Source organism: Phaethon aethereus, assembly GCF_964289735.1.
Source record: "Phaethon aethereus genome assembly, chromosome: 2".
NCBI lineage: Eukaryota > Metazoa > Chordata > Aves > Phaethontiformes > Phaethontidae > Phaethon > Phaethon aethereus.
Window position 1 is genome coordinate 131,232,880 of NC_138582.1, and position 144,179 is coordinate 131,377,058.

Sequence of the window (144,179 nt, forward strand, 5' to 3'; positions counted from 1 at the left end):
CAAGACGCAGGCCAACCACAGGCATCTCTCCTGGTCTTTTATCACTGATCTTTCTCCAAGTTCACTCAAGCATCTCTTACCTCCTGTATTTATGACCTCTCCTGCCTTTGTATTTTAACTGGCTCTGCTCTCAGGCTGTGGGTGGAGTGAAATGTGTAAAACCACCTGCCCATGATGCTGTGTTTCCATTCAGCTTCAGGAAAAAAGGTTTATTCAGTAATTAAAAACTCCTTTTTGCCTTTAGATGTGTCTAAGCATTTCTAGCAGAAACATAAGTCACACAAACAAATCCATTCCTCATTCATCTTGCTGGCCTGCCTTTCCCTTTTAAAGACATGTAATTCTGTTTGAAGGTGATCTTCAGGGTCCTCAGTCCTTTCATAATATGGCCTTTCATTTCCCTCCTTACCCTTTAGCATTTTTAAGGAGATCTGACGGCAAAGGCTGTTTCAGATACAGAATGTGTTCATGATACTAATAGTGTTTAATGCACAGTCCAGTGGAGATATTTAAAGCATCACATGAACCATAAGGAGTTAAATTCAACTGGCTTCAATATGGATCAGCTTTATGTGCAGATAAATTGCCAGGCAAAGAGCAAACTGCAAATGTTGCTCCTGATCCTGTGTACACCAGCATTTTTGGTAATTTTTAAACATTCTATATTATCTTTTAAACAACAGATGGTGTTAATAAAATTATAAACCACACCCCATAAAATGCCAAACAGCAATAGCATTTTCCATGGAAATAATACAAGGTATAATATTTCTCCATTTATGAAAAGCTGAGCAAGAAAAACATTCACATTGCAAAAGATAAGACTCAAAATACTCCTTTTCATTTCTTGTTAATGCAGCTTCAGCATTTTAATTAGTATCAATTACTGAGAATAGAGTTTTGGATGTGTTTTAACTTGTTCAAAAGTTTCAAAAAAGAAAGTTTTTATTTGTTTTGTATTAGTCTCACTGCAAGTTCAGATGTGCAACGAAAAAAAGATCTACTTTAAGAAATGGAGTTTGCTTTGAATCAGTTAAAATGAAAGAGATGGATGACATGTTAAGTTTTCTGTGAGCTCTGAGTATTAAATTACTTAATAAAGAAAAGTTAAATTTGGCAACACTGGGTAAGTAATCAGAAAATAATGAAAACACTTTTAAATAGGTGACAAGTCAAAGCTCTATCAAGGGCCAATTCTTATTCCAGGAAAACTCACATTAACTTTGATCGAAGTGAGGGGTTTTGGTACTTCCACAGATGGAAAAGAATACAGACTAGTTAATGCAGAGATCTTTCTTCTACTGACATTTTTCAAAAGTTTATAAGCTAGGTGGAAACAGACTGGCTTTCCCCTTCAGACTAAGCTTGTAGTCTGAATATCACTTCAGGAGAACACTACTGTAGTTTCTCACCTACAGTATGGAGACATATGGACAAAACAAGTCTTCTATACATGCAGGAGAATGCCACCAAGCCTGTTATCACTTGGGTCATTCAGCACTTCCTCTGCCTATTTTGAGCCCAGCCTGCTGCCTTATCGCATTAGTGGTGGAGGGAGAATCTGTTTCCCTCCATCTATCTTTTCGATATTCACAAGGCAGTCCTCTTTGCCCCAAGAAGCCCGACAATCATGGCAGCTCAGCTACTTCTCTTAAAGAAATGAAAGCAAAGTGTGTTTGTTAGAGAGCTGGGCAAGAAGTCTGGTATTGGGGATCTGAGCACAGCTAGTCTACAGCACAATGGAGTGTGAACCCAGTCAGACTCTGCACTTAATTATGGAAAGCAGTGATTATGCAGGATGAAAGTCCCGTCTCAGCCAACTGCTGCCAGGTCTACCTGTCTTAAGGTGTTCCAGCAAGGTGTGTGGCTAAATCTTCATAGCTCCACCCTCCTTTCGCAGTCTCCTGTGGCATGTGTGCGTCTTCATTTTATAGTCTTCAGGGCTAGTCCTCCGAGTGCAGTTTATATGAGTCAAGAGACTCACGCTGGCGTTGCCGAGATCAGAATCTAGCCATTTGTATGTCTGAGCACATACTCTCCTTGAAACAAGTTTGTGGTAGTATATTCAGGAATGTTTCGCACTCGGGTTCAGATCTGGTTCCAGCTGGAGTTCCCTTGTAATGTTCCAAATCTCATTAAGTTAATGAGAGCTTTTTTCCAGCAATTTCAACGGGATTCCCTGTTTCTGTGCCCACATCCTCGGCTCAGCCTTGCACACGGGAAGCCAGGGCGAGTGCCGGGAAGAAGAGGTCACGCTCCGTCCCAGCCTCCCCCTTCGCAGCAGGACGCTGCACAGGGGTGTCAGGGCAGGTGTTGCCAGAGGTGACGAGTAGCCCCCCTCGCCTGCCTCCCTCACGCCTTGCCTCTCCCTGTGCCCCAGTTCTCTCTGTTTACTGGTACGGTCAGAGACTGGGATTTAGGAATTGCAGCTGGGAAAAGTTGCACAAGTAACCAAAGGAAAATTAAACGGGAATTGTTACCAAGCTTGGGCAGTGCACGCTGACATTACAGTGATGGGCAACGGTGTGGCCCCCACCTACAGGTCAAGTTCAATCATTTAACAAGTGCTCTTTTCCTTTCCAAGTATATTATCAAATTGCCTTGCTGACCATCCCAAAAAAAGAGATTGCAGACAGAAGCGATTGCCCTCGGATGAACTGAGGGATGGCTGGCAACCTTGCACAGCTGGTGACAAAGCTGACTTATTTTCATGGAAAGAAGACTGCAGCAATCAGGACAGTCAAACCAGTACCTTTAATGAGAACTAGATTCACCTACACAAACAAGTTGTATGGACTCAGAGATACATATCTTCTCATATCCAAATCATATACTTCCTATTAGCACTACAATTATTATACAGACTCACTAAGAGAAGACAATCTTCCTAAATATTTATTTAGTGTTGATAGAATTGCTTACAAAACCTCTCTCTCATTCGGAGAATCTCTTACAAGACTCCCTTGTTCCCAAGTTCATTATAGCTACTTATATTATTACTGTAAATCTTTCTAATGCCTGAAATGTTTGGCTCTGAAGAACATTTTTATAATGAGGGTGGGGCAATGCAAAACTTTTCCTCTCCTAATTCATTGCTAAATTCTATTTGCAAGTTCAAATGCCAAAGTGATGAAATCACAGTATTATTCATTGGATTTTGTTTGATTATTTGGTAGTGTTGTAGGGAACGTATCTATAAAACAACATGAAAAGCAAAGCAACAGAGCTTTAGGGGTTTTCCGGAACTTCTCTTCCGCACACATCAATTTTACTGTATGACTGTCCTGAAAGATTTATGCTTTGTGTTTTGAGGGCCAGGTTTTAAATGGCTTCACAGAATAAAAATATTAAAATTTAAATGCCACTTTAAAAATGTGTGTTGGACCTTTGGGCCTTCTGAAGAGGTCAAGTTCAAGACACTTATAAAAAGACCATTCCCAGAGAGACTGCATGGGAAAGCCTATTAACATTACTGCTTTCCCTTTATTTCCCCTTTGATCATAAAATAAGGTTATGGGTGGCAAAAGCTGTAATGGTGGGAAGATCCCAAATAGGATAGTATGATTTAATCTACTGAATGTAAAAAAACCAAAAAAACCCAAAACACAAATCACCAACAACAATACGGTGGGGTACCAAGCAAGAGTATCACTACGAAGTGCCTTGCTAAGGAGAAACAAACAAACAAACAAAAAAAACCAACAAAAAAACACCAAAAAAAGCCCTGTACAAGTTCACAGTAGGAATGAAGTTTTTTTTTAAAAAAAGGAAGAAGAAAGAGCATTTTCATTCTACTTCTCCTTCTTTAATTAAATCTCATTTTGGCCACATGACAAAAACCATAACTATTATTTAAAGAGTTCCTAAATCCTGAGTAAAAATAAACAAGCTCCGCATCTGGCTGACGAAATAACAAAGGACAATTATCTGTTTATGCTAGGGACGTGACTCAAAATCTCCATATTCCATACGGAGAATATTGAAGCCCTCCTTTTCCTACTTCTGCAGACCTAATAGTGACAGTGACTAATTTAGGGGGAAGAGGGAAAATATACAAGTCTGCATGAGCACTTCTGGGCTCATTTTCATCCAAACAAACTGGCTTATGACTTGTTATATATATTTTTTTCTAAAAGCTGGGGACTTCTTCTCAATTTTACTGTATGAGGTAAAATGTAGAAAATATGCTATATGAACTGTCTTCCATTTCGACTAAGGCCATTTTTTACTATGTGGGTATCAAAAGGTCCCTAGCACAAAATAGACTCAAGCTCATTGATTTTACATAGTCCCATATAAATAAAAGCAAAGTTTGGCTCTGAACACCTCTAGCAGAAAACTCTGTTATTGTCCTGAATATCTTAAGTGTAATCGTTTTTCTTTTAATTAACATTCTAAAGAGAAGAGGAAGTTGGAAATCCAGATAGATCTGTTATGAGTCAATTATGAAGCCAGGATTAGCATATGCAATCAAGATGGGTGCAGCAAGATTTCATGGAAGAGTTCACGAGGAAGCAACCAGGATGTATCATTTGCATGGGCAACCTCCTGCGTTTGTGTTCTTCTCAACCTTGGTATTGTTGACTTCACTCACTGCATGAATATTGCCAAGCAGTAGCAAACCACGATTTCATTTCCCTGCTTGCATGGATACAACTTACCTCGACATGCGGTTTTAAAAAAGACAAATTACGTTAACTACGACAAACAGTAGTGGTCCTTTTCTTCTTTCTGCAGATATCCTTTTTAATAAAATCACTGTCTAACCCCCTGTTGTATAAATATCTGCAGTAGATACTGCAGACTGTCCTACTCTTCCTCCGTCAGATAGATGAGACTGAATACCCCTCAGGGACTAAAGTGGGATACTTCACACACAGGTCACCTGAGCAATCAAAGCCTTTATTGGGGGTGACTGATTAGTGGAAGGAGTTAATGAACTCACACCAGTTACTATCAGATAAGCATTTTTATTCTAAAGCCAGTGTCAAATTTACAAGAGAATGCAGCTTTTTGTGTGTGTGTGTAATAAAACAAAAAAAACACATGAGCTTTATGGGTACAAAGCCTGAAACCTTTAACATTTTTGAGCTGATTATTCTACAGTTGAGTCATTAGGGAGAATATTAGAAGTCCACTATCCACAGTGTATCTTTTCTACAAATAAACTGAAGGTGGGAGTGTCCTGGGATGAAAAGCTAATGTTTTCCTAACTTCACATTTCACAGAAAGAAGAATTCAAGGCTCTTAAAATATGATACTCAATGGAAATAAAAATAATGTAATATATATCTGTGATCTCAATTGTCCTGAAAAAAGCTGTCTACAGCACTGCAGAACAATACAAATTTAGCACAGCTGCTGAAGGACAGTCACTACTGAACTCATTTCCAACACATGGCATGATTTTGCTTAGATCTACAGATTGAGGGAGTTTGAAAACTAAACAACTGTTCATAAATCTCAAGCCTCAGTTACCATGGCTCATGCAAAGCCATATACCTAATTCCAGTTAAGACCATTTGCTTTGTAATGACTAGAACAGAAGCACAGAACATGGAGAAGTAAGAAAAACTGAATTTCAGCCACCAAAGATAAAGATGGGTTAGGAGAAGCTCATATTTGCTTTTGCTGAACTTCATATTCAGTAGTTACAATAGGCTTTGCACAACACCACTTTTCCTCATATTGATCAAAATTCTTATTGACACTAGTTTAACACAAGATGTGATCCCTTCAAATTCAGCGAAGAAAATTATACTGCTCCTCAAATGTACTTTTGTAATTTGAAGTTTCCTGAAACAAAACACAATACTGTTTTGGGGGTTTTTTTAAAAACACGCTGCGCAACTGTAACTATTTCATTGACTATGGAAGATGGCATGGCCCTGACATTGCAGTAAAGTCTGACCACTATAATCCTGGCAATGATAACCCCTTATTTTAAGACAGAAACTTCAAAGTATCAAAAGAAACGCATCTACTGGACCTTTTTTTCTCTTGCCAAATCTTGCTTCATTATATTTCTCTACATCATAGTAAACCTAAAATGAAAAAAAGAGTAAGGAACCCCGCACATCAGAAATGCTCTACATGGACTACGTTTTTAGAGGGTGTAAATACATTAGAATATATCAATGTGAATGAACAAATTAGGGTAGAAGGGTGTGTTTCAGAGGCTTTTCAATGTGTGCACACTATTAAAATCTGTCTGAGGTCTGTTTGGAGAAAGCAACAATTATATTTCTTATTAAAGAATATGCAATTACAGCCCTCTTTACACTTCCTGCTTCCTTCAACAATGAAGACCTGTCTGCACTGAAGATTATAAAGTCCTGCACTGTTTCACTAGGTCACCAGACTAAACAGGCCAATCCACTTTCACGGCAGTTTCTTCCAGATTTTCTCTTTTGGGCCAACTTCTTTTATAATAAAACTGGGCCTAGCTGGAGATTTACAGCATTGTCACCGCAGGAAGAGTTAGCCCCTGTAAAATTAAATAGAACGCTGTTTAAACATAAACACCAAAAACATTGGTGAGGTCCCTAATATATCATTCTCATGTCTATTATCTTTAAAGTCTTCATTAGACACTGAAAAATATGATCTTCAGAATTCCCAGTTTTCCACAAAAGTACCACAGCCATAGCTGGTGCAAACACTTTATGTGCTAAGCCATTATTTTAGTTCCTTTTTGTTTATGGTATTTGTCTGTCATCAGAAAAACCAGAAAGTCTACAGTTCAGATTTCTCAGGATCATAAATGGTTTGATTAAACTACAGATGTTAATTAAGACCCAAATCTGTATCTTCATGCATAGCCAGAATAACCAGCTTGTTAGCTAGGGAAAGCCCATGATATTTAGAATATTCCATATTGTAGGATGGAGATCACAAGTGGAAGGGTTCCAAGGCAGCTTTGTAACCTCCTCTTCAGTTATATCAAGCAGGTTTGGGGAAGGAAACATGCATGGGACAGACTGTCTGAACTGTGCCCATATATCCTATACGTGGCAAAAGCAGCCAGTTGCGCCGCGGCAGGGGAAATCTGTGCACTGGACTGCCATCATGTTGTTAACTTTTTTTTTTGAGGAATATATTGTCCCCTGATTTTGGAAGTTTGCAAGTAGGTAAAATGAAATTATTTTTAAAGGAGAAATAAGCATCTTTGAGTATCATTACACTTTTCCTAAAAAAGGTCAACATTTTGGTATGTATTTTCATTTTAATGTTCTTTAAAATTTTCCATAAAAATATAATTCTAACCTTGTATCCCACAGGACTCAAACCAGTATAAGTGTCTGGACATGCTAGCCATTACAGCTTCTAATGGGAAACACTTACAGTGAGAATTTTCATTATAAATAATATGCAGTCTAACAGTTTTCTGTGCTGTCCTTTGTGATAAGAAATAAAAACAGACCAGAAACTCTACTGAGACCAGTTACCGGCAGATACTAAGTATTGGTGTTAATATGAAACCAACTGTTATGAATAAAGATACTGATTTATACGGCTTATGGCCTAATCTAATAAAGGATTCTGGTGCTCCAAAAACTCTGGTGCTCCAGCATCGAATTTTTTAGCCCATGGTCTCCTACCAAGTATCCAGAACCATGTTTTAAGAGCATGACTTTCCTGTGGTGTGCACAGAGAGACACCTGGGCAGCCTGGAAAACAGCCAGCCCAACGTGCCTTGACCTCAACAGAAGGTGACTGGAATTAACCGGGGAAAAAAATGAGGTTGGTCCCAAATCTAAAATCCTGCCTCCCTCTAAAGCCAGCGCTTTACCTGAGGGTTCCCTCTAAAAGACAAGGCTGTACCCAGAGCTGTCTGAGAGATGCCTCCATCCACTCAGTATCTACACCCTGATTCTTTTTATGAAAATAGGTTCCTGTGATCTTTCCTTCAAAACTTATGTTTTATTAAAACATAGCTGGAGGAGAAGCTAGCTTCCATCTCCCTCTATATAACAACTCTGTGATTAGAGCACTCACGCAATCATGGGATTCATCTCTCCTGCCCTGAAAGGCCCCAGTTCACAAGTCCTCTCACCCCAGGGAGGACTCTGACCATCAGGCTGATGGTTATTTTAGAAAAGGCAGTCTCGACCCTTCTGCTTGAAACAGTGCCCTTGAGCACAAACAAATTCAAGATTCCTTAGATCATAATCTAATGTTTAGGTTATTCCCAGGGCTGGGGCACACACTGAGTTTTCTCGGGATTATGTCTCTCTTCACTGTGTTAAATTGTTGTGGAACACACACAACACTCCCCTCAAAAAAAAAAAGTCACAGGAGCAAGTGCCATCATTACCACTGTGACCTTGCTGCATTTTGTCAAGCAGCCAGTCATGTCAGGGAGTCTGGGGCATGCTCCAGGAGTGGCCAGGAGGTCAAGCTGACCAGGACACTTGTGGAGGAATGACATGGTCCTGGGGTCCAGAGGACTTGGGCATAAGCACTCCTGAAAGGCTGCTCGGGAGTCACAGGTGGAAAAGGAACTAACTCCAAGGCATGAATCATGAGAGGCAAATGTAGTGCTTTGAGGTTCAGGCAACTGCTTAGCAGAGGTTTTCTGAATCACACCTGTTTGTTCACATGCTTAAATTCCACCCGAGTCCCACATTTCACACCATCCAGACCCTTTTATTGACCAAAACACAAGCATTCACAGAGACATCTTTGTGCTTACCAAAATTTCTTTTTATTTATGAAAAAACCAGCAGCGGTTGCCGAGGACAGTTAACATCGAAAGCATTGAGTTGTTACCTTCCCAGCACAATCCTTGTCATAGCTCAGTTGACAGATTGATTATTGAAGGTATGCTACACCTATGGCTGGGAATCATATTGCAAGACATAGGGATTTACACTAAAACTGCCGTGTCTGTAGATAAACCCCGAGGGAAGAATTGTGCTAAATCCTATTTTCACGTCACAGTATTCCTGAGGTGAAAATATTTTTTTGTGGAAGTAAAATGATTATTTTGACATTGTGACTGATGCCTTCCACTGCATGAGAGAAACATTACAGGAAGGCCTTACTAACTAGATGCAGTAAACTGCAGGCCAAAGACACGTTGCTTTAAAACTTCCTTATTCTGGGCATGTTCTTTTTAGGCCTTTATAAAATCTCTACATTTCTAATAGCAAGATGTATTTGTGTCTCTAAACAGCTCAGTGGTGAGATGTTTATATTATCACCTGTAGCAGGAATAGCCCTTCTGCTGGACTTACCAAGAAAACAAGAAAAAAGAGATTATTTTCTCTCATTTCTTCTGTTTTCATAAGCCTATTTACTAAGATCTAGTGGCACACCTTCTAACTCCTCGTTAGGTATTCAGAAGAGCAACATGACTATAAGTTAAATATAATTTGTGAAATATATGCCATATTTGATAAAAAATGCATGCAGTCAGAATCATATGATGATTTAATTTGCATAGATGTAAAACCTGAATTTATTATACACAACCTATATTCATAAAAGTAGACAGTCACCTGGTTTCTCTTCACTGGTTTAATCTGGCAGTCCGTCACTAGAGGCAACAGAATTTTTAAAAGCAGCCAAGATGAACCAGACACCAAGGGGAAGGAGAAAAGAGCAGACATTGTGAAGGAGAAGTGGTTCACACAAACTCACACAACTCCTTCAATGCTTTAAAAAATGAAAATTTTAGTTTGACAGAAGATGGAGAGGGCAGTCAAGCAAAACAGAAGTGAGTTTGATGTCATTGATGCATCCGCAACAATTTGATCTTCTCTTCTGTAAGAAGAAGTTTTAAGAGGAAGTCTACAGGATGCAGTTTACTTTTTTAGGTAATCAAAAGATCTCCAGAGATGTGGAGCAGAAAGTAGTCACCATCTCGGAGAGAAGCTGAATGGACGGAGGTACTGTGTAGCATCAGGGCCTGGAACCATGAGCCTTCAGTGAATGATTGGAGGAAACTTAAGCCAGTCTGGAGAGGGACAAGGCGGAGTTGTTATTATTGACACAATGTCCCTTTCAATGAACAGATTTTTGGCAGAGACATTCAGGTGGTAAGGCAGCATAGGCCTAAGCTCAGGAGATTGGTGTCTAACCAAGACTATAATCACCAAAAGACTGCAGAAATACAGTGAAAGCAGCAGCCACATTCAGAATAAGTCCTCTGAGTCTCTTTCACTGAGCCACCAGCAAGATGAAACATCAGACAGGGTTATGGTGAAGTTTATAATGGCACTTGCATTCAAAATACGCACAGAAGGCCACATGGTTGTATTTTTTCACTACCATTTTTATCTATGACAGATAATGCCAATACGGGTTGGAACATAGTTACTCAAACCAAGTCTTAACATTTCATCAAGCTGCTGAGACAGCTAAGTGTAGGCTGTGCAGGTGAGCAAGCTTTTTGCTGTGTTTCACAGGTACTAACATATGAACAGTTTACAAAACTTAGGCTGTTGTTTTCGTATGTTAAGAAGGAAAAAGTCTCAAATGTTATTTTCGGTTTCTGATGTGCTTAGCTTCAAGCAAACCATGAAGAAAGCAAGAAATCATAAGTGCTAGGTGGCCTGTAGTGTTTTTCACTGCTATAGCATTATGTGTGTGTATATATATAAAAACACCCCATATACTACAAGCTAGAAATAAACCACACTTGATAAGGTATGTATTACTTGGGACCAACATAAGTATCTGAGCATTACTGAGAGTTCTGTTGATCATCTGTAATTGCAGGCAGAAGATGGCCTTCTCTGTCAACCATGGGTCAATGTAACTCTGAAGTATGTACACATTCATGCAGTATTTCTTCTTAATATTGAACAATTCATTTCAAGCCCCAGCTAACACCAGGTACAGAAAAAAAATTCCCAAAACATGTTATTTATTTCGTTCCTGAATCTATGTGGATGCTTTTAACCCCACTCCACTCCTCGCTCTACTTCACTTCCCACCCCTCTCTACTCATGTCTAAACATAAAAGATATTTACATGTCTGAAAGGAACTGGAAAGTATCTGTGATATTTCCCAGAGGATCCGATAGCTCTTCTCACACAAAAGCTATTTCCACATCATTCTGCCACAGTAGGACTTCAATGAAGGGCACCTCAGGAAGGGCCTCTGACATAGTTCACCACTGGGTGATTCACCATTGGCAGATTCACCACTTTCACTGCCTCACTTGAAAGAGAAAGATTTGGACAGAAATATTTCCAGTTAGTATTGTCCTTCACTTGGATCAGTTATGTCTGTAGGCCTTATAGAATGGGTCATCAATAAGATGGTCTTTGGATAAATGTACTTTTACACATTGTTCAAAGTCCCTAAAACTCATGAGACTTTGAAATTGTGTGAATTTCTGGTGTTCCTTGGCAGGCTCTAAATCCACAAATTCATGAGTAGCTTATTGTGATTCATATGCCACTTTCATTTTTGGCAAGTAATGCTAATGGCATTGGAGAATGATTATTTGAATGAGATCTGCACCCACTTCCCTCAAATCAGGACTCTAAAAAAGCTCAGAATGGAGCTGTCAGCATAAATACATAAAAATATATGTGAATGCTTATTCTGTATAGGGTTTTGACTGTACAATTCCAGCCGTCAGGGATGAGCAGGATGAGCAGGACTTTCTATAGTTCCCGTAGAAGGTTGGGCCAGCAAACATCTGGGGGTGGACATTGAGGAAGAGGAAATATCTACGTGTCAGTAATAGGAAAGTTATATTGTACACCTGCTTTTTAGGCATGCCATCTGCGCTCAGTCATACCATAATATGGCTTTGATGACATGCCACAGCTAAAGGGCAGGCAATATACATCTCGCTTCATTGACGTGAATGACACAACTTGGTAAAACTCACTGCTTAATGATACAAAACATAACTCTCCAACACAGTATATGGCTGTCGTGTATGTTTTTCAGTTTTTAGACCGATGCTAAGTATTTTGATACCAAAAGCACTGCAGGAGCATTATGGTGAAAACCAATGCACACTAGGTAAGCAATAGCACCTTATCTATACTAATGCTGGATTTCTCATTATATTTTGTTGGCCTGTAACTACACTCTAACATCCACTGCATATTGTTTACAGTAACCTAATAACGAGCAATTCTGTTCCCATTACAGCATACAATCTCATATTAAATGTTTCTTGCTTCCAAAGTAAACTGCCCTATGTAGTTGAAAGGTATCACCACACTTTTTACAGAGCTGGATCAATCTTGTATTTAGAAAAGGAAATGGGATCTAAAAAAAAAGGGGGTGTATTTTGACTAACATATGAAACTGATGAAAAATAAGGTTTACATTACCTTTCTTTTTTAAAGAAGCATTTTACATAGTGCACTTGAGGATCTTTAAGAGGGAGCTTGGTATAAATTCAGTTCCAGTCCTGGATCGACTCTTAAATCCATGTGTGGCCTCAGGCAAATGTGTTAATTTTCCTGTTTCAGTTTCCCTGCCTTTAAAGTGGGGATAACGCGACTAACCCAAATAGCTTAGCTGCAATTTATAAGAATGAGTAACTCAATTATTAGATTTCTGAGACATGAAACATGATTATTATTAGGAATCACTGACCAGCCAGCCAGAAGAGTGTGATACAAATAAAGAAGATGGGTCTTTGATAATAAAAGGATGCCAGTTAGTCAGTCAGTCTGCCTGAGTAGCTGTGCAAGGAGGCAGCTCTAGGGAACGGATAGTTGGACTTAGAAAAGTGAGAATGCCCTCGTCGTACTGACTTATTATTTATTACCCTGTGGTACCTAAAGACCATAAAAAGCTAAGTCCTCTCTGAGAAATGAATAGGTCCAAAGCACTACAACAAATCAGCTGCAGGCAAATAAATTTTTATCTGTGCAAGAAGAGCTTGATGTTATTTTCTAGTGGAAATGTCAGAATTGATTAAAGACTTAGCATTTCTATTTAAAATGAGAGAATAGTGGATGATACATTTTAAAGGGAGAAAAAGTCAGAGGCCTGATAACATGGAGATAATGGGGTAAATTAATTTCTGGTGTTGCTGCAGTAATTTGGTACATATTGGGTCCAGTTTGGACATATTGGGTGCAAATGCACACCACGGTACATAGTATACATCACCACGGTACATAGTATACATAGGAGTGCCTTTTAATAACTATGACAAAAATACTCTCCCCACCAGCAAGGTCAATATTATTAATTGTTATTCCCATTATTAACCTTTGAGCTCGTGCATCCTCTACAGATTAATGATTATTCAATAACTGTGCTACAAGGTTGCACTTTCTAATAACAATTAATAGAAGAGCGTACCACTGGTTAACTAGGAAAAGCACTGATGTATCAACTTCATGGTCTTGGTCTTGTTTCTGAGACATGCAAAGGTGCCTACAGGAATTGTACCTGTCCGTTCCCCAGAGCTGAAAGAGGAAATCTGCCTCAAGAGTCAAACCAAACAAAAACCGGAGACTGGGCTCACATCCAGGGTCCCCTCTCTTCTCGGTCTCCTAGGGAATAAGAAACAGCCTCAGCTTTCACGGGAAACTGCACTCATTGCCAGGCTCACTCTCCACAGAAACTCCACTTCCAAATCCTGCATCAGCGAAGATGGGAAAGAAGGTCTTAAAAACAAAAGAAGAGAGAACAAGTGGCTCCCCAAGGAGAAGTTACGCGAATAAAGGCAATTCTCAAACTGCGTTTTTGAGGAGCACATGGTGCCAGGTGAAACACCCGGCGAGAGAACCGGGGGTGATGCGCGGCGGGGCCCGGCCCCGACGAGCGGCCCCGGGGATGCCTGCCCTCACCCCGGGCATCCCCGTCCCGCGGAGGCCGCCACAGCGCGGCCGCGGAGCTGCTGCCTCAGCGGCCCTAAATCGCTGGTGGCCGTGGAGCGCTGCCTGCCCGAAAGGGGCAGCCGCTGGGCCGCAGGGAGCAGCGGCGGTGGGCGGGCACGGGGCGCGGGGGCAGGCGTGGAAATAAAGGAGCGGGGGAAGGATGAAAGGGGAAACCGGGGGAGCGGGGAGGGGGCCGGGGAGCGCGGTGCCCGGGGAATGAAACGCGGGGGGGGGGGAGGGTTCCGGCCCCTCTGGCAGGGCGGGGGGGGGGGGGGGGCGACAGGGATGGACACACACGCACACACGCAGCAGCCGCGCTCCAGCCGCCGCTCGGTCCCCCACCCCCGCCGCCCCCCGCCACCGCGCAGGCAGGAGGCAGCGGGCGCGGAGCAGAGCGGTCGGCAGCGCAGGGCGCGGAGCCCCCCCCCCCGGCCGCAGTCACCCCCCCGCCCGTCGCCGCCGCCGCTCTGCCCCGACGGCTCCGCCGCCCCCGCCCCGGGGGCAGCGCGCACCTCCCCGCCCGAAGGGGCCGTACGCGGCGGCGGGCGGGGGGGGTTGCGGAACGGAACACATACACATAGACACAGACGCACACGACACACGCAGGGAGAGGCAGGGCTGCCCCACGCCGGTACCTTGCTGCCCTGGTGTTTTCCGTCCGGGCTCCTCCTTGCCGAGGCAGCTCGGGAGCGGAGCCGAGCGGGCGGGTGCGTGTGTGCGCGCGTGTGTGAGTGTGCGTGCGCGCGTGTGTGTGTGTGTGTGTGTGTGCGAGAGCGAGCGAGCGAGAGCGAGAGCGACTCTCCCCCCTCCCCCTCCTCCTCCTCGCTCGCCTTCCTTTAAACGCCCACTCCTGATGGGTGAAAAGACAACTTGAACTTCAGTGCAATTAACTTCGCCGGCGCCTCGGAAGCCGGAGGTGTCGCTGGCCTCGCCCGCCGCGCTCCCATGAGTGAGTCGGTCCCGCTCCTTCGGCGTCGCTCCTCGGGGACGGGGGGGGACGGGGCCGTGCCGGGGGCACCCGCCGCGGGGACTGACCCAGGCCGGCGGTGCCGACCCGGGCGGGCGGGGGTGGGGGTGGGGGGGATGGGGGGCTGCGCTCGTCGCCGCCGCTGCCGGAGCCTCCCGGCCGGCAGGGACGCACACCTGCCACCGCGCCGCCGGCCGCCCCGCTCCCCGCTCCGCTCCCCTGCCTGCCGCCGCCTCACCCGCCACCGACACGGGGGGAGAGGGGGCGGGGGGGGTAGAGGGGAGAAAAAAAACAACAAGGAAAACCTAAAAGTTTGGCAAACTTCTTCCCCGGCCACGCGCGCCTGCCGGCGGCGGCGGGCGCTGGGCGGCGGCACCCCCGACGGCGGGGGGCGCGGGGAGTAGCGGCGGGTGGGGGGGTGGGGGTCGTGGGGTGGCGCTTCCGCGGGGCGCGGGGGTTGCGCAGGCGGCCGAGCGGCGGCGGATCGCCCCGCCGGGGTCGCCCCCGTGGCGATGGGTGGCACGTCCCCCCCCGCGGCGCGAGCCGGCGCTGCTGCTGTCACGGGGGAGCGGTGCCGGGAACTCGCCCCTCTGCTCCAGGATTTTCTTTTTTGATTTTTTCCGTTCCGTCTCCAAACCCGCCACCCGGGGGGTTGCTCAATCCGTCGTCCTTTTGTCGCCGTCTCCGCTGGCTGCCCGGGGCAGCGCTCCTGACGGGCACCTGCCCGGTCCGGAGTTCCCTCCGCCAGTCCCCAGGCTTCTCTGACTGCGAGAGAAACTTCGCTAAAATGCAAGTTTGATGAAATACTTTGCACCAGCTCCTAAGCTGAAATGAGTTCAAACTGACGAAAGCTCTCCGCTGGTTTTAATCAGTCCAACTGAGCGCAGCGCTTCTATGGAAATAATTGACAAATTCAGATCCAGATAGTCCAGGGCGTACGATCTGGTAGTGCCCTTTCGTTCTGGTCCGTGCTGCTTGGGTGGGAGTTAGCAGCAGTCCCCTATTTCTACTTTATATTATTTTGGTACAATGCATTCCATATAGTTGTCTGCTGTAGTCTGCTGGCAAACATTAGCATTCAAGCTTACATTTTTGACAAATGTGCAGACAGGAATAGCATGAATAGGCATCTTAAATATTAACAACCTAAGCATCTGTTGTGAAACAAATTTAATATATTTACTCTGTTTTTCTCACATTGTTAGAAAAGGTTACAATAAGTGTAAAATTTCAGCTGTAGTTAGCACAAGGAATGCTTGGGTATTTCACTATCTCTTCAAGCATTTAACACAATCACCAGATAGAAATGTGTCAAATCAGGCGCACTATTCAAAAACAACTCGAAACAGTAAGCGTAGAGTGTAAAGATATGAATGTAGGATGTTCTCTGCAATTTGTATCATCTAATTACTCTGCAGCAGTATTTGTAGAATTTGAGAGGATTTTCAGTCCTGTATTCCTATATGCTCTTTAATACGTTTATACATACGCTCATTTTCTAATTCATTTTCTATTTGAGATTGTTATTGGTATTACTTTGCTTTTCAAGTCAAAGCAATGGTTTGCGCAGAAATGTGTAATAACATGGAGAAGGTAAGAAAATGAGCAGGCAGAAAATGTAATATGTTCACGTATAAGCATGCGTCTAAACAGATAGCAGACACACATAATAAGGCGATAGAAGAGAAATTAAAATCGCTGGCTAGTATGCTATGTATGCCCACTCTTGAATACAAACAGCTAGTGGAACAGAAACAACTGACTCCAAGGAATTCCTCTGTCCCTGGAATAAAACTGTTCTGAGTAGAACAAGAGTACAGAAGAGTGAAGTCTCCAAAAAGACTGTAGAGTTATTTCAGGAATCAGTGCATTCCTTCCCTTTTTCCCACAAGTTCAAATATGTAATAAATAAGTCCTTTGTATGCAAAAGAGTTTACTGGAACAAAAAATATTTAAATGGAATGCTTTTTATGTGTACACTTTGAAAAACTGGCCGTTTCCTTTTCATATTCTTTGTTCTTCATACTTTAAATAGGAAAGTAACTCTCTCAGTTTCTCCCCTCCTGTTATTTTAGCGAGGCGCATGAACCCTAACCTGCTGCTGCGTGCTCCTGAGAAAGCACCGTAAAGCAGAGAAAGTCGGTCTGTGACTCGCCGATGGGACGTGCTGCTTTGGCAGAACGAGGAGCGGAGAGGGTCTGCCGCGAGAGCCCGAGCTCGTAGGGGAGCAGAGCATCCTTTCGGGCTGCAGCATAGGCCCGGCGGGTCAGCTGATGAGCACCTGCCCTCTGCTGCTGTGCTTCCCAAGGCAGGGCAGGCAGCCCTGCCTGCAGCCCTGCCTGCAGCCCTGCCTGCAATCCTGCCAGCATCCCAGGGGCATCAGTCCTGCGGGGAACGCAGGCACATCCACCCCTTCGGTGCAAAACCCTCTTCAGAGTAGGAAAGTTCTGAATAAGCACTAACTCATCCTACATTTCAGGTTTGGGATAGAGAGGGGTCTAAATGTTTGCGACTGCTGTTTAGAAGATGATCAGCTGAAGTCTGGTGTTCTTGGAAAAAAATACCCCAAACCTTGTAATTGTATCAACTATTCCATTTTTGGAAGTATTGCCACCTTTTTATTGTCACTTGTCTTTTTTCATTTAAGCACTGTCAGATTTTGAAGTCCTTCTTAAGATTTCCAGCTGTATTTGAAAAAAATAATCAAGGAGATTATTAATAAAATAGCTTGTGATATATAGAAAAATATATTAAAAACAGATTTCTGAATTAAAACTGGAGGAAATAAGACTTCTGAAATGTTTTAGTCATATTTCTAGGAAGTACGCTATTTTAACATAGATACTACTGAAGCATTTTATTGCCTTCATGTACATTACTGCCATTGCTCTCTCTAGATATATTTAATATATATCCAATGAAGCCACAAACTTTTCTTCTACAACATTTTAAACACATCTGGAACATTTTACTTTCTTATAATTTATGTTAATAGATGTAGAGTGTATATACAATCTTCTCAGAAATCACTGCTTTTTCCAAAGGGGAATTTTTTTACTTTCAGTCAGGGAATATATTTATAAGAACAAAATAACTCAAAGTATAGGCAATTCTATATATCATTTTATTTTCTGTTATATTAGGTTGATTATATAACGCTTTCATTTAGAGCGATGGGATGATGAAATTACAGAGGAGTGATTGGCTTTTGTTTTTTCAAATGGTTCAAGTTGAGGGCTGCAAAAATGAATGTTTTTGGTAAAGTTCTTTGAGTACATGGTATTTTTCATAGAATTCTGACAAATTAATTTAATAGAAAAGCCACAAGACTCTTAGCACGGGAGGCTATATTTTCAGGTAAAATGGAAGTTCTGCTTTTGCCATTATAGGCATCAGGCTTCAGTAATCTGCTCCTCTTGTGGAATGAACACTTTCTACTTAAAGCTATCATGCACCTACTGTTTATTTACGCTGCATTAAACTGACAGCACAGCAATCAGAGGAAAAATACGACTTACTTTCCTGAAGTAAACACCAGTTTATAGGTTAGTGCATGTATTTATATTCCTGTCGCCACTAAATAATGGCTGTCTCCATTTTAATATCTACCTGTAGTGTTATCCAGGGCAGCTGGCTCTTCCTTGTTTAAAACGGGGGAAAAAAGGAAGGGGGGGCAGAGGCGTGGGGGTGAGCGAGAAAAGAAAGTTTTGTTATCATTCCACTCCAAGAGGAACTTAATAGAAAAGTGATTCGGTATTCCTTTCTGTGGCATGCAGAAGCCAGTTTTGAAGACATACTATTCAGTTTTACTTGGTGTGTTTGAATCGTATCTCAAACAGGGAAAACAGAATTCCTTAACAGTATTTGTCTATCCAAGTCACTGAAATTGTATATTCAGGCAACGGCAGATTAAGGGCAGAAGCATTTTATTAATAACTGAAAGCACATATGTGTGTGTGATGAAAAATGTTCTGCAAATCTGTCACTATGCAATCAAGTGCATTTTTTAAACTTTAGTTGTCACAAAGTTGCTACTGATTCTAAAAAAAAAAAAAAAAAAGTAGTAAACCAGTTTGATGGTTAAAGAGTAACTTACAGTTCTTATTGCTTGTTATACTGAAATTTTGCAACTTTAAAAAGTCTGTGCCAGAAAACCCCATTGATGTTACTTGTAATCTTGGAGTAGTATGTCCCAGTAGCTGGCTTCTGAACTGAAGATAACCGCAGAGACAGTAACTCACAGTTTGCAGAAAGCTTCCCTAAATTCTCTGTCAGAGGATTCCATTCATAACCTCTACCTGAGAGGTCCATTTTGTCCTCAGATTCTGAAATTACTACATTTAACATTAAGTTAGCTTGTATGTCAGTTCCCACGTGAGCGGTACCATGAGCTCTCAACAGCCCCGACCACAACTTGTAACTGTTACTTCACAAAGGATATGCTATAGCCTTCCCTTCAAAAATGTAGATGTTTTTGAACATTTGCCATCCTGTGGCATCTCAGTTTACCACAGTTATCGGTAACACTTTGTTACTTAATTGATAGCCATTTTGTTGCTTTGCCAATGTCGACTTTCTAATGGTGTCTGCACTGCATTGCTGTCAGCAGGTATAAAACTTGATAGAGACTAGTTTTAAAGAGGCTTGCCAGTACTGATCTCGTTCATATGTTCTGATCCGGTCCTCGTGCCCTGTACCAGCCGTAATCTACCCTTAATCTGTGTAATCTGGTGCAGTGTAGTAGGACTGGCATAGTAATAGTAGATTACAGTAGAGGAGCGTGGTAACGTACCTCAGGCACTGTCTGAGTTGTAAGTATCTCCTTTTAAACTTGCTGGGCCTGACTCTCGTCCCATGCACGCTGGTGTATCACCGCGGGGTTGGTAGACCTTCGTTTTTACAGTTCTTGCAGGGGATCATGTTAGGTGTTCAGACGGCCCAAGGGACACCCTAACACTTAGGATTTATGCCAAGGTCACCTTTTAGCCATTTATTTAGAATACCAATATGCAGTGATCTCTTTGGAGATCCACCTTCTGTGAGACATTTGTGTCCGCTGGCGCTAGGATAGGCTGTAAGGAGGCTTCCTTTCACTGGAGCGTAGGCTAGCTCCTCTCTCTGAGCTGCTGTAGCACATCGGTGGAAAGGCGTCTCCACAGCTGTAGGTTCACAAGAGTTAGCTCCTGCCACCTCGCGCTTTCCTGTTGTGAACTGCAGGTTAGGTAGGCAGAAGAGTCTGCTCGCCTCCAGATGGACCTCAGTCACCCCAGCTGCACCCCGGTGCAGAACGTCAGGATGGGCCACGTCTATCAGCTGAGTTGGCCTTGCGTAACTCCCAGCGACTATCTGCTCTATCTCTTTCCCTTGGCACATTATGACATGATATGACCTGAGGAGATGAGGGAGGTGCTTTAAACCTCGAGTGCATCTCATCTTCCCAGGATCCTGCTCTGACAGGATTTATTTGGCCAGCAGCAATCATTTGTGTCTCGTTCCACTTGCTGCTCACTAGAAGAAGTGGTGATGCACTCGCATCGTACATACCTGGAGGATTTGTCTCATCATCTTTTCTGGTGTCTGGAGTCCTGGTTCTAATTTCAGCCCTGACAAAAATGTGTGATCTTGGGTAAATAACTGACCATGCCGTGTTTGCAATCCTTAATGCCGTAAGCCCCGTTTTGAAAATGCTCAGCACTCGCAACCTCATGTGAAAGAAAAGGAAAGCTGCAGCACACAATCCCTCTGTAAACGTGGCCTTAATATGCCTGTGGTTTATTTACCCAGCTATGAAATTAGTAATATATATGTTTCATAGAACACTGAAGGATTAATTAATTCTTTATATTGTAAATCAGGCCTAGAGTGGAAAACATTGTACAGCACAAGTGCAAAGAATTGCTGCTCTGAACTCAAACCCACATGCAAAGGTACGACAAAGGTATTTCCTTTTCAGTAGCTGCACTTAGAATATATGTCTGTTTGTAGCGGCCAGGTAATTAAAAACATTTGCAATGAACAAGAGAAAAATTCTAAGTACCATACCCGCCCTGTATTCCCGTTCCTAATACATTAAATAAACGACAGAAAGAGAGGAGGGGGGAGAGAGTGTGAGAGAGTGTGCGTGCACACAAACTCACGGAAGGACCGAAGGCAAAAAACGAAGTGGAGAGAAATTGCAGGGTGAGTTTTAAAATGTTTATAATCAAAGATTAAATTAATATTTTTGTGGAGAGCCGTATTAGAAAGATTTTGAATCATTAATGGTTTTCATCATAGGTGGGCTTCCTTGATAAATGTAAGAAGTCTCAAGAATAATTAAAGGCATCTTAAAACTTAAAAAATGACAGTTTTAGCTTCTAAGGATTCATTGTAATATAATAATATACTGTATGCTTTTTAGTGTTACTTCTGCACTAGACATTTAATTACAGTCTTTGTGAGACATGCTATCTGTATAGTAACCAGTGCATAAAAATAATGATATATACTTTTACATACAAGCTCTTGCTTGCCAGCTTTCTTTTTAAGATTACAGATTAAGATCTCCAGTCCAGAATGTTCATGTCTTCAATGAAAACAACTTAATTTTACACAATTTTCAGGAGGAACAGGGCATTTACTCTAATAGTATTTCTTCTGTAGTTGCACTTCTTTTTGCAATAATCTTTGAACTGTTGTTTAGGAGGGGCTTTTCTTCTGTGCAAGGGCCCAAACTCAGCATTTCTTTGTACGTTCGAGGATAGATTTTAGAACACCAAACAAAAAAGCATATTTAAGTTTTATATTGAGAAGTAAGATTCAAAAAAATCTAAGAGTAGCTTGGTAGGTTTTTCACATGTACGGTTTAATGTTTAGAGGAAATTTGGGGCTTGCCTTTCCCATGTCAGATGCTGAATATTGTCTTAAACAGCTTGTGGACAATGTAAATTTATGGGATTCGTAGCTTGGTCCACACACCGCTGTGGAAAAGTATGTTTGCGAGAAAGATCAGGTGCGTAAAATCAGAGTTTTTCTTTGGACACATTTGCAGATTCCTGTAATGGTGCAGCTTGTGAAAAGTGCTGCTCCACATACGGCACTTCCCGCAGCTCCCCATGTTTTGCACGGTGGTTGCTGCAGGACGAGGCACAATGGGAACCGCATCCGACCGTCTTAGAACAGAGCTTTGCAGTCGATCATATGTGTGTGGCCTCTGTTGGGTTTTGTTTTTCGCTTCTTAACTAGCAGTATTGTGCAGGAATGGTGTGGTATTGGTGTTGAGCCCCTAATTTTGGTATGCTTTGTAAGAAAATCTCTCAGTAAAATCAATCAGTCAAAATCAATCTCTGTCCCATTGACTGTATTTTATTGACTTTCCTTTTCTTTCTTTTTTTCTTCACTTGACTCACTGAATACCATAACCCTTTTGGCCATTCCTGAAGAAGTTTGTTACAATCTTTTTAAGAAAAAGGATGTAATAATTTTGTAATAACATTTTTATATTTGAAACTTGTGATTCCACTACTTTATATGGATCGCATGTCCTATGAGAAACTGATTTCTGCCTTGCCACTTAAAATGACAATTAGCATACATAGGTGTAGTAGTTATTTTCTAAACATTCCAGAATAATTTTCTACATACATGCAAGAAAATTGAGCCAGTAGAATTTTTTTATATGTGGCATGATGACAGATGTGCCTTGAGAAGCATTATGCTGTCTGATAAATTGCATTTTCAAGCAGTATTTCATATAGGTTCTGTCTCTTTAAAAATGCAGTCTCCTCTATTTGCCCTATTAATTGTTGATATGTTGCCATCCACGAGACAAAAATTAGAGCTGTAATTAAATAATCATGTGATGCTCCTTAGTGCCAGTGAGAGCAAACTCATTTTTCCAGGCCCTGATGGTCACTGATTATTGTATTACCACTGGCTCGCTTTATTTTTTTTTAATGGCTCTATATTGCTGGGTTACCTAACCACTGCCCTTCTTTTCAAAATTAAAGGAATTGAAGAACATTAAGTCACTTAATTGGCCAGTGGTCTACGGGGACACAAAGTAGTCATACCTTCTCTGCTTTTTGGTCACTCAATTGGTTCTACTGGGAGAACGACATCAGTGGTGTGGTTGCGTGCCATTTAATTTACACTGGTGTTTTGGCTGGGATGGATGCATATAGGGAATGCCAGGAGAATTACAAAAGGAGCAGGGTATTAAAATTCAGAAATGATTAAAATTGAAATAAAAGGATGCTGCTTCTTTGCCAGTACTCTGGCAGTCATAATGACACATAGAGATTAGTTTCCACCTTCATCTTTTCCTTCTTTCTCATTTCCTCTTGTTTATTGTTGACACATTTTCCTTATGTCTCTGCTTCTCAGCGCTTTTTTTCAGTTACATATTCCTACTTTTTCTCTTTCCTTAAGCATGGGGAAGCTTACTTAACCTTATTATAACAATAACAGAATAGGTTATTAATATTTAATATGCACATGATTAAAATTTCTCTCTTAAACATAGGTCAGCTCTATTATTAACTGACATGTTATTTTTCATTAAAAAAATTTTATTCTGCCCTTACGGTTTCTCAAACACCCTTTACTTTGGTGGTGATTTAACACATAATGTTTAGAAAACTGTGTTAGGCTAGTGAAAAAAAAGAACTTACCAGTCATGGATAATCAATTATGCATGAATTCAGATATAACAGATGGAAACTGGTGAGTTAAAGTTTCTCTTTAGCTTCGTGATTTTTTTGTTTTGTTTTTGTGACACCTGTCTCTTATGTATAGATAAACATCTAACATAACATACTGCTTTTCATGCATCTTTGTGTTTTTTGCTTTTTGGGATTGGGTTTTTCTTGTTTCTTTTTGGTTTTGTTGGTGTGGCATAAACTCTTTTTCCCCTGTTTCTAACTTACTATTTTTAATTTGTTTGTCTGCTAGCATTTCTATATTGCCTACCTTTTCTAGGGCTAAACTGTCCTGTGATGAAGCCAGCATTTAATCTTCTAGTAAGTTACACAATGTCATTTAACCTTAAAATTGTGTCAGCACAATATTTTAAATTGTATGAGTTCGCTTCTGCCTTCAGCTGCTCATGGCCTATAGAGTTATGACATTAAAGCAACAGGGTAGACTGTGGCTGTGCTTAAGCATTCATATATGCATATATGCACATTCTTGTGATTGTGATACTTATATAAGCGTTCCCTCCAAAGGCATTAATTAAATTTCTTCCAATCATTTGACAATGAAGCAGATTGCTTTACTGCTTTTTATTTAAAAGTTCAGTATGGACTGGACATAATATTTATTTTGGTCATGGAAAGATTTTCACAGACCTAAATCAAGAAAAAAAAAGATGGTAACCCTTTGCGATATGCCCACAGTAATAACCAATTGGTGTTCAGTAAAAGAAGAGCGAAATATATTTTCTCTGTCTTTACACACACACACACACGAAAATCTGAAAGAGCTTTAAGCATGGACTTGGGTATGAGATGACAGGTTTTTTGTGTAGTTCATTTACAGCAGTGTATTGGGGGATTCTTAATCTGAAGGCGTCCCGTGTTTCAGAAACAAGGGGGGTAAGCTGATTTAGACATTACTTTTCTATGACTGCAATAATTTGGAGCATTTCTTCACCTGGCTCCTTCCTGCACCTTTGAAACCGCACATTTTCAGATGTGGAACGGAGAGGTTTTCCATCTGTATGCCTATAAAAGAAAAATGAGTTGAGAGAATGCATCTCATCTTTTTTATGAGCAGAATATTTCAGAATTTCTTGTGAGCATCTTACCAACATTTCTGAAGAAAAAAATACAATACAGGAAGGAGTTTGTAGTATAACCTGCCAGAAACAAGTTATATAGAAAAGAGATCCTAAGGAAATTAAAACGGACACAGAAAAGAATTCGTTTCAAATGTTATTTCTGCTATCCCAGCTGAAGCTCTACTAGGAAACTCCATGTGCATGCCTCAGTTTCTTCTCACTCAGCTATTCTTGTGTCAACATAAAATGCAAACTTTTTCCCCACATCTTTGTATTTAATGCAGGAAATAATTTTTACAGACTTTTTGAGGCATTTCCTTCTAGTGCTTGCATAAGTATAAATGAACTATCATAAATAGTAACCTCTTTTCGCCCTAAAAATATTGTGTTCTAATGGGTTCCCAACTGCTGCTCTCCATCTCAGTTGTTTCCACTGTAGCCACTTAGCAGAAAATCTAGAAACATAGTTGTTTTAGCAAATAAATACTTGAATACACTTTTGTTAATTTCCCCCCTTTTTTTTTTTCTGTTTTTCTAAATCAGGACAAGTATTTTGAACATTTACAGGGTCCTTGGAGTAACATTTTGAAGTGACTTGGTTTTGGCTTATGTTGTTTGCATTTAAACTGAGCATACTCTGACACACGTATAAATGACCTTTATCTTAGTGACACTGCATTTGCTAAACTTTTTCTATGTTAGTGCCTGAATATTAACAGGCACCTTGTTCCTTAAAAGAACTGTGAATATAAACAGCTAATTGTTCCTGAAAAGAACTGTGAAAAACTCATTGCTTTAGTCTTTGTTATTGTGGAATCATCTGAGTTTGCGATTGGAACGAGCCCTAGCAGAAAAAGCAAATTCGGCCAAAACCACCAACTTTCAATTCGTTTTACACCAAAACCACACATTTTGCATGTATTTTATGTACGATGAATATTGACTTCTGTCAAGTTTGGCCATATTAGATGCACAGTTTTACTTAAAAGGTTTTGAACCCTTGAAAAAGTGTAGCAGAACCTGGGCAGAGTTCTGAGTTAACAATGAAACTGGAAACAGGACATTTCATGTGGTTTTTGGTTTCATAATGAAAGTTTGACATAGTTCAAGTCATCAATCAGTTCTAACCATTTCCTTAGACTTAAAGTCTTCCATGTTTTCAATTTTTAGTAGCAGATTTTATTCGTACTATCACATCAAAGAAAAAGATGATTGTCCCGTTGATGAAATATTCCTGTGTAACAAGTCACCGCGGTTTGAGCTCAACAGCGTGAGCATCTAAGCTCTAGCTAATAATGCTTGAATAATCCTTCTGTAGTGCTAACCGCAAGAAGTCAGACTGTTTTCCACGATAATGTAGCCCAGCTTTGCTTGGGCCGTGCGAAATTCATTCTCACCCAGAACTGTTGGATTAAACTTCTCTATTCCTAAAAGCATCCTTTGTTTTTTGACTGGGAGAGAAATGCAGTGGTTGGAGTCGGGAAAGGGAAGAGAAGCGGAATCAGCCAACAACATTGCAAAGCATTTCAGAGATAACTTGGTGTTACTTTGCTTTTAACAAGTAAAAATAACTAGAGCTCTACTGATTTACATGTCTGGGGATCATGGTTTACATGCTACTAAATTAACAGAGCTTCTATTCAGACACAACCCTAAAATAACTGCTTATCAGCCGACTCTTCTTTCAGGTAGCAATTATATGCCCGACTCATGCCTAGGAGTTATGTAGTGCCATGATGATCAGGGTTTTAACAGGAACCACTCTTTTTTTGATCTCCCCACATCCCACATTGAAACATTAAACATCTTCACATGATAGGCCTAAAAATGATACCTGTGGGGAGAAAGCTGTGAAATTAGTGTTCTGCTGAACATACATTTATGACATAGGTAACTTGGCTGATCCTAAGATGCAGCTTTCCTCCTTTCTTCCAGCTGCCTAATTGCATTAAATATTATTATATAAAGTTCTATTGCATTTTTGTTTCTTTGTTCTTTTTTGTGGAAGTAGTTGGCTGCGGCTGCCACATGGAAATTACGAGCATGACTCATCAAGGATCTAGTCTACTGTTATGGATGGAAGAGGATATGGTCCACAAAATGCTTTTTTTTGAGTTTAAAATTTTTAATTGAAGTAGTTCTGAAAGCCATAGTCGTAAAAAATATTGGCTTATATTAAATAACATGTATAGTGTTCGTGGAAGTTGCAGTGCTGATACACATAGGAAGTGAACTCAAGCTTGTCCACATAGCAGGTGGAGACCGTGCAGCTACAGAGTTATGTGATTAATCCATTAATATTCATTGCTGTGATCTTTTATGGGAAAGTGGACATCTGTCTGTTACAATTTCAACCAGCTAGGATTTCTCGCGGCAACCAGAGGTGGAAGACTCTCTATTCTCATTAGCGGTCACGTCCACCCTTCACTTCATCACGCCAAACCGTTTTGTTGGGTTCTACTCCATAATTTTCTTCCAGCATTTTTCCTCTCTCTGGCTCATTTGGCACCAAGGGGCAAACTGAAATGACTGTCAGGGCCACATCAGCAAGTGTATGCGTTTACTTCAGTTGTACAAGCATTTTAGTCAAAATAGACATACAGCTATGAAAGGGGCTTGCGCAAAATGGTGCGGTAGTTTGACTGAAAGTAACTTGTTTTATCCAAAACCACATTTTGCATATTCTTATTCAACTCTATTTTTAAAAGAAGATTCCGTGATTGAAATACACTGCAGAAAATGTTTGCAGGAGTAAACGAGCCTCGTCACAGAGGCAATCAATAGGGAGATGTCTGTTTGTATATGATTTTACATATCTGCAAGCTAGCTGAGACATCCAACTACAAAATGCTGCACCATGGGACACTGTGTAGATATCTGATACTTTCCAAGGGATTTGGGGTCTGTAAACTAATGAATGCACTACATGTAGCCATATATGTAGGTTTTTCACCTCTGACGAATATGGTAAGGGTAATTTACTTCACTTAATAAGCAATTAAGTGCAGTTCAATACAGCTGACTATCGTAAGTTAAATATTCATTTTACGTAACTGTTTCAGGACGTCGTGTGTGAGAGAACACAAACGAGCAGAAATTGCTCATGCAAAATGTGAGAGGGGACGACAGCTTGTGTGCGATGCCTTTCAGTGCTATGAATTTCATTTCATAGCACTTTTGCTTTTTGACAGGCATCCTATCCAGGCTGGGGCAGGTTGCAGTCAAAAAAATCTAGGTTGGTATATAACTTTTGAGTTCAGCGTGGGGGATGTCGCAGAATGCTGCGATTCGCATCAATGCGCATCGGATTCTTGGGTCGTATGTAAGTTGAGATTGCCGCAGTCAGGTGGGTTAAGGTGTTTGAGCGGTGTCAGGCAAGTATCGTTGTTCAGGGCAAAACAGAGGGGAAGTCAGTCGGAGGAGACCGAAAAAGAACTTCAGAGGTGCAAAACTTGCAGGGCCGCAGGACTGGGTCCGCACCGCAGCAGCGGCTGTGCCGCGGTTGCAGAGAGAGACGTGGGAAAGGACAGTAGGGCACATCCTTCCCCTTAGCCCACACTTCTGCCTGACCCATGCGGCACTTAGGGACAAGCCCGCCGGGGAGCCAGCCGCCTTTTGGCCATAGACGTTCACCTTCAGAAAGCCACGGACTGGTATTTTCATTGCCTTGCTATCCAGCAGTTACCGTTAGTCGTCGATGTGCGCGGGGAAAACGCCATTCAGTTCCCCACCGAAGTGAGTTTCCCGGCAGCCCCGCTGCCGCTGCGCAGCCCTGCATCACCTCCGGCACGGACTGGTGCTTACGAGCTACCCAAACGGCCGCAGAGTTGTCAGAAGCACGTATGTATAAAACCCAATCAGCCTGATCTCCCCAAAGAAATCTGATAAAAGAGAATACACAGCCATGCTGGTTTTGCTCGGCTGCCAGGTCATTTCTGTTTGCCTTGCACAAGAGCCAAGCCTCAAGATTTGGGCCCACATCTCCTAATTTATTTTGAACAGGAAAAGATTGGAATAGAGACCTTAGGAGGCACGAGGCAGCATGCCACGCTGGAGAATTTGTTTTGTTTTGCAGCTACTGAGACCACTGCTCGAGAGTTAATTCACCGTGGGGTTGAAAAAACGCAGTCCAACTTTTTAAGTATTTGTCTTATTTCAACACAGCCTAGTGCGAAATGCATTTATATATCATAACCACATCGCAACAGCTTTATTAAGGATTAATAAGCTTTATTAAGCATATATTTGTCTGCTGTATGTTTACTAGAAGCTATGAAAAATGTGATGTTACTATTGCCACATGTTTAAATGATTGCCTGCATATGTATCTATGACAGTATCTATTCATCTTCTGTTCTTTATATATGCTTTTACTATAAATATCTTTATTCTCGTGGAACATTTTAATATCAAAGTTGACACAGTGAAGTGCAAATTGGAATAGGTCAAATGAAAATCAGATATCTGTATCTTGAATTTATTCCAAGTAGTTTGGTATTGATAAGAGAGATCTGATTGTTGTCTATATGTCAAGACGGAGCAGCCTTCAGTAATTCGTGCTTTCCAGTTAACGCAAGGGTTCCACGCTCAGCCTTCCAAGGCTGTAGTAAATACTTTACCAGGCATAAGTGATGTACAGGAATTAGATTAATCCATGTTGTAGGGAGTTTATCAGGTTTAGTACATACATGCAGTTTCAAGAAGAGAGTTGTTTTCCATAATCATTTATCTCAAGCATAGGAAGCATATGCATGATTATATAATTAACAGAATATTTGTTTGTCAGTGTTTGGTTAGTGTGCATAATAATACCATTATTAGGCCTTCTGTGCTCCTGTATTATCAGATTGTTATCTCCCCACTCCTTTAATTCACTGTCTCTGCTTTTTAGATTAATCACTTTGTTTTAATCTGAACATTTTAAGGTTTTTTTGACCATGAAGGGAATGTTATGTGAACACCAAAGCAACAGTTATTTTAGAACAAATTTTACCTCCCCCCTTTTTTATTTTTGGTTGTTGTTATTGTCGTATCTGGTAATCATTTTTTTAAGGCGGTGTTTTAGTCCCAAATCTTGTTCCAAATCATATTTTTAAGTATCTGCTCTATTCTAATCAGCTCTGCATCTCTCAAATTATCTTCACTGTCTTCTCCTCCATCACACAGCAGGCAGCACATTGCCAGCTGAAACTCTCCCATCCTTCATGATTTTCTTCCTCAGCGGTCACTCTTGCTCACTGCTAAAGTTTACTGTATCAGGTTTTCCTGAAAAGGATGAAGCATGCTACAATGTTGATATTTTCCATTGTGCCTTCAAAGTTTGAGTTCAACTAGTTAACACCATTTTTCCTCCAAGTATTCAAACCTCTTGGGAATTAATAATTCTTCTTTATTTTTTTTTTAAAGGAGGACTGAATAATAATCTATCTTGTTGGAAAAAGATTGGTTTCTAAATAAACAACCCACTTAGTTACCCCTTGATCATATGTTATGGAAGATGTCGTCTACATTTTCCCTTGTTTTTCTTTGTGAAACATGTTTCTTGTTTCTTCTTCCCCCCCCCCCCCCCCCTTTTCAGCACTCTCGGTAACAATCTTAGTAACCTTTTTCGGGACATGCAACATAGGTACAACTTTTCATGTTTCCTATGTGTTCCACCTCCACTTGTTCTGCTTTGAATAACAGTATTATGTAACAGCATGTTCATTTTCCAGTGTTGTGTTTCTTTGCTTCCGAGATTATAATCTATTTTGTGCATTGCTGAATATGATAAATATTTCATGTATTTTGCCCTATTACCATTTTCTTTTTCCTGCATGCCCTGTATTGCTGTTTGTGCTTATTTCAGTAAACATCGGCTTGTTTGTTTACCTAGCCTCAATGCATTCCTCGTTTTTATAGTAAGTAATATGCAAGGAGCGATAATTCTGCTCTTCATAGATTTATTGATTTGCTTTGTTCAGAGACCACGCTATTTTGTGTGGTAAGGAATTGGTATTAGCCTCCCCACTCGCCTGCTTTTGCTGCAGCTTCAAGTTTGCTTGTGCAGTTTGTTGTGGCGTTTTTTGTGTGTTTTTGTGGGTTGTTTTTTTTTTTTAATTTTAAAGTTACTAGCCTAAACATTTTGGCTAAATATCTGCCTGTACAATAATTCATGTTTGCTTTGGCTGATGATGCAACTTGCCTTTTAGACACAGGATATTCAAACACTATGCATTTTATCAATAAAGAAGTTTAATTTTTCTCTTATCTCGTAGCTTGTACAAACTTGTTGCTTTCAAGTTTGGCTAGTTGGGTTACTTTTTTCCAAGTGCATGCTGGGAAAAAGTTATGTCTGTCTCGCAGGTATTTATTTAGTCAATACGTTACCACCTTCGAGTTTTCACCTTTCACGGGTGGCTTTCGGTCCCGGTCTGCATCCGCGGTACAGGGCCAGTTTTGTGACGTCCCGCGTGGTGGTGGGGCTGCTGTACTTCACGCGTGCGAGCACGGAGTGATTGATTACCCGTAGCCAGGGTGCGTCGCCGGGCGATTCGGCGGGCCGCGCCGACCCGCCGCCTCGCCCCTGCAAAAGCGGGCGGTGGGTTGTCGTGTGGATGACGCCCTCCTCTGAACGGGGACTGCGTCACCCAGCCTTTGCCGCCTTTTAAAAAAAGACACGTGCCTGCTGCTTTTCTTTCACCGCTGCTGACACCGGGGGCGGAGGAAGTTTTTCCTTCCCCCCACGCGGCCTGCTGGCTCCACGGGGGCCGCCCCCGCGGCGCGACCCCACCTGCGGCCGCGCGGGGCCGAGCGCCCCGGCCGACACCCCCTCCTGCGCCGCGGAAACTCCGCAGCACGCTGCTGCTGCTGCTGCTGCCGCCGCTGTGCACCTGCCCGCCGCGGCCCGGCCCGCGCAGGCTCCGCGCGGAGGGGCGGGCGCTGCGCTGGCGCGGCGCGCTCGGCAGCGCCGGCAGGATATTGTTCAGCCTTCACCCCCGCCCCTCCTCTTCCTCTTCTCCCTCCCTGCCTGCCCGCCCGCCCGCACCCCCCACAACCGCGCGCCCGCCGCCGCAGGACCCCGCCTGCCGTGTGCCTGCCTGCGCGCAGGGGGCGCGCTGCCGGCGCGGGGCGGCGGGCATTGTGCGCGGCGCAGGCAGGGCCGCCTCACCCGCGCCCGGCTGCCTGCAAATTCGTGCGCGCCCGGAAGCCGCACGCCCTCTTCCCCCGGCCCCCCCGCTCACTTACCGGCGGCAGCGGCCGCCCCCCCGGCCCGGCCCGGCGCCCCCTCCCCGCTCCTCACTGCGGTCCCGCTTTACCATCTCTCTTCTCCCAACCCCCCCTCACCCCTCGCCAGCCTCCCCTCCCCCACGCCTCTCTCCTTCACCACCGCCTCCTCCTCCTCCTCCTCCTCCTCCTCTGCCACTTTCTCTCCCAGGACGCGTCGGATGATCCGGGGCCGCCGGGGAAGGGCTCCGGGCAGCAGCAGGGAGGCTGCGTCCTCCTCCCGTCTGGGGCTGTAAAAAAAAAAAAAAAAAAAAAAAGAGAGAGAAAAAAAAAGCCGGTGGCCTCGGTGTTATTTTGTATTAAAATGAGGAGGAGGAAGAAGAAGCAGCGGCAGCGGCAGCAGCGGCAGCGAGCGGTAGCGGAGAGGAGGCTCTGAGCAGGGGACGGCGGCGGCAGCAGCAGGAGGAGGAGTAGTGATGAGTCAACTAATAATTTAATGGGGACAGAAACAGAGAGAGGGAGAGAGAGAGGAGGGGGGAGAGGGAGAGAGCAGAGCAAGGCAGCTCCGTCCGGGGACACACAGACATACACACATATATCCATGTAACATCCAGCAACAACCACTAAACCGGCCTAAATAACAACCATACTCAGCCAGCCAGGGGAAACGAGAATTAAAAAAAAAAAGGGGGGGGGGAAAGAGAGAGAGAGACAAAAAAAACAAAGCCTACTATTATTATTCTTTTTCAATTATTATTTTTTTTTTGCTGGCTTGGTTTTTGTTGTTGTTGGCTTTTTGCAGCCTTTCTATTTTGTATTTTTGACCCCTTCTTGCGAGTAACTCTTCTCAGAGTTCCGAGATTTTGTTTTTTATTTTTTTTCGTTTGCAGAAGCAGAACCAGTTTTTTGTTGTGTTTTTTTCTTCTTTTTTTTTTTTTAATAGGGTTGGTGGTTTGGGTTTTTTTTTTTTTATTTTTAATTGTAATTTCTCCCGGTTTTGGACTCGGAGGGAGTGAAACCTCGTCACTTTTTGTAGTGGTGGTGGTGTGCCTTGTTGTGTGTGTTTCCTTCCTCCCCTCTGTTCTTTTTCTCTCTCCCCTCCTCTCGCTCCCTCTCTCCCCCCTCTCGCACAACAGCCCCCGGTAAATGAGAGGAGACAGGTCCTCTCTGCCTTTTTTTTTTTTTTCCCCCTCTCCTCCCCGGACCGCGAAGGCGAGATTAAAAGTGGCATTTTAGTGCCCTTTTCCTGCAATTTTCTCTACACTTTTTTTTTTTTTTTTAAATCTTATTTTTCATCTCCAGTAGCGATCTCTGGGACTGAGGTTTCCGTAGAAAGTTTGGGGGCTGTTACGGTGTGTATTTTTGCGGAGGGGGAGGGGAGCGGGCTCCTTCTGTGTGTGCTGCTCCTCTGGGTGCCTATTGGAGAATAATAGTGTAAGTGACAACCTAGAAGTAGACTTTCTGCTCTTCACACTGGATAGAAAAGCTGCCTTTTTTTTTCTCTGCCTTTTTTATTTTTTCTTAATACCCCCCTTTCTCACTTGCTCCTGTACGCATTGGTTTTATTTTTGAAAGGATAGCTAGACTTAAGTGACCCTCCACCTCAATTTAAGCCTGCTACTTTAATTTTTTTATTATTATTATGAATTCCTCGTTTTGAGCGTTACACTTGTCTGATCTATTTGATCTTCAGCTCCTTCTTCCGTTGCTAAACCTCGAAAACTGGCTCTCTCAAAAGATATTTAATCTGTATTTTTTGTTTTTGTCCATTGCCATTTTTGCTCATGGCTACTCTGTTTCTCGCTATCTATTTTTGCCCCTCCCCGCCTAGAGGAAAATAGCAACAAGAAAAATAAGAGGAAAATAAGAGAATTATTAGGGGAAGTAGTCCTCAGGTCTGCTGCCCCCCCCTCCCCCCCCTCCAAAAGGGGGGGACCTAGAAAACATCAGTCTTGAACTTCTTCCTCTTCAAGAGCTCGGGCTGCAAAGGAAACCTCCTTTGTTTTTGTTATTTATATGCTGTCAAGTTTTGAAGTGGTGAGTTTCGGGTCGGTTTTGCTAATTTCACTCCGAAAACTGCAGTGTTTCTGTTTCTAGATAAGTACTTTGCTTCTTTGTCTCTTTAAAAGGTCACAGGGAAAGCTTGGCCTGGATTGGGAGAGCCATATGGAACGGATAAGTGCGGAGCCTCTCTCAAATGTGATTATGGGTTTTTATGGGGGAGGGAGGGAAGAGGAGGGGAAAGGCATGGGGAGGGGGCTGATTCAGGAGCAGAGAAAGAAATAATATCATACCGGCGGCATTACATCGCGACAAAAGGAGATACCGCACCGACTCTCATTCAGAAATTGCGCGGTGTGCCCGTACGTGTGCGCTGTCTCTGGGAAACTGTGCCTTGAAATTGTGCTCTTCTCTCAATGCCTGTGATGAAAACTTGTAGTTGTGAAAGATGCCTAAATGTGAAACCCGGGGAAACTCTTGGCCTGGAACCGGCGGAGATGATAGTTCTTCCCTGCAACCCTCTCCCTGGGCAGGCCACGCTGGTTCTTGCTCATCACTATTCCAAACTGAGGTTTCCGTGAACTTTAGCCTTGGGCATGGAGTTTAAATGAGTAAATTAGGTGTTTTATGTGCATGTAATTTTGCTTTGTAACATAAAGCTTTTTACAAGATGACTAAGCGGTGAAAGGATGCCGATGGGTGGGTATTCTCAGGCCAAGCGAAAATGACCCATTTGGTGTTTTGGTTGTAGTAAGCGTATTAACTAAACTGCGATCTATCACTTTTATTCACTGTACATGATGTCGTGCGATTCTGACTCATGATGACTAGATACTTTTTGTAGCAAAGAACCTCGGTGCCTTAGAGTACTTCTGAAGTTGCCAAAAGTGACAAGGATTTTCTTGTTCGAGGCTTTTTTTTTTTTGCTTTCTTTTACTCCCCCCCCCCTTTTTTTTTTTGTTAATCCTCTTATTCTTGAGAGAGACCAGTCTCAGAAAAGCAGCCCTTTAGTATCTTAGCATCGTCAGAAACATTGGAAGATGTTAACGGTTTCAGTCTGTAATTCTTTGCTTAGGCTGCAGTTGACACAGTAAAAAAAAAAAAAAATCTTTTCGAAAAGTGGCTAAAATAGGCACATTTACTGTTAATGAGACACACGACCTAAAACAGATGGGATCAAGATGAATGGTAAACCTTAGCCTGTCACCTTGCAGCATAAGGAAAAATAACGATTTTCTGAACTTCAACTATTCAGTGGCATTCTTGAGGTTGCTTGTAAACGTTCCGATTAATATATTACCTCTCTTCTCACCGTATTGGGAAAAGCAGCATGGTGTTCAAACCAGAAAAAATTACTTTGCAGAATAGTCATTGGCATATATACCAACAACATAGAAATGCATAAAAAAAAAAGCCCAAGTTGTTTAGGCTTTAATAGCTTTGCTATGAAATGTGCAGAAAATGTATTGAATTACTAGGCAACTGAAAGAAAGTAGCAATTATCAGATTCACACCAGTCCTTCTAAATATGACTTCCCCAGTATTAGTATTTGTACTTGCTAATGTAAATACTAGTTCATAAATTAATGTCTAGTCACCTGTCCTTAGTGATTATATTATATACATAATATAATTGTCAGTGTAGTCACACCTTTCTCAGTCAGAGAAAGGTAGGGTAACATACCTAGCAATCACAGCAGGATTGATGAATGGAATTGTAACCAGAAAGATGTCTCTGTTCTCCGCAAATGATTTTTTTTTTAAGTAGTTGGCAAAATTGATTCTGATGAGTGACAAAAATCCTAAAAACTTACTCCGTTATGTTCTAGGCTTGGGAGATTTTTAGTGGTTTAACTGGAATTGTTATTCACGGACGGAGGTTTCAAAAGTTTATAGAAAGGGAAATACAGGCATGCTAACATACACCTTTTCTTAATTTGCTATTGAAAGTACTTCTGTTTTTTGGTTTCAAATAGCTGTGCCAGCACATAACTTAGCGTCACCCGGGGTTGGAGTTTTTTTTATACTTAAGGGCTTCAAAAGTACTGTAGAAATTGTGGGTTTTTTTCCCAGCATTATGTTTTGTGAGATGCTACCTTCTCTTCTCAGTTATTTTTCTTAATTCAATAAACTACTCCATTTAACACTTAAAGCTTAGTATCTGAAAAATTTCACGTGCATATTTTGAACTTTGTGAAAGTTGATAAACTCTTTGTGTAATATTGGTTAGGAAACTGAAAAGCAACCACCTTCCGCCACTGCTTTCCGAAGTCAAATGTTAAATTCTCTTCTAGTTTTTCTTTTTAAAGAGGGGAGGAATTGTAAATGGACAATATTCTACATTTCTTAATAAATCTGTTGCTCCCTCAACTAGAGTTTTAACAATCTCCCTATTGTTGTGCATCCATTTTTTTAATCAAGTAGATTGAGAAATGTTTCACTAGAATCTTTTTTTGTCTCTCTCTCTCAACACAATAAAACCACCCAGGATTAATAACAAACCTTTCTGTGAGATTTGTAACAATAGCTGTGTTGGAGCACATACCTTGACAATCATCATCATTTATATGAGTCTTTCTCAGATTTAGTAGAAGATCTCTGAAGAATTCTTTTTAAAGGGGTTCTCTAGTTGGCTTTTAAAAAATAATTCCACCAGATTATGATGTGATCTCTCTGTAAACTGGGGTATGAGGTCATTTTTGGAGAATAAGTTTGTTTCTTTTAAAAGAGGCATCTTCTTTCCAGTTAAAATAGTTATTTATTCTTCTTCATGAGCTTGTGATACATATCTCTCTCTGTACATGTGCAGGCTGTGTACGTATACATATGCGCACACGTGTACAACATATATATATTTTTTTTTTTTTTTGAATCATGGCAGGTGATCTTTAGAGGCGGGACTGAGTATGGATCATTTGAACGAGGCAACTCAGGGGAAAGAACATTCAGAAATGTCTAACAATGTAAGCGATCCGAAGGGTCCACCAGCCAAAATTGCGCGCTTGGAACAGAATGGGAGCCCATTAGGAAGAGGAAGACTTGGAAGTACAGGAACTAAAATGCAAGGAGTGCCTTTAAAACACTCTGGACACCTGATGAAAACTAATATTAGAAAAGGTAACACTTTTGATAATTCTGTATTAGAGAAATTTTATTTATAATATTTTTGGGGGAAGCATACTTTTGCAGACTCTACTTCATTTATATTTCAGGATTAAATCTCCATTCTGAAATACTATATATTCCCAACTCTGTTATAAATCACATTTGGGAAATGTAAGCTTCATGCTTGGGTGGAGCATCTTGCTTTACAGGGTGGAGTCTGATTTTTGTTAAGGTAAAGGCTAGCTGCCCTGATTAAAGCAAATTCCTACATTGAAATAGAAGTAATAGAATGCATTAATTCTTTGAGTAAGTGTTGGGCTAAGGAATGAAAAAATATGCAGGAGTAAATACCGAACCCCCAAAACCAATTCTCGCCTTTCCTCTTAATGATGGTCCAAGCTTGGAAGGGCAACAGAATTTCCCTAACAGTTGCAAGTTGGTTTAAAGGAGAGAGTGTAAATCTTTAGGTATCACATTGGAAAAGTCATTTATGATGTCAATCTTCGCAGTTTATTTTCTTAAGTACAATTCATTATTGAACAATGAACAACTTGGGTGTCATATTTTTCAGTGGCTGGTTTGCTGTAATTAGACATTTACACAAGGAAAAGGCACATTTAGAATCATTGATGTTTGTATATGGATGGCTTTTGTTTGCGTTGAAAATACTTTTAATGGACAATAATTTATAAATTTTGCTTATCAAAATGTGTAAGTCTTTTTGACCATGTCCTGCAGGCTTGCTAATTTAAATCAAAATATGCTGCATGTAATTTGGCATTTGTTTTAGAACAGCCTCTACTTTTCTCAGTATAATCAGTGTATGTTTATAATCCAGATTTTTCTTACGTTTGCTAAGCAAAGTGCAGAATGCAACCGAGGCTATTAAATGCGCAAAGTTAGAAGGCAGAGGAATTTCATTGTGTCTGATGCATAACATTTATCGTACAATCATTTATTTTTTCCTCGGTTTAGCGAAAACAAAGAATATATTGATCCTGAAATGAACAGACACAGCAGTCCGTATTGTTAGATCTTTATCTATTAAAAATGGAAAAACAGCACTTCAGCAAATTCTTTGGCCTCTGCTCATGATTACCCTATTTATTGATTGTTTGCCAAGAATGTATGCATCTTAAGAAAGCCAGGGTAAGAGCATTAAAAATATAATTTATTACGGCTTTTCAAGCAGAGTGCATTAATATTGTACAGTGAAGCAGCAGGGCTATATAAAAAGGACTTTCTGACGCCTGCAAACATATAAGTTCCATAAATTCCTAAATAGGCGATTTCAGCTGTCTCTGGTATTATGTGATATTTGCACAGCAAACTTTAATGCCAGGACAGTTTTAGACAAGGATCCTACAGACTTCACTGCTCCGTATGGCAGACGTGCTGTTTACACAGACTCATAAACCTTCAGCAAAAGCTCTAACACTGCCTTCAGGTTTAAATCATGCTGTATTTTTAGCAGCGAGCACTGACCAGCGCTCTCCCCTTTAATACTAGAAGGTTACGGAGTTGCTGCACTTGGAGGTCTTGCCAAGTACTAGCAGGAGTGATCAGCCAGCTGAGATTGCGCTCTCCTGTCTAACATTTTTCACATTAACAGAAGGACACTAGTGACAGTTTGCTAAAAGATTTAGTGGCTTGATTTGTAGTCAGATGATACCTGTGTCGCACCACCAGGATCCATCTCTGATGATCTACGCTGTACATCAAAATTTGGCCAGGAGGTTCTCCCGTGTTGTTTCAAGTACCGCGTTTCCCAGAATGCTGCCACTCGCGAGACCGTGTACCTGGCAAAAAGCGTGCTGGTACGCAGCGAGGTGCCCTTGCATTGCTAGTTTTGTGTCTAGTCATAGCTTCGTTTGTAGGGACTGATAGAGGAAAAAACTAAACACGCTTTGGCTGGTTTTGAGTGTATCTGCACTGTTTGTTAAAATGAAGCTTTGTTTACATTTTATCTTCAGGTATTAACAGTGAAACTACTTAAGAATTTTGAGCCCTTACTCTGAGTCAGACGGTAGTAGGTCAAACATCAATTGTGAGAGCCTGGAAGGAAAAAAAAACAACCCCACCACCTTTTTGTGGATGAAGCATGTATGTGCTTTAGAAAACTCTCCACAGCTTAATTAAAACCAATGAAGAAATCACCAATTTGCATGTACTGCTCTTGCTTTGGTCTTCTCTCCCTTCCTGACCAGTCTCACTTAGAGCTTAAAAAAAAAAAAAAAGAGACAAAAAAAAAAAAAAAGCTTCTTCCTGCACTACATAAATATTGGCAAGCTTTTAGTCTTGTCTTTCATGCTGAGCCTATTGGGCAAACTGGAGTGAGTTTGTGAGCTTTTCCAAGCGAGCCTGAAGGGGTTTGTTTGCCAGAGATTGACTCTCTGGTGAACAGATGTAGTTTAAATATACGTGCTTAAGAGGTATCTTTTTTCTCGTAATTTCTTGCTATACGTTAGAGCACAAATCAACAGACGCGGTCTCAAAGCGTTTCTCTATTGTGAAGAGCAAATCTTCTTTTTCAGCTGCGGCACGTCTGGTGCACCTTCGCAGGTTGGGAGGTTTCCGTAAGTCTAGAGGGCAGCGGTTATAAAGGCATTAACATTGCAGGACTAATTGGAGTTCCTGGGTGCCCTGTTAAAATAACCCTTGTCATCATTTATGCTAAAGATGATACCCCTCTGGCAGGCTGCCATAAGACAGTTCTGTACATCTGCTTTTTAACCCTTTTGCTTTCTGTCATTAAGAGATCCTAACCTGTGCTGCTGGAGACAGGACCGAGGCCTAAAACCGCGGGTCCGAGGTCATTGTGTCATCCGCATCCGTCTGGGAGGCCGGGAGGGGTTTTCACAAAGTCTAGAGATCCGATTGCTGGGAGAGACTTTGTCCCTAAAACAGCTTGGGTCATTTTTTCCTTCTCTCGATCTGTTGTCAAAAGGGAGGAAGAAATTAAAAAAAAAAAAAAAAAAAAAAAAAAATTAAAAAAGGCAAAAGGAAAGGGGGAAAAAGGTTGTTTGCTTAATATTCTGTGCAGTGTAGGGAAGGGTTTGTCGTATGATGCTACAAAACTGGAAATTAGTAATTATTTTCAGGCATACCAAAATAGCAATGAATACCAGAAATGTGGAATGTGAAGTGCAGGCGGCAACAAAAACCAGCCCGAACTGCAGGTACACTTCTTAAAACGGCATTGAAATCATGATTTGTTTCTTAAAGATGCGAGTGAAAGTAGGGCTCAAGTGCACTCAATGAATGAAGCATGAATTAGTGTTAACTTTTGCCTTGTTTCCTTGTGTACTCTTTTCAGAGCGAGTGTGTAACACACAAGGTGATTTGTTGTTGATGTTGAAGGCAATTAAATATTTTTGGCAGGACTAAGAAAGTTTTAATGTTAACGAACAAAATTATGTAGCTGGTACTAAAATGGCTTACAGTGAAGACATCTGCAGTATGTATTTAGGTTCTCATGCTGCCTGCTACTCACAACAAATCAGGCAGGACAGAGAGAATCAACTTCTCTTCAGTCAACCTTGTTATTTCTATAGAAGGTAATTCTTTAATCCGTATCCGATCAAGCGAGATAAATTTGCATTTCTGCTTTTCAGAGAGAGGTATGTTTTGCGGAACTTTCTCTTTTTTTGGGGAGGGTGAGGGGAAAGGACTCAGGGAATATGTTTATCAAATATTTGTGATGATTCTTGATGCCTCCTCTGCCTGTTCGTACAGGTTTTATTTACATAACACTGTATAGACTCACCTACTCTACTATAACTGAAGTTTAATACGTTAAATTTTTTTTTTAATAGGAAGTATGCTTCCAGTTTTCTGTGTAGTGGAACATTATGAAAATGCCATTGAGTATGATTCTAAGGAGGAGCATGCAGAATTTGTGTTGGTGAGGAAGGATATGCTTTTCAACCAACTGATTGAAATGGCATTGCTATCGCTTGGATATTCTCACAGCTCTGCTGCCCAAGCAAAAGGTAAATAAGATTACGAAATTGTAGGATGAATTATGTTTGTTTGTGGGGTCTTGGGGGAGGGGCAAGATTTCTTCCAGGAATGCGATACAGGTTTTACTTCTTGAACTTCTTGCAGATTCTGTCTCTGTATTATTCTCTGTATTATTTTTCTTTTCCCCTTAATGTATTTTTGTTTAGTTAGTGCACATTTTGTTCGTGGGGAATGTGGAGGTAGATTCTTCTTTTTATTTTTTTGTTTAAAGAAAAAAAAAAAAGACTTCAACTGAATCATTAGTATGCTTATTGACCTTAATAATCTGCTCCACTGAGGATCCACAAGGAAGTGTAAAGCATATTTGAGCAGATGGACTGTTGAGAGTCAACTTGCATTTATGACTGAATATCCAGCTCTGTTTCTTTTATTTTGTTCCTGATGGTTTTATAGACTGCAAAGTATTTTTGGTTTTGTACTCAGTCCTTGCATTGCAAAATCCTTCCTCACTTATTAAGAGGAATGCTAACTATTATATCATGTCCTGCTGAATTAATGGGAACTTAAGAAAATACACTTCTGTCTATATTAGAAAAATCTCCACTGTAATGCATTTGTATAATTTCATAATCCAGATAAAGTATATCCTTGATGGGGTGGGTTGTTTTTTTTTTGGGGGGGGTGGGGGGGTGTTCTTTTGCTTTGCCAGATTTAGGAGGCTACAGACAAAGGTGGTGATCTTGTTAAAATCAGATATTTTCCTTGCCCGTAGGAATTAACAGGTAAATTACTTTTTTCAATTTTTCCTCCTTTCTTCCCCACCTATCTCCAAAAATAAAAATCCCATAGGGCTTATCCAGGTTGGGAAGTGGAATCCAGTTCCACTCTCCTATGTGACAGATGCCCCTGATGCTACAGTAGCAGACATGCTGCAAGACGTGTATCATGTGGTCACACTGAAAATCCAGTTACACAGGTAAGTTGCATACCAGTTCTGGGATGTGAACTGTTACTTGTCTGCTCTTACTGTTAATATTGCTTGTATTTAATTCCCACTGTGCTGTATGCTCAGAGTACAAAGGCTTATCTAAATTCCTTTTTAGTTACTCTAATTCTTCTTTGACTTACAGTATATATTGCAGAAAACTTTTATAGCTCTGATACATAGATTTTCTTTGGATATCTCATTAAAACTATATTGCATTTTAGTCAATTAAATGATGCATTACAAGAAGGCATTTTACATAAAGTTTACTTAAGAGAAAAATATTTTTGCATATCATGAACAGTACCATCTGTGTGCATTTTGTAAAAGAATGACTTGCTCACACTTATTGTTGCTGTCTAGGTTCTTAAATTCACGGTAACAAAAAAGGAAAAAACGGTTAATATATTAATGCTTTTCATGATCAGTCGTGAGAAAGCATTACACCTTAAATTGTTTTACCAAGCGCATCAGAGCAGGAAGGTAGAAGTAACATGAAAAAATAGTCGCCACATGCAGCTGATGTATAATTCATGCATCAATACAGCAGATGTGTTGTATAAAGTAATTAACTAATCGGAACAATCAGGAGACCGAGAGCAATCTCCAGATGCATCTGCTTGATGCGCAAAATGAAATCTGTCTGTCTTAAAGGAATGTTCTGCAGCAGGATGCAATCTTGTAATAATCCCTTTTCTAATCTGTGTTTCAAATAGTTGCCCTAAACTAGAAGACTTGCCTCCTGAACAATGGTCTCACACAACAGTAAGAAATGCTCTGAAGGACTTACTGAAGGATATGAACCAGAGTTCATTGGCCAAGGAATGTCCCCTTTCACAGGTACTTAGCATAACATGTAATAAATAATAAAGCACTATAGGCAACGCTGATGTGAGATTTGAGATTTCTACAGACTGTAGCAAGTAGTACCCGTGGAGTGAATCTGCCAAAAATGCAAATTCATTTGACCACTTCATGATCTTTATAAATATGCCTGATTCATTTTGAACATAGTCTTACAACGCTTCCCATGGGGAGTCGTGAAAGGTTGTTTACACCACAGTAAAATTGTCTCACAGCAAACTGGATTTTAACTGGTTTTTGTCTTCAGTCTTTGAACTGCTTTGATGTAACTACTTTTTTCAAGCACGTGTGTTCAAGATGTTAGAAGGCTCTTTACTTACTGCTGTCAAAAGTACTATTGAATCTGAATGCTTGTTAGATAACCTACGGTAGTTTTAAATGCTAATTCATAAAATGAGACAGTCTTTGGCATGCTATGTGAGAACGGAAGAAAGAATAAAGCTCTTCGGATGATGTGTTGTTGTTGCAAACAACCAAAGGAAAATCAGCCATTTATTAGTTCTAATCAAAATATACCTAAACAAAGATGAAACCTGAATTTATGCATTGCTAAATATTGAACTGGTGCATTCCTCAACCCTTAGTGGTATTGTTCTTTTTTTTGCCATTCTTTTTGTCATTCTTTCATCAAATTACTGTGAAGGCACAACTTACTCTTCTAAGCAGTACGGCATCCAATGATGCTGTGGTGGGAACATCATACTTCTTTTTACCTTTTACATTTTAAAATGTATTTTGCTGTGGGGCAGTGGAGACAAATTCAGCGTACAAATACATGATGCTAGTTGTGGTAGGGAGGGGAAAAAGGAAATTAAGGAATTCGAGGTATTGTTACGGGGATTTTATTTCTGTTGCTCAGAATATTGTAGTCTTTGTCTCTGAAAGACTTTAGTCAATCTGTAGAGGACTACTTTCTTTCTCTATCTCTTTTTACAGTGGATAATATCAGCAGGGTGTTTTCCCATCACTTTTTTTTCCCTTATGGTTAGATTGTTTTCAGTGATGTGGCTCCACTATAGGAAGTTTTGAAGTGGAAATAATCAAAATTATCTTCACTGGTTGCAAACTATTCCAGTAATATGTCTGCAAAGTTATCTTGTATTTACCTACTATAAAAGCATGTGAGCTTTGGCACTGCTGGCTTATGGAGGCTGCAGATAATTTTCTCCATTTTAATCTAATAGTGCTAATTTTTACTTGATAGTGATGGAAAGCAAGTAAGTTCTGTTGAGATGGAAGATTTCATTTCTATTTGGACGTCGTGCTTCAGATAGCAGCTTCTGTATATATGTGCATGATGCAATGATAAAGCACAAAAAAGGTTTCTAAAAGGAATGCTTCACTAGAGATAGTATCATGGTACTGGAAACTATTCAATAATTACACTCTGAAAAAGTTGTTTTTAAACTATGCTGAATTTTTATATAATAATTTTAATGGACAGAAAATGTCTTGCCTAATAACAGCTCTTGAAGTTAGCACTTGAGGTGACCAAAACCTCAGATTACAGAACTCGGATTTGGGGTTGTTTGTTTACTGTTTTGCACCTCGGTATTTGTCAAAGAACATACTTAAAGCTGTGAGCTTCTTTATTAGCATGCTTATTACTTTTGTCATCTCTATCTTCACCAGTGCTGCAGTAGTTGGGTTGCAAGAATTTAAATAGCTTCTGCTTTCCTTTTTTCTTTAAAGACGAAATCACATTAAGCTTAAAATACGTTTATTTATTCTGAACTTTTGGAAAAACAAGCTGTTAACAGTGGTTGATCGAGAGCCCATCAGTCAGTCTAAACCTTGCCATTTCTCTTCAGGAACTGGAGGGAGGACGCGTTGATCTGACGGTGTCCTTTTCACATGACTAAATTGATCCAAATGCTTCCTGTATTTGCCTGACTAGTATCTCATTGTATATTGCTCCGATGGAAAGGACACTGATTTAAGAGTGTCTGTGTTTCATTAAACATTAAATTTGGAGAATTGCCCCACAGTGTTGTGCTGCTGCAGCAGAGGTGAGAAGTAAGAGCAAGGCGGAGGTCAGGAGGCAACGTTTCCTTAGAGCGTCCATCCAAATGCCAGCATGGGAGACTCTTTTGAGAGCAGAGAGGTGGTCTGTCCTGTTACATACTTCCACGGGCATGGGTAATGCCATATGAAGTCCTTCATCACAAATGCAAACTAATGCAGTGACACCGTACCATAACTTATTAACACTGTTATGGATATAATTTATTAACCACAGAAAAATGACTCAAAGTGGAAACGAGAGTAGTTATCGTTTTCTGTCACTGTCATTAACAGCACTCTGTTTTGTGTAGGTATGGAAGGATTTGTTGTAAAGTATCTAAGTTGCTGTGCTCAATGCGTGGCATCTCCAAAGACCAATTTAAGCATGGAAAACTGAGAATCATCCTCCTCACCATTTACTGTATTTTCTTAATTAATCTTGCATTTTCTGTATTAAAAAATTGCTCGTATTTATTCAGAACATTGACATTCTATGTACTGCAAAAAACCCCAAGCAAACTATTTTTATAGTGCAGATATATTTAATAGCTTGAAAATACATGAGCAAACAAATTTCTAGATCCAGTTTGTCTTAATTACGGAGTCTTGAAAATGTAACGGCATCATCTACTTGAGTGGGTTTTCTTTTTTTTTTTCCATTTAATTTTTTTTTTTTTCCATTTGCTTTCTTGTCCAACTAAAACCTGGAGGCGTACAGGTATGAACTCTTCGTGCCTTCCTCTTGCTGTCATTAGGGGAGTTTAAACAATATTTAATTGTTCAAAACACAATCTTTTGAATCTACTGTAATTGTCTCACTCTGGGACTGCTGTGGCCACCCCTGAAGGCCAGGTTTATCACTTGCTGTATGAGCCCACATCACTGGGAATCCCCATTGACATGACTTGGAGTCTTTGGGATGGACTGGAGCAAATCTATGGCTCTGAAATGCCATGGAATCACAAGCAGCCATCCAGGAGTTTAGTCTCAAATTTTTGGTATCAAGCAGGCAAAGTAAAAGGTCGCTGCAAATTTTGCATGGAAAAGCCAAACCTGTTCTTAATTATGCACTGCAGTGTGTATTTTCATGCTTTACCTTGGGTTTGCAGATTTTATTGCTAGAGCATAGCAGCATACGCAGATGCTGGGTGAAGGACTTCTTGTGTTTTGATACGCGATACCATTTCTGCTTCCTCTCCAGACCTTTTTGGATGGGGAAGGCAACTTGGAATTTAATCTAGGGCTCAATTTTGGGCCATCTTGTGCATTCCATTAAATTGGTGCATCTCGTGAGTGGCCTAGATTTCATTTCCCTCCTGTTCTGGCTCGTTAGTCTCCAAAGAGTTGTAAAGAAATTGTTCTACCATCAGTTCTTATTTCCAGCCTCTTGTGCAGAAGCTCTATTCTACCTCAGTCTGTTGGGAGCTGCTCTAAAGTGATCAGGGAGGCAGGCCTGTTGCATTTATTTATTTAATGTTAGTCCTTCCATCTCTCTACTCAGCCTTAGTCCTCGCATTTTCATACTTCATTTTCACAGTTTTGCTCTGTTTTGGTTTTTAGTGTCGAAGTCTCTTATTACTTCCACAGTTAAAATAACTGAAATGCTACAGACCATATTTATACTGTTATTAATAAGGGTTTATTTTGTTTTGTCCCTGTCGAATTATCATCTCTCTCACTCTCTGTGTGTATATATGGCTAGATAAGCTTTTATGAGGGAGAAGAGAGTAACATGGGCTATCAGCCTAAGAAAAGGCTGGAAATTCTCTTCATAATTGTGGAACAAACTCACTGTGTGCTTTTGAACATTTAGATGTACCCCTTATCTTGAGTTCCTGTAACCTTTTCCATGAAAGGAAGATAACGAGTCACCTACCAAACGAAGAGGTTGTAGAGATTAATTAGTATCTGGGCACTGCTTTGAAAATATGGCAGTGATCAAATGACATTGACTTTCCCACTGGTATTATCTCACCTGAATTTTTTTTTCCAAAAAGATTTTCTAAACGGTTGTTGTTAGCATTCACAAACAGGCTTGGGTTTTTCAATATTTTTTTTTTTAATTTCTTTTTTCAGTTTATCAAACCACTGCAAAAGCACTTCTGAAGTGACATACTCAATCTTCCTCTTCCCCTGTAGAATAGGTAGCCTAACTCTCAGGACTGCCAATAGCCAGTGCGCTGTAGATGAGAAAATCCAGGCCTGCTGTGTAGTAGAACCTCAAATCTCATGGCTTGTTACGTTTCAGAGTATTTTGTAGGGGGGCATGCAGTATTTCCATGGAATATATCCAGAGTCTGTGATACTTAGGGACACAGTAATTTATGTGCATTGTATTACTAATTTGAATTTTTTTTTTAAATTTTTTTACAAAAAATTACAGACCTTAAAAAAGATCTGTAATGTCTTTTACATAATTTTGCTCTTGATGAGGAGGGAATGGCATCTTTTCAGTTCGAGAGAGATACGCTCGCATTCCATGAAGCGTACGCGCAGACAGAACAAGCGCTGGTATGATCCCGAAGCCTGAATAGTTTTGCACTTGTGATCAATACAGCTGTCCTGGCTGCATTTTGATCAAACGTCTGTGCTGCAGTGAGCGATTGTCTGTGTCTGACATGGGCTCAGTACAGATCATATACTTCCCCTTCTGTTAGAGATCCTGCCCTGAATTTGCATGCCGTTTTACGCCGACGTCGTGTAGGCCTCGTGTGATCTGGCAGAGACGCCAGACGGAAAGCTGGCTCGCAACGCCGGTGTTTCTCCGTTCACCTGATCTGAAGGCACCCAGCCATCACAGCAAATAAGCGGCATAATCGATATCCTCTAGAATAGTGGAATAGAAATAGGAACCTGCGTTTCCTCGCTGCTGTTCAGGCCCTCCCGGCGCTCCAAAACCCCAACCAAAAAAAAGTTGCATTCGCTAAAAGCAAAATTTTCAGACCTATAAATAACCAAGGAATGAGCTATTAAGAGTTGCCAAAATACATACTTTTTTATGAGCAATTTTTAATTCATGCCTTACAAAACTGAAAGCTGCTTTTTGCCCTCCCCTTTCTATTTTACCTGCCTAGACCTGAGATCAAGTCCTTGGGTTTCTTTGTTGCCTGTGAGTCTTCTCGCCTTCTCCCCCCCTTCTCCCCCTCCTCTCCCCCAATAATTAATAACCTGAGTGAGGAATGCAGCTCCTTTCTCTACTTCAGAAGTTACTGTACTTCAGATTTTAAAGATGTCATTAATTATTTCAGGGAAGTAAATCCTTGAGGGCCTGGGCTCAGGTTTTGGCAGGCAGGGCCTTTCAGCCCACTCCTCAGTTGCTCAAGAGCATTCGCTCTGATGTCTCTTCAGGCTGACATGGTAATCTGGATTTTTAAAACATTTTCAATTAACTATTAAAATTTGTGCCCATGATTTTTAGTCATCCAGATAGAACGGGCAGTACAGAGCCTGTTGCTGACAGGGTGGGGAAGATGAAACACGCACGTTGGTAGAGCTGCGTAAGGACATCCGCGGGATACTCAGCCTGATCTGAGTATCAAATTGCTAATTGAGATCAATTGCTTGATCTTTTGATCACTGATTTACGTTCTTTAGATGCTTCTAAATGCTCTCAGCGTTAAAGCTACGTCAGTCTATCTACAGCAGTTTTATCTGGGCAGCACACTGTTAAAGGAGAAAATATATAGCTATTTTTCTCTGCCCCTTTATTAGAGTTAACTATAACGAGGATGTCAAAGTCCCTTTCCAAAACAGTTATGGGGCCTGGACTTAGTGCGGGGAGGCGGAGAACATATCTTGTTTCTCAAATAAATGCAGTTTCTGACTTCAGAGGACTCTGTAAGGTGTTGGTGTGTCCCTTAGTATCTGTGCTGTCATGAGGTCCTGTGTTTCTGCTTCTGAAAAAGTGGAGAAGAGTCCAATAGAGGAATGGTCCTACTGTTGATTTCTGTTTTTTTTTTTTTTTTTTTTTTTACACTCCTAAAGTCAGCTGTTTGGAGATATAAGCAGTTGTCTTCTGCCAGGCTGTCCCAGGAACAAAGTCAAAAAATTAATGCTTTTTAAGGGAATAACATTTTTGGGATTGGGCTCCCCACTTTGTGTGGTAGCTACTTGGGATTGTATCTCAGCAATTTTGAGAACTGTGTCATGTGGAAGATTATCTGTGTCATATGGACTTCAGGTTTTAGGGAAGTGGCAGAATAAAAAAGAAACACAGCACGTTTTCTTCTGATACATTTTCCTTCTAAAATGTGCATGTACTTGTAGAACTGAGCCCTATTCAACTTCTGTTTTCACTCAGTGGTCCTGAGAATGGTATACAGAATAACTTGCATTTTAAATATTTGTGGTGGTGTTCTTTTTTTATATATATATATTTATATATAAAATATTTTAAAAATTTTTTTGTTTTAGACTTAGTGGGTTAAGAGGCAGTCAAGTAATGCACTGCTACAAAATTTTATATTCATTCATTCATGTTTCTCGCATACTTCTTAACGTAGTCATGGCCGAGTGCGATCCCTGATTTATTTATTTTTTTCCATAACTTTATTAGAGGGTTAACAAGCCACTCCTTCAGTGTTCTTTAAAGCAAGATTGCAAATAAGTCTTTTTTTTTTTTTCTTCTTATTGGCAAATTGTTGGCTGTAGAGTACTGCACAAGTATAAACAACATGAGAGATCCTTTAACATAACATGAGAGAGCCTTTAGTCGCTTTGCTCCCTAGCTTTGGAACTCATTGCCAATTGAAGTAAGGAAAGCTCTGGCTGTTGGGACTTTTAAATCTAGACTTAAAAGTTATTTGTTCTGTTTAGCATTTTTAAAATGATTCTATTAGGAATTGTATGTGCTTCAGTTTTAATTTTAACTCATAATGATTGTAAAGCACCCTGGGATGCTTGCATGAAGGGCGCTACAGAAACCCAAGATTGTATTGTACTGTGTTGTAATGTATTGTATTATTACATGGTGCTGGAGTTGGACCACGGACAATTCATATAGAAAGCATTTGAATACTTAGCTAAAGATAAGGAGCGCGTGTGGGGGGGTGCTGTCTCTTCTTGCTTCTTTTCCCCCTTTTCTGTCAGTTATTTTATTAAACTAAATTAACATGGCAGTTATTCCCTAAGAAATGCCAGCATAATTTACTGCTGCAAAGGGGCTCAAAATGTAAACCAGATGATAAACTAAAAATAAAAAAGTCCACATTAAGATTTAATTGCACTTCCCTTTTTATATTACGTTCTTATGTAAAATACATTACAAAACAGTACTTTCTTTATCACTTCCTTCACTTTTAACTGAACTTCATTAACAATAAAGAAATATATTGTCTGTTTCAGTAATGTCACTTGACAGTTAATCCCTTAACTTGATGTACATGTCTTTAAGATTTTTTTTTTTTTTTTTTTTAATAAAGAACACGATAGCACTGACTGGAGCCAAGTATTGCACAATCATGTGATTTGCAAGTTTCCCAGCTCACAGCTTTGCCAGTGCAGGTCAATTCACACCTGCCACACTTATGCCATTCTGGTCCTCATGTTGCTTTTCCTTGGTGATTGTCAGAGGTAGGGAGAGTTGTGTGTGCGGCTCCTTCCTTCCCTCCCCCCTCCCTCCCCACTCCAAATGTGCGGTAAACCTTGTGCATTGGAAGTGTCTGCTCAGGAATTAAATGGAGTTTAATTTCTGTCCATTAGGAAGCTGCTATCCACATCGCCAATTAAGCCTTCTATTTAAAGGGCGAGGAGATACGTATGTCTACATCTTAATCACTGCTGTGACTGGTTTGCAGAGACCTTCCCTGACTGGTTCAGTTATTACTAGCAGTGGTGGGAGGCACGGAGGGATCAGGGTGGTTATAAAACCTACCCAAAAGCTGAGCAAATTCCGTAGGTGCTGTAGCCTCACTGTCAGCAGATTTAAAGCTGAGGTACGTCTGTGTCAGGGGACGCAGGGGTGTAGGCATAAAGATGCGTCGGGAGAAAATTACTTGAGTTGGTAATAATTTTTTGCCCGACAGGAATGAAAGCAAAGCAGGGCCCACTTACTGAGAGGCAACGCTAAGAGATGAGCAACTCTCACCTTGTCAGACCAGACGCATTGCATGTCTTCGCTCTAATGATAACTTAGAAGGAGAGAGATGCGTTTCTCAGACTCTGAGCGAAACTCTCAAAGCGTGCTCCCTCCCCACCACTCTTTTTCTTTTTTTTAATTGATAATTAGGCTCTTCCTTTTCATTTCTAAGAAACATGGTAGGAAAACCTAAGGCGAGGGTGAGCTTTGTCTCTCATTCCTTGGACACTTCTTTAAGAGGAGCACAAATAGTATCAGATTCCCCTGGTGCCTTGCAGCAGTGATCAGAGGACAGGTTTTTCAGGACAGCAGCAACCTCAGACCTGCCTCACTCCAAGCCATGGAATAAACTACTCAAAAGGGAAAAGTTCTGTTCCCCAGGGGTGGGAACAGATGAAAGGTTCTCCCCATATACACCTGTCTCTTAATTATTTTTATTTTATTTTTTAAGTACTTAGATCTCCCACACTGAGAGTTGCAGTTCTTTCATAAGCTTGCGCCAGAAGAGGGGGGGGAAACCGCGCTAAAGCGTAAGCTGTGCCGCCTTTCCAGAGGGTTTGATACTTTTTAGTAAACTGTCTAGAAGGATGGGTTTCATGATGATGAAAAACTGAGGCAGAAGCGAAGGACGTTAGTGTCGACGGCCTTTCTAGGGATGGAGAGGAGATCTCAGCTCCCTGAGTTTACCTAGTATGTTTGTATTTGAATCAGTATATCTAGACTCTCTCAGAATTGGGGGGTGGGGGGTGGGTGTGGATATATATAGAGAGATATATGTATCACAATAAAATCCCACCAAAATGTATTTGCCAGCTAGTATGTCCCTAAGCTCTGAAAGCTGTGTTCCTTATTCTGCACTTCTTGTAAGGATGAGCTTTGTGTGCTAAACCTAATCTAGCTATGTATTTTTTCATTTCATATATTTTAACATAAGGGGTAACTAAGAAAAAATTTTGAATAAATAGACCCTCAAAGTATATGTGCGTATTCCACATGGAAAGCTAGCTGGAACATTTCTCTTTCGAGATATCTTCATTGAATCTTGAATCTTCTTATGAATTCTTCAGAGCATCTATACTTTTCACAAACTCTTGTCAGTGAAAGGCAGCAACACAGAGGCAAAACTAGTATCTTGGCTAACATAGCTGCTTAAAATGTCACCTTTGTGTGATTTTACTTAGCAGAAGTTAAGAATCCGTAGCAAATTTTGTACTATAACTTATTTTTCTCCTGGCAAATTTTAAAATTTTTCTCAGAACAGAAAGTAGTTTGTTTGTGTGCTTTTAGCAGTATAAATTTCCTCATAGAATTTGGATCTATATGATTATGAGCCACCTGTACATCTGATTATTCTTAAAGAGGCACATGGCCTGGAACAATAAATCTAACAGCCATTTAAACAAAGGATATGCAAGGGATGTTACATTTGGCACTACAGGGGTATTTAAGCAAGCAGTCAGAGGCATGAGAGATGCACTGACTAGGAGCGGAAATCAATGAAGTTCAAACTAAAAGCTAGTCATACATTTAAAAAAAAAAAAAAAAGAGGTACATATCTAGTGAAAGAGATTACCATGGGATGTGGTGAAAGATCCAGCACAAGAAGTCTTCAGATCAATATCAGATGTTTGCTCTAGCTCAGCCACAGGTAACTTGGCTGAATTCAGAAATTACTAGATGAACTTCTAGGGTCTCTTTTTATGTAGAGACCAAATAGATGCTCAACATGGTCCCTTTTGGCTTTAAAAATCTGCAAAAACTTGTGTGGAAAAAGGAAAAGAGATCAAAGAAAACGCTTATCCTAAACACCAAAAGAAATTCAGCAAGACAACTGTTAGTGCTACTGAGTCTGATGACTTCTTGTCTGGACATTGTGCCTTAGGGCTCAACTTCATGCCAGACATCTGATGCTTTGCCTAGCAGAACAGTGGAATCCGAGAAGAGACTTGCTGAAAATCATGTCCTATTTCCCAGCAAGGAAATCTCCCTTAACGTGGCGGATAATGCTAAGCAATTTTGAAGAGCCTTTTACAAATACTGTAGTGAAAACAACCATTGTGGCTGGTTGAAGATAGAACAATTATCAACATCTCTGTCAGGAGAATGTATATACTTTGTTTTTGTGGAAAAGTTTTATGTGCCCAAAGCTGAATTTAATGCATTAATAGATCTAAAATGTCCCCTATCACACAAAGCATTTGCATTAGGATTAGCATTTCCAGATAGGAAACAGGTCAGAAGCATTCTGACCTGGCTGGAGCAGAGCGGTTGGAAATAAAAGCAATCCGTCTGAGAGGAAGGTGTCTCTTACTCCAGATTTTCACCAGATCAGTCTGTGGGATCTCCAGGGCCCCACCTACCCCAACCTTTATTCCTGTACAAGAAATGCGGGTTTGCCCTGTCCACATCCATTGCGCATGATCTGGATTGTCTTCCTGGGATCCAGCTTCCTCTAGTCTCATTTCTCGGGTCCCGAGGAGAAGAGCTGAGCGTAGGCACACAGGCTTCATGTAGTGCGTTACCTAGCATAGGAACAGCAGCAGCCTGGAGGGGGGCTGAGGACCCTGTCTCCACCTTATGGGACTGGGAAGGAGCGGTGGAACTTACCCTGGAGTAGCTCAGCTCTGGTCCTGTGGACTTGAAGTCCAGGCATGGTTGGAGCATGGCTTTTGGGTTTGGCTTCATCCAGCAGAAATTCTGCCTGTGTACCCCAAGATAGCTTTGTGATGGGCACCGAAGTAGGAGCAATGGGGCAAGACCTTGAAAATATGCATTCCCAATTCAAACTAAAAGAGTAGTTTAAAACAATCTAGTTACTTCATAACATCTTTTTCAAGTAGAGTCCTGGCTAAAATGGATAGTACCTTCCTTACCCATGCAGCTCTCAGGTTTCAGGGCTCTTCTGCCAAAGGCACATGCAGAATCAAGATCTTAGGGTGTGATAATTTACCCCTCAAAATATAGAGCCATTTTCATTCCATGAAATAAATCAAGAATTAACGTACTAAATAATGATTATTTTGCATTTTATATTTTATCCAGGTTCATTTTAGGACAGGTTTAGCCAGGACTTTTGCTACTAAGTACCTGCCGTTTACAAATGGTGTGCAATAAAAGTCAGGATTCTTAAAAAGATTCATGTTGGACACTAACAATGAAGACAAAAATGTGTTACGTCTCCTTATCTTTTATTGTTTGAGGTTGTGACTTCTTTTTCCTTTTTTTTTTTTAAGTCTAAGGTATTATGCCATAAAGCTTGTAAAGCAGTTATGAAGCTTTTAAAATCCGAATTAACATTTCCCACCTACCTATCTTTCTCTCTTTTAAGCTTTTAACCTTTGTAGATATAAGACTAGTGTCTTGGGAAGCAGCTTTTTATTTGAGCTTTATTTATATCTATCAGTGGGAGATGCTCAGAAAACATTGGGAGACTGGTGCTCTGTCATGCAGCAACTGGGAATTTACATTACAAAATGGTAAAAATAGTGCAAGGATCAGTTCTTTCAGGTGCTGAATCCTCATTTCTGATTTTCAAATTCTTCTCATGTGTGAGTACATTTCTATACATATCTAAACATATATATATGTATACCTGATTTGGGGTTTTTTTGCTTTATAACTTCCCTCATTGTATTTAGTGTAGCTTTATGTTTACATTAATATGTACAGTTATAATACTTAAAGACAACATAAGGCAGAAAAGGAGGATGTCATTTAAGCTTTATAAGAAAAGGGGAAGGGAGGAAAGACATGCTCCTGTATTGGAAGAAAAGCTTGTGCGGTCATTTAAAATCTGCCTTTAGGCAGTTTTAACTTATATGACCAGTATTTGCCATGCAGATCGTTACTTCTCCTGACCCTAGCAACAGTATGGAGGTCAGATAGACATCCAAGTGCAATGCCGAAGGCACAAACAAAAGTTTTTTTCTTCTCTGTCCATCTGTGGGTTTTTCTCTTATCCTACATGTTTATAGGGCATATGACGATACATTCCATTGCTTTACTTGCTATCGTTCAAGGTAATGGACTGGAGACTTTAACATAATTCTTCATATGCAATTGAACTGCCCATTTCATGATTCCGTGCCCAAAAAACAGCTAGTGTCTGGATATATTTGGTCTGCTTTTATACAGAGTGGCAGATGATAATTCTCTGCCATACCAGAACACTAGGAACAACGTTTTGCTCTGGTTGGGTTTTTGCAGTACATGGGCTGGCGTAGGCTCAGGCAGGCGAAAATCTTTTGATTTGGGGATAATCTTGTGTTATCCGGTTGGGGCTTGAATGTTCCCTTCTCATTTGAGAAACGTTAACGTAGAGCCTCCTGAGAAATAAAAGCACTCCTAAGAGTTCGGCTTGTATTAAAACTCATGCTTGCTATTTCCATGCAAACAAAAGCCACTGATAGTGGCTAGGATTGGGGGAACAAAGTTCCTCTGTCCTTTATGAAAAGATACTCGCCCCACTCCCCAAAATCTTGTAAGTTCTGTTCTGTTCTGAAACTTTATCACTATTCAAACTAGGTCTAGGCACAAAGGCTCGTAGCTTTTCTCTTTTTCTTTTTTTTTTTTTTTTCTTTTCCCAAAGGCATGTTAGGGTTGCAGCATTGGAGCATGCTACCCTGCTGGTGTCTAGGGATGAAAAGTGGAGGATTTATGGAAGAGAAAATAGAATAGAGCCTTAAAAGTTTGGCTTTAAAAAATGGAGCCAGTAGTTTGACAGATTGTTCAGTAAATGTTCATTTTATTGAGAATTATAAAAAAGGTGCTTAACGCCTCTGTGCCATTAATATAATACATTAAAAGGTTACTGTCAAGATTAGTGTTTCAGCTCTGAAAATTGACTGTAGGGTTTATGGGCAGCACTGTTCATATTCTGCTTGGAAGATGAGGTATCTTCTACTTCTCACTAGACAAAACCATTATGTTGTTAGAAGGCTTTATACTGGAAAAACTTGATAAATAGTAAAACATAAATAAAATCTCATTTGAAAAGCAGGAGAATAGTTGCTGTCTGTTTTATAGCCAGATTTAGCAGATGCGGGTTTGAATGTAAAGCAGTTGTGAAAATAGCCAGTGTCAAACTAGTGCAAAATTAAACTTGTGGGGTGTTCTGTTTTCAGTGTCTGTTATTGTTGAAGTACTCCATTTCAAAAGCATGCATTCCTTCCTACAGAAAAAAATCAGATTCCTTAGTTGAAATTAATTAGCATTCAGAAACCAGATAGCATGTTTTTGGGTATTCATGAGATCTCTGTTTGAAAAAATGTTTTTAACTTGTAGAAATGTGTTGCAACACACAGATGGGAAGAAAAAGAAAAAAAAATCTCTTTAGCAAGCACTGTGTGTAAAAGGAATATTACATTTTGCACGCTCCTGATTACCCTGTGTAAACAGTTTTTGACATCTGTCTTTATAGTTTTCGAGGAGAGGAAGACTTTGTTAAAAGAACCATTTTTATACAGCAGTCACCATTTCAGTCTTGCTTTACCTGTATTATGAAAGCAGATGGTCTGCATGTCTTTTGAATATTTATAACTATCAAAAACAATCTCTTGCTATTCACCCTTAGGCTTATGAGATGTCAGGACTGTTCTGGTTGAAAAAAAAATCATCTTGGGTGTTTACAGAAAGAGGATTACATTAAGCTGAAATGACTATACATTTTCCAGTTTAATATTTGTCCATCAGCTGTTTAATCGTATTTAGATAATTGTGTAAATAAGTTGTTGCAGCCCTTGCCCCTTCCACTGAGCAGGCTTGAAGCTTTAAACACCGGTGAATGAGTTGCAAAAAAGCTCGGAATTTTTTTTTTTTTCTCCTGGTTAAACAACCTGGAAGGCCTAAATAAGTTTTGGTTACAATGCTCCTTTTGAGGGAAATGTTTCATTAGCAAAGGAATCCCCGATACCTAATTCAGCCAAGTTGTTTTAGGAAGCTGTTGTGCCTGTTACTCTCTGCTAAGTCTGTTAGTATGTATTTGTTCTGTGTAAATACTGCAGCCCAACTACCCCTTCATGAGGCATGAAAACAACCTCGTTCTGCCCATATAAAAATAATTTTAAGGTTATTTAGGGGAAGTTTTGGGACTGTGGGGGTTAAAAGCTTTTTTGACTGGAAGCTGAGCAATCACTGATAACAGATTTTGCTGTGGTTGGTTGATTTGGCAGAAAAGCATGAACAGTTTCGGTTTAGATGATTGAATTAACCTGATTAACATTGTTTTTGTTGTTTTGCAAAAAGGACAACAGTATACTTTTAGCGATGATCGAACAATACTTCACCTGGTTGGAGAGCAGTGTCAGAGGCGATGGCTCAGAAATGCCTCCCTTGTAGCACCCCCAGCGGTGGCTACAGCGACCACGAAGGGCTCGGGTCCTTCCCGTCTCTTTCAGGACGCACCTTGGGTTAGCTTCTGGCACAACGCGAAAGGTGTCTGATGCTACCGTTTTGTCGGGTGTTACTTGATGGGCATATGAAAAGAGTTCTGGCTGAGATTTAAGATATTTCCCCAGGGAGTCCCCCAACTTGGTGTCTTGTTTTCAAATCTCTGGTATTTAATCTTCCTGAGAGAATGGGATTTGGTTCAAACTATGCCGGGTGAACCTCAGCTGAACTTCAGAACAAATTCTACCCCTACCTCCACACGGTTGTTGGATGCCTAATTATAATTAACTTATTTGGCTAAAAAAAGAGCACTTGGGCTGCAGCAGATGGTATCATTCCAGAATAGTGGGATTTCTGTGAAGGTGGCACCATTTCAGATGAGATCTCCTGATTCTCAGAGCAGGACTGCACGTGATTTGGTTGTGGGAGGAGGGATGGAGAGAGGGGAAAGAGGGAAATTTGGGATCTTGAAGTCTCACAACTTACTTCTAAGGATAAACTTCTGGGAGATACAGATAGGAGACTGTAGATTTGTGATCAGTTTTTGCATTCTATCAATTTTCTTTGTGACGTGTGAAAAAAGAAATTAGAGTGTGAGTGCTGAATGTGATGCATTTGAATATTTGTATGATATATTTATATTCATCATCCTTGTACATGGACAGCATCAGCTTCTGTGCCTCACAGATAAGGAATGCCTATGTACAGTAGCACCTGAGTATGATGTGCTTCAAATACAATCATTTTCATTTTGATTATTGATAAGTATAAGCCAAGACATGGGGAGCTCCTCACGTGTGATGACCCGGGAAATAAGAAAAACTTCCCTGTGCCTCCAGTCTGGATCATGGATCTCTGAAGACCACTAACTCACAGGGTTAATCCTCAGTTTTAGGCCTGAAGCATAGTGGGCATTTGTATATGTAGATTGCCGTTAAAACATACGAAAGTTCTACAGCAACAGGAATTACGTAGGCATTTCTATAGCAAAGTGCATCTCTCTGCACTGATGTGACTGCAGGTTTGATGACAACGTAATAAATAAAGCATAGAAACAATGAAATTCAATGTTGTCAAGTTATTTTCTGAGTTAACAAGGTAGTAATATTTTATCTGGCTTGTAAAATTTTGCCTTCAGTGAATTAGTAAATAAATCATTGATTCCTCCTGATGAGGATTCTTAGCGTAGGTAATATCACTTGAATGTTTGCATGAAGTGTTCTCGAAGAAAAAGCAGGATAATTTTCATTTTATAATGTGTTGATAATGTCTGTGTTTTGTGGTGTTTTTTTTATCTATTTTGAAGAGCTCGAGTAAAATCCCAATATTAGCCATCAGGGCCTGAAATTCACATTGTGTTAAAGAAGCTAAAATTCCTAGCAGTGTTATTTAAACAGACCAGTCCCTTATTTGGTTGTAAAATAAAGTAACTGCATTAAATTTATTCCTGAAGAAGCAGGGGTTGTCACAAACTGCCATGTCATTGGCATATCTTCTTTGTAAAATGACTTGGAAGGGAGGACTAGGAGATCCTAGTCAAACGTCTTCATCAATAGTAGGTAATTTTCTAAAATTATTATTAATATACATGTTTTTATACTTACTAAAGTTATTTGGGCAAGAGAAGACATCTGAAAGGGGCAAAATAAAATGAGAGAAAACCACCTTGAAGTCTAAATGACATCCACAAAAAATGCACAAGCTAATAGGTGGCCCATTAGATGTCCAAGCTCCCCATTTTGCACATGCAGACCTGCAGGTTTTGCATGTACAGTAACTGTGCATTCATATAATTTACCAGTTCAGATCCAAAGGACGTTCTAAATCATGCCTTATGTATCGTGTGCCCATGTTTAAAATGGTTTAATCTGTGAAAGAGCTTAAACAATAATTTTGTAAGTATTAGACATTAATGATACTGCTATTACATTGGGAATTGAAATTGGGTTCAGCTGAGCTTGGTTCAGGTCATTCAGGCTAGAGTTGCAGTAGTCTATTAAGATTTCCTTCTCCTTTTATACCAGTGACAAAAGGCTTCTAGCTAATTTCAGAAATGCCAGATTAATATCAAGGAATGGTAAGTATTTTGGTGATTCAGAGAAACATTAAAATAGCTGCCTGGTGAGTAGAGGGTATCTACATTTGGCATAAATAATACTGCCTCACTCTAGCAGTTCTGAGCCTCCACAAATAGCTTGTTACTGAGTAATATGCTAGAAAATGGTTATAATGAACTTCACTAAGATCAATAATCAAGGTACTTTTACTCAGAAGCTGAACTACCCTTACAAAAGAAGACTTATAGTAATATTTATTACATTTGTACTTCAAACTCTTTCTTCCAGTGGTTATTGCTGTTTGTGTAACAAAGGGTTGATGCTGTACATTGATTTTATGACAGCACAAATATAGCTAAATGTTACATGCTGAATAGTGATGAAACATAATAATCAGGGCTTTGTCTTCTTGACTGTCATTGTTTTCTCAATACACTGGACAATTCCTGTAGTTAAGCTAAAAGTAACTACTTGCCACATAGAAATCTAAAGGGTGGCAAAGTTCAGTCTATTGAAATTACATTTGCTAATTTTGTTGTTTGTACATCATATACTGAGTATAATTTTCAAGTTGGAGCATTATCTCATTTTGCAAGGTTTAGTCGTAATTGATTTTGTAAAAGAATGTGCTGGAACTGAAAGTTTTATGCGTTGTAAATTCCACTATTTTAAAATTGGTCAAAACTGAGCAGAAGGTAAATTTCTCACTGTAGCTATCTGATATCTCGAGAACCTTTGAGAAAAAATTGTCTGTATCATCCTTTGGTCTATTTTACAGTTAATATTCCATTACAGAATTAGACATGACAATAAGATCTTTTCATAAGCCTGTTTCTCCAAATCACTTAAAATACCCTGTTTAGGAAAAACAAGTCTGGGTCTCTTTTGGGTTGTTACATACATATTTTATTCTACTATAACCCCCCTTATTTTATCCTACTAATAGGTCGTTCAGAAAAACTTTCATCCTATGATTTTCTGGGGTCTGCCCTGTGATAAGTGGCACAAAGGGAGTGGGTAACTTGGGACATCGCTTGCGTTTTTGGAGTCAGTGTAGGATTTGTATGCCTGTAAAGCTGTATGGGTACGTGAAAGGTCAATCAAATTTAAAAGCAGAAATAATACAAACAAAATGCACTTTCAAGATTAACATCTTCCGTCCAGAGCCCATCCCATTGCCTCATGTTTCTTGGTCGATAACTTTGTTCTTCCCTTAGTACATCTGCTTTTTTTGCTCCCATTTACAATATGCCTTGGTTTGTTTTTATGCTCAATTAATGAGTTTTTTAAAAGGCTTTGGACGATAGAATTAAAAATACAATATGGTTCTCAAACTCTAAAAATACAGCATTTTCAACAATTGAAATAATTTGTGCTTTGACTGTACTGCTCTGTATTACAGATTTCTTTTTTTCTTCTCCCCTTTTCACACAGAGTATGATTTCTTCCATTGTGAACAGCACTTACTATGCAAATGTCTCAGCAGCAAAATGTCAGGAATTTGGAAGGTGGTATAAACATTTCAAGAAGGCAAAAGATATGATGGGTAAGCAAAAAAAAAAAAAAATATGTTGCGATGGTGGATACATACCACTGTGTGTCACGTTGAGGTCTGTCACAGTCATATAAGAAGCCAGGTCCCGTCACGATAAGTTTAGGATGCTTTTGATGAGTAGATGTAGAAAGTACATATATAGTGAAAGAATTCATTTAAATAAATATTTGCTATTGAAACAGCCAAACTGATTGGGTTGCCAGAGATGTAAAGCTGTCATTCTGTAAATCTAGAGATCTCCTACTGCCCAGAATAATTGTTTAAAAAACCTGTTCCTGGAACTGAGAGGGACTGATTTTTTTAATGTATGTATTTTTTTCTTCCTCTGGCTAATGTATGTTTAAAGAAACGTGCTTCTATAACTATCACTCCCTTCCAACAAGAATGCTATAATTTTATAAATTCCTATCTTTCTCTAATTTTGAGACCCTGATTTCAATTCATTTTAACAAATAGTTGTGACAATTGTTTGCTTGTTGTAGTTAAGCGCAAGTAGAATTACTGGAGGAAAAAAATCCATCAGTGGGACATACTAATTCTGTAGTAGTTTTTATCTTTCTGTATTGCCCTCTTTTAAAACTATTTCTTAAACCTGTTAACATAATTTTGAACACTTTGTGTGAGAAAATTTCTACGTAGTTTTCAACAGAATGAAGAAATGGGACCTCAGTTTGCATTGAATTTTGAGCTTGACTTAGCTTTCAGTATTTGAAGCAAAATCATTCATCTACCAAAACGGGTTCCTTGCCTTTTATAGCTTAAGGCTGTAATGAAGACAATGCATCACTTTTGTGATAATTGCTTGAATTACTATTCCAAGTGAATGGCCCACTTGGGTTGATCTCTACTTTCCGCTAGTGAAAAAAGGCAGCCTCTTTCCTTTATCTACTTTGTACCTCCTGTGCAAAGCCGAACCCTTCTCCTGAGACCACCAAAGTCGGTGGTAAGACTTCACTTGGTTTCAGGTGGTCTGTGTGCGAGGCAGCAGAGCACCTGCATCGGGAGGATGACCTTTCTGCAGCATCCTCTCCCACCTCCATTGCTGCAGCGCTCCTGCACGGGGCAGCCCCTGCAAAATTTGCCTTACGTGACCTGCAAAGACAGGTTCACCGTCTGTTCATTCATTCGGGGACAATGAAGCCAGCGCCTAGGAAACGTGCGTGTGTGCGTGTGTGTTTTCCTGTGTAACCTCGTGCTGGGGGGAGAGGCTGTGCTGCTCCCAAAGGTGCACAGACAAGGAGCAGCGGGTGCTCTGCCGGAGAACTGATCCAGGCTGTGGGCACCAGACCTCTCTGCAGAACAACCTGCTTTCTTTTTTTTCCTTTCTTTCTTCCCTTTCTTTCTTTCTTCCCTTTCTTTCTTTCTTTCTTTCTTCCCTTTCTTTCTTTCTTTCTTTCTTCCCTTTCTTTCTTTCTTTCTTTCTTCCCTTTCTTTCTTTCTTTCTTCCTTCCCTTTCTTTCTTTCTTTCTTCCCTTTCTTTCTTTCTTTCTTTCTTCCCTTTCTTTCTTTCTTTCTTTCTTCCCTTTCTTTCTTTCTTTCTTTCTTTCTTCCCTTTCTTCCCTTTCTTTTTTTTTTTAATTTCTGCCCATGATAGGACAGAAGGGGAAGGCAGGGCTGCAGGTGAGATTTCTTTCTACAGGCGCCAATTTCTTCCAGCTCTCATCCTTGTGGAGGAAAGTGTGGTCTTGCACTGAATGACTGTTAGTGAAGATCATAATTACCATGAAAAGCTCAGACACTGCCTTTAAAAAAAAAAACAAAACACTTTATTAGTATAAGAAAAAATTGCTACAACACTTTTGTGAAGATCTTGGGTTTTGGTTTTTAAATAAAGCGTGTTTTCTTAAAGCTATTTCTGGACCAGCATTGCTAAAGCTCTAGAATTAAGATTGTTTAAAAAGTGACATACATTGATAAAAAGGAGACTCCTTTACATCAGCCTAGAGTTATTTTATATTGTCTTATCATGCACAAGAGGGGAGCTGGAAGCACTCTTGTAGTTCAAAAACTGTGTTGTTAATTAAAAAGGAGGGTGTGTCAAGGCAGATGAGTTAATGTAAGAAAAAAAATCAACCATGTTGCAAGTCACTGAAAAAACCCGTGCATACATGGTTGCAAGATAAAGCAGCCCATCTGTGTAATTTACATAAATTATACTACTTCCTAGCAATCCCATACAATTGATACAGCATATAGGCGTTAGCAGAGCATGAGGAGGTCCGCACCCCACCCTGCTTGTTACAGATTTCCAGTGGCTGGGAACTGCAGATGTCGTGGCGGGGACACCACGGGAGGAACAAAACCCATCGCCGGGCTCTCTCTCTCTCTGGGCAAGGTGTGCTTTCCCATACCAGCCCTCCTTACCCTTGGCGCAGGTGCACTTACTGTTTCACCCGCATCTTCTGCAGCGCACGGAGTGGTTTCCCGTCTCTCGTCTTTGCCCCCTCTCTAGCTGCTTGCTGCCTTGCCTGAAGTCCCCTGCACCCACCGCTCTGGGGGTGCGCTCTGCAGCCACGCGCTCATCGCTTGGTTGCGTGGCGCCTTTGCCAAACTCTCAGGAAATTACTCCTTTGCCATATGTGGTTTCCAGCACATGGTTTTGCCTCTGATGTTCTCCTGATTCCTCCAAGGGCCCAATGATGATGGTTGGTTGGTTGGTTGGTTTTTTTTTAATATCGGCTACACCATTATTTGTAGGTAAATTTTGAAGGCAAATGGCCGCAAGAGTGATGTTACGGGCCCGCTGGTCTAGGCTGGAGAGTGTAGTCAGCTTGAACCCGAATGCGCCATTTTGTATTTATTTTGATTAGCACGTCTTACAAGGAGCGTGAAGTTCATGATTTTCAGTCTTATGTTGGCTTTTTCAATGTTTCTCTTCCACCATAGTTGAGATGGATAGCCTTTCTGAACTATCCCAGCAAGGTGCCAACCACGTCAACTTCGGTCAGCAGCCGGTCCCAGGGAACACAGCCGAGCAGCCTCCATCCCCTGTTCAGCTTTCTCATGGTAGCCAACCATCAGTTCGGACCCCACTTCCAAACCTGCACCCTGGACTTGTATCTACTCCCATTAGCCCTCAGCTGGTAAATCAGCAGCTGGTAATGGCCCAGTTGCTGAATCAGCAGTATGCAGTGAACAGACTTCTAGCCCAGCAGTCCTTAAACCAACAGTACTTGAACCACCCTCCTCCTGTCAGTAGATCCATGAACAAGCCGTTGGAGCAGCAGGTCTCAACAAACACAGAGGTGTCTTCCGAAATCTACCAGTGGGTCCGTGATGAACTGAAACGAGCAGGAATCTCACAGGCAGTATTTGCACGTGTGGCTTTTAACCGAACTCAGGTCAGTCATCTTTTTTCTTATTTTTTTAAAATCTAAGAGCCCTTTCTTTCTCTCTATTTAGTAATTATCGCCTTTTAAAAGTCTCTCTCCTCATTTCTGCCTTACCACTTATGTCCTGTGAAGGAACCACACTTCCTTGCAGGACCAGTGTCCATGTTGGTACAGTACAAGAATCTTCAGTGATTGGTTTGTGGAAATACCCACTGTTCTTACAGACACCTGGGTTCCTCTCCAGTTGTGATGGCTTATCTTAATCTTCTCTGGAAAAGGAGCGAACAGCTCTATGCAGAACCATTCACAAAGTCACCCAACAGATTGCCTTTTGTGTTGCAAAGGTGTACCGGTACCAACCACATGCATGCACTGAACAACTTGTCTTCTTTCACAGGTGTACTCGAGATGGTCTTTCATTGTTGTTTGCATTTATTTTTATTATTTTCTAGTGAAAGTTTTAATAACATCTTTTCAGGCTTCTGGAAAGATTAAAAAATAAAAGCTTTATTTTTTTATCATCTACTCTTTTCATGTACTTTTGTAGTTTGTTGCAAAAACAGTAGTTGCTGAGATTAACCAATGTCCACGTCAGAACATATACTTCAGCTCTTCAATGCAGAAAAAACTAGCCCTAGCAAAGCTGAAAAGTAACACTAAAATGTGTTATTTTTTACACCTGTTTTAGAAGCTAACCCTGTTATAATTTATTCTGCTCTATGAATTTAACTTTTAATGCCATGTTGCATGGAACGTAATCAAGCAGAAATTATAGAAGAAATGTCAGTATATCCAATGCAAATAATATGATCTCAAAATTTTAGAAGTCTGTTTTAACAGAAAATAAAATAGAAATTTTTTAAATAGGAAATATGGATTAAAAAAAATCCAGATGAAAAAATTAAATTTATGGAACAAGTATTTGTCCGTCATAGAATACAATAAAAAATAAAAATCATAACTTGGGCTTCTCTTGAAATGTTCATGTTTTTCCCTGCATAGCTTAGAGGATAACAATTCTGTTTCAAATGCACTGGTACATGGTTTGAATCAACATGTCATTTGTAATTGTTCTGAATTATTATTGCCTTAAAAACTTTTACATCCTCCTTTAGCTAAAAGAAAGTAGAGTCATGGTGTGAATTCTCTGTAGAGCTCTGTGTGTCTTTTCTCTTAACAGCAGAGGAGGTTTTCAAGATCTGGGTCTTTCATACCAAATTTCATTAAGTCGTGCAAGGATGACTTGCTTAAGTTAGGTTCAGGCAGTGTCAGTTATTATATTTACAAATAAGTGACACAGAGCTTTGTTTAATACAGTGTTTAATATTTTAACTATTGATGCTATGAAGTATTATATTTAGTAGTGTATTTATTGAAATAATAATAGTAGCTTCAAGTTACTGTGGTTTGCAGCTGCCATCTTACCTGGGCAAAAAGCTGAGCAAATAATTCAGAAAATAAATAGTTTATTAGATATTTACTTCTTTCTCAGACTTGCCTAAAAGCAGCTTGTTTTCTCTCAGCTTCCTTGCCCCTCCAAAGCAATTTGTTCATTTTTTGCAAGCTACTTTTGCATACAGCTTTTGGTCTCTGTCATTTGTGCACGAACAGTATTTGTTACATGATGGATGCAACTGTAGAACCAGATTTCTAGTGCGAATACTGATTCCTAACTAATATATATTTTTCTTACTACAAATGTTATTAAATATTTGTTTAAAGTTAAATTCTTCCACAGATGTTGTGGTTAGCCAGCTTGATAAAATTAGTTCAGAGTGACCCAAACCTGGGAGGAAACCCCAAAATAAACGTTGAAAACAAATCCCATGAAGAGATACAAAATATAAATGTAATATATTTTGGCAATTTTCAACCAAATCTACTTGAAAGAACACGGAGTCGTATCCCTATATCCTCAAATTAGCATTTGCAGTTAGCTGCATAAGGTTTCACGATATTTGTTGTGTACTGTGGCAAACGTAGGGAACAGAAAGGAAAAATACTAGGCGCCTAGGCGATGATGATATTTAGATATTTGTTTTCTAATATCAATGTAATTTTTTTTTTTTTTTTTTTTTTTTTTTGGCTAGTGCAAGTGAAATGCTTGTTTAAATTCATCTACTGTTTTCTGAGATAAAAAGCTAACTCGGGCTTACGGCTGACATTTTTTAAACTGTCCTAAGCATATTTGAGCCATGTCCAGGGACCGTATCATGCCATCAGTTTCTGAAGGCAGAAGGTCTCACGGAAATCGGTTAGGAGTTCTGCGCAAAAAAACCCTGACATTGAGATACGGTCTCAGATGAGGGGAGAGATTTGCTCTCAGCATAGAAGTTACGGAAGGAAGTGAAATATAAACTAACAGTAATTTGGCTTAATGTTTTGGCAATAAAAATGGACTTTGGTAAAATTGGCTGAAGATGTTGGCACCTCTTGTTTTACAGACTTGTGCTGTGCAATATGAGTACGGAATTCGGGAGAGGGGTTGGGTGGGAATAGGGGCTTCTACCAATTAGTGTGGTAATTCAACACTTGGCTCTAATTGCCAAGAATTTTTGATTTAGGGGGAAAATGTTGACTAGAAATGTTTCTGCTTCCTCCCAGCCCAAAGGAAAGAATTTGGTAAAAAAAAAAAAAAAGACATCCTAGTTTTCAGAAGTAATTTTAATTATTATTACCATCTTTTTATAAGGCAAAAAACAACCCCTCAGCCACACCTCAGAAAATTGGTGTCCGTAATATCTTCCTTGCGTAACTTCCCCCTACCCTTAACTGCAAAAATGCTAGTTTCAAAAATGTGTAGTTCTCAGGAATGTGCCTCGCAAAGTTCAGATAGCTGTAACTTGAATGAAAATTAGCATCTATGCAGGCACAATAGAACAATTGTAGGGAGCAGAAGTGGTTTTTGGCGGGTGAAGCACCTCGCCCCACGAGAAATTTCACAGTGGTCCTTCTGGGAAGGCTTCAGAGCACAGTGGGGTCTGAAGTTTTATTTGTCCTTCAGCAGTTGTGATTCCAGCTCACTGGCTGCAAAGAAACAGATTGAATCCTGTCAGCTCCTCTCCGTAGCGCGCCATGGAAAAGTTTGTTGAGCCAGGGTTTGTGCTAGTGGATCTGAGTTTCGTGCTAGTGGATCTGAGTTTCAGCTCAAGCATGGCTACCAAAAGTGTCTACTGGTCCCTCTGTTTGCTAGGGTAATTTTGGTAAATTGAGCTGCTTATATTTCAGTTTCTGCTTGGCCGAATTAATAAACACAGTATTTTTTCCAGCTGATGTCAGTGCACCATGCAGACTCCTCCGCTCTCTCAAAAGAGCAGGTTCAGTTCTTTCCTGGGCGTTGCCGGCCAGAAAACGGCATTTGTGATCAGCTCGCTGGCCTTGGGAGGTACTGAGCATCCGCGGGGTGACGGCAGCGAGGCATGGGGGCAGCCCCCCGAAGCGCGGCGCCCCGCACCGGCCCCCCCTCAGCAGAGAGGCTCAGCCTGACCCTGCAAGCTTGCGGTTGGACCGAGGGGTCCTCTGCTCCCTGCCGCTCGTCTTGGGAGAGCTGGCGCGGAGCATCGGCGCTCGTTCGGCTGAACCACCTTCAGAGCCCTAAACAAATAAGCCAACTCCTCTAACCCGTTCCATCTTGCCTCTGTACATGTGAACAGGAGCCAGGAAAGCGGAACGCCTGGGTTCCCACAGGCAAGCCTGACATTTGACTTGAGGGCGTAGCTTAACCTGGCGCACGGCGGGGTGACTGGTACCTGCTGCGTGAGCGAGGAGTTGTGTTAGTCATGGCTGTGGTTGGAACTGGAACTCGGGGCTGCCCGTCTCTGTTTGTGTACGCTCTCAACCATAACATTCGCTGCGTGAACTTGGGTGCTGCTGTACGGAGGTGACCTCTCGGCTCCGTCTTCGCGAAAGGAGGGGGAGTGCTTTTTGCTGCTTTCGCCATGGCTGACTATTGAGATTTTGCTTCTTCCCACCAGTGACAGTTTTTTTCATCTCGAGGTTTTTGAGTACTTCTCAGTGTTTCTGCCAGATACCTTTTCTCTCCCCCTCCTTTCTCCTTCACCCGCACCCATGCTTGTTTAAAATATTAGCTGCCAGGATACGTTGCCTTTCGTTCATGTATAATGCCTTTTCTCATATGTGAAAGCTACTGCGTATTTAGGACTGTGTTCATGCTAATTCTGGGCAATTGCTATTTCGAGGGAGAACACTTGGATGCAGTAAAAGGCTCTGTGTAATTTTAAAACAAAATCTAAGTTTACACAAACCACCTTCTCAGGCACTTTTTTTTTTCCTTCCACTTTGTCTTTGGCACACTTTATTTTCCAGTAAAATGAAAAATGAAGATGGATTATTCAAAATTGATAACAGTAATGGACCATCATGTAATGTTTTATTGAATTTGAGTTCTGTAAATTATGTGGTAGAGAGAAATTTGCCTGCTTAAGTATAACAGAAATTGCCACTGTATTCATATAATTCTTTGTAGTGTAATTTAAGAAAAAGCACACTATCCATATCACTATTGAATAAAAGGTAAAAAGGTGCTATTACACTATCATGACAGCTCTCCTCTTGCTGCTAAGCGACATAGATAAATGTGTCTGCTTATAACTTACTTGGCGGGGATCCAGGCCTGTGGGTGGGGCTTGCCAGTAGCCTTCCACCTGGACAGGGGACGGGAGCACCCTGCTGCGGCGAGGGATGGCGTTCAGGGATGGTCCGCGTGTTTTGGGGAGGTTTAGGCAAATTGCATTTTTTCTTCTGGGAGCTTTTGAAGTTCTATCAGGCTGATAAAATCTATTTGAATCAGTGATTACATTCAAAGAGGAGACAAACTGGGGGCCAGACAGGCAATGTTTTTATTCATATTGGCAGACACTTGCGTTTATCTCCATTTTTAAAGAATTCATAATTAGCTTTCGAAAGCCCTGATAATGTTTATTGAACATTTTTGTGCAATTAGTAATGAATTATACTTGTGATGACATGTAAACTTTCTTTTTTTCAATGGGACCTGGTAACATTTTAAGAAAATACTTTTCAGTGTGAAAAGAATACAAGGGAGGAACGGTGAGGAGGACTCTGAGCCTAACAGTGTTTATAATCTCTATGCAAAACAGCATTTAGCTTTTACGCAACCTGAGGTACAATATCAGGAGATCGCACCAAGACTTGTGTCTTGGCAAACCAGTTCAAGCCTGGTGAAACGAACGGTAAATCTCTGCACGTCAGCATGGGGCAGGATGGGAGAGCTGACGTTTTCTTTCTAGGATTTTCCCATTTTACATCTTGCATTAACAATCTGTAGCTGAAGTTTTGTGCTCAGAAAATTGAAGCAGTAGCAATGAAGTAATTTTTGAAGCAGGTGAACTGCATTGTAAGGCTTTGCCTGCACCTGGTGCTACACCTTATTTTTCATGTTATTTCCTCACATATTCTGACCTTTAGGTTCAAAACTCCTAGAAGCAAACACCTCCTCCTTGCCTTCTCCCCGCTCTCTCATCTCCCTTCCTCTCTCTGCATCTGTGTCCTCTGCTCTGCTCCCGGCTCATGCAAAGCGTCGTGGCAGTGACGGGGGAAGGAGTGGGGAATGAATACTTAAATGGCATTTCTAACCACCAAGAGGTGTCCTGTAGCAGTGGTTATACTGACAAACACAGGGAAAACACAAAAAACAATTTTCTTTGTTTACTTATTTCACTGAGGGGGGGAAAGTTATAGAAGAAAAACAGCCTTTTCTGCTTTTTTTAGCTGCCCACTATGTGGCAAAGGCTTATATGAGCAAATATTTTCCTATTATGGGCTAAAGTATTTTTCAAGGACGTTTCCTGTGGCTGACAGTAGGCTGGCTGTTAATAAGGAGTCTCCTCTCCTGCCAGTGATCAGTCCACTTGAGTTTAGCCTGTCTGTCGTCTTTTTAATCCTGGTGCGGTTGTTTTCAGCACAGTAGCAGTCAGAAATCCCACGTGCTTACTCCTCCGTCGTACATCCCGTGCTCTGCAGACAGCTTTGCCTTCTCTCCAGTGGCACAAAATAATTTTTTTTACTCCCTTGGAGTCGTGTAACCCTACCACTGACAAACAATAGTAACTGTGGATTTGAGTACTTAGAAGTAGAAAAAAATGCTAGACAAGAATTTAATTTCCATATTTGCTAGTAAGTAAATTTATTGTTAGATTAATCATTAAGAAAAATTTTAAAAATTATACTCCACCCAAATGCCACTTTTGTCAGTAACTCATTCATTTACCTTCCGAGTAGTTTCTGCCTGGATACTAGAAAAGAGGAGGGATAAAGAATAGCGGTAAGGAAGTATCCCCCCCAGGATTTTTAATTGCTTTTTTTTTTAAATCCTCCTCCAAATTATTTTTCATGCTTAGTGCTGGAAAGACTGTGTTTTCCATCCCATTGCCCTCTGAAGTATGCAGGCACAGACGGGACCGTGAGGACCACGCTGGCCCCGGTGTAGTGGTCGGCACCTCCGTCCTCATCGCGCCTGAGAGGAGGGGCGACGGGGCGAATGCAGAGCTGGGAGCCGCACTGGGTGGGCTCTGACCCTTCCTAGGCACGGCTGCCCGAGAGCAGTGGCTTTGCAGCAGCACCTTCGTGGGGGACTTTTGCCCGGTACAATAGCACCTTTGAGAGCGGTGACAACTTGCACGGGTACTGTAAGCGTCGGGCTTCCCTACAGAGGAGGCTGATGCTTGGGCCGTAGCTTTCTGTCACACTCCCTTAGGAATGGATACCTTCAGCCAGGATTGCCTCTCTTAGTGGGTTTTAGCTTTTTCATTGCCTCCTTCCCTCTCCTCCATTCACTCCTCCATTATCCCTAATAACTTACATCAGTTCTTTAGGAAAAGAAACATTGGGCTCTGTTAGTTGTTTAAAATCACATCTGTGTTCCTTGTTACAGTAGCGATAAAAACCTCTCATACCAACCCTCTCCTTGTCCCACCGTGGCAAGAGCATTTATTCTAAAAAGAAGTTCACGTTTGCTTTTGCAATAGTTAGTTTTCTTATCACCAGCTTGTTACTTCAAGACAGTAGGGCATTTTTGTATGTCTGACGTATTTAAAAGGAGAATTTGGCAGGGGGTAGATCTCAAGAACCTGTTGACGTTAAACTTGTAGTTGCACTCACAGGTTCATAAATATTTAACCTTTTAGCGTAATCAGGTGTCCCAGACCACCGGGCCCGCTCCATTGCTGAGAACCGGGATGAAGTAATGATGTGGGAAACCTGGTGTGGTCTGAACAAGCCGCTGGCGGCAGCCTGCCCACCTCTGCCGTGCCGCGACGCGTGCCCTGTACGCGCTTTTCCTCTCACTCCCCAGTGCTCGCTTTCATCTGTCGTTGCTGGGCTCTGAAAGTGGTCAAAGGACCAATAATGGTAAATGGACTTAGAAAATGGGACCTGCGCCGCAGGCGCTCAAGTAAATAGCCCTGGCGATGGGCTGGGTTTCCTGGGAGGGGAGGAGGAAGGTGAGGGAGAGGGAGCATCCAACAGGGAGTTTCCTCACTTGTTAAACTCCAACATATAGCTCTGAAAACAAAATATTGACTTACAAAACTATGGATCTGAGTGAGTTAGGCAGTACTTGAGGAACTTTGTGAGTTTTATCATCTCAGATCAGTTGTGAAATACCTCTTCCTTTCAAAGAGCTGGTCAAGTTGCTAGAAATGTGGAAAGCCATTTTTTAGGTTGGCTATGCATTTTTTCTGGGAAGCCTGAGAACACCGCAGTGTCATGCCTCTGGACTCTCTGTATTTCACTTATTTTTAACATCTTGTGATTGCCTGTCGACTGTGAAAGATTTTGTGGGCAAGTTAAGCCAGTAAAAGGAAGGAGACCTATTAGGCAGATTCAGTTCATGTTGTATGTAAAACAGATGCTTAATAAAATTAAGGGTACAATTGAGGGTCTCTTCTCTGCTACCTAAAATGCCATTAACACATTCCTGTGTGGCGTGAATAGTGCATTTGCTGCTCTCCTCCTCAGCCCCCTCTGCTAAGCAGGGGCTTTGCAGAGCACAGTTTCACAGGCACTCACCTAAGCTAACTCTCCAGCGTATTTTTTTTTTCTTCCCTCCCTACAGGGCTTGCTCTCAGAAATCCTTCGAAAGGAAGAGGATCCCAAGACTGCCTCACAGTCCTTACTGGTAAACCTTCGGGCTATGCAGAACTTCTTGCAGCTGCCAGAAGCTGAACGGGATCGGATTTACCAGGACGAAAGGGAAAGGAGCTTGAACGCAGCCTCTGCCATGGGCCCCGCACCTCTCATAAGCACACCGCCTAGCCGGCCTCCACAAGTAAACCACTCTCTCTGTCTTTGAGATTTGCTTGTTGTGTTTTCTCACTGTCCTGCTGGGCGATACCTTTCTTAAAAAGAAGAAAGCTTTTACTGTTGCGTTTTTTTAAAGGCTCGTAGAATCATTATTTGCAGCGCATCACAAATTAAATTTAAGAAATATAATGGATGGTAGTAGCAGTTTATTACTACCTATTTTCTAGTTTTATGATAAATTCTATCCATTATGGCCCCTACAGGGTTTTTTTGCTTATTTTATTGAGATACAAGCTTTACTGGGCCTGGAACATGCTAGCTTTCAGCTGTCCTTTCTTCCCGTAATTCTCAGGTGTTGATTTTAATGTTAGAGGTTCAAATAGGGAATTTGAGGGATTTGGACCACTAAACTGAGTGGGAATGAAAGCAGAAGTATGAATACATTGCATTGCCTTAAAAATTATCTTCCAGAAAACGAACAGGTAAAACTAAAGGGATGGGTGAAAGAAGACTCCATACCAAAATCCTTTCACCAGGTCGAGCTACTGACAACTGGATAATGTGACAGACTTGCTATATCCATCGGTCTGAAAGATTGGGATATGTTCATTAAAGCTTCAAGTAGTATTTGTTCAAATGAAACTCCTGTTGATTTCTGTAAAATCTAGTGAGACTACGGGTTTAACTCTCCAAAAATTATGAAGTTTCATAGAGTGGGATCCAGAAATTCAGTGGTGTAGCCCTTGTGTCTATCAGGGAAACCCTGATCCTGGTTTTAGGGTACATGAGAACTGTAGATGTGAGCCATAGGAGTCCATAGGATTTCCACAAAGAAGAAATGTGGTTGTGAATGAAACACTCAAAAAAACAGTTTACCTTTTCTGAAATACTCTGCATTGTTGTGGCTCAAGGTTTTACCTATGCAAGGGCAAAACAAACTGATCTACAGGTATGTGGGAATAGTGCAGTATACACAGTCCAGATTTGCTTTACAAAGCAAGGCTTTGGGATTGTGGGAATTTTGTGATGGTTGAGTATATAAACACAGAGCATTTTTTTACTAACCAGGCTTAGGCATGTGCCTATGACTATATTCCATACCCGTTCTGAATGCTATGAATTCCTGCAGGTTATTTTTCTAACTTTCCTGCAGCTAATGGATGCTAAGGACCACACTGAAGTAACGAATAACAAAAATGTAGGAAAAGAGTGGACAGAAGATCACTTTGACTTGCTGCAGTACTTTTCACAAGAAGAGAAAAAAAATTTAGCAGAAAGAACAGGCTGTGCTAATAGTCTAGTTTTGTTATCATTAACTAAGTTTAGTCTGTAAAATCCACTGTAGATGCTCTTCAAGATAAAGGATGAGAATCTGTTTACATAGTAATCCCTGAGTTGGAAATAGTTAAATATAGATAACTGTGTTTAAAAAAACGTTTGAGTTTGTTTTAATATCTGTACCTGTTCCCACAGCCCAGGTAATTCAGGGCAAAGCCTAACACTCCTTCTTAACTTATCTCTTTCTGCCAAGGTAATGTCTCACTCTGTCTCAAGTGGTCTTGGGCAATTTCACAGCTAAAGAACAGAGTTAATTACAGGACCTTCCAGAAGGATGGGGAGTCAGAGGTAGCCCTTGTATTGGTGTTAATTCACACTTTACACTGTATAAATCCCTTGCAGCCAGAAAGAAAGTGAGACTTAGGGGTTTTCTTAACTGACAAAACATACTGTAAGTCCAAATTTAAGCATCAGAGGGGGGTGGATCTATCTGTCTCTACTGTGCTGTTGTTCGTAATTACATTTCATTTTTTTAGTGGGATTCAGGAGTATAGTTAACCTAATCATGACAGTTCAAAGTGGAAACAGCATACAATTTTGTTTTGATCCTTTTCAAAAAGAAAGCAGGTTAAGAAGGAAACCTTATAGATTAATACTCGAGGTCTACAGAACAAAACAGTCATTTTTCTACTTGTTTTGTTATCCTCTGTCATTCAGCAAAACAGATACGCTTTACCTAGTGGCTGGACCAAGGGTGTAGAAACCTCTGAGTTGGGATTCTGTGTGACCTTTTTACATGTTGCCAGTATTACCCACCTATAAACACATGTAGCACTTGCCACCTCCTACTAAGTGTTCAGAGCCCTAAGTTTGAAAATTGAAATATCCATGTTGGTAACATAAGTACTATACTTAATGCTAGAAATAATAATGAAATTATTCCAGTAGTTGCGCTGGCAAGTATAACTTTACAAATAGTAGCAGAAATAAATTATAGTCAGGATACTGCAAAATTATGAATGCAAATTACTACTTTGATACCCCCCCCAAAATGTCCACAGTTTATTGACTATTTGATACTAAGGAAATAAAACGACTAGTGTCCTTACTACTACATTTATTACAAGCAGTTATTTAAAGTTCACTATACAGGAACACAGCATAATATTTTTCTAGCTTAGCTGTGAGCTTATTGGATAACTACTGAAAGACAAAACAGACCGTTTATTCTGACAACAGAATTTACGCAAGAGCTAACATATTTTACATTAAATCTTTAGGCCAGTGTAACATTTGAAACAATTAAACTATGAAACCATGAAAAATGGGAGCTAATACGCCACACATGAAGGTTTATTTTGCAATTGCAAGTTATCAGTTTCAGAAGGATGTGAAAATAAACATCCTGAAAAGGATCTATTTTGCATTTTTGTGTTGCCAACTGGTGGCCAGACAGTAGAGCAGACTTAACCCTTTAGAAGCTGAGCTTGTTCTGTGTGAATTTTGCATACTGTTGCATGCAAAAACAGAAAAGCATGACTTCGGAGGTCTGATAGGATAGTATGAACTCACCAAGCATAAGCCCTGGTGCCTGAGTTAGAAGGAACTGTGTTGAATTTATCTCATTTTTACAGCATTCTTACTACTTGCTACTTGAGCTAATGTATCTGGATTGTTTCCAATTCTTTTTTGAAATCCTTTAAGAAGCTCTTTGTCCCCCTTACTTCTCCCTTTCTCCCTGACTTAAACAAAAAAGCAAAATCTTACTTTTTTTTTTTTTAATTGAAATCATTAGCCTCTGATGCATGAGCTTTTGGGATGCATGTATGGCCCTCTAAGCTGGTCAAGTTGTAAAAGTCTGCTACTATCTTCCACACTGGTGGACCAAGCGCAAGAAGACTGCATACACAAGAATTTTTCCCTTGGATGTTGTTCATCTTGCCACCTCCTGGGGCAGAAGCCTGTCTGTAAGGATCTTTCCTGGGGCAGTGGAGTTTATAAATATTAGCATCTCCATCAGCTAGATACTGCATGGAGACATAACTTAACCTCTCCAACCTAGAAGGAAGAAAAAAAGGTCCTTTCTTTTATTACTTTGCCCCCTCTTCAACACCTTCATCTTGCAGATCACCCCACAGAGGTCCTTTCTGGGCGTCCCTAGGTCAAGTTCAGAGGATGACTCTATTACACATTGTGTGGGAACGAGAGGATGTGGGGATCCTTCAGAGGACGCTGAGTGTGGAGCTATGTTCAGGGTGGATGGAGTTCCCCAAGGGGGTGCTAGGGATTGCCTCTCCCCCTCATTGGGGCAGTTCGGGCTGTGGGGGAAAGAGGACTCCCTCTTCCTTAGTATGGCTTGGGGGGAGGATAGAGATAGCTGGCCAAGTCACAGATTTTCTTTTCCCAAATATTCTTGTTAAAGCTTGTTAGCCATCCTGCAGTTATGAACGCTTCCTTCTCAGGACAAGTAATCTCTATTTCAGCAGAGTTGAGGAAGATAATCCTTCCCACCACTCATATTTCCCAAAGAAAATTTGTGCTAACTCTCTGGGCCCATCGTCATCCTGTGTAAAAACAGAATACATGTAACATCAAGAGCAGAATATAATTTTAACAATGCAATGTTTTAAGAAGTAGCCACAAATCTTGCATGAGTCATGGTTCTGGGTACTGAATTGACAAAAACCTTCATTTTCTTAAATACAATCCTGGCCTCCCTCTGAGTACAGATAAATTACAGTTCCTTCACGCTGAAGCAATTTCAGCTTGGGTCCAAGAGATAGGATATCACTCTTGAAAGACTGGTCTTGAGGAGGACACTGATTTGCTGGTGTTTGAGGACCAGTGAACCTCCATTGCAAGGAACTCTGTATGACACCACCTCCTGCGAAACTTGATGGTGGAGCGCTGGAGTTCAAACGCATGCATATGTCATACGTCACCACCAGCAAAATTTTTATTTTTAAGTCCGCAAAATTTGAGATTTATGTTGATAGTCTTTGTGGCAAGTTGCATTTTTAATGAAAATAAAAAGGGACAAAATAATAAATGCTATCCTCTCACCCCCCTGCGAAAACCACCATGGAGGAGAGTTAATGGAAACCCTGACACTTAACTATAACTGCACTTCCAGGCGCCACTGTAATAATGGAGTAGTAAACCTTGTCCTGATAAAAGCTGCTCTGAAAGCAACAGCATTTATTGTACCTCCTATGCTATTTGCAGAGCAGAACTGAAAAGTAGTTTGTTTTGCCTGGAATGAACTACTTTATGAATTTTAATGTACGATGTAATATTAAAAGCTAAACCAGGATTAAAGAAGATTTTTGTTCCCAAGCTGAAACAGGACTTATGAGAATGTGTTATAAAAGACTTTTTTGTTTCAGTTTCGATGGGGAAGAAATGAGCTTCCGTAGTTGTGAAAACCTCTTCAGATTGGTTATTCCTTCTATAACAACCTGTCCTTTGTTTAGGAAAATTGAATTAATCCAGAACGTCTTGCTACTGTAATCAGTCTTATTTGATGAGAAGATATATCTCAGCAGGCCAGGAGGGGATGGATGTGTTTGGGTCTTTTTTCAAGTATTTTTAAAAGACTAAATTGATTGGTGATAGGAAGATGGCCAAATGAATTTCTGATTCTCGGTGTGTTACATTTGTAAAATAATGCTCCCCTGTTCAGTTGTGTTTGCAAAATTTTGTTACTGTAAAGAAAATATTTAGCTGATCTATGGTTTCTTTCCTAAACAGAAAATGTGACTATAAATGTGGGTGGGGTGGGAGGTTGTGCTTAAGTGTGGATGAGATGAGAGATTATGTTTTGTTTTGGTTTTCTCTCCAAAATGAATACTTTTTTCACCTCCTCTCCCAAGTCCTGAAGTTGCACCATTGAGGGCGCTTTTGTTTTCTGTTGGTTTTTTTTGAGGAGGAGGGTGTTTTTTCAACCCAGCTTCAAAGAGCCTGTCTTGAACTCAATTCTAAATTCAACACAACAGCCTAGATGCTTGCTATGGATAAATTATGAAACAGTTTTATGTATGGATATCCTCCAAGAGGTTAATTAGCATTATTGCATGGAATTCATCAGACCAGAGCAGACCAATGGTCCATCAAGTCCAACCACAGTCTATACCTAATCTTTGAAGAGAAATCATTAAGAGGTGGGGGAAGAACTTTTATACTTGGCCAATGATGTAAATTGGAGAGAGAGGTATTATCAACAACTCTTGATAATAGCCAAACCTTCTTATAACTTAAAGATTTTTTTATAACTTCAAGATTTTTATTCTCCTAAAGTTCTTTGGGCCAATAGGGCTTTTTGATGCAGATACAGTGTTTTCTGTTGTTCACTTCCTAATTCAGTATCAACAGAAGGCAATAGGAGGTTTTTTGTTCTTTTTTTTAACTTCCGTGACATATTACATGCTGTTGAGTTTGTTGTACCTGTATAGAGATAGATGCGATTTGCCAACCAGAATGGGGATTTTCAGTAATTAAATGCATATCTGTATTAAATTGGGCATTGAAAAATGTTGACCAAGATGCATAGTTTTAAATTATGCCTCCAGCATGGTGTGCGAGTCTTATTTTTTGAAGATCTGGGTGTTCACAGGTCAGTTGTCTATGGAGTACTGCTATAACGTGAAGCTGTCTTCTGAAGCTGAGTAGCAATCAAAAAGTCAGTCTGCTTGCAGAAGAGAGACGATTTGATCGGGATCACAAGAGCAAAGTGTTTCCTTCCCCAAAGATAACATGGACTAGTTATGTATGCTAGCTGAATACCCTCATCTTCTTGTCTTCCCCTCAGGACCCTCAAAGATTAGTTACCAGTTAGAAATATTTCTTTGGGAAGGACTGAAATAACTTTTCCAAAATTTAAATCCAAGGTCCAAGAAGGTGTGTTGACAAAATCATCACTTTTTCGTTTTCTAATTTAAGCTTAGCCTGATTTCTACACGCAAGCTGAGGAGGCTGTCTCCAGTTGTATATTGAACATCCCCATTGGTTGTCAGTTATCTTTTGGCAAGTCCTTTTCATGTAAAGGTTATAAAATTGCACTGATTTTGTAATTTTCAAATTATTTCACTGTATGGTGTTTAGGAGACACACCTGCTCTTGTGGCCCCATGCTGATTTGCTTTGTGCGAGTCATGCATTTTCCTGCTCTGCGGTGGGAAGAAGGGAGGTTTGTGGTGCTGCTCCTTACGCTGCCCACTGCCAGGTGCCTCAAAATGTTTCTGAGCAGCCGTTGGCCCAGACTTGGCCATCCTCTGCTGCAGTGTTGCCTGTGAAATGTCGCACTGCAGGAAAGGAAACGCCTCACTCTCCAGGTCACTGCTGCAAAGTACCAGTTGTTTTCAGATGAAAGAAAATACAGTGTTAAACCGCATGCCATATAATGGGATTTATCTTCATTTCTCTTTTCATTCAGGGCTCCTGTTTTCAGACACCAGAAAGTGCTGACGTCTGCCAGAAAGAGGCAGGTGGAAGTGTGTGTGGATGCCGCCTTCTTGCTGCGGTTTTGCCCCTTGCAGCTAATGGGCATGTGTTAGCACAGCTCCTGAAAAGCCTGATAGACAAATCAGGCTCAGCAAAAGTGGCATGCACTCCCATTTCTGGGCTAGATTATTTTATCTTAAAAGCACTGTGGAGGATAGTTAACACAAATTGAGCGTGTCATTTCTAGGAAAAAATGGGCTGATGACTTGCCTAAGTACATCTCTCACCCAAACCCTTTGACTCTCATATCGTGAGACCTGTGACACATGAAAGCTCATAGAGAGTGGGATTAGAAGATGCATTGTCATGTTGTCATGATTTCCCTTTGAACCTCAAGGGACTTTAGAGCACAGGAAGATGCTGACTTGCACTGGATTAAACTGATAGTGAAAGTGTGGTGTTAGACACGTACTTAAGAGTAGGCTGAATCACCCTTTGGAAGAGCCAAGCTCTGTCCATTAGATTTAGAGGTATTAGAGTATTATTTTAGAGGCTACTAACTTAGACTGGACGTGTAACTTCTGAATGGCTAAATTAATTCAGCTCTCAACAACCTCAGTATGAACCAGTAGGTTTGAATCTAAATCTAAAGGTTTGATTTTGCATCATCAACTTGTGGGTTCTTGGCAGAAATCCAGTCTTTCATTTCCTCTGGCCCACTTTAGGATTAGTGGTCCATTAGGTGCACTAATCTTGGGCAAGCATTGCAAGAATAGCTGCTAAAGAAAGATGTTGCCCTCAACTATTGAGAATATTGTAGGATAAGCTGAGTACCTGATGATTTTTTGTACCTCTCAACTGATATTGCAGAAACTGCACTGTAACCTTGGTGAGATGATTCTTGATGTTGAAGCATCACTTCCATCATTTTCAGAGGATGAAGGAATGGGTAGTCTTCTGCACATCATGTCACTACTGATGTATTTTTTTGTTGTTTTCCTTAATGCTGCAGATGCAGCATAGAGGTGGTAGTGTAATCATTCTGTCTTGTTTTTGTGTTTTTTTGGTTTTTGTTTTTTAACCTGGACTGCAAGAAGAATAAGTATTATGTATGTAAGTGAAATACAACTAGAATTAATAGCCCTATCTTGATTTCATGAATGAATAAAATATGCATTATTCTAAATTATTACTTTCTCAAAAACAGCTTAAGAATTAAACTGATAAGATAATATTTTTAAAAGTTAAATTTAAAGCCACAACTTTTCTACATTATCATGCGTTTGCGTGTACTGGATGTAAGGCATGAATCAAGATCTATCTGTCAGATTTCTATTTCATTAGAGAATCTTTTATGCTGCACTTACAGTTTTCATTTAATTTGTGTGCAGCAAAGAAATCATGTAAGGATTCACAAGTCTCTACAAGACTGTTTGACAGGTTTCCACCTAATTTGTTTTATGATATTGAAATTCACAGTGGTCAGTTAATGATAACTTATATTTCAGAGGCACTCACCTGGTACAACATGCTGAATTTTCTTGTTTCCCAGTTGCCTGAACCATGGATAACTTACAATTTTAAGTCTTTGAAAAGCTGAAAGAATATCAGAGCAAGATTGAATAAAAGGAATAAAATGGAAAGGGGAACTACTTGGGGAGGGAAAGAGAGGAAAATAACTTTTTCATAATGAAAAATGTCTCATAAAATATATTTTCTAGGTCAAAACTGCTACTATTGCTACAGAGAGGAATGGAAAAACAGAAAATAATTCCATGAACATTAATGCTTCCATTTACGATGAGATTCAGCAGGAAATGAAGAGAGCTAAGGTGTCTCAAGCACTGTTTGCAAAGGTTGCGGCAACCAAAAGCCAGGTAAAGTTCCCAGGGCGCAACGGCCTCCCTGTCCTGTGTGATTATTCCCCCTGACTCTGGTTTTGATCTGTTTGTGTGTGTGTCACAGCGAGCGGACGGGTTAGCACACCAGCCGGGTACCACAACTCGGAGCTCCTTGCTGAGTCCAAAGGTAACCTCTGGTTACCCTTGACCAGGCAGGGTTGAGAAGAGCCTTCCCGAGGCGCATCCCTCCCTCTTCCCTGCCAGTGCGATGCCTTTGCTGTGTGCCCATGGGTCTTGCGCGGCTCAGAAAGCATCAGGTTCGTGAGTTCTTAGCTGGCGTGGACATGGCAAAAGCTGTGGGCGAGCTCTATGCATTGCTGCTGAATTCGTCTCGAGGTTTCGGTGTTTTGCAGTTACACGCGCTGTAATGAGGAACGCTGGGGTTCTGGTTTTTGCAAAAATATTTAGTCAGACCTACTGGTGGAGCTGGGCATGGGAGGTGAGGCAGCACTGTCCACATCAAAAACAAACAAAAAAACCCCCAACAAATTACGGTTATACAAGTTACATCTGAGAAAACATTTATGATATTTGTGGAATACAATGGCTGCTAGGTTACGTGCGGGTATGCATGTATATATTTTGCATATTCAGTTTTAAGCCTTTGTTGTGTGGTTTCCTATTCTGTTTTCTTCAACTGAAGAATTTCTGTCAAGTTAGTGGCAAGAGAGGGAAGTCAGCAAGCACCTGTTGGGTGTGATGATCATAAGTGACATGTCTTCTGAGAAAGATCACCTGAGTATGCAAAAGCATTGATTTAAATGAGAATGTACTCAAGAAGTAAGTAAAGTAAAAACATATATGGGAAAAATGGGAAACACTGGAACCACAGTTATACCAACTCTTGAAAGAAATGGTAAAGGCACCAATGCTTGCAATGTTGAAATTTCATGTTAGATTGAATGTTAAGTCCACATAGTCACTATTACTTTACTTTTCCAAAATTGCTTCACAGAAAAATACAGCATCTTCCAGAGAGAGCTGATTATAATCCATTAGACCAATGTTTCTTGGGCCATCAGCATTTTAGTTTTGGTTTTCTTTTTAACAGTCTTTAACTTTTGACTTCTGTGTTGTTCATGTTTTGGAGTGTACTCCATGTCATTGTACAGAAAGGATGTTGTCTCTTAAGTTATACACTGTAAGGAGCATTTAAAGGGGTATTTTGGAAATGTTATATCAAAATGATTAAACTCAAGCTGTGGACTGTAAAAATTACAGCTTTATAGGCCACATGCCTGCCTACCCTTCAATCACTGTCAAAGTGATAATTTCTACAATAATATGTTTCTTTTATTGTGGGATTCTAAACACCAAGTGCTGTTTAAACATTAAACTGAATTGTTTATGTTAGTGCTGTACTCAGTGTGTCATACATCAGGCCACTATAATCTCCCATGGAATGTAAAAATTCTGTCATGAATCATGGCTTGTATATCGGAAATTACTGTAATTTTGATTGGAAATTACAGGGCTCTTGAAATGTTTCTAATTATGATAGAATGTTACAGCAGCTTCCAACCTGTGTGCTCCTCAGATGTCTTTATTTACATGTCAAGACTCGGGGTTAGAGAACTGTCCGTTTTCTACACCTTGCCCTTTCCATTGCAGTTCTCTGCAAAACTAAGGTATGAAGCCAATCTATCGGTCCACATAATTTTGATCTGATCTGATTTCTGTGATAATGTATTTATTTAAGTGCGTAGTCTTAAAATTTCTAGGTAGGACAGCTCTTCCAATGGTGATCTTAAAAGGGACAGATAATCAAAGGGAAACACAAAAGCTTCTAGAAGATGCGGTGCAGTTTTTTTAGAGTATTGATATAAAATGTAGATTCTTGTACAAATTTTGCTGCAAAGTATAGAAAACAAATAACACCAAACACATAGTTCTTTTCCCTTTTATTGTGGAGATTATGCCCATATTCTCAGGGGTTATTTTTCTCCCCAGTTTAAACAATGCAATGTTAATTTATGTGTTAAGCAAGAAGTGCCATATGTAGTAGAAAGCTGCTTCACAGAAGTAACCTCTTAGGTAAACTGGATGTGTTGGGTCTTCTCTAACCAGTTGACTGCTAGTCAGCGAATTAATAAGCTTTAAATATGTAGCAAAATCACGTATATTAAAGGAGATGACTGTATTGTAAAAAATTCTGCATTGGAGCTTGTCAAAAGTACAGAGAAACATTTCTTGGGGCAAAGTAGTCTCCCTTGCACAAAAAAGAGGCTCGTTTAAACATATTCTTTAAGAGAACCTCTCTTGAGAGAGGTCCATTGTTGTTGGTTGGGGTTTTTTTTAATTTCGGGATATTGTTTTCCTGCTCAGAACTGGAAGTCCTGGGATAATCACTTCCAGTTATGGTGAAAAGTCTGGAGGACACATATTAACAAATTATGCCTTGGTTAACAGTTTTGTTTTTAAGATCACTAAAATTGATCATTGCCGTGCTTACTTTGGATATATAAAAACTTGATTAACTCCTGAGTGTAGTCTGGAGTTACGGTATAAAACAGGATGTGACCTCAAACATCTCTGCCAGCAGACAAAGATAGTTGTTTGCTGGAGGGCCTTTTTATTTATTTTTTTTTCAAGGAACTGATTTGGGTCAACGTTAGATTGGGTGTCTAAGCAGCCAGCATCTGCAAGGTGGCTGAGCTTGCCTGAGCCAGGAGACTGTAGATAATGTCCTGCTGACTAGAGCACTTTGTACAGAAGAGCTATTAAATGATGCACTACAGAAGTTTCTATTTAGGTAGCGCCGAGGTAAAAACTGAGCATCTTCCCTTGTGCCGTGTTAGTGGCAAGAGCTACCTGATGGATGGAGGACTGCATCTGGACCTGATGCTCAAGAAACCAGCTGGCTGCAGGGGCTGGGTTGCAGCAGAGGTCATAGCGCAGGGCGAGGAAGGGGTGACAGGAGCGGGAAGACGTTGCAGGGATGTTAGGGAGACCTTGCTCTGGCTTAGGTGAGTGATGATTTGCGTACTTGTCGTTTCACGGTGCGCTTTGCTGGCGGCTTGTTGGCTTTCCCAAAGAAAAGAGACTGTCTGATTCACGGGTTTGAAGGAGTTTGGGGACTTAGCTAGAAGATTCCTTCAAATGTTGAATTTTTTTCCCATATAGGAATGTGTGCATTCTCTGTATTTTAAAAAATTTCTATGTTTTTAAGGATCGATATATTATCTGCAGAATAAATTCAAATTCTGTTAAATTCAAAATATATACATTAAAAGTTACTATGGTTATACTGAGGAGCTAAGGAAGATATTATAATGAAAATTGCTTGAATACATCATATCTTTGGGGAGTTTTGGAATTTTAATTGGCAAAACACCTAACATCAGTATTTAAAATCTAACATTTTTATTGCAAGTTGTCTGCCTAATAGTTCTATGTATTTTTTTGTTAGGTTATGTTGAAAAGAGAGCTTTAGAAACGTACATGCAAAGGGAAGACAGAAAAGTTTACCAAGTGCTTTGTGTCTGCTCCCAGGTTGTTGTTTTTTAGTGGTAGAACAGCAATACTAATGGTGTCGTTTACTGAATTTAATCAGCACACCTGAATAAGTCAAAATGAGAAGAAGCCACACATACATGAATTTGTGCGTTACTTTTACAATTTCATCACATTGGGTTTTTATTAAATTTATAATCTGACAGTCCTATTCAAGTAATTATGAAAGCAAGTTCTTAATTTTGTTATTTCAAACCAAAAAAAAGTTGATTTGTGTAATGATCATTAAGGCATCATGGTTCAGTAACTGTGCATTGGTTACAATGTTTTCATGTGGGAGCCAGGGATGAGTTTTTTTCATGATGGTGACAGATGCTGAAATCTAATTTTATTCCATACAAACAAACAAAAAACCCCAAACCTAAGAGCCCCGAGAGATAAGGCAAGTAGAGACTTGTAGTGCTCCTCTATGTTTGCTGTATTTTGAGAAGTTACATTTATGTTAAAGGCTTTAGCTGAAGAGCTGCAGCCTGCACATGCTAGTGTGAAGTAGGGAAGAAAGCAAAACTTTGCTGAAAGTCAGCTTACGTTGCTAAAGCTTTCTTAAATTTAGGAAATTTGCAAAAACTAAAGTGATGCCAACTTCCGTACCTCTGAGAGTCCCATGTGCTACAGCGTGAGGCTGTTAGCCTGCATTGTTATACCTCAATAAGTTTACTTTATGGTAGAATAAATAGGTGAAATCAATACTTTTCTGCAGTGTCAGTCCTGCCGATTGCTGCATATGGCCAGGTAGGTGCCGAATGCCCTTCCTCCTCACCCAAAAAAAGCCTGTATGTTGAAGGCGAGACGCTTGGCTCTTCACAGAATCACTCTCTGATTTTAATTCTGGTATAAAACGAATGCAGTACTACCCATACCTCCAGAAACCTCATCTAATTACGGAGAGTTTTGACCCGTTACTTCTGAGCTGTTGCACCGTGTTGCCCAATTTCCTGTCCTCCTGTCCCCGGCTTCACTTTGGTTAGGCAGTTACCCCCTTGGAAATGAGTAGTTTCGTACGCAAAGCGCGGAGGGAAAACCAGTGGTTCAGACCATTGCTAGAGACTGCATCCTAAGCCATCAGGCAAGTATTTTGTGCAGTGGTATTTTATTAGAAGTGTTTGACTTTTTGCCTTAGTATGCGCCTGGGGCGTCCTCCTCCTCAAGGCTGCGTGGGGAGGTGCAGCGGGTAGGCATTAGGCAGAGCATCTAAGGCTCCTGAGTAGATGGGAAGGAGTTAAATGGGAAGGGAGTGCTAAACATTGGCACTAAAACTGTTTTTGGCATGCAAATACCATGCTTTTCCTGACATAAATATTTTCAGAATAGGCCATTAGAGTTCAGGTATATAAAAACCTGCTTTTACTGGAAATTTTAGTGTTGTAGTAAACCCAGAGATTTATAGTGAAAAATTGATGTCTGTTATCTCACTTTTATCTTTTTAACCAGCAGTTTTATAAATGCTATATCTTTGATCTGGCTTTTTCCATCTAGAGACTAAGCTATATACTCTAATAGGAAAGTCATCTTTAAACAGCTTCCCACACTGAACAAGCACGGTATTGTGGATCTGGCACGAAGATGTAACATGCCATTACCGCAGATATAGAACGATCTATTCAAGAATTTTCCAGTGGGGGGAAAAGAAACCTTTTTATCACCAAAAGTCACCCTCTGGTATCAATGTGGCTTTAATTGGGGGGGGTCTTGAAATTTGTTTCCAAAGCTGTTTCCTCGGGGCACCGCACCTCATGCTGCCCCGGCGGGGTCCAGCCTGGGAGGCAGGCGGGGGCTCGGTCCTTCGCCCATCACCCTGCGTCTCCGTCGAGTCGTCCCCTGCCTTTGTCTCCCTCAGAGCAGCTGAGTCACTTCCTGGGTTTAAATCTTGGCTTAAAAACCTTCTTTCCCCCCGCTCAGCGTACAGTGGATTGTGTGTGGAGCGGGGAGGGTTACTGCATGGGGAGACGCGAGGCGGAAACAGAATGTGCTCTGAGGTCTGCCGTTGTTCCACGGGTTCACCTGGAAATAAAACCCTCGCCCTCGTGGGAAGGCGAGATACAGTAGTTAGAAAACATTAGCTACAGAAGTACACCACATAACAGCCTCTATTTATTTTATTTTATTTTTTAATTTTATTTCCCTCCCTCCTCCGCTACCCGCGGGAGATTGCTCTGGCAGTTGAAGAGGTGCCATGAGCAGCAGGAGTCGGGATGGGATCGGGTGTCAGCGGGGATGGGAGAGGAAGAGTGTGAACTGAGAAAGCAAAATGGGCTTCTGCACGGGATCAAGAATTGCCCCATAAAGCCACGTGTCATTCAGTGAAACTGTGAAACTTGGCAGATAGAGGTGATTTGTTTCTTTCACAAAATACCGTGTTGCAGAGTCATAGTGTGTTCTGTCTCGCCAGGGTCGGAGGGAAAGACATTTTCGGGTTTCTATTGTGGGAACAAAACGAAGAGGTCCTTCCTCTGCCCTGTGTCTTAATTTCTTTTACAGCATCCCTTCTCAGAATTAAAGGTTTAAAACCTCAGGAAATTTCCTTAGGAATTTTTTAAAAATTAATTCTCAGAAAGGGCGTAGAAAAATTGAGTTAACTTGCTTATCACTCGATCTGGGTAGACCTGGAGATGGGCCGGCGTTGATCCTGGCCGTATCCCACATTACTGGTATGACCTTGGCAGAGTGGGTTGGTTCCCGCTAGTAAAAAGTAGACGGCAACTTCTTGAATCAACAAAGATGCGATGAAGAGAAACCGCCTTAAAATCTCCGAGGTGGTTCATGTCAGCGTGCAATTGCCCATGGAAATCTGCATAGAGGGGGGAAAAAGGCTTTAAAACCTGAAATAGTTCAAGCCAAAGAAAAAAGGTTTGGAACGGAAAATACTTAACTGGTAAGAGGATTGTATTGACCCATTCAGACAGCTCCTTGGGCCCAGGCAGCCCTTTCAACACGTAAGGCAGAGGCTGGACTCGTTGACGCGGTGAAGGAGCTGCTTCCTGATTATGCGGGGTCAAATAAACGGGCTCCGGCTCGAAGGTCCCAGCCAGGCGGGCAGCAGCAGGAACTGTTCGAACGCCGCTCGGCGTCGGCACAGGGAGCCGTTTAAAGAACTGGTAGCGGCTCAGGAAGTGCTGTCTGTTTGAGCCCGAAGGAGAGCGTCCCCGGAGGGACGCGGCGCGGCGCGCACCTGCCCTGCGCTGCTCCAGCATTAATGCTGAACGCCCTCGCCGCCTCGGCCTGCAGCGTGTCCCTGGGACCGCTCAGCGCCTGGCAGGATGCAGCCCCGCGGGTGGCCGGAAGCAGCGGAGGGATGGATGGGTTTTGTCTGGTGGAAGGAGCACGAGCATGTGGGAGAAGCTAGGAGAAGTACAAGTTTAAGTCATGAAACATACCGATGAAAAAAGAGAGCCAAGTAGAGAAAGCTCTATACAAAATATAAGATTCTGTTAAAGCAGCAGGACGGCACAACATAAGGAATGTTTGGTACATGTTATTGAAACTGAAAAATCAGAGTATGGAATGAATTATAATTTAGCATAATCCATAATTTTACAGTTTTCGTTTTGAATTATTTATCTTATATGACTTGATTAAGGATAAAACTGGCTGACAAGATCTTGAACATCTCTGCATGTCTTAATGACAAAGTCCCCATTATAACTTCACCATTTAAAAATTTTTATTTGTATTGTTTCTGTATAGCTCCCTTTTGTTTTTAAAGCATGTTTCAGATACGCATTGTGTACACGCGATTCCATAACCCATCAGGCTTCAGTGTTGCCTCAGTACCTCTGATTCAGTAAATCAGATCATAGGCAGCATGCTGTCATATAATAAGGTGTCTGATCCTTATTACCAGTTTGTTGATGCACAGACTCCTTCAAATTGACCATTGCAACACATGGTTTCCCCTGAAACTAGCTGTGATAATTAGCGTGGCTCTAATGAGACAGAATGTCACTGATCTTGTGCTGAACTGTCGAGTATCGACGCTACGGATGGGAACTGTCAAAGCTTGCCATCTGTGACAGAGCTTGGCATATTCCATTTGCAAGGTAGAGCATGCTCAATAGACTGTTTTTAAACAAATGGTCCATTTCTTGATTAGGGCTCTGTGTTCTGTTACCGTGGAAGACTTTATATCATAGTTAAACTTTTTCCTTTTTTTTTTTTTTTTTTTTTTTGCTAGGGTAAGCTCGTTAGGAAATGAAAACATTACTGATTCTGAAACCGGTGCCTTCTGTCTTCTGTTAGCTTTTTGGGGAGAGGTGGGGGGCACCTGATCATGTATTTATTCTTCTTCCTTCCCCCAGTTATCTCAGTGTAGTTCTTCTAAGGCCAGCACTCCCACAAGGCTTTTATCTGATTTTTTTTTTTTTTTTTAAAGCAGCGAGGGATAGGACGGCATAGTTTTAAAGGATAGAGGAACACAAATTAAAAAGTCTTAGGTGATATGCAGCGGGAGCACGTGCGCCCGGGATGAAAGATTGAATCGGTCAGGAGAGTCGGGCGCCCAGGCTCCCGAGACCGGCCCTGCAAAATGCCGTGCAAAAAGTCCAGCGCTGCTTATCATTCCAAAATATGCTTTGTTGCTTTTTATTTCCTCCTTCTCTGGCAGACCACACAGGGCTTGTTCTGAAGAACATTTTCACTAATCTGATCAGGCAGCCAAATACGCCGGGAAAACTGCTTTAATGATCCCACTAATTACCTCAAGTCAATATGAACTGTATTATTAGACTGAGGGAAAATATTCCATTAGGTCTCCCCCTTGGGAGTTTCTCCGCTTTGTGATGTCACCGAAGCCTTCGCCCTCTCGCTTGTAATTAATTTTATTTACACACGCAGGCACGCACAAGGTCACACCTGCACAACCGGCGCTGGCCAGGGAGCTAGTGGCACTCAGGCTTAATCAGATCTGTCATAATTACCATTCTGCATGTTTCTGACACACGCTGTGAAATATTTCAATTTAACTGCCGCTACCAGCACAACCAGATGTAGTGTGAGTGTGGCTGCATTGGAAATATTATTCCTCAGGATAAACTCTCTCCTCCTCCTTTTTCCTCCCACCCCCTCTCCCTTTTACAGCTAATGTGGCACAGAAGCTGATGTATCCTGTAAATCTTGAATGCAGCGCTAGATTGATAACAGCAGATTAGACAGTTTAACCACAAACAGCTTGTTCATTTTTCACAAATGAAAACCACATGTGGTGTAACTAAAATTTCAGGCTCTTCCCCCCCCCCCCTTTGGTTGTTGTTTCCTTTTGTGTGTGCATGTGTGTGCGTGCGTGTTAAGGTCTGCCTTTCACTGTAAAGGAGTGAAATAAAAGAGTAGGGGGAAAGAGACACCGCCGTCTTCGGAGATTATTTCTCCATGACCTTTATTAAAAACCTTCCTTGCTTTGGCAAAGAAATCAGATATTGCACAGGGGGTTTGTGTCTCGCTCTGAGACTTTCTAATCTCTGGGTTTTATGCCCACTTATTAAAGAAGTCATCCTACTGTGCTGTTTTTCAAAATAACATGCCAGCAAACACCTCGCTTTAAGAAGAGCTTCTAACCAAAAATGTAGTCTGAACTGCTACCTGAATTTGGCAGCAATAAAATTTTCTGCCAAAGTTTTTCACCACAAATCTTGTCTTTTTGCTAACTCTTCCCTTTACCTCTTCCTTTTGGGAAAGGAGTATTTTTAAAAAAGAATCCTCAAAGTGTCTAGAATTTTGACAAATGGAAATTTGATTTTTTTTTTTTTAATTAAGACATTCCAATATTTCTTATGAAAACAAATTGTGGTTAGTTTTTAGGAAACTAAATGTTGTCTGCAAATTGTTTTACTTTTTTTATAAATCCATTTTTTCAGTTAAATTGTCCAACTTGCCCTTATTAAATAGCCTTCAGGACTTAGTACGGTGTTTGTTTTTTTTTTTTTTAAACCACCTACTCTGTTGGCTACTTCTCCTACATAGAGAAAAAATTAATGCAATTTTTATAGAAAGTTTTAATTGTAATTTTCTGTAACAAATCTTACAGCAAGGAAAAACACGTAGGTGTGCAGAATGCAACTGAGCAGATTCCCCAAAAGCTGTTGCAGGTATTGTCAGGTGAGAGGAGTGGTACAGTGCGTCCCATAGAACTTCCTCAAATTTAGTCTGTGATAAGGCTTCCAGGGGAGGTTTAAAAAAAAAATGTAGCTTTAGTAAGAGATTGTTTTATCCATTGCCAGTGAGTTCTGATGCCGTAGCAGTATTTAAAGTGCAAGAGGCAGGGAACTAAGCCTCAGCCTTCAAAGTCAGTCAGGAGGAGGTGAGCGGGGGTAGTTTCTGAAAGCCGCTGAAGGCGCAGTTTGTAGCGGAAAAAGCGGCTACATAGATGCCCCCCCAAGTTGCTGTAGAGGGTTTAGAGACCGGTCCGTACCACTCGGCCAGCCGTTAGCGACCGTGGCACCGGTCCCCCAGAGCTGCGCTGGGGGAGGTCAGTGTAGCTGTGCCATCAGTGTCCCTTGCTGCGCGGCAGTGCCGCCCCCGTCACGGACTCCCCCAGGGTCTGTGCGGACCCCGAACAAAGGGGAAACCTTGTCCTGGAGGTGCTCTGGCCGCAGGTGTCTCAGAAGTGAGTCTGGAGTGAGGCGAAGCAGAGGGCAGGAAGGGTTCGTGTTGGAGGAGAGGATGCTGAAATGAACCGCCGGGGTTTTTGCAAGGCTCCGGAAATCAGCGCTCGTTTCTTCGCAGAACTATTTGAAAAATGTTGTGCAGTCGGGAAGCACTGGATTGCCAAAAGAAAAAAAAGCACAGCATCTTCTCCCACCTCCTTTGAGTCTTTTATTTTTAGTTTTCCTTCCTTAGGTAGAGGTGTTTCGGTTCCTACACTCCAGATGCGTGAATCAGCTCCTCCTCAGGCAGCACCTGCTGTCTGCCTGACAAGAGGTGCTGTGTCTGGCAGGATGGATTTTCTTAATCTTTCTTCCTTCTTTCTGTACCCTCACCTTCTGTTTTGTTTCCCTCCTGCCACCTTCACTATTCCCGTTCGTTATAGGTCTCCTCTTAGCCCTTCGACTTTTTCCCACCCCATTCCTCACCGCGTGCGCCCTCACCAGCCTCTCTCACTCCATCTGTCCCTTTTTTCTCTCCTAGGACATCCCAGGTGCGTCTCCCTCGGGCCCAGTTGCTTTGCACAAGCACCAGCGGGTGCACGGGGTGCAGCGTGGGACCCCTCGCCCTTGGGCGTTGCTGGGCGGTGGGGAGCCGAGGGCTGGTCGCCAGCACTGCCGGCTTCGTGGGTGAAACATCCTTCCTTTCCCCGCGTGGCAACACGGAGAGGTCTGGGAAAAGAGCCGTGGTCCTGTTTTCTCCCATTTCTCAGGTTTCTTGTGCCTGCTGTGGGCAGATCACTGATTCGGGAGGTTTTTGAAGATTCAGTATACTGGTGTTTTAACATGAAGAAACTACAGCACTTAAAAGGGGGAAAAAAAAAAGGCAGGGGGAAAGTCTGAGCGAGCTGTATGAGAGTTAATGCCGCACAGAAATGAAAACAAAGCTGCAGTGCCAGGGCGGAGAGGGGGGCTGAGGAGTTGGGGAGCAGCCCGTGGTTCCCGGCGATGGGGGAAGCAGGGTACTGAGTAAACGGCGCAGAAAACAAAAGCGAGCTCAACCCGTAACTAAACAGGAAACGACAGGGTAAGGTTCCTCCTGAAAAACCCAGAGCTGCTAAACACGTTACTGCAAAGAATAAAGGCATCTTCTGCAAACACCAGTGTACAGTAACGGTCCAAGAAGCAGCTTCTTAAAGGAGAAACCGATTACAATTCAGGTGAAGAGTTGTTGGGCAAAGGGAGGAGTAAGAAATAATAGATATGTGTTTTCTCCCTGAATGTTAAACTGGATAATTAAACATACAACACCTGTAAGAATGTTACAGGGTTTCTAGGTAGAGGGTGAGAAAGGAGACAATGCTTTGTTCCAGGTAATTTTTAATTTCATCAATCCTAATAATTTCTCATTGTGTCTGTGTTTTTTTTTTTTATTGTCCTCAAATTTAACCTCTAAGTCAAACTTTAGATTTTTGGTTACGAATTACCCCAAGCTGTTGGCATATAATGAATAGACTAGTGCAGGCACACAGCTAGCTAAGTGGGGAAAAATTCCAATTTGTAAATATTTATCTCATTCCAAATCTGCCAAATTTTATCTGAATCCACACTGTGGATTCAGCGGTCATCTCATTTTTATTCTTGTGCAGTGTCATGTTCCCTTACTTCAGGATGGCACTTGAGGGCTGAATGAAAATAGCTTTCAGGATCTTTGTGAAGTAAAGGTGCTTGGACTGAGCGGTCCTTAGCAGAATCCCCTGAAGTTTTAGACCTCAGCTGGGCAAGATTTGCACACACACCAGTTACGTCTGTGGGTTTACTTAGGTGACTAGTTATTTTGCTGAGCCTGGTGCTTAGCATCTCTAGCGTATGTAACATGCAAGAGAAAGCTCTGCAGATGTAGGAAATTTGCCACTGTTTATGTAAAACCAGTTATTTTTTAAAAAGCTGTGAAAGGCTTAAATGAGTTTATTTTTATTTTCGCTTTGGGGCAGCCAGTTTGCTTCACCTCTAAGAAATCATTTGCTAGTCTTACTGAATATGAGGAGAGAGCCTAACTAAAGGGATTGATCCTTTTCACCCGGGGAAAGGGAATGGGAGGGAGGGATCAGGCAGGAAGAAATGTGCCTGCTCCATGCAGTGCCTGATTTAAGGGCAGAAGCTGCTGCCTGGAAATACGGCTGGGGTTCAGCTTGGCTGGCACTTGTCGTGGCCGGTGAGGAAAAGTCTAACAGTAAGCACTGCTCTCTCTAGGAGCTTTTCCCTTGTGGCTGTTCTTGTGCGCAACCTGATGGCAAACTACCTGAAAAAACACTCTTGCGTTGCTTCCCACCCTCGCTCAGCTGGGAGGGAGAAAGCCGGTCTCCCCAGCTTCCCTTTTGGTCCAGCTTTCCTTTTCTTTCCAGGCTATGCCCCGAACGGCCATGCTACAAGTAAGGGTATTTTAGCTTTCCAAGGGCTTCACTGCCTTTATTTTTCCGTGGGTAAGATATATGCTTCTGCTTACTCCCTTCTCATTTGCTGGGAGGCGTCTATCTTTCACAGGTGTGATTTTAAAGATTTTGTTTTAAACTCCATTGAGCTAATGGCTGTTATTAGTTTTCTGACTGTTTCTGTGGTTAACAAAATCTGGAGGAAAGTTAGGGAAAAGTTTCTTTTCAATTTCCTTAAAAGTCCACTCAGCCTTGGCATTATCGGACAATTAAGTGTTCTGACACAGAAACCAGCTGAACTGCAAGAGAAAAGTTAAAGGAAATTTTCTCAGAATATTTAAATGTCCAATTCAAATCTAGATGAAGACATTTAGTTAGGCCGTAAAAATGTGAAGGCATATCTGAGAACGGATGTGAGCTGTGTATGTTTTGGAATGATGTCGCTTGCTGGAACGTCTTGTCAACTGAATTGAATTTACAATGAAGCCCAAATATCATGGAGCCTGTGATTCCTTGATGTGTGGTAGATCTTCCTGTGATCCAGAATGAATTCTGGAAAGAAAAGGCTTATGACAAGAAGCCATAGATTTAAATTACTCCCTCTGGGAAATTATAATCTTTTTTAAAAAAATCTTAACAACGTGATATATACATGTATAAGTAATTGTGGAAGTGACACTTTGGCCCTGTGGCCTTTTTACTAGAGATCTTTTCCCAAAAGCAAATGTTAAATCTCTGTAAGCAACGTAATAATAAACATTTGCTCTTCACTTGTAAATTGATAGTAGTAAAAAGATTTTTTAAATTGCCAGGCTCTTCCTATTAACGACTCTTCTCTAACTAAACTGCAGATATAGCTGTCGTACAAAAATTGATTGCATGTTGAAGAATAAATAAATATAGGTTATTAAGGGTCGTGGTTGGATTTAGGGTTGTATTTACTTTCAAGAGAAGCGTCGGTATTGCAGTGAAATCAGTACTTCTCTCTACTTAAATAAAAGATAAAGGGCCATATATTACCAGTCACCCTCTGTGAAACCCACTGACCCATTTTATATGCCTGTACTATAAAAAGTAATGTACCAGACTAAGACTGACTTATTTAATAATTAGCAGTTGTTTTTTCTTGTTTAGATTTTTTTTTTTTTTTAATTGTTAAGCCCATTTTTGTCAAGCGTATCTTGCGGTTACAATGCCAGTTGAATTGTGTGTGCAAAAGGAGGAGGATCTGGAGTAGAAGAAGGCAGAATAAAGCTTCACCCACTGTTTTTTGCATCTGTTACTTTTTTCCTTTCTTTTTACATATGAATGTAGTTGCATTTTATGTAAGATTTTCAAAGGCAAGCATATTATGTTTTTGATTAGGGCTTATGCCTATCTGTCACTGCTGGGCAATTGAAGGCAATACTGTAAAAAAGATACATTTGAACAAGGGAAGGGAAAGGGGAAGGAGGCTGAGAGCAGAGCGACCAAGCTTGGGAGAAGACCTTCATTTAGATTATTCAATTCCCTTTGTACTCAACAAAAAAGTAACGATACGTGCATTTTCAGTCGGTTTGAGAATTACGGGTTAGATTTTTCTTTCCGTGATCTGGTGGTACGTCTCAAGCGCTCATACACAGAGAATGTACCCACCAGGTTTGATATGGCCTCAGACCTTAATCCAACCAGTTTTTCGGTAGCGCTGGCTCTTACCCACTCACCGTGGCTCCAGGTAGAGGGAAAGGTCTAATACAACAGACAAGACTGCAGGAGCAGGGCCACCGCTCTCCAGGTCATTTTGGGTTTGTACTTGTTTGCTGCTTGTCATTGAATTTTGCAGGTTGCTTGAGCAAGTTTCCTTTTCCTATATATTTGTTTGGATGTTTACAAGAATGGAAATACATATTTAATTTTTAAGTGTGCGGCTAGAAAGGAGAAAAAGCAGGGGGAAGAAGAGAGGTTAGGAATCCCGTTCCCCTACAATATCACCAAAAAATTGCAATGAAACACTATCAGTACCACTGCTAGCTGTTTGGTCATTATTTCTTTTTTTCCCCCCAACCCAGCGAAGAGCTGGAGGTAACATCCAGACAGATGGTGCAGCTGAATAATAGGTTGGATAAGAAATTTAAGGAAATGGCATAATCTGTTTCAGTATTCTTCAAAGGAAGTTTTTCCTGCTAGTGAAGTTTACCTTTCTTCTGAAAAGCCCTATGAGGTTGTGGGGTTTTCAGTTTGTTTGTTTTACTAAATCTCATCTATTACGATGGCAGATACAGATTTACTTAAAATTCACATCTGTTCTGCCTTTCAATGTTCTAGTAATGAAAGCCGGTAAAATAGATAAACTAGAAATATCTGGAGATAAAGGGCAGCTTCAGGTTTCAAACTTTCTCTGGTTTAGGGGAATGCTCAAAGGCAAAGCCTGAAACTTAAGGCTGATTAGTGTAAATAAAATACTAAGGCAACCATCTTTCTGGGGACATTTCCTATCACTTTAGGCCACGTCTCAAGAAGAGGCATTCATATTCTGGTATCTCTGCTCATCTTCTGGAACAGGCTGAAAATGAGCTTTTGGTTCTTGAATTAAAGATACACAGTTTTTTGAGCAAAATAGGGAAATCCCAAAATATTGAACATTCACAGCAGTTCTTAAAATTACTCGAAAGTACGTGCCTCAGAGAAGTCAGTGCTTAAGATTACTTGAAAAGCTAAGATACATTGGAAAGATTTTCACAAACTAATATGTTGGTCAGTATCAAAAACTACTAAATCTGGTAGATGATTAGTTTTCCTAAAATTTTATAAAAATACCAAGTGGCCCTTCTATTAATAGACTTCAGTTCTTCTGTGAAGCGTTTAAGTCTATTCAGCTTTGCATATGAGATAACCAGGACAATTTATGTATTTTAGGAAGATAAACTTGCAGTCAGAACAAATTTTCCTGCAGTCAGGAAATTCCAGAAGAACATTTAATGCTAAAAAGGACCACTTTCATCATCTAGGCTTGTTCCCATGTCTGAACCCACAGGTATTTCACCCAGAAAGAAGTCAGATTTAAGTAATCTCAGCCTGAAAATGAATTTTTAATTAAATGCTCTGTTCTTACCCTGCGGTGGGTGTTCCCTGCAGTATTTTTCCAGATAATACAAATGTAATGCAAACTGCATTTCCCAGGTAAATTAAAGCAGCATCTATTGTTACTTATTTGTCTTGTTTGTGCTGAAGTGACATTTGTTTATTTTGCTTCTCAATGCCATATGCATGAGCTTCGTGGTTCAGAACTCTCTGAATTTTCGATCCTGTTGAACACTGTGAGAAATCTCAGTTGAAGGGTTTAACGCGTTTTCCAATCAATGTGTAAGGGAAATTTGGCCTTATCAATTTAAATGCTGGAGATCCTTTCATTGCATTATGGAAGAATCTTCTTTAAGCAGAGATTATTCTTAAGAACTTCATAACATTTAAAGGTTAATATGTTAGGTAAAGAACAATACCTTAAGACAAACATTTTTATTACAGGACATGAAGGGATAGTTCTGATTAAATTACATGATTATTTGAATGGGAAAGAAGACAAAGTGCATCATTTCTTGCCCTCAACTGTAATGCCTTTAATCAAATAATGACCTTCTGGAAATAGTTAATTTTAAACATTTGGAAAGATCAATACCACTTTGCCACCAAAAAATGGCCCAGATGATGAAATTTGATGTATTTAAAGTACCATTTCACCCTTTTAACCTAGTAAATAATTTAAAATGCTTTCAGTACTCCTTTGCTACCATTATGTATCTCGTTCAAAGTATTATGACTTTTCCAAAAGCAACCCTTCTGTACAATAAGCAGCTTACAAGTTTAATACTAAAGATTAAGACTGTATGCATATACTGTAGTGGTGATGTCACCCGCCTTCTCTTTTATACGTGGATTCTGTTTTGAAAAGAAATGTAAATATCTATGATGAACGCAGCCATTTGGAACAAAAATGAGATTTGTAAAGTGAGTTGGATGGCTTTTAAAGGGGAAAAAGTCAATATTTAAAGTTTAGTTCATGAGTTCTTTTCCTTTGTTTTGTCTACAAGCTTTTGTGTTAAAGGTGAAGGATTTAGGTTGCTCAGACAATTAAGAGCCCGTTTTACCAAGTGTAATTTCATATCTGTGTTCTATAAACTGGAGTGCCTTCAGCATGATAAATAAAAAAAAATTGCCCTCTATTAGCATGTTTGTGGGCAGATTAAAAACAGTCTTCATTAGCATAAGTAACACTTACAGATTCTTTTAAAAGTAGAAAATTATTTGCTGAATGATAAATTGCTAGCTTTATAGTTAGTTGCTGAAAATGTGCTCATTCAAAATGCCTACTTTAGTTTGGTCTACAATACTCATTTTTTTTGAGTCAGAAGTACTGTTTAATGGATTATGTACTTAGTCTTTGTTCACAGTAGATGCTGAAATGCAATTCACACTTTCTGCTAAAATGTTTGTATCAAATACCTCCCTATTTAGACTGATCTCTTTTAACACCATGTATTTTTATTACACTATATGCCCCAGAGAATGATACAAAATGATCTTCGATATACTATACCAAAGAAAAACTGTTCATATCTTAGCATTGATACTCTAAAATGTTTTGCCTTCTTAGATTCAAATTACAGCTCTTCTAAAAAATGTTGGAGTCATTGTTAGTTATTCTGTAAGAAATATTAATAATTTGGGAAATTGTTATCACTAAAACAAATTCACCAAACAAAAGGGTTCAGTTGCTCTACCTTGAAGCCCTTTCTTCCCGGACGAGATGTGTTTGTTGCTGATTTGGAAAGCTTTGCCCAGAGAACATATTTCATGATTGTAATGCTACCCTCTTTGATCTAGTTAGGGTTGGTATTTACACCTTAAGTGCAGATTTCAATTAATCGTTTTTATTTCTTTTAATAAGAAAGATAGCAGAATCCACAAATAGTTTGTTAGAAAAGCTATGTGAAAGAGCAGAAAATTTTGTTTAAACACAGCACAGGTCAGACTGAATAAAATAGCATTTGGATACATAGATAAAATGCATAGATGCTTTCTTTAAAATAAGCATGCTTGTGGGTCTTGCAGAGTCTAATGTTTGACAGTTATCCTCTTTGCGCTTTTCCTGCAATAGTTTGGCAGTTCAGCTTTCACGGGTTTTTTTCCTCTAATGTCTTATGTTTCTCTGCTAAATCCCTATCAGAAAACCAGACAGAAGACTCTTATTTATTTTAAATATCTTAGGTTTAGCATCTTTTTTTTTTTTTTTCACCATTTTCTTGCTTACTGTAGCAAGACCTTTGCAGATGGTACTTGGTTACTTGAAAGTGCATAACAGTATTTTCTTTGTAGCAGATGGATTTAAGACTTTTAGTTCCCAATAAATGTAGGTTTACAATACATAACTTTACAGGATTTGTGTTGTATATAACAGGTTTGAACATATTATCTCAGAATTCATCTGCATGGCATTTTCAGCTTATCCAGGGCCCATGCCAGTATTTTAAGTAATAGGGAGAGCATAGTGATTGATAGCAGCTAAAGGCGTGATTTTGAATAGAAACAAAGGTTTTAGAACAGAAGGTGTCAAATTAAACTTTGTCAGTTTGAAAAGTAGTAACATCCTGAAAGTTCTCCAAACATATTTACATGTGGCTAATGTTTATATTTTGCTTTGTACTCTCTTTATATTCAGTGCAATGTTGCCTGGCAAATTTACTCTGTTTTAAAATCAAGGTTGCTCCCAATGTCATTGCAGAGTTTTGGGGGGTTTGCCTTGCTGCACAGATATATCAGCTTAATTATTTTATGGCTGTTTTTTAAATAATGTATTATATATGCTGTATAAACCAGTTGTGATCTAAGCTGAGTTATAAATATTTCCTTATTATTCTGTGGTCCTTTCCACTTCATGTAAGTCTATAAAGACAAAAAAACCCCCAGTGGCCCAAGCCCTCCTTCAGAACAAATTGTTTGAACTAGACAGAAATTGCTCTAGACTTAAATGAGCGTAAGAGGAGAAGAATCAGCCTTGTTATGTTCACTTGTAAATTCAACTGCATTAACTACAGCAGTTCATACTTCTTTAGATGAAATGGAAACAAAGCTTACGAATTTTACAGAACTTAAAATTCCCCATTAGAAAAGTCTATATGATTATTTTTCCTAGAAGTTACAAAAATATTTCATACATTCTCATTTAGCTGACTTTTAGGGATGAGCTTTATGTCATATGCAGAATTCTGAACCTAAAACTAAATTACATACTTATGGTTTGGTTTGTTTTGAACCAAAAGAAAGCATATTAGTATGAAGTTTTTAGTCTTTTAACAAAGTAAACCCTTACAGCCTCTGTTACTGCCCATTCACTATCTCTTTTGAGACTATTTGTGAGATCAACTTTCGTAAATATTTTCAGATTAAAATCATGAGGACCAAAAAATTGTTTCTATCTTTATAATTTTAGAAGAATTCAGTTTGTTGTTTTCATGTTGCCCATCATATGGTTAGTTCATCAGAGTATGCCTACTTCTTTAAAAACGTGACGAACCCAGTGGAAAAGAGACATTTTGGTAGAATAGCAGCCTATTCTGTGTGCTGTGTCAGAAGCATCTGATTTCAGTACCTCAGAGTCACTGCTTCCCTGAAAAGCTAGCAGAGGCATGCTTCAGATTACAATTCATGGGATCATTTTTAGATAAGGAATTAGAATATTACTTCAGTGCAGAAGTTGATAGAAAAATACTGGGAATATAATGTTAGCCATCGGTAATTAATAAAAATAAGGTCTGATCTAGTAAATACATAGAAACAGAAAAGGCAGTACGGTGAGACGGAATTTCTTAGTTAACAAAAACTGTTGTGAAATGTATTTCCTCAGCAGAAAATGTGATTGCTTAGGAATTATTTTTACTAGTGGACATTTAAAAAGAGTTTTTACTGTCTGTTTAAAAAAAAAAACAAAAATCTGTGATTCATGTAGTCACCAGAAAATATATGTGCAGCTTCTAAATGCATCGTGCAATTTCTTTTCCAGCCTGTCTGTGCACCTTAGAGAGCTGTCAGAGGAGGGGATGGGTTGTCTTTTTTTACTTTCACCACACTGCTACGATAGTCAGCTCTGCTCTCTGTTTCACCACCCTTAGAAAGAGGACCAACAGTTTCAACATGAAGCAGTGCAGGCTCCAGACAACCAAAACACAACTTTTATGCTTTGGGGCGGGCTGGGATTGTTTGGGTTTTTTTTAATTAAAAATTTGATAACTGCATTTCAATTAAAAGAACTAGATTTATTTCTCTTCTTCTTCTTTCCTCCGTCCCCAACAAACTACCTATGCTTTCTGATGGCACCTCTTTTAACTCGCTGCAGAAAACTCATGCCGCTGTTGAGCAGAATCCAGCACGTATCCCCGTTGAAGCGAGGTGGGCAGAGAACCGCCAGCAACGTGTTGATTTTGTTAGGGGCAGGGAGAGTTCGTACATTAACCTGCTGAAGCGTCCAAAGGTGCTGTACGGTGGGGAAGGAGGATTCAAAGACCCTTGCTACTGTTTTAAAAACATGCCCTATGATTCCGACTGGGACAGGCTGCACGTGACGTGCTCTGCGTGAAGGCGTTTGGCCACCTTTCCCAGTCAGCTTGCTAAGTCCTGGGGCAACACCCAGCACCCACCCTTAGCACGTGGTCGAGGAATGGGGTGTGCTCCATCCCTGGGGTGCAGGGGGGCCCTTCCGCTGCTGCCACTCTCCTTCCTCTCCCCTCCCGCCCTTGCATACCTGTCGGATATTGGCCCCGTTAATTTTTGCTTTCTCAGTTCTGCTACCACCATCTCTCTAACATTTGTCATTTTGATTATTTCTGTTCCTTGGGGGAACTTTATTCTGTGTCATTTGTTCAGTTTTCCACTTACATCCAAGAGAATATGCTTCAAAATTTTATACACACCTCACTAAATATTTTCTTATACAATATGAATGCATTAAGATTATTTATTTACTTTCACCTCTTCCTATCGTGGCAGTATTTTTACACTGCATTTATTAACTGTTAGCTAAACATATTAATATCTTTAAGAAAATACATATCTATATTGTATCTATGTATCTATTGTATCTAGTAGTAAACTAGTCTGGATAAACCATTTTTCAATTACCAGTACATGTACAGAAGCCTTTAGATCCTTTTTATATTTATATTATTTGTTGATTCAATAAAATATCTTTCCTACAGCATTAAGAAATGAAATTGCATGGACCTAGTTTTGAAAAAAGATCCTTGAAGCTAAAAGAAAGGAAGTATGCGTGTTTTATACATGTAATATTTTGTTTCTAAATTTTAATATACAAAAAAGTTGCTGCTAATGCACACTGTGCTTTTAAAACTACCAGTACACAATTAAGAAAAAAATCCTAGATTAAATTTTAAGAAGACATAAGAAAACAATTGTTAAATTTTCAAGATGAGTTTGTTTGTCTCTTTCAGAAGCAAATTAGTGACCACTGCAGTCCTTGCAGGGGATTCGGTAGCCAACTTCATAGCACATACCCAAACCCACGTCTGAATTAGAGCAGGTGCACTCTTAGGCAACTTGCTGTCCTGTGATCTGGAAACGGGATAAAGGGTATAGCAGAAGCTTGAGCAAATCTTGCCCCCTGTCCCCCCAATTCCCTGATAATGTACGTAAAACTGAGAGACTGCTTTTTTTCTGGATCTGTGAGTAAAATCCTGGAATAAATAATCATCCAGCACTTGAAATAAGTTCACCTGCAGAGGCACTTCTACTCGTCGTAGATAGGACGAAGATGTTACTTTGCATGCGTCTAGTCAAAGGATTCCTTTCTTCCAAAAGGGCGTGAGGGAGCTCCTCCACTGCTGTGATCTACGTTAGGCAGCCCTACGGTCAAGGCAGATCTTGGAAGTACCTTCTTGTTTTGAGTAGTCGGTCCAGGATTTTAAAAGGTGCTCAGCAGACTCTCTACTGAGACCCAGTGTTGATGCTTTTGGATGGGTGTAGCCTTGCATTAAAAGAAAATAGGCAGCACAGAGGATGTACTGGTGTCAATGAAACCCTTGTCCTGTGGCGGGGAGCATGTAAGGGATTCTGCCTTCATCAACTGGCTTGTTTCTAAGCAAACAAGCAGCAGCGCCGTGGTGCGGGACCAAGGGGAAGGTGCTTTCCAAAACGCTGGCGGTTGGCGAGGGTCTGTGGAAGAGCGCGGCAGCCTCTGGGCGTATCGATGTCTGCTCTGAGCCCCGACCTTACCGGGGGAGAGCGTGAGCTAATGCAGCGCCGCTAAAGTACACGTTTCGCCCTCGTTTTGCCCCTCCTGAAGTGAGGAAAAAAACTAATGTTTTGCTGGTGTTATCTTCAAGGGGTGGCTCTGTGAGCTGTTACGTTGGAAAGAAGATCCCTCACCAGAGAACAGGACCCTCTGGGAGAATCTCTCCATGATCCGAAGGTTCCTCAGTCTTCCTCAGCCTGAACGTGATGCCATTTATGAACAAGAAAGCAATGCCGTTCATCACCATGGTGACAGGCCTTCCCACATTATCCATGTGCCAGCAGAACAGATTCAGGTTAGTTTACCTTGGCCAATCCCGCAGAGCGCTAAGTAAATAAAGCTTTAAACGGAGCAAAGGAAATTAGTGTTTCTTTCCTCCTGGCCAGGCTAAATGCAGGTCTCCCGGTGCAAGATAAGAGCGCGCTGCCGTCCGCCGCCAGAGTTCAAAGGAGAGCGTGCGACCACCCGCGGTTTTTGTTTCGGTTTGGCGGTTTTTCGCGAACGTGCGTGGATGCGGTGAGGCGGAGGCAGCTGCGTGCCGGGCCGAGCCGCGCCGGGCGAGCCGCGGCGCTGGCTATGCCTGGCGGGGCAGGCGTAAGGACCGAGAGGCAGAGGCGTTTGGCACCGGTTGTCCAACGCTTTGCCAGCAAGGCGGGAGGACCTTGTTGCGCTGTTGTTCAAAAGCTAAGCGCAAACCCTCAACAGCGGCGGCTCACCCCGGGTAGGAGTGAAGGGAAGGGGGTCCCTCATCCCACTTTAACCCCAGTGGAGACTGGGATGAGTCAATCTTTGTTTGTTTTTCCTTCAGAGCCCCTCTCCCACCACCCTTGGGAAAGGAGAGCATAGAGGCGCTTTCTTACCAGGCCTGCTGACCACTGGACCTTGGCTGGGTGCTGCTCCGCAGGTGAGCTGGCACAAGGGCTCCGTGTCAGGGAGAGAGAGGAGGGGATGCAGGACCCAGGCCACGGGGCTTGGAGGCAGCTGCCCTCCGCCCCGGGGCAGCCCCAGCGGTGCCCCCTCCTCCGGGGGCTGCGCCGAGAGCATGGCTGGCTGTTTCACTCGATATTGCAGCCCAGCTCGGCAGTGCGGACCGCTGTCTCTCTGCGCTGGGGACCCTTTAATCCCTTCTCACAAAAGGCCTGAGGTCAGCCTTTTAACTGCTCCCTGTTAAAGGGCAGATATCACCCCGTGCTTTCCCAACCTCAGCTGAGACCCAGTGTGTCATTTGTATTACCTATACAGAAAAATATTTACAAAGCTAGGAAGGATAGATTTATCTTGCAGCCAGAAACAACACGGGTGTATATTAAAGATAAAGCAAACTGAATAAGACAATCCCTTAGGATATCAACTACTAAAATAATTGTGAAAGCCTGGAAACTTGCTGTTTGATTTAGCAAAAAGAGAGAGAAAGATCTATATTAAGTAATAAAACAGCACTTGTTTGAAAATGTACATTGTTTTTAATAAAATCGCTTCTTAAGGGGATAAAAGGAGAAGCTTATGCACGGTATAAACATTCAACCACTATGCCACTTACTTAGATTTTCTTGCCTTGTTGATAAAAGTTGTGTGTTTGATCTCGGAAATACTATTCGCATAAGCAGTTGCATTGTAATCTCTGAATATGACTTGTAAGACTAAGGATTGGGATACTGGGCCTGAGTTTCATCTCTGCTCTTCTACATGGTAATTGTTGTAGATGCATAAATGTGTAGCTAAGACACAAGTTTTCAAACTGTATATACAAAGCCTCCAATCTTGTAAGAATTTAATGTGCTGGGAGTAGTCTTGAATCTCTTTGGGATTGAAGCTTTGAATGGGACTGCTCACAGACCATAAAACATGAAAGGATGTGAATAGGGATGAGGCAAGAGCCCTAATTCCACTAGCATTTGTGTCAGATCTCACAAGAAGATCACTTAAAGCAGTGGCTTCTAAACTGGGTGTTGAGACCTACGCAAAGTCTCCACAACCACGAGTGGTACTGCGAAGTGGGCAGAATTACAGTTCCTCCAATATTTATACTGTTTGGCACAGTATTTGGTGCTTCTTATGGTGTGCAAGTGAGCTGCAGCTGGAAGCTTGGGAACCACTACTGACACGCAAAAAATTGTTGAGGGGAGACTTGCAAAGGGAAATGAAATGTAGTGATAGCAACTGCTTGTTTTGCTGCTGTTGTTTTTTAATAATGACTGGTGGTTTGTACCATATGACAAGAAATTTGCTGATCCAAAATATCTTACTAACCAGTGCTTCCTGTGCTGTGAAGCAAAAGAATTGTCAACAAAAACAGTAGCTGATAAATTTACTTTTGATTTTAAACATGATCTTACAGAGTACTGTACTCCGGTGGTAGATGAGAAAAACATTTCTGTCCCTGGGGCTCAGTGCCTCACCTTTTAAGAATGTTTCTGAAGCCATGCTTGCAAAACTTCATTTTAAGCTCTTGTTAATTATTTACATTGTGATTTGCTTTATCTTATTCTTCTGATGTGCATACTGGCTCATTTTTATTGCCTGAGTTTTTGGAATGCAGCACGTTCCCTTCTAATAATAATAGTGCGACTTATTTAGAGCTGTGCATCTTGGTGCTTTATAAATATTAACTAAATAATCCCCAGCACACACACAGAAGTAGGTAAATATATTTGTTCCCTGTTTATATGTCGGGATACTCGAACGCAGGCAAGACAGACCCTTTCCGAGACCACGGGCAAGAGGGGTCAGAGCCAGAAGGGGAAATACAGATTTCCTACCTCCAGATCTCTTTGTCCTTGCCAAGGCTGGGTTCGACAGCGTGACGTTAGGCGCTTCCAGCTAACGCATTCTGTCATAACGTTTGCAAGTGTGATGAGACTTCGGTGCATGCTAAGGTCAGGTCAGCAGTGGGGTATTTCTGCACTTAGTTAAAATGCTTTCCTTCTCCCCGATCCCCCCACTCCCTTAGTCTAGCGGTTGCTAGAGGTTTGCAGCCCTTGTTTTTGGGCAGCAGCTGCTGCTCCTGGCAGAGCTCCTCTGCGTTTGCCCTTATCTGGCGCTTTTCTCACTTTGCCCTTGTGACGGTTCTGGCTAAGCTGGTCAAGTCAATCCTATGCTATGTCACCTACTTAGCGTTTTGTCTTGTCCGCACTTGACTCATGGAGCATGTTCATTAAAATTTGTCAGCTAAACCACTCCGATGTCACGTCATTGGCGCTTTGAGTCAGACAAAGCCAGAGCATTCCTTCCACCTCTCTGTCCACATCCCACCGTCCCTTTATCCCCTGTCTCTGCTCACACACATACAGACACACGCAAGGTATGCAGGGAGCTACTAAGTCGTATTTCAATTCTGATTCAGCAATAATGGTCCTTTTTTTTCTTTTTTCTTTCCTTTTTGTTCTTCAAATTTACTAAGCCTTTGTTTATAGCTTTGCAATTCCCCCCCTGCCCCGCCCTGGATTTTCTTGGTAGCACAAAATATGAGCAAGAATACACGTACAAAAAAATGCTGTGCTTTGTCTTGCAGCAGCAACAGCAGCAACAGCAACAACAACAGCAGCAGCAACAGCAACCAGGTCCCAGACTACCCCCAAGGCAACCGACAGTAGCATCACCAGCTGAATCTGAGGATGAAAATCGTCAGAAACCCCGACCGCGAACAAAGATTTCTGTTGAAGCCCTAGGGATCCTACAGAGTTTCATACAAGATGTAGGCCTGTATCCAGATGAAGAAGCAATCCAGACTCTCTCCGCTCAGCTTGACCTGCCCAAGTACACCATTATCAAGTTCTTTCAGAACCAGCGATATTATCTCAAGCACCATGGGAAGCTGAAGGACAATTCTGGTTTGGAGGTGGATGTTGCAGAGTACAAGGAAGAAGAGTTGCTCAAGGATTTAGAAGACAGCATCCAAGACAAAAATGCAAACACGCTTTTTTCAGTTAAACTAGAAGAAGAGTTATCAGTAGAAGGGAACACAGAGATTAATGCTGAATTGAAAGACTGATCTAAAAGTATTATTTTCTTTCAACAGTGCCACTGGTATTTACTAATGAAATGAAAATTCCATCTTGCGTTCTGTCAAAAACCTTTATTATTCATTGTTTGGCCAATGAATCTTCCAAAACTTGCACAAAAGTTGAAAAAAGGATAATGCAGACTGCACTAGATGTTTTACTCTGTTTTACAAACTGCTTCGCAGCAACAGATGAAGCGTTGAGGATTGTTTGATATTAATTTGTGTTCACTGGATACACTGTGAGTGTACCCAATAAGCATGATACCAGTGATTTTGATTCTGGAGCCTTCAGACAAGCATTACAACTTTTGTGATTTACTGTTTTTTTGTTTCTGTTTTGTTCTTGTTTTTTAATTATTACTGTAGCACTCCACACTTGATCTTTGGAAACTCACATTTATTTAAAAAAATAAAATAAAAAGAGTTTGTTACTCTTGTTCTATTGTATGTTACAAAAGAACTATAGACTGTGGAATGCAGTTTAAAGATAACATATGCCAACAAATGCCTTGTATTATATGGCACTGCCGTAATTCAGATTTGTTTTCTTTTGGAAATAAAGGTCACTGTATTTTTTTTTTTTTCCATTCTCATTGTTACATGGTTTTAAAGAAAATGAAAAACAAAATGTGAAACACAATTTAGTCCTCATTATTTATTTGTAGATCCTGCAGCATCATGTTGTAATTAATTTTTTTGGAAGTTTCCGTTAAATGTAATATTGCTTCTCTTGTTATCATACTGATTTTTTTTCTATTTATAAATGTATTTTGATGGGCAGTAAAACAAAGTGTCTTAAAAGTTTTAAATAGAGAAAATGTGCTTTACACAGTTGCCTATAAAAAGTGCTCTATGTTATCCAAGCAATTCATACTATAAGCTTCACTCTTATTGTTGTATGCAATTTTTACTATCATGCAAATAAGCTTAGGTAAATAAAACTAATAGATCACCTTAGAAACTTATGCAATTAATGTGAAAATAATTGATGTTTGCAATGTGTCTTCCTTTGGTTTACAATCAATTTTAAAGCTACAGCTGTATAAATTTTCTGTATAAAGGTGTATTTCTTTTTTATGAGTTTATTGCTATGAAAACACCAGTTATTTTGTTACAGCTGGCTGTTTTTATAAGTGTATCACAATTTTCTTTATGCAGAAATGTTCTGACTAGGAGTGGTTATTCACTGTAACTACACAATTAAAATTGTTTGTATGGTATGATATGGCAGGGTTTGTCTGCGTATGTGTATATCTGGGAGGAATGACTCGTTCTTAGTGCACATTGTACCTTCTTGCCACCACTTTGAAGATGATATTTCAATTGTTTGCCTTTAAAATCACAGGCAGATTTTTTTAATGACCTTCTTAAAATTTGAATTTAGATAACATACTTCAAAAAGAAACACAGTTTGGTTATGAAAATCATAACCTGTCTTTTCTTGGTTTAAAAACTTGCCTGCCCAACAGAGATAGCAGGATATTATTAAGTCAAAAGGCTATCAGGCATAAACATATTTACAGTTCCTGGCAGTAATGCACTTATAATGGATACAGCTGGTTTTATTTTACACTAGAATTATGCTAACACTATTCCTTGCACTAATGTAGAAACATTAAAAAACCAACATTAATAGTCACAAAGTAAATAGGAAGGATGGGCTTTGCGCATAGCAGCCCCCTTCTAAGCAGGATTATTTTTAATGATCACTAATAAGGTTGTTGATAAAGCCATAATAATTGGTGAGCTCTGAATTTATGCAAGGCTCATGACTAGGCTAAAGAGAAGCCTGCAGCTGAGAGTTGTGGAGTACACACTGTTGTTCTCTTTTCCTAGGAGAAAAACAACTTAACGCCCAGTTTGGTTCGGGATTCACATTCAGCTCAGTTCTTCCAGAATGACTAAAAGTTTGCAAAACTCAAGGTGAGTTTCAGAGACACAAATGACTCTTAGGTTGCAGCAAGTTTCTCGGTTTAGTTCCATTAAGTTCCTTAGAAAGATACATCTTGGGTAACAAAGCAGGTTTCCATTCCCCACACTTGAAACTGCTGCAGGTCACCCAGCCCGTCTGTCTTGGTGCCCTTGGGGTTCATTGAGCAGCTCCCAGCCGCGGCACCTCTTGGCTGCTCCTGGGACTGTGTTTGGGCTGCACCATGATTTGGGCTTGGGATCCAGTCCAGTTAAAAGAAAAGAGCCTTAGTACCACTCTGGGAGGGAAGCAAGCCTTCGGAGGGACATGGATGTGTAATTTGGCATTGCATTCCGAGGGAAGGACAGACTCTGCCCTTGTTTAAGGGACTTGCAGTAGCTATAAAGCTATTGATGGCCCAGAGCTATGCTGGCTGCAAAAGGGCAAGGCCTAGGCCTGGTCCAGGGAAGCCCCTGTGGTCACCGTTGGATCTCTGCACTTATTTCACGTGGGATCATTGCTTTGTACAGCCATGCAGCCGCTTGGAGCCAGGACGGGTCCCCGTTCACAGCCGTGGGACAGGATGGAATGTGGCCCAGGCAACGCAAGCTGGTTTGACAGGCAGGTGGTACCACTGGCACCCTCGGGCTGGCTGAAGTGCCAAGTGGCCATTACAACAGGGCTGCTGAAGAAAAAAAAACCCACGCTTTTAAACTATAACACGCGTGCATATGCAGGGTAGAAGGGGAAGTGAAGGAAAGACTTTCCTGGAATATACCTCGCTTCATGCTAAAAGCTAATACACACAGCACTCCTAATACTAGAAACGGGGCAACGAGTCCAACACCCTATAAAAGCATAAGAAGAAATGTTTATAAAATTGTCTTTTTTTATTTTGAAAGTGATTTCCTTTTATCCTTTTAAGTTTTATGGGTGCTGCAGTAGAGGCCACGTGTGCTTGCAGGTGGTTGTTATAGCTGTTTCTTTTCCATTATCTTATTTTTCTTTCTCCTAGTCTAGCTGAGGTTATCTTCCAAGTAGCTCAGCCTCTGTAGTCACGTATTACCTGCACAGAGGTTTGAATCGGTGCATTTTTGTGTCCCAGTGGGTGGGCTGCAAGTACAGTCTTTTAACGTGGCCTTGGTGACCAAAAGCTTTTTTGTTAAATCCTGAGCAGCGTTTTCAAAGGTGATATGGGTATTAAGGATCCCAACTTATGTAGATGCAAGAGATTTATACTGTTAGGAGTTAAGCCACTACAAGCATATGCCACCTTGACTCATGGATTGGTTAGACTACCTAGAAAATTGCCTTCTGTCCTTTTTTGTTCCTTTTTCTCACCATCTGGCATAATCCTACAAAATACCCCTTTCCATTTCTGCAAAGATTAAGAAATCAGACTGGACTTCTGTAACAAAGAACACAAATTGAGGCATAAAAACAGTATTAGTTGGGAAGTTGTTGGTAAACCTCACTAAGTAGGAATTCACGGAGAGCGTATGAAATGAGTATTTCCTATATACTTAGGGAAGTATAGGGAAAGAATATTGCTTACTAGGAATAAAATTTAAGCTGCAAAGCCAAATGCCTAAAAAAGAGGGAACTGAGTGCTGGGTGGGGGTGGCAGAACTTAGTTTTTCCTATAAAAGTGAAGTTAAGTATTTGCCATGTTTTATGGTGTTTACCATAAGAAGTGAAGTATTTTTACTCCCTCCTGATTCCCATTAATCTATATTTAACTGACAAGATTTATGTTTATATGCTAGAGTGTGTGTTTTTCAAACCTGAAAGAAAACGAAAGAGGCCCCAGATTCCAGGAAGTCCATGGCTGGGGACAGTCTCAAGCCTCAGTCACACATACAAACATTGCTTATCATTATAAAGACTCCCTACCCTATAATGCAGGATTTTAGATTTGTGTTTTGTATAGATACTTTAAGTTGGTCAGATGATGCAGAAAAAGTGTTCAGGCTTTGAGGTAAATTATTTTGCTTAATTTTTTCAAGTTGGGACAGTGCAGCAAATGGAGAAAGAAGGGGAGGTTCGCCCAAACCCGTGATTTTGTTTCAGTGATCTCCCAAGTCAGTACCTTGGTTGTGTGCTGGGAAAGCACCAAACGTTGTGAAGTTCATTTGCCAGAGCAAATGCCCCATATGTTAAGAGCAGTATAGATCAGATACCACAGAAGATCTACTTGAGCATCAAGTATTAGCAATTCTGCTTAACTTATTGAACTTTTGTTTTGATGTCAGGTATGTTGCAGAGACCAAAGGTATTTTGATTTTTACATAATGATTTATATTGTGCTTTGAATAACAGTCCCATAGCAAAGCAGGGATATAAATATACTCCCAGGCCTTTTTTTGCACAGAGATGTAATTTTAGTTTGGTCTCCTCACAGTGCCTTGCGTCCACATGGTCCTTTACTACAACAAATGAGCTAATAATTCAAACTGCAATAAGTGATCCTCCTTGGAGCAGGAGAAGCACTACTTGGCAGCGAGTTTGTTTGCTTTCAGGTTCATACGGGAGCCTTCCTGCCCGCTCTGCTGCTGGCAGTCCTCCCACTATCCCACGCCGCATTGTTTCACATTGGCCTGACCCGGGTGCCCTTCCTGCTCTGGATCATCTTGCACAAATGTCATCTCTCCTGGTTACATGCCAGCACACAGGTGTATGTGCCACCATTTAGCACGAGGCAGCAAGGACTGCATGTGTCTGATGTCACCTACCTTTTGTCATCACCATTCATGCCGTGAGCCCTATAGAGTTGCTAGAATAGGCCACTTGCTTTGGAAAGAGAGTGACAACTGGAGCAAATCCACCAGAAGGCAAGTTGTTTCTGAGCTGCTGGAGTAGAGAGGGCAAGGGGACATGCATCCCGGAGGGGAGCAGGAAAAGGAAAGAGGAAGGTGCCAGAGGAATATGAGAGCATCAGTAAAGTCACAGTAGCTACCCTTGCATGGAGGAATGGGCTCCTTTTGCAAGCCGTGCTACACTGATACCCAGAAATACTTCAAGGTACTGCCAAGACGCCATACAAAATGTTCCTGACCTGAAATGACAACGGCCTCCAATCCTGGGATTTGCCTTGGCAGGCAATATCTAGGTTACACAAAAGCTTCCTCAGCTGTCCGTGGCAAAAGAGGTCCCCTAACAGTTTGTCCTCTGGTACTGTCCCTGCATGTAGGACATGCAGGATTATTTTCATCAGCTGCAGACTGACAGCTACCGTGGCAGCTGCAGTTAGGACACTCCACATTACTTGCTGACCCACACAATATGCTAAAGCAACATCTAGGCTGCAGAAACCTCTCCTTTTCCTCCAGGATCACATCCAACCATAAGCAGCATGTTTGCAGCCTCAAATCTAGTTTTCTGAGCTGTCTCCTATAGCCCAGCTCCTCCTTGGACAAAATGTACCACAGGAGTTAAAAAAATACAATGTGTTTTATGGCTCAGATATTAACATAGTGCAAGAGAATAGAAAAAAACATGACCTCTGTGGGTGCACAGAGTTATATAAGCATGCACAGTTCTGAAGTTTTGGGGCAAGTAAGTTGACCCAAGAGGCTTCAGAGAGAGATTTCATACTGCTATAGTCATCTCAAAGTATCAGTCTCAATGAAATTGTTTGGGCAAGAAAAATTCGTGCAAAGTCCTACTAACTTTGTGGGGGAGTTTCTCCCAGAACAGATTTAAAGCAACAAGTGCTCTGTTTTGTTATTCTCATTACAAACTTAACAGCCTTTGCAGGACCAGCCTTGCAGATGTTGTTGCCTTTCCACATTCACATTAAAGCAGGACACCATCATGATAAGCAGCAGCACTGTCCGCAGCTATAAGTCCCTTCTTCACCCATCTTGAGGGAGCTCCCCTGCATGCTTAGCTCTTCTTTACTCTCCTGTCACCAACTTAAACACAGCCCTTCATCCACAGTCAATGTATTTACCTGGGGAAAGCAATTTAGAAAACAACTTACCTTAGACCAAACCATGTCAGGGAAAGGTAGACAAGGATGATCTTTCAAAAGTATAGGAAAAGTGATTCTTTATCATTATCAGCATGACAGCTTGGACTGGGAAATAAGTACAGGTGGTGGTGTTGGCTTGCCTTAGTAGGCAAAATGCTATATCCCCAGCCTAATAAGAATTAATATCAGCTGAGAGACTGAAGGAGACAGAAAAGGAGGAGAGGTGAGAGAAAATACCTAGATAAAAATTTATGGGGGGCAGTCATGCCTAGAGATGACTGGAGAATTGTAAGACTAGTTTAAATTGAAGGATATCTGAGTTAGCCACCAGGAAAAACTAAGTGAGGAGCACTCGTGGCTCACATACTGGATGTCCTGTAAGAATGCAGGAAGAGTGAGCAGAGTTATGGAGTTGTTTCAGAGGAAAGATTAAATAGAGAAGGCTTGCAGAAAGGTAGTGGCAGCTTGCTGCTTTAGCAAATACCTGCAAAATCCTAAGTGGTGCATGGAAGGCGAATACAGAAAGAACATTCAAAATTTCTTTAATACAACTAGAGGCAATGTTTGAAATTAGCAGCTAGCAGGATTAAAAAACAGCAAAAGGGAGGAGCTTTCCACACATTTAACTGCAGAACTCACTGCTATACCCACCCTCCTACCCTCCACCCCCACCCACCCACTTCTTACCAAAAGCCCAAGTGGCTTAAAAAGAAGTTCAAAGAATTTGTGAAAGCAAAGGGTTGATCTGACCTTCTTTTAAAGAGGCCAAGGACTGCTTTCCACTCTGTGGTGCTGGACAACATGTGAAGATTACACTATACTGTTTTTTCTGTGACCCAGTGATGGGATCCATGTGGACAGTGTCCAGCATCCAGAGAGGGACATGGTTGCTTTGAGTCCTCCATAGTCACAAGTGAGACAAATTTGAGCAGCCTGAAATTTGTACTGTGTTCTTGGTCAGGTTTCTGTGCTTTATTCCCTATCTTGTTCATAACCAGATTTTAAAACAACTGATCTGAATAATTTCATTGAGGATTAGGTCACCTCATGTTTACAAAACATTCTCTCCCACACATGCCAGCATGAAAATTTATACCCAGATCATTTTGGTCATTGTCAGGGTATCAGTGCAGTCACTATTCACACCTATGCGGTAACTGCAGCAAGAGTAAAGTCAGGCTCCTTTGACTCCGTTAGCCTATGAAACTGGGCCGTTTTTTATCATGTAGTACCAGCTTTCTTTCAGCCTCCCGTGTGCACATCCCGCTTCCATTCAGGTTTAGCTGACCTGTTCCTTTCTCTTCTTCAAAAACCCACTGGAAAAGCTCACACCAGGGAAAGATAAGTGAGGGCTTCTAGGTTGACTGGAAGAAAAATAGATGTATCTATTTGCATCATCCCCTCATGAGACATCGCTGCCAAGCTTTTTAGGGTGTGTGATGGCCACGAGAAGAAGCATGGGAATGTACTGGTTTCATCCCAGGTCTCCTCCAGTTGTCACTGGGCTTTCTACAACACACTCTGGGGAGCCACAAGCAGAGGGAGTGTCACTGCAGCTGGGGGTACTTCCCCAGGGTGCCACGTAGCACGTGAGCACGACACCGCTTGCAAGCGCGCTGTTGGACAAAAAAAGCACCATGGGAAAGCAGATCAAAGCAATATGATTGCATTTCACGTCTCAGCTCATTCCTGAAGCCAGGGTGAATAGCCTAATCCAATGTATCATTCCTGTGCAGGCAGACCCTCAGGCTGGCATCGTGTCCCATGGAGCACTGCTCCAGCGTGCAGCATCTGCCACCGTCTGCCCTAGGGCTTGGCTTCAGACTGCCCTCCTCCTCCCCACCTCCTTTTGGGAGATGCTTTGCACAAACTTTGAAGGCCAAAACTCAGGCTGTTTCAGGGCCTTCAGGGCATATATTCCCCTGCCACTTCCTGCACTACTTGATCTTTGATCCACACTCCTGACCTTTAAAGATTCAAAGGGGCAGATTTCCAATGATTTAGCTTCAATTTTGCGTGCTCTTATTTTTGTAAATACAAGTCTATCTGCTTACCCATTGTCTCCCCTGTTTAATCAATATGTCAGCTGTTGATCGCAACCACTGCCAGACAGCTAGTAGATGGGGCAATTATTCTCACAAGGACTTTTAAGTCCAGACTTCTAACCCACCGGGTCCAGCATGGAGCAGCTGCAAGAGCTCTGAGTAGCAGCTGCCCCTTTTCTACTGCAGCTGCTGAGCCGCTCTCCTGATGGTCTCTGGCTACTTTGCTAGGCAAGAGGAAAAACTACTTTCTTTTCTAAAAAAGTCTTTTCTAGACATCATAATATAAAGGCTTAACTCACTGCTGCTGTAAGAAAGGAGGTGAAGCACCACAGCCAGCTCCCACCCATGGTGGGAGTCATGATGAAGAGGAGCCTAGGGCAGCTCTACCTTGCACCCAGCCACCAAATGAGAGGCACAGGACAGGACAGGAAGCTCTGTCTGACTGTTGGTTTTCACACCTCAGCTTGTTCTTAAAGAGACATTGGGGCAGATATTCCTACAACAAGATACCTGGAGCAGTCTCGGACTCAGGATATCTGACAGCTCCTGGCTTCCAACTTATCTGCCGAGCAAGCGCCTATCGCAGGCTCTTTCAAAGCTACCTCCTGAACTTCACTGGCTGTCTTGAGGCATGGCTTCACCAAACCCACTGGAATAATGTCAAGAAGAAAAACAAAGGAGCAAATATTCCACATCATAAATACTTATTCTACTGAGGAAGATCAAGAAATTTGATACTAACCTTCACCCTTTCCAAGACATACTCACAACCATTGTACTGTACCTCTTCACGTCACTTCCCAAGGATAAGATTGTGCTTGGGAATAAAAAGTGTGTGGCCAACACATTGGCTCAGCCACCTGAGCCTTCAATTCTGCTGTGGTCTCACAGAGGTCTCAGGCCACAGAGCAAAACTTAAAACATTCTTTGTGTTGCTCTGACTTATGGTAGGAATTGGCCTTATATTCACCCGTCACTGAGACTTGGGCTAAAAATATTTGATTTATGGCTGCACCTCTGGTTTTGCTGCAAGCACTGCTTCTCAGTATCAAACCATCTCTACTGCCATAGTTTAGGGCTATGAAGTTACAGCTGCAAAGAGTTACCACTGCTGGTAAGAAGTTGTATGCAACACACAAGATGAGGCGCTGTAACTGCAGTCTTCTGCCTGGCCATGTGGTCTTTTATCCACTTCTTCAGTGCTGGGGTCTGGCAGGTAGGCTGGAGGCCATTCCCAGCATTGAGGAAATTCCTTCTGCTGATTTCTCCTTCCTGGGCTCTGCCAGAGCCCAGCTTATGTGATTCATTAAGGGAAAGCAAGACACAAAGTGAATTCATATCTGCACCCTCAGTCCTTTCACAACACCCAAATATGAGCTATAGGGCTGGCTGTAGGGGCAGGAAATTATTTTAGGGTATTTGTGCTGACTTCTCTCAAATGTTCACATCCATCTATGTAATGAACAGTTATATCAAGGCACCTTCCTGCCCTGTGGAGAGATCCCTTCCAGCGGGCAGATGAGAGGGTCCTTCAACACAGCGTAATGATCCAATCCACTGGGGCTGTATAACAGCATGTTAATGGCCCACCAGTGAAGGTGCCCTAGGAGAAGAGCATCAGAGACAAGTGAGGAACAGCACAGGGGAGAAAATGTGAATTGGAAGGATTGCCTTGATACTGAAAAAAAAGGAAGAAACAATAAAGTGAAGAGAGAAAAAAGGAAATAAAAGACAAATAGATGACTGAAATATAAACTAATGGTGGTAAAATGTCCCACCCCTCATCTATACTAATTTTATTTCAGTATTTCCTCTCATGTCTCACAAAGATTTTCCAGTTTTTTACTCAGCTGGTAGAAACCAAATAGAAGATATTTCCTCCCCAGTGAAGGGAGTGTTTTAAACTTTGATGGACTTGGATTCTTCTAAGTTCTTTTTTATTATTATTCTTTCTTTTGGGCTCATAGACATGATGTTTATCTCATCCACGTATGGGAAGAGGGGGAGGAATGGGTAGGCTTGACTTGTGCTAACTGTTGGCAACAGTTGTTTAATTTTTTTGCAACATGCACCCAAGTATCATGAGACTGAGTAAAATATAAATAAATATGCTCTTTGGAAACCCCATACATCTTCATGGCCTACAATACCTTCAAATCATGGAAAAACACATGTTTGTTTGTTTGTTTGTTTAAAAAAGAGTTTGGTGGCAATGTTACCTCCCATTGCTGTAAACAAGGTCAGGAGGCCAAAATTAGTCTGTCCTATTTTGCACAAAATAGTCAACAACTTAAGATGTTTTTGCAATAATCAGAAAATTATTGACCGGTGTCAACACCCCCTTTCTGATAAACTGTTGAAATGTTAATATTCTTGGCAAAATTGTTTTTGCTCTAATTACTGTATCCATCTGCTCTATAAGATTGATTATACTGTGAGAATGTTTGTTCTCTTGTCTCCTGCAATGATGGGCCTCTCCTTGGCGCAGAAATAGTCCTGCCTCATCTTCACACAGAGACGAATGTGCAACAGAAATCAAACCAACACTCAGCCCTAATAAAGCCGGATAAAAATTCCTTGAAAGAGTTAATACAATAGATATTAATTGGCTCTTAAATGGACCATCCCTTGGAAAACTATTGCCCTGGCCCAGATGAAAATAGCTGGCCTTCAACCAGCACAGGATATCAGTGACCAGGAAGGCCACCAAAAACCTGGAAGCCCATAAATGTTGGCATATCAGTAGTGTTACTGATTCAGCTCAGAAGTTTGGCTAGTTGGCAATTCCAGGCCCCCTCTGCACCCGCTCCTTGGCAATGAGCAGCTGAGTTGTCCAAGGAGCAGAGCGTTTCCTGTCCTACCTACCATCAGCACCTGGGGTGGAATGCTTATTTTTTGAGCCAACATACAATATATGTGCTATATCTGTGGTGTGTGCCTATGAAGTGATGTCTGGTATTAATTGTTATTAAAGCTGATTTTAAAACAAAAGAAAACACAACAAAACCCCCATACATTTTCTTATGCAAAAAAATATCCAGTAGAAAAACAGATTTTTTATTAGAAAAATGTTATTTTCCCATGGCAAGTTCAGAGGAAATTAAAATTTGCATTTCATTTTGAACTGGTATTTCAAAATAAATGCACAAAAAAGTCACGCAAACTCAAAAAAAAATTTTCTTTGAGCATTCTTGCACAGCAGCTGAACTTTTTCATTGGAAAATGATGCTTTTCTCACACATACAAAATCAAATTCAGCAAAAGCATTTATTTCAGAAATACAATTTTCAGGAAAAAAAAAAAAGCAGCTATTCTTTTCCAGACATTGAACTGTGTAGTCATGTCTAAAGCATTCAAAAGCCACCAAGGCTCAGGCTGAGATTGCTTTCAGGTTTTTAATTTTAAAAAAGATTTAGGGCCTTTGTAAGAATCTTTGTAAGAACTTGTAAGTTCTTGATTCCGTAGGGTGCACTCAGTGCATATGCTTATTCTTGCAGAATGAAGCTTAAAGGCTAGAAACTTCCAAAGAGGAAGAAGGACTTTCTAGATGTTGAAGGGATGGCTTTTTCACAGTTTTAAATTTGTAACATGTGAGTACATACAACTTTTCCTGAACCGTAATGCAACCTGAAGAGCATCTGCTGGATATTCATTCGCACCTTCATGTCAACCCTTTATTTGTGCCAGCGGGGAGTATTAAGTTGTACTTAGCTAACACATGCTGCTTCCAGTGCCTCAGCTAGGGTACCATGCAGGAACATTTTCAGAAGAGTTTAAGAAAGAAGAGGGAGAAGACTAACCAAACTATTGTTACTAGATTTATTGGTGATAGCGTGGGAAAATGGGGTTTTTAAGAGACACTCCTCCTCAGAAAAAGATTTTGTATGCCCGCTTGCGTAGTGTGCTATTACACTGCTTAGCAATTATTTTTTTTCTAAACTGAGAAAAATTTCAGTGGGGACAGGGTGATTGCAGTCCAGCCTCAGCATAACATCTCTTGTCTTCTTCCAGTCTTACCTTCTCCTCTCATTTCTTGCAGCAATTCCCAACTTTAAGAAGACCCAGCACAATGCCATATCACTGCTACCATTGCCCAGAGCAGGAGAAATGCAAGAGAAGTCTCTGTAGGAGAAATGTAGTAGAAGTTTCTGCAGACTTCTTGCTTCAAGTAGCATTTCCCACGCCTAGTCATCAAGCACCCAAGACATCCATTCTGCCAGCACTCCCACAAGGCCCTTGTGTCTGGCGACCACCATTCAAAGGACTTTCCACCTGGAAAAGACAGGTTTTGGCTATGGCCAAAGACAGGGAGTGACAAGATCCCTTTCAAAATGAGCAAAGTTGTAGTTAGGTACCTGATTGATACAAGCCTGGGGTAACTCCTGATGAAATCAGTAGGGATTTCCAACCGGATTTTGAACTAACTACTTTTAAATTATTTTTCAAAATCTTTTTCAAGATGTTTTTCATCATATATTTGTTTAGTCATACCAACCCTAAAAGGCCAGGTAGGATTCTAACAAACATCATGAGAAATCCTTCATGGAAAGAAAGCGTCAGCATAAAGATCACTAAATCTCAGAAAGGAGAAGGATTGAAGGTTTGAATCTTTACCTAGGACAAATACAAATACCTCACAAAAGGACACGGACAACAGTGAAGACCCTACACTCCACAAAGCGCCACTGGGAAATCCAGAAGTCCAAAGAGAAATTAAGGTTTCTCTAAACATTCAACTGCTGCGGTTACTCTAAGGGACCTAAGTACTTTCTCATTGTCCCCTGCACAAAATACATGGAGGATTGCAGCAGCTGAATTAGGCTTGAGAATTTCCTGTCTGCCTGCAGACTCAGACTGACATCCTGATGCTGTCCTACACTGGAGGGCTATTTTAAAAGCTGCCTTTACAGGCACACTGGATGTAATGCAGTTTTACTTTCAAATGAAATCTTTGATTATGGAGAACAATCCCACGGCTAGGGATGCATGCTACAGAACCACAGAGTCTGTGGGGGACCATGCTTATCGCAGCAAAATCGCCTTCTCAACTGTTCAGCATTGCTGCCGTGTCATGTTACAGTAATAACTGCAGATGAAGAGCTTTTAATTCATTGATAAAAGCAGAAGGCTGGAGTAGCTGGCTAGCTGTAATGAAGCTTATTATTCTGCAGCTAATTTGCCGATTATATTAGAGTTTTATTTCTGAGCACTTGTACCAGAAGACAGCATTATCAACACAACATCTAAACGTAGAAGGTCCTGGGAAGAATGTTAATGAGCTATCACCTACCTCTGCAAAGGTCCCCATTATTAATAGTGAGTAGCCTAAGTATAGATCAAAAACTCTCCCTGAAGAGTGTGCAACCTGTGTAAAATATGATTACTCATTTGGAACATAACCAGAAAGTAATGGGTAGGTCATGTCTCGTTTAAAAGATTGTGGTTTCTTTAATGATGGTAGGTGGGTGAGGGCTCAGATGAAGCACCCTGGTCCAGCAGCGGGATTCCCACACACCCCCAGCAGCCCCAGCCATGAGCTGGAGCCTGATCCTGGGAGAAAATCTGTGCATTAAGGAGCACTCTGCTGCTCCATATCCTCTGCCTTCTTTAACTGTCCTGATTTCTTATTTCACTGTCTAGAGGCCAAGAGCCCCTGAAGACTACAGGATCTGCTCCTTCCTCCTGCCCCTACCACTGACATCCCCCAAAAGAGGATACTGGCACATCTCTTTCTGTGCCAGGGAAAAAAGCAATGTCACGGTGGATGCATAGGTAAAGAGGAATCGAGGATATGACACCTGGGTACCCATGCATCGCTAAGATCCAAGTGGACCGTCAGTTAATCACATACCCTGGCAACTTCCTGGAAATATTGAGACTGTTTCTTGTTTTTCTAAAATTCCTTCAAAATTTCCTTGGGAAAAGGAATTTTTCACATCGTCTTGCTTTGCTCTTGCCAGTCTCCCACCATCCCTAGACACAGATCCAGGTCCTTCTGAGTGCTAGTGAGAACATAACATCACAATAAAACAGTGTCTCCTTGGACCCCCTTGCAGGAAAAAACAGCACTACTGAGATTCCCTGTGCCTTAGGAGTGAGGAAGAGCAAGCATTGCTTCAGTTGCTTGGAAATTTCGTAAATATGTCTACTTATTGCTAAGCTTAATGAGAAAGACATCTATCGAGCTAGTCTTTGGGAGGTTCAAGCTAGACCAAAGTACAGCAGAGATTGCTGTAGGATATACTTTGGTTTTGTGTGTAGCAACACTGTAGTTCAGAGAGGTTATTTTTCCTAATTCACAGAAGCCCATAATTGCTTTGCAAGCTCACTGACTGTTCGAGGGAATTACAAGCCTGAGAGTTTCTCTCCTGTGTTGTGTCCAGCTAGAAAAAGTGATCTTCTACTAGTAAGAAAATTAAAAAAAAAAAGAGAAAATGCAACAAAACTCTTGTTTTCTTTAAAACATGGTACTCAGCAGCAGGTACAGCAGGTATGGTCCATTTCTTATTCCCATTCATTAAAATGTTGCTGTCAAAAAACTCTCTTTCATTTCCTAGCGGCAGTGTGCTCTGGTTGTTAAAATCAGTTTAAAACTGCAGTTCATGACTGATTTGTAAAAGCACTAATTGCTGGAGATATTAATGTCAAACTGATACAGGTGACATCAGATAAACATTCACTGTCCCCAGAGACAAAGTTGTGACAGGCTGAGGGGTGTGGGGGCTGTGGACAGGGATGGCATGGCCATGGGGGGGAGCTGCCGGTGGGGTCCAAAGATGGTCTTGACCTTCTCTTTGGGCAGTGTCCCAGCTGGCCTTTACTGTGCTAGAGGCCACCTGCAGCCAGGAGCAAGACTAAAGAGCTTCCAGCCTAGCCACCTCAGTCGTGAGATTTACTTTAATCTGACCCTTGCTTTTTTCCAAAAAGTGACATTTGGGGGTCAGTTCCACTCTAAACTGTGCTGTCTGTGCTCCAGCACATGCTGATTAGCCATGAAACACCAGGCTGCCAAGCGCAGCAGACACACTGCATGCCAAGCAGCTTTCCGGGGCGATGCCTGAGCTGCATCGGCCCCATTCCCATGTCAGGGTGCAGAGTTCCCGCATCCCAGGACAGCACAGTGCCCGCACAGCCACAGAGGGGAGAGGCTTACCTCTGCGGGGGGCGGGGGGCGAACACGCGGGATGCACAGCCGTTGCAGAAGGGACACAAATGACCTGCAAAACAGCTGAGGAGATGGACAGCGATGGCAAATTCCCCTCCCCTAGCAAATGTCAATGCACCAGCAGGACCTCCTCTGCATATAAGATATTTTGTCTATTAGAGACCAATCCACGTAGCCACAGGCAATCTAGACTCCTTAGGGAAACAGAAGGTTGCCTACTTAGACTTATTAGGATGGTAAATGGCTGAGCAGCTGGATGAACAGGCAAAAATAAACTACCTGATATTCTTCCAAGTGCTATACAGAAACCATCCCCATTTCTCTTCACTCCTCTTAGCTTTGCAAGGCCAAAGGGATTTAGATGCTTAACATTCAGGACTTAGAAATCCAAATCACCAAAATGTAAACAGGCAGCTTTGAAAGTCTGTGTCTTAGGAGTCACAGTCCCACTGATTTTCCATTAGCCTTTCAAAAACAGAGGTGCTAGGGTCTGGCAAGGTCAAGTGGAATTGCCAACACATTTTGAAGAAGGTCACATTCACAATGACCTGGCATGTAAACAGCAATGGAGAATATAGGACTCACTCCCAAAACCTGGTAAGATCCAGGCAGATCACAAAACCCTTCCTAACAAGATCTACTTCAGTAAAGAATAAAACTCCACTGCTCAAATCACAGAAATCTGGGCAGGACAAGACATTAGATATCAAACCACTGCTAATAGAAGAATCACTATTGTGTCACATGCCATTCACCCAACTGTGACAAAATGTTAAGGACTTATCCATGTACAATAGGACCAGTTGACATTACTGTACAGTTAATTTTTGTGTGTTTTTTTTTCCTCAAAACAATGTTTCAACAAACCACTTTTTCTGATATTGATGGCTTTGTGTCGAGCTTTTCTCTAGAGCAGTTACAAATGTTTTGGAACAGAGCATTATGTATGAATAGTTGAAATAGTTTATTCTTGTAATTGTGCATTACCTTGAACTCAAGTCCCACAAATTCCTTCTATGTGGAATCAGTCACTATTGATTTCCTTTTCTATCACTTCAATGCTTCCTTTGTTTTCCTTGAAAGAAAGAAATTCTACCCAGCAGTATACCCTGCATCTTTACCCTGGTAGGAAGCATAAGAAGACCCTATTTGATTGTCAGTCCACCTCTGAAATCTCTTATTCTGTGGTCCTTGAGCATGGAGGCCAACATTTTCCAACAGCCTGAGTAATGTTAGGCATTTGAATCCACATACACACGTAAATAAAGTTAGCCCTGCTTTTCAGAGGACTCTCAGATCCCATCAGTGGGAGTTTTTATGGACAGAAGACTGAATAAGCATTGCAGGATTTAATTAGTACTATTACCCAAAGGAGCTTTAAAGATGGCTATATCAGAGGACGCTGATACAGTTCAGCAGATAACTGTTCTTTTTTCTGTGTATAAGCTTTCAGTGATGCTGAAGAGAATATTCTTCCTTAAAAATTAAGTTCAGATATGCATTGCTTGAAGTAGTATTTATTTGATTAACATGTCATGCATTAAGGATGTCAATATTAAAAAAAAAGCATGGAAAACTAGAGTCAGAGGAAGAAAACTGTGTCTCTTCAGAGTTATGCTTAACTGCCGACTTATTAGAAGAATAATCAAGGACAGCTAAAAACACCTTTAGGAGTTGCATTTAGCACAAACACACACAGCTTCTCAAAGTGCATAGTGCACTTGTCCATGGTCTACATCACACATATCCTTGAAAAAGGAGGAAGTCTGAAGTCAAAAACGACCACAAAATTTACAACCATCTTCAGCTGGTGCCTCAGCTGGTGTAAATCAGTGTAGCTCTGCTTGTTCGGATGGAGTGACACTGATTTACACGGTCTGCATTTGACTGCTGTGCAAATGTGCTTCTTACATACATAAAGAAAAAAAATGTGAAAAAATAAGGAGGAGGGAAGGTTTCTAGCTCTAGAGCAGAAAATGAGCCAGGAAATCTGTACCTATGTTTCCTATAGGAACACATAGGTATTTTACTGCTTAGCGGCCCCAAACTAAAAGACTGACATTTCAATTTAGAAAGTGCCACAGTGACATTTTAAAATGTTTGTGTAACAGAATTAAATTGCATGCATATATATTCCTGTGATGATTTGGGGTATCTGTCTTCATACAACTAATGATTTCAGTTGGTCATTATGAACTCTGCTTACACTCTTGATCTTGCTATATTCTTAGTTTTTACTGTATTATATATTTACTTGTAGTGAGGCTATGAAGTCTGATGCCTGGATATCTGTCTGTGAATGGGTCAGGTATTACACTGCTCATAAACTGAATAAAAGAAATAATCTGAACAGATCAGTCCTAACAAATAGTAGGATGGCTCCAGCCCAGCTTTATATAGAATACGGTTTGGTGCAGTGGGTTTTCTTCTCTCAGAAAAAAAGACAAAAACAAGAGTTATAGAACAGGCATTCAAAAAGAATTCATGTAAGGATAAAGAACAAAAAAGGAACAGAATATGTGTAATTTCATATTAAAGAAAAGAAATTTGATCTTATAAAGGTTAAGAAGAAGTTACAAAAGGAGTCTTTTAGGATCCCAAAAGGACATCACCCAAAGTCCAAAGACCTGTCAGGAGAAATGCAAGAAACACTTTAAAACAGCTGCGTTAATTTTGCATTGAATTCAGTGTTTCTTGTCCTGACCATAGTAAAGAGAGCTGTACTTGGGAAACATTCTGCAAAGTGTACAGCTTATTTATTTAGGTATTTCTTCATGAAAAGTGACACCAGAAAAAAACAGCGCAGCAGAAGTCTTTGGAGGAGGCACTTGGACTTTGTGGTGAGCCCATCGGAGGATGGGCTCTTGCAGGGGGGAGTGGCAGAGCAGGGCAGTGAGCATCCCTGCTGGGATGAGGCAGGGACAGAGGACAGGGAAGGTAGGGGACTGCTCACCACAGGAGCTGCTCGCCCTATGGTGTCCAGGACCAAAATCTGTACAGCAACCTGCAAAGGACCCCTGGAGCTGCTTCTCTGTGAGACCTCCACCCACATTCAGAGAGGGTTTGAGCTGGTTTAAAGGCAGCTATTCTCTAATTATGCTAAATGTCACACCTTGCTGATAGCTCAGCCAGTGGGACCATTTCTCAGTTCTTACAAATTTACTCATTTACTCGTACTCACTTCACTCATCACCCTGCTTGTTCATCAGGTCTGGGTTTGTCTGGATGTACAAAGAAGTCTCCATGCACTGAGTTCATAATAGAAAAATACAGCAAGAAAAACAGCCAACAGAAGAATACACAGAGGTTTATGCTGAAAAATTTGATCAGTCCTACTTACATTTTCAACTTTTTCTAAGTTTTTGGGAGTTGGACTAGACTGAAGTGCCTCGCACATGATGAAGTGTGGATGGCAATGGAAGTCTGGTTGGGAATGAGGAAACCAATTTGAGTAGAAAGTGATTGAATGAGGAGTCATTTGAAAAAGATCTTCCTGAGTCAGGCATAAACACAGTGGTGGGAAAAACTCCTGTAAAAGTGAAGCCAGTAAGTATTGCAGCCATAACTAGTGACTGCAGCGTGTGTGCACATGTGTAAGACAGATGAAAGATTTAGTAGATAGATGGCAAAACAGGTGACACGACTTCTGATTCTGACTTATGGAAATTGATACGTCTGCTGAAGTACAACCTGTTCTCCAAATCCTGACATTAAGATGAATAGCAGCCAAACGGCAACCTCTAGCATTTGATATTTGAGAGAGCTCAAATATTGATTGCACTACTTATTAATGAGTTTCATTCATAATAAATACATGGTATGTTTGCACAGAGGAGGTGTTTTCTAAGGGAGGCATTACATTCTGTATTAAACAATGAATAATTTCTTAATCTTAAATGTGAGTAAACAGCAGGATAGTAAGTGTCATGGTTATAGGCAATTTCAGGAAGGTGCAAGTGTAGCAAGTGCTCCAGCACACCTGATGAGACATCTCTCATTCCAAATGAATATTTTCTTGGTAACAATCGCTATGTGAGATATTATAAGCTACAAATTACTGTCTTTATAACAGGTGAAGGGTTTGCCTTTTTAAGTAGTAAATTCCATGTTGTTTCACGTTCGTGACTGTATTTATTGTGGTAACTTTCTGTGTTGCCCTTTTAGAGCTCCTCCTACTTGAAATATGGGTACTTCTACAATGTCTGGTCTTGGTTAAAACCCTCTTTTTTATTCTCCATTTATATCTATTTTAAAAAAATATATTTCCTTCATAAGACAGCTGACACGTGAAATGCAGAGAAAATAATGTATCATAAAAACTGCACAGAATGGGCTTTTAAAAATGGATGTTTACAATTACATTTCATAATGACTGTATTCCTCAAATTTCTGGTCAAGTTGCCATTTACTGTAAAGAAACAGAAGATAATGTCTTGTGTTTAGGAACAAAAACTTCAGAGCCCTCAGCACTCACTCCTTTTTTTCCATATATTTTTTTTCATTGCAGTTGCTAAACATTTAATTTCTATGATCAGCGTTTGATATAAGAGGCAAAAATGGTGAGTACAGATAAGCAGAACATCCAACCAACAATAAAAATGGTCACCGTTTTATACCGAATATGCAATTTTTCTAGCACAAATGTTCTCTCAGAATACAGATCATTGCAACTGGGCTACTTGAAAAATTTAGTATAAAACTACTGCAGAATATTTTCTTTCCTTCGCAGCTAATAGCCATGGGTATCCTTCGCTTAGCTCTCCAGGGGTCCATTCCAACATTCTCTGAAAGAAAAAGGAATTCAGCCAACATGGACTTATCTACATTGTCGTGCCAGCTTGATGTTCCAGCTCAGACTCTCCACCTGCCCAGCCTGCCTAACTCCTTGGCTGAGACAAGCCACCCTTGTGCCTGGGGAAACCTCCCCCTGGAGAGAGCTGAAAATTGGGCTGAGCTAAAACACCAGTCGCGACCATACAGTGGGGCAGATACAAGTGTTTCAAACTACATGGAGGAGCAACTCCTGCCTACAGACAGGCACAGCTAAGAGTACAGACCTCAAGAGAGCCGATCCACTCCCTGCTGCTGTGGGAGGAAGACTTATATCACAAATATTTTTGCATAATGGAATAAACAGGTAAAATTCTTCCAAGGTTTGGTAGGTGATATGATTCACAGAACAACTGGTGGACTGCTAAAGTATTTGCAGAATACCTGTAATAATGTTGTAACATATTACCATTACCATAGGCAACATATTTCCCTACCAAATTTCCCATCAAATACTAGCAAGCAAGATTGTTCTCAAGAGGAACAGACAGCAACTATCACACTTGTGAATGAAGCACTACTGTCTAGGTCTTGGGCACACAAACATTAGGCTGTATCTGTAAAGTGTCAGCTTCAAAGTTACATCATTGTCTCCAGTATAGATCCACTAAGAGCCCAAACTTTTTTACCAGCTTCTTGACAGTGGTGGCAGCCTCTTGGATAGTAGCAGCATCACTTATTTTTGAGAAACAACATATGGTACTTAGAATCCAGTGGTTGCCAGCTTTTGATGTAATTAGCTATGATCCCTGAACATCTGCACTCATCAGCTAGCCTTTAAGTTGGTGATCTATTGTTCTATATCAGAATTGAGATTATTCCTTCTTTGGGCATGCTTCCTTCAAGAATGCTTAATATCTTTAGCTAAAGTTATTAGCTTCAAAACCCTGTGAGTACTCTGTAGGCAGAAATCCTATTATAGATTATCACCTCGTCACACTTGAAAAGTTCTCCTGAGACTGGAAAAAGGCGACTGCTTAAAAGGCACTCTAGGACAGTGAAGGACCACAATACATGATGGTACTGTCAAGACAGAAGTACCCTCCTCAGAATAACCATATTTACTAAATCGTATTTGTAGCCTGATATTGTCAGACTTACTGTCATGCATACACATTAGGTAAATCCGGTAGATTTATAATAGGGAAAATGGAGTTTAAACATACCAATAAGAAGAGCCAAGAAGATGAAGGTATTTCAAAATTTTGCTAGAACTTTTCATTAGAATTTTTAATTGTCAGAGTGATAGCCTTACAAGGTGAGCAAAGAAGAAACATTTATTCAGTGATTTTTTTTTTCTTTTTGAATTGCAAAAACAAATTAACAAAGTATTTGTGACCAATTATAGCCTTGGATTACCAGATGGATTGAAAGAGACAGTAAGGCAAGAGAGAGAAACCATTAGTTAAACAAGTAATCTCATGGAAGCCATATGGGCCGTTTAGACAATTAGGATTATTCATAGAAGAAGGGGCTTAAAGTGTCTTTCAGAGACTCCATTATCTTTGATAGCAAGGTTACACTGGGCAATGTGAACAATCTGGAAGAGAAATGGTGCTGGAAGAAAAACTGAAAAGAAAGAAAAAATCCCAGGAATAACAATTACATCTAGAATAGCAAAATAAAAAAATAAATTAACTGATAAATAGTTTCCCTGGCCATAGAGGTTTAGAGAATAGTAATAATTAATCCTGGGGCAGCGGAAGGAGAAAGGAAAAAGTTAGTGTCATGAATACCAGACATTCAGCAAGAAATCACTCATTCTTGCTAGCTCTATATTTCTAGTACTCATGCACATTACTATAGGACATCTAATACGGGTCAAGGAGACTGCTAATACTTGAGATTGTCAAGTTTAGTGGAAATAATAGTCCAGCTCCTCACTAAATAAAAGAAATCTACCAGGTAGTCTATATTGTATTTTCTTACTGAAAGTTGAAGGCTTCCTGTCACACTACAGTCCCTGGCAGAGTTTCTCTGCAGCTTCTGCAAGGTAACCAACATAGACTGAATTTTGCAATGAAGCTTTATTCTCAGGCTAAACATACCATTTAAGTGTCACCAGGAAGTTACACACTGGGTGACATACCTGGAAGATAAAAAGGTGCACTCAGAACAGCCCAAACAAAGACTTGTACAGAGTGAGATTGCTGAACTACCAGCACAGTCAGTCCTAGTGGTTTGCCCAATGGTCATTAGGTCTTTTTAGGGAACAGCAAGCAGGATTATCTTTCATCAACACACTACATGACCCCTAACAGCTTTAAAGTCCCATCCTAATTCATGGTGGAAGCTCATTATGAAGCATGAATCCTGCACACTGTCTCGTATCAAGATTAAAATAGTTCCATATGTGAGGGATGAAAACTTCTTCCTCTCTGAGACATTTTTCAGGAGTCAAGTTCCTTCAGGTGAAGAAATAGTTGGGTTGTGTAATGAGGCCCTGCAAAGTGGCATTCAGCTAGAATCAGGTTAAGATAACCTCAAATGACAAGCAAGAAGAGAATGTTTATTTTCCCTAATTTGCAGTGGCTTTGCTATACTTGGCTGTGACACAAAGAATTGAGCTCTGATGAACATTGCAAGAAGAGAAGATGATTGTTTTACCAGCTTGAAAGAGAGGAGAATCTGGGGAATACATTCTTATTTATATTATTATGAAGATCTTTTGGTTTTTGGCCTGAGAGTAAAAAGACCAAAGGACATTTAAAGCCTGCACTTTTTCCTGCAGCATTTTCATCAGCTGACACAAAGCTGGCCAATTTATTGCTCTGACTGACAGCAGCTGATCAAGTGTTCCCACAGCCACTATCACAGTGTGAAACATTGGGTTCAAAATGGTGATGGGTTCATTTGCTGTAATTCAAAATGGGACAGAGCCCAAAACCAGGAACCCAGCTCCCTTGAACTCGAGCTGTTCAAAATTCAGATCCATATCAAAATCTTACTGCTCAGGCCCATCACTACTTAATTTACCAAGGCTGTTACTGGCACAGCACTTCATTCTGGCTGTCTTCACTAGCCCTCACGTGGCAGCCACAATAAATTATGCAGCTGGGAATGCAATAGCATCTGAAACAATTGACCCGTGCAAGGATAGTGATATCGCTCACATCGCTGTGATGCAGCCCCATGCTGAGCAGAGCAATGCTGCCTTCCACCAAGGGGACCAGAGGTTGGTCCCCTACTCTCCTGCATGTGAGTAAATCTGGCCTATTTGGCAAATGCTGCCTCCCTCCTGTTATGTAGCAATACTGTTATGTCCCAGTAAGATTTCCCTTAAGCAGGCCTGCTTCCACCTTTCTTAAGAAACCCTACTAGTGAGCAGTGCTACAGCCCATAGGAGGACTTCTCATGTAGGGGCTTAAGTCCCTTTAGTGAAGCTTTCGCTTTAGCCTGCTTGTGTACTTGCTGGACAACTGAAGGCAGATTCTATAGCTAATGCCATCAGTATTCCTATCTTTAAAGCAGGCAGTGTAGTGAAATGTGTCTGTGACTACCTGAACCTAAAGCCCAGAGGATGGCTGGTTTGGCTGAGACTCAAGAGATCCATGACTAATATGGCAAAAGTGGGTTAGAAGTGGGAGCCAAAGGAGTCAGCAGAGTGTGCATCATGGCTGTTAGGCATGCAGCAGTAAAGGCATGTCCCTAAGCACTGAGCAGCCCCTGAACTGTTTCTTTATCCTGGCTTTTATGAGAGTGGACCCCACTGCAATGATCCGGTCGTGGATCTGCATGTTCTGCAGCCCAAGCTCCTCAGTGTGGGACCTCCCTGCCCCGGGACTAACCTGAGCTTTCTTCCATGGGGGCACTGCATGGCTTCGGCAACTGCAATCACACACAGTTACCGGTGGTGTTTCCAGCTGACAAAGCCCTCCCCAGCTGGGGACTCCTCTGCCCTCCTCACCACGGCCCTGCAGTTAAGTGCTCTCAAGCCACCGTTCCTACTTCCTCGAGCATAAAAACTTTCCAAAAGAGCAGAGAGGGACAAACTACAAGTTCCTGGCTTAGCTCCAGAGCCTACACAGAGCTGCTGCCTTACAGATAAGAAAATGACCTTCCTCCTGCAAAGGGAGTATCATCGGAGCAGCTGGGTTACCTATGAAAGTGGGAGCTTTCCCTCCTTCAGACAAAAGTGCTTCACACCCTGCCCTCAGAGCAGGTTACCCCCATGCAGAGCTTCCCAGGGGACTGACACTGAACAGCATGGCCTTTGCTAATGTTCATAACTAGTTTGCACCTTGCTTTCTGTCTGAAGCATCAAGTATTCACCATGAGTGCTGAGCTACATATGGTGCAAGGTATACATTATTCCACTGACAGCCGTTATATGACACTGTAAGTAAAATAAAGTAACAGGTAGATATATTTTTCTTGTTAATCACAAACCTAATTTTCTATTAAAATGTATGAGATGACAAAATCTCAACAAACTCTTTAAAGCTATTACTAGAGGATAAAGTATTCCACCAAAGTATTAATATTAACATCATTAAAAGAGTTTTATCAAGTGTGCCTTTATCTCCAGATTGCAAACAATAGCAGCCTGAAGGAGAGATATGCCCTTGAGTATTGTGGTATGAAAACCAACAGCAGTTTTAGAGCCACATAAAGTCTTCTTGTGGCTTCAAAATTAGGGAAAAAAATTCTTGGAGCCACAATTATAAGAAGTAATAGAGTAAATGAATCTATTTTTCATCACCTTGGGCTCTGAAAAGAAAACATTTGAGAATTATATTGATAAGAGAAAAAGCTGAGATATTCAAATGCATTTAATGTTGTTTTAATTGATTAAACTAGATCAGGAACATTTGAAAATGCATAAAGGAAATGTGTCTGCATAAATATTCAGAATATATCTGGTTCAGAGGATAGGTGCTGCTTTGTACACATAAGTGATACAAGATATCTTATCTTCCGTAAATCCAATGAAGTCTTAGAGTCCAGAAGATCAACAGTCTTAAGTTTTTAGGGTGCATTTTTCTATCAGTCATTTGTTAATGTCACAGAATTGTCTCTCCCTCTATTGGTGAGGGACAGCTGCTGGCAGAGAGAAGGGAAGATGAGGAAAGATTTTGGTTCTACTGTAGCAACCCATGGTAGGTTTGTCCAAAAGTCTGGTGGTGTCACTGAGTTACAGACCAAAGCATGTGAAAGCCTAGACAAGTCCCCCAGCCTCTATTTGGGAAAAATATATCTTCTTCCTAGCATCTGATTTTCAGGATAGGTCAGCACTATTTCACTTCTGAGGATAAGGGCTCATTTTTTGAAAATGTTAAGCCATTGTTTCATTGATGTGAAGAGCACACCTGTTTGGCTAGGGTATCCCTAGCCCTCAAACACCTCAACACATGTGTAGAATAGCCTGTGGTGCCTGCTGCTCCTTCCCAGGCCCTGGCCATCCTGTGCTAACTGCCCAGAAGCAATTCTTCTCCCTTTTGCTGCTACCAGTTTTTTTATCAATCCCAACAGTTGGTTATTTCAACAGATTTACAGAAGGGGTCTTGTGGGGAGGAGGGGATGGTCTAGGGAAGAGGACAGAGATAACCAAAAGCCAGTCCATTGGAGGTCCTGTACCAACATCAGAATTCCCAATCTTGACAAGGTCCCTTTAAAATGTTTCTTTGTTTCATGATCATAAACTCAAAATAGTCCCCTTTGCCACATCACTGTAACACTGCTCTGAGATGAGGAAAATACAAGAATATTGTACTGTACATGTCTGTCTCCCAGCTGCATTGAATGATGAGGCTCTCTCTTCCCTGTATGTTCATAAGAGGTAATTTCTTCTAGAGTCTCTCCATAAAAAACTCCTTACAGGGAGCCCACCATTAATCTTGAGCACAGTAAGTATTAGCCAACATGGTAAAAAGAACATTAAAAAAAATCTTGTCCCTAAGCTGCAGAAGCCTAAATAATGACAGTAATAGCATAATCTCACTCTCACACACAAAGTTGTTAACTGACAAAAATAGAGTTCATGCAAAGCAGAGTACACAATCAGAGCAGAAAAGCACAACTTTCTTCACTAATTCCCAAATAAATAACACCGAATATATTGGTTTTAAGTGCTTCATTTATTTTAAAGAAATACTTCTAAAAGAAGTGTTCCAATGACAGACCATGAAGAGCACTTTGTAAAAGGAGATTAATTATATCCTGAAAGTTACAAGTGTCATTTAGTAAGAGGACTGCTGTATAAAATACCAATATACCATCCTACTTAGCCACCCGTTTGGGCTAGGCCTGATCCTGAATTTCCAGCTGAGAACTGGAATTATTTAGCAATTATTTAGCTGAGCATAAATATTTAGAGACAGTTTCTGCTAACAAATCTTGCCTCTAGGAGCCAGGCCCATAACAATATTCTTGGCACTAGTTTTCCACATATAAATCAACCCCCTAACTTCACACCTTCCTTATTTCATTTTTACAATTTTGTAGAATACTCAGTCTGGTTTATTTATGTGGAACTGCATCTAGGATTCTCTATACGATGGCTGTTATTAGATCTAATTCTGGCTACATTGCCACCATTAAAAGCAGCCCTACAGTATTAAAACAAGAGACAGGGGAAATAGGATTCTTAGTAGCAGTGGTAAAAAAAAAATAAATGTTTTTCTAGCTGAAGGAAAGCACAAACAAAATATCCTCCTTCCCCCCCCGAGTTCTGCCACAAATCTCTGCATCGCTTCCCTCTATCCTATATATAGCTAGAAACCAGTCAGTCAACTGATTCCCCTCGGGGGACCGGCAAAGTGTAGGGGGAACTAAATCTGGTAATTTAGGTGCTTATCAAGCATGTGGACAGGGAAGGCCTGACTCCGACTGGAGCAAGCATAAAGCAGCTGCGGCCTGGCAGCTACTCCTGCCTTCTGAGGTCTGCCTTTTCGAAAAGAAAGCCTGGTGAAAACAGCACAACATTTGCAGCTCCAGGTGAATCATGTTGCAAGTAAGCTAGTAACCAAAGAAGTCTCTTAGGCCAAGACAAAGATTTCCTGCCTGAAGCAGCTCAGGGGCATCTGCTGGGGGTGAGGTTGGACGGTTGGCATGGTTTGCAACGAACCCGCAACCAGCCTCGCTCCCTCTCACTCTCCCCCCGCTGCCGAGATGCGTTTACTGGAGCAAAATTACATCAATTCAGCTAAGATGGGACATGAAAATATTCCCCACTACTTAAGCTCACATTGATGGAACAACTCTTTTTCTATAAAGCTGTACAGAACAAGAAAATTGGGTATTATTTGCCTTGCTTTTTTTGTTTTGCACTTTTTAGGCACAAATGGAGCATGTCACAAGTTCACTACTGCAGTCTTCTAGAGGGGGGTGTCAAGCCTACAAGAGGAAATGACCTTTGAGGATGAGTTGTTTAACTGCAAGGGGTGAGCGTTGAACAGGCAGGGAGAACAGTGTCCCCAAGCAACAGCCCTTGGATAGAGGTGATCTGTCTGTTCCTCCTGTGGCAACAGCACTACCTTCCTTACCACAAAAGCAAGTCATGTTTAAAAACATGACTCTTCAGGCCTTCCCAAGGTTACACAGTGTACCAGGGAGAGAAAGAAGACACCCCGGGCCAGCCTCTTCTGCATGTGCTTTGTTGAAACGACTGTTCCACACTGCTATATCTTGAACCTTGCAGCTCCAGCACACTTTAATTCGATGGAAACATGCCCCAACAAAGAGCTTACCAGTTTTCAACTCTAAATGCAGAGGGAAAAGTAGCAATAGCAGCAGCACCACAGCTGAGTTCTCTATAGATGGTAAATAAATCATGGGAACAACAATCCCCAATTTCACATTAATTGTTTGGAAATCTCTACAACATCAAACATTTTGTTAAAAATCTAGAAAAAAATCAGCGTGGCTCTTTTGTTGTTTTTGTTGTTGTTTTGCTTTAAAATGATTTGTTCTAAATACAGCTTAACATGCAGATGACTGGTTTGAGACTAGTGTATTTCTTCAAGACAGAAAAAACCCACAGTAATGGTTTGTATGGGGATGTCAGCAGAAAGGCTATTTAATAACAGAAATACCTAGAAGAACACTCGGCAGTTGCACATGGATGGGGATAATCAGATCTTGGGGTAGTCCAACAAATTTGCCTCTATTGGGCAAGAGCATTTTTCAAATCAGAGTGGAATAGTCCCTCACTGATTGTAGGGCATTGGAGGATAAAAGATAAAACAGGTCTGAAGTTCCTCACTAAAAACTCAAAGAAGTTAATAACTTTTTAAATTTTCCTCTGCTAGTACGACATTCAGAAAGGGTCAACCCAAACACAGTTTCCTAAGAACCACTGTCTCTGCAGCATGTTGCATTTTGACGTATACAGCCTGATATTGCACTTGTCCTCTTTTTTTTTTTTTTTTGGCTGATTTATTTGCAATTCAAACCCATATCTAATTACTGCCCAGTAACAACATTTCCTTTTTTTACGGAGCAATTGCTTTCCATATTTTTGCTTTCCATTGAATTTCAATGTTCTGGATCACTTGCCTCTATTGTTCTATCTGAGCTACTGTTTTTCCCCACACTGAATCCCTTTATGCTTTTTTTGCCGATGCTTCTAGCCTCTCTATAGCCTATTGTAATTTTTCTATCTTCACTCAGATTTGCAACTTCTTTTGACTTTGTATCATCTGACCATGAATTACATTAGCATACTATTTCTTTCCTTTTCCAAATCTGATGCCTAACACCAGCTCCTTTGTGTGGAAAACAAAGAAGTTGTTAAAATATAACTCTTCAACACATAGATAAAAGCTAGCACAGGATTTTCCTAATTTATTCCTAGCATTTACCTGGACCATATTAATAGGTTCACCTAAAACATAGGCTTTTATAGTCCAATCCTTCCCCAAAGATTTGTAAAAGAAAAACCTCAGCAAAATGAGTAAAAACCAAAAAAAAAATCATTAGTTTTCTTTACAGTTCTGACTTTTGCCCTGACTCTTGCCATGTTCCTCATTTTAACCTTTCTGGCTAAATTCTTAATAGTGAAGCGGAAATAAAAAGAAAGCAAATTGCACTATAGTCTGTAGTGCTGAGTCACTGCTCTCCTCCCACTCCTTTCAGCTGTGCCTGTTCCAGATAGATGGGTTCAAAATCAGCCTCTGGGGGTTGGTAATTATGGGAGATGCAGCAACGGGACTTGGGGACAGGAGTGATAGTAAAGGCTTTTTTGGGGGGTGGGGGAGGCTTTCTATAGTTATTAAGGATTCTAAAATAAACTGAATATTCCTTAAAGTGAAAAAGTCTGGCCGAATTTTCTTGCAATATGTAGCATTTTAGGTATCTAGTAAGATGAGAAGGGATCATAGGTTACTTAAATCCCAGAAGAAAAATGCTGAGGACAAAGTTACTACATCTGGTAAATACTTTTTCAGAGAAATTGCGCATAAAACAAATTATTTACTAGTGATTCTTAGCTTAAGTTGCTTCTAGTGCAAGCAGCCGTATTGTATTAAGGGAGCTTTTGGTATGACTGTAAGATGTGAGTTTATAACTGTGCTGAAATTGAACTGCATTTTAAATCTTTATGAGATAGTATTAAAGATTCACTGATATCAGAATATCTACCATCTGGGCTATTCTCTAGGAGTCGGGAAATGGCTATTTCTTGGAGCCTCCAGGTCTATTTTAACCTGCCATCGGCTGTAACACCTGTTCCCCAGACCATTTTGCGGGCGCTAATGTCCTTTCCTACTTTCATGGTGTCACACAGGCAGAAATGAATGAAATGCAGACATCATGTTCTCCTGGAGGTTTAACATGCTCCTCAAAGTTCCTTGCTTCTACTCTAGCAGCAAATCCCAAAGTTAATGCAGACAACTCTGCAATACAGACACTTGCTTCAGAACATATCCTGTAAGTAACAAAGGTGTTTAGAAAAAATACCTCTGATTAATCAAATTTTTTCCTTCACTACCAGTCTGCCTGCAAACCAGTCGGTGACATGAGCCAACTGTGTCTTGGCTGCCCGTTGCATCCAATAATGTATGGCCCCAGTGTGGGTAGGGGACTGTAATTCACTTGCGGGACTCTGACGATGTCAGACAGTGCCTGAGCAGTTTATGAACAGCAGCAGAGCCTTGAGAGTGAATTACGGCCCTGCATTCACTCCTAGGACATCTGGTGTTGTTCAATATAGAGTATACTTTCTGTAAATTAAAAAAAATAAAAGTAAACAACCGCACTACTTCTTCACCCAGTCTTCAGTTTCCAAAAAATCTTTTTCTTTTTTTTGCCCTTTATTTGAAAGCAAGCAGATCCACAAGAAACCTGAGGTTTGCCATGGTATTTTCCTGACAAAGTCGCCATTACCATTTTATTCTTCTTATTCAGGGCCATCTTTTCAAGATTACCGTAGCCTTGTAACACAGGTAAAACGATGGTTTCTCTGTCATGCTTATGTATGCATAACCATTGACTCTACAAAGCCAAATTCTAACTAAATCAGTTTAAAGTCATTGTTGTTTGAGAATTATAACTTCTGATTAATTTTCTTGTAGTTTGCCTGAACATAAAAGCCCCTTGTGATGTCACTTTAATTCTATTTCCATAGTAGGTACAGTTGCACTGGGGCAACTCTGAAGTAATCTGGTGCATTTTGTTTCCTTGCCAATACAAGTGACTCAGATCCTTGGAGTTATTCCAGTTTTTCAGAATTTGGCCCAGAGAAGCTAGTTACAGCATGTGACATCAAAGAGGCGTTTGTGAAAAACTTTGTTAAATGTTCTATTTACGAACATTTCTGGCCATGTGTCATGTTTTCTGTAGGTTTCCCCCCTCCTCCTATTTTATTACTAGGGACATTTGCCTGAAAACAGACTATTTGTTACTTAGCAAGTTCATTTGCTCCTGCTGCTTATTCCTCACTTGAAGTCACTCCTGTGATTGTGGCATCATAATTAGTTGCTCTGGAGATGATTATGATGTCACAGAGGACTGTGTGTTATATGGCTGCAAGTGATGAATAAGCAGCAGGAGCAGATGATCTCTCAAGCAATAAAGACCACATCTTTATGAAAATATCCCTGGAAACAGAAAGGCTGAAATTCTATATTAAAGCAATGGAATAGTTTCTAGTATGTCAACACTTTCCACAAAATAGCAGTGTGTCTTTGGAGGGGGGGCTGGAGGGGAGGGGTTACACCCTTTTTATCAGCTACGTGCATAACTTTAAAACTACTTTTGAAATATTTGGCCTTCACTTGTCCTTAGTGAATTGCAGAGAGAGTGAGCGAGTTATATCTATCAATAAAGGGATGATGCATCATACATAAAATAGCACATTCACTTCTGATGGTCAGTGACTCCCTTTTCCACCTCTCAGTCATCACAGGAAATAGTACATTAAGTGAGCACTGACACACAACCTAAATCCCACTGCTGTCCTGCTCCAGCAAGGAGGGCCTTTGCCAAAGGGGTGTCCTGCAGGTCAGGGGAGGCAGGATCCACACACATGTTGCCAGGCACTTTTTGGCATGCCGATTCTCTCCTGAAGTCTCCCTGCTGGCGCGGTGCCCTCACCTTCAGAGCTCTTCTCGGGTCTGCTTTGGGTCAAGGCAATAGTTCATCTCTCTCCTTTCCCTTTTTAACCTGTTTTATTCTCACCTCTACCTTCTTCCCAGCTGCCTACAATGGACAGGAGGCAAAACCAAGGAAGGCTGAGTGCAGGTCACTTACATAACAGTGACTTACATAAGGCCTAAAAAAGAGACATTTCTAAGAGGCATAGTTGAAGGTAGCATGCCACCTTGCTTCCTTTCTGTTCACTTGGTTTTGACTCACCTCCATGCTACAGTTAACACTCTCTAATCCTCTAAAACCCATAGGTATAATTGCCAGGTAAGACCTTATCTCCATCCCACCTCCGCAGCATTTCAGTCTTTCCAAATATCAAAGCTAATGAATTAAACATTCCTAAAAAAGAAGGCTTTAATTTATTGTTTCATACATTCAATGTTGCTCTTTTTATCTGATTGGCTAATCTAACTTAATCTAGTGGGACAAAAAATTCTGCTTGGCGCCACAAAATAAAAGAGAATGCTTTCCCTACTCTGACTATAAAGCTTGCTGTTTAATTGTACAAATATTTGTGTGTTTGGCTCAGGTGAGCACTAATTTGTTATTTTAGCAAAAAGCTTAAAATAATTTAGAACATGCTAAGAAAATATTCACAGCCTTTTTGTGAACAGCGACATGCTAAATGTTTAAGAGAAACTACCATGCTACTGAAAGGACTTTGCAAGTATATGCTTGCAAAGAAACCCAAAAAACAAAAAACAAAATTTTCAGTGGTTATTTTCTGGAATGTTGAAAAATACAGCCTGCAAGAACCTGCCTTGTGGGCAAACATTCTCACTGTGTCCCCAGCTATTTATTTTAATTAGCGTTTTGGGCTTTTTTAACCTCTGACAAGTGTTTTTGTTTCAGAGGGCTTTGCCCTTCTAGTCTTCAAGAAGAAAAGAGTCTGCTGCTGTGAAAATAAAAAGGCGGTGATTGAGGATCTGTGCAGTCCTGTCACCAGGCAAATGAGGACCCGCTGAATTCAGGTAAATACCCCTGGCCCTTGAGGAAGGGAACTTCAGTAAATCTCAGCTTCATCCTGATTACAGACCATGCCGTAAGTGATCATTTACAGCAACACTTGGTGAGATCAGTAGCTGCATGCGAAGGACAGTTTCTCTGGGAGCGTTCCCCTTGCCGGGCAGGGTGGGCCCAGCGGCATGGCTGCTGCTGAAGAGCAGTGTGAGTGTAGGGAGACGTCAGGGCTGTGACATGCTGAGCAGGCATGTCCTCCTACTCGCTTGCATCAAGTCGTGGAGTTGCAACCCATCTGCCAGGATGCTTTTTGGCAGCCATTAGGGGCCTCTAGGCAATTCTTCCTGAAATGTTTAAACCCTGGCATAAACGCCAAACTCAGAAATCTAAGAAAATCCATGGCTTGGATGCACATGGAGCACTGTTTTTTCCCCCTCACACGCAATGCGTTAAACACATGGACTTAAACAGCAGAACATCTATTGCAAATGGGAGAGTGGAACAAAAAAATAGAAAGAAAATAAAAGCATATTAATCATCCGCTATGGCTAACTACCAGCCTCCAGAGCACGCTGGCCATAGTCCAAGCCTTCCCTCGGCAAGGAGAAGTTACAGCATGGGTGACAAGTCACTGCTTTCCTCCTCTGGCCCACTGACCCTCATGGAGGTGCAACGTTTGCACAGCTATCACAGCTCTGAGGGTCAGGCTTCACGGCCTCAGCCAAAAAACCACTGGTCATGATCCCATCGCTTACCCCCACTATGGCTCCTCGCCTTATTTCCTACCCGTTGCTCTCACTCCAAGGTCTGCCACACAGCTCCCTCGGAGCCCTGTGCTGCCAGCATGTCCTCCACTAGGCATTTGGCCTGGTGAATGCGATTCTCCACTTTACTGCTTTAACTCTGATAAGCGTGGTGTCAGGGCTGCCATTGCCTCCCTGCACCTCAAGGCTGCACACATGTGGCATCGGGCTGTGGTGGCATCTCCTCTTGGGGGCTCTGGGGGAGCGAAGTTTTTCACAGAGCCACCCCTACCTTTACTGTCTTGTGAGCTTTAATAGAAATAACCTGCCTGGAGATTAAATCCATTGTCCTTTCCTTTTAGAGTCTCTAAGAAACGCTGAAAGAGCGCTTCCATCCCTGGGGCCTCTGGCCTTTTTCTGAAGCTCTTCGCCAGAAGCTGCTGCCTTCCTGCAGGCCTCGGGCCCCACCTTTCCATGGTAGCTGTTTTGTCTGTTTGCTTGCTTGCTTTTGCCAAAAGCAGATAAAATACAAATACATTTCTTTTGTGAGGGGGAAGAAAAGAAAAAGCCAAGATTATCAGAAACTGTCACAGCTCCAGTGCCACATTCGTCGTGGCCCGTGTCAGCCATATTGAGAAGGAAACATGAGGTTAAGCCTTTAGCTGGCTGGGGGTGGGGGAAAATGCTGAAAACTTGAGCGTGAAGGAGACATTTCTAATGTCTCTGTGTGGTGCTGAGGGGAAAAGCCGAGTCCATGCATTGCTTTCTGAGTGTACAACTGGCTTTCTGCTCAGCTCAGCAGCAAGATTTTAAGTTAAGCAATGGCCGGTTACTATAAGGACCCAGCTAAAATGGATGTAGAGAGAAAGAGCTGGCAGATAAAGTGGCAAGAAAGCAGTTGAGAATGACACATTTCCTCACAGGGGTGACACAATCACAGGTCAAACTGTCCCAGCCGTTCAAATATCTCCTTGATTGATCCTGCTCAGCAAATGCCTATAAAATACATACCATTTCAGCTCTCACCCAGAGCTGAAAGAACAGGTCGGTCAGCTTCATGTCTAGAGCCATAACCTTTGCCTTTGCTCAGCTCTGGTTCATGTGGGTGTGAGTGTATCTGCAAACCCTGCAAAATCATTACAGACCTGGGATCGCAGCAGAGTCGATGGCTGCCCTCCATGCTGTAACCTGTACAGATATCCAGATGGCTTTGAAATTTATCTATTCTCTAACTAGTATCCATCTCAGGGCATAGCAAGATGTACAACCTTAAACAAATGCCCTCTCTTCAAGAAAAGGTTTTTTTTTTTGTCTTTGCACCAAGCAAAACAGAGCAAAACAAGGAGAATGCAGGTCCCATGGACACCTACAACTGATATTTTACCTCCTGGAGGACACTGTAACTGCTGAGACTGTGGGATTATTATCTTGCTTTCAGAGAGCTCTCTGATGAGGAATTCAGTACTGTAGCTCTGGCACAGCACGAGACACATGGTTGGGATGTAAAAAAGTGAAAAATAGGGCCCGAAGAGCTAGAATGTCTGTGATGAAGCTCCTCCTTCAGCAAAATGGGAAGTGTTAAAGCTCTGAATATCAATCAGCACTTCCCACAGGCAGTGGGATTCACTGGCAGGATCCGCCAGTGTCTCTGAGACATCGAGTCCTTTCCTTAAATTAAAATTGTGACCAACTAGAGGCAGAGCAAATTACTAAGGTAATCAAAAATGAGTGACATTACTCTTTTAAAACAAATCTACAAAGTGAAATTCACTGTAGGATACATGTAAACTCCATCAGTTCTGTGCTTTATGTAACTGATCCCCCCAAACACTTGCAAATCACAGAAAATTGTAAAAATGCACCACAGAGCTGAAGTTTACAATTCAATAATAATAGTGTACAGTATAATAATAATAATGTAATAGCAATAATAATAAACATCCATTGCGTTATTACAGCTACAGATTGTCTCTGATTGAAAGTCATTAAAAACGTATGTGAAAATCTGGAGAAAAACCAGAAAGTAGTTTTTGCTGTAGCTGTTTATGTACAGTACACTTAGCTTCTCTGAAGCGAATCAGTGAAGAGAGGGGAGGAACAACAGAAAAAACCCCAAATAATAAACAAGCCATTTTTAAGACATGTTATAAAACTCCTGAGATTCAATTGTAAGGGCACTCTCTCCTAGAAAGATGACAGCAATTAGCTTCCTGCAAAGAACGAGAGAAAACCAGGGATACTCTCCTGAAGTTCAAAATACTGGTTGTAATTTTCACTCTTCATTCTGTCTTCAAGAAGCTCAGATTAGCAAGTGGCATGCACTACTAGGTACCACCAAAGGAAAAGATACACAAATAATCCAGTCTTGGTCAATACTAGTGACACAGATCAAAGCCCCATGGTCATTAAAAGGACATATCAAAAAATGTTTTTGCCTGTGCATCACCTGGATGCCCATGTTCACGCTCTGGGGCAGGTCAGAGCCTGAACACCTTTAAGGGATGATTGCAGATGATGTGGGAAGCTCTCAGAGATGTTTAGACACATCAGTGGATGGCAAAGTTTACTGGTGAGTTGGACTCTGGAGTTGTTGTTCAGCAATAAGAAGTGTCGAAGAACTTACTCAAGCTACCATGGTATTGCTCCTGTAAATCCTCCCTGTAGCTAATGCAGTTGGAAGACTTTCTGCTCATGTCCGTGCTTCTGGCTGAGCAAGATGATAGATGGCATGCCAGAATACAGCCTCTTTCACAGCCAAATGAGTGGTGGGTTCATTCTGGCTGGCCTTCTTATGCTAGCAGTTAGGGGGACTCATTCCTTTCCTCCTCCTGTTCCTCCTCTTGAATTTTTCTTGTCATTTTCAGATAATCCTCAAGGTTAGAGTTAGGAGACACTTGTTCCTGCGTTCTGTCCATCTTCCTTCTGTGGAAACCTTGGTCCTTGTGATGTGGTTCCCAGCAGAGCTTGCATTTTCCCTAAGCAACAGGTTAGACACTATGTGGGGAAAAGAGCTGAGCAATTGCCATTGAAACAGTAACAATAGCAGAAGGGATGCACGGAAAAGCAAATGATTCAGGATTTCAAGCACATGAACAGCTCTTTAACTTCAATCCCACGATCTCTTATTTCTGGTACAAACAAGGCACAAGTGAAAACCAGAGGAGACCAACAGATGTGGATCATCTGGAACTTAAAATGAGAAGCATGTTTTGAAAGCAAAGACATTTATAAGATATATTTCCCAATTTATAGTCCACCACTTTTTTACATATGCAAAACAATGAACATTTCTCTTGGGCAACTATTCTACAGCTCAGTACAGACAGAAAGAATTTTTTCAAATATTCACCCTCGATTTTCCATTTCCTATAATTATCCCAGGATTCTTAGCTATACCCTAATTATACCCTAGGTATATAATTAATACCCTAGGTACTAGCCTAAAATAATCCTCTCCATCCTTGCTGTCTGGACCCATCTAATTCTCCTGGGAAAAAAAACTGTTAGTAAAATAGATGAACTGTTGTCACTTTTTTTCCCAAAGCTTTAATAGAAAAAAGAAAGGACAGCTGAAGGGCAAATAGAGATTCTTACTAATTCTAGCATTTTTTTACACAACTCTTAGCTTTTTCTCCAGGCTTTTGTAAGTCTGTACGTCTTTTTTTCCCAGTTCTCACTGCCCTCAATATGAGTTATCGAACTTACTCTGGTGTTTTATACTACAGCTTTCCAAAAAGCTTTGTGAAAAATAACATTTACCCTATGGACAACATTCTTATGGAGAAGTTTCTCAGTAGCTAAAGAGACAGCATATGAACCATTCATTTCTGCCCTCTGGATCTCAAGGGGGTGTGAGTGGAAAATGTCTTTTTCATCCTGAATGTCCAATACGTGGAATGACTTTTCTTCAGAGGAAGCTTTTTGCCCCTCTCTTGTCAGCCAGGAGTTATCTGCAGCTGTGCGTAGGGAGAGTCCGGCGTACATGCTGAAATGGTGCCTTGTGAAAGCAGATGGATGAAAACCTCTCTTGTTCTTCCTTTTTTTCACTTGATCAATCAACTCTGCAAGATATGACATTTACACATTGATCAGTTCACAGAACAGCTTGTGAAACAATCATTTACTTCTGACCAGTCTCAATTATATCTTATCTACACCAGGTCACATAGTCTATCAAACATATAACTTAAAATA

At 41.0% G+C, this 144,179-nt stretch overlaps 1 protein-coding gene across 3 annotated transcripts; it reads left to right on the top strand.

Annotated features, from left to right (window-relative positions):
* Window positions 1-36,341: 36,341 nt before the first annotated feature.
* Window positions 36,342-106,762, top strand: SATB1 (SATB homeobox 1; the record flags this gene model as incomplete). 3 transcript variants are annotated; one of them, XM_082014828.1, is made up of 11 exons in its annotated part: window positions 36,342-36,863; window positions 40,667-40,843; window positions 41,664-41,790; window positions 42,516-42,639; window positions 60,622-60,733; window positions 63,629-64,083; window positions 72,170-72,382; window positions 80,795-80,950; window positions 102,863-103,066; window positions 103,580-103,696; window positions 106,283-106,762. In XM_082014828.1, exons 1-11 carry the CDS (start codon window positions 36,653-36,655, stop codon window positions 106,760-106,762), a joined length of 2,376 nt encoding a protein of 791 aa, XP_081870954.1. In that variant the 5' UTR covers window positions 36,342-36,652. The 3 variants fall into 3 exon arrangements, with proteins under 3 accessions (XP_081870954.1, XP_081870955.1, XP_081870956.1); XM_082014829.1 differs by having other exon boundaries at window positions 103,580-103,675; XM_082014830.1 differs by lacking the exon at window positions 103,580-103,696.
* Between the last annotated feature and the right edge of the window lie 37,417 nt (window positions 106,763-144,179).